The 144,179-nt window shown below is 38.4% G+C and overlaps 4 protein-coding genes across 8 annotated transcripts; 1 reads left to right on the top strand and 3 right to left on the bottom strand.

Moving 5' to 3' along the window:
- Positions 1-2,713: 2,713 nt before the first annotated feature.
- Positions 2,714-6,947, bottom strand: LOC148700665 (uncharacterized). Its single transcript, XM_089926396.1, has 6 exons — positions 5,913-6,947; positions 5,098-5,287; positions 4,505-4,755; positions 3,345-4,384; positions 2,879-3,148; positions 2,714-2,717 (listed from the first exon to the last, which is right to left on the bottom strand). The coding sequence occupies exons 1-6, from the start codon at positions 6,945-6,947 to the stop codon at positions 2,714-2,716; spliced, it is 2,790 nt and encodes a 929-aa protein (XP_089782522.1).
- Positions 6,948-38,497: 31,550 nt separating this feature from the next.
- On the top strand, positions 38,498-46,472 carry LOC103698672 (uncharacterized). 2 transcript variants are annotated; one of them, XM_088706872.2, is made up of 9 exons: positions 38,500-40,279; positions 41,103-41,888; positions 43,259-43,615; positions 43,795-43,856; positions 43,957-44,055; positions 44,177-44,270; positions 45,677-45,784; positions 46,030-46,112; positions 46,219-46,472. In XM_088706872.2, exons 1-9 carry the CDS (start codon positions 40,208-40,210, stop codon positions 46,241-46,243), a joined length of 1,686 nt encoding a protein of 561 aa, XP_088562998.1. In that variant the 5' UTR covers positions 38,500-40,207; the 3' UTR covers positions 46,244-46,472. The 2 variants fall into 2 exon arrangements, with proteins under 2 accessions (XP_088562997.1, XP_088562998.1); XM_088706871.2 differs by having other exon boundaries at positions 38,498-40,279; positions 46,030-46,472.
- Positions 41,498-101,463, bottom strand: LOC103699036 (uncharacterized). 4 transcript variants are annotated; one of them, XM_088706873.1, is made up of 8 exons: positions 100,980-101,463; positions 100,252-100,304; positions 96,692-96,784; positions 96,374-96,597; positions 95,286-95,352; positions 89,878-89,988; positions 89,498-89,557; positions 41,498-44,336 (listed from the first exon to the last, which is right to left on the bottom strand). In XM_088706873.1, the coding sequence occupies exons 1-7, from the start codon at positions 101,377-101,379 to the stop codon at positions 89,534-89,536; spliced, it is 972 nt and encodes a 323-aa protein (XP_088562999.1). In that variant the 5' UTR covers positions 101,380-101,463; the 3' UTR covers positions 41,498-44,336; positions 89,498-89,533. The 4 variants fall into 4 exon arrangements, with proteins under 4 accessions (XP_088562999.1, XP_088563001.1, XP_088563000.1 ...); XM_088706875.2 differs by lacking the exon at positions 41,498-44,336 and adding an exon at positions 46,942-54,333; XM_088706874.2 differs by lacking the exon at positions 41,498-44,336 and adding an exon at positions 46,942-54,344.
- LOC148700666 (uncharacterized) lies at positions 76,838-86,919 on the bottom strand. The gene has a single exon (XM_088706876.2). The coding sequence runs from the start codon at positions 78,057-78,059 to the stop codon at positions 77,088-77,090; it is 972 nt and encodes a 323-aa protein (XP_088563002.1). The 5' UTR covers positions 78,060-86,919; the 3' UTR covers positions 76,838-77,087.
- Positions 101,464-144,179: the final 42,716 nt, after the last annotated feature.

Raw genomic sequence — 144,179 nt, forward strand, 5'->3', positions numbered from 1 at the left:
CTATGTTCAATCTTCACGTGTTCAATAAGTGGTTCTGTATGCTATTTTTTGCCTTTGTGACTGGGGCACACATATAACTTTAGTGTTTTCATGGATCGATTATAGTAATTTCTATGCTTTTGTTGCTTCTTGCTGTCAACTTTGAATGATATGGTCAGGCCTTTCATGGTGGATGTTGTTTGTAGGTCACTGTTGGTATAGACTGTGGATGAAATAGTTTGGTGCTGGAGATTATGTTCTCTTCAGCAGCAATTGAGCGAGCAGCACCGGAAGGTCTGCTGTTCCGCAGACAATTGAGCAGCAACAATCGTTCGATGGGGGGAGGAGAATAAGAGACACTGTGGGATCTTTTCCCCAGGTCGGCTTCTAGTTCTTTTACTCACGATTTGTTGGTCTTCTCTTTCTTCTTCTCCTTCAACTTGTTGTTGGTCTCCCGAGGGGGTAATTGTTGGGAGTTGTATCCTACGTGTCAATCGTCAGCGTGTTGATCTCTTATATTCATTGTTGGAAATTGATTGACAAATTAATAAAGTGTTATTTGGCATTATTCATCATTTCATTGTACATCTTCAAATGATCTCTTATATGATGTTCTTAAGACTTATTTTATGATAAAGAAGGATTTATGTTCTTAAACCTATTTGCGACCAAATGATATGCTGTTAATAGGACAACAGCATTGTCGAAATTAGGTCGTTATGAGACATATACGTTGGTTGTCCTCTTAACCAAGGAGTGTGAAGATACTGATATGTGACACAGGTGAAGTGGAGTACATTTCACTGAACGTGACCAATTCCGGAATGCTCTACTGTCAAGAGATGTTCCGAGTGGATATGGGTGTAAATATCCCTCAGACCTGAGATCACCACAGTGATTAGCAAGCAACTTACTGTACTTTGGTACCGAACTAGCAGAATTTCTAATTCTGGAACGGAAGGTTACTGGGTGCAGTCAAGTACTTGCGAAATCAGTGCGAGTCAAGATGGAATTGATCCCTCCTGGAAATAGGGGATAATGCTGTGTTCAATTTAGCAAAATCTTGGCCAGGGCAATCCTTGTGATGAGTCACAGGATTTCTAAAGTTGATCACATAGTGGATGTACTAATTAGAGAGTTGACAGAACTCTGAGGTCATCCTAGCATTAGGAGTCAAAGGGATGAATTATACAGTAACCATAGTTTAGGGTTTCAGAATATTTGCTTCGCATATATTCGGCCTATCCGGACGTCGGATACCATTGCTAGATGGTCACATCGATTAGTGCAAGAAGTCGTTCCTGTACTACCGGCTTAGGTTCGAACCAATGAGGTCACACGCATAGAAGTTTTCTGATTGATCAAGATAGCTGATGGATGATTGAGAATCATTTAGGAATAATTTGGTCAATTCGATTGGCAAATTATCCTATAAAATAATTAAAGTAATTATTGGAGGATTAATTAGTAATTAGATTACTAATAAACTCAATTTGATTGAGTAAACGGACTAAGGATGAGCCAAATTGAATTGGATTTAATTTTGGTTTTGGCCTAATTGGATTAGTGGCGCAGGGGTCGACTCGAAGTAAAGATGGGTCGACTCGAGATGGGCTGGGGTCGACTCTCTCTCAGAGAATCCAAAGAACGAATTCTTCCCAGGTGGGGTCGACTCGAAGTAAAGAGGGGTCGACTGGAGATGGGTTGGGGTCGACTCTCTCAGACAATCCAAAGAACGACTTCTGTTTTTCCAGGTGGGGTCGACTCGAGTTTCCTTGGGGTCGATTCGAAGCAAGTTGGGGTCGACTCGAGCTCTGAAGGGGTCGACTCGTTGGGGGTATCAGGAGTTCTCTGTCGTCTCAGCCATGGTTGACCTGCGAAGCTATGGGGTCGACTCGGGTCGACTTTGTGACAAGAACCCACCAGGAGACCTGCCCTAGGAACCCTTGAATCAATTTGCTATACTTGCCCCGAGATCGCTAGAAAAACAAGTTGATTAGATCAGATTAGAACTCTAAGGAAACTAAGTCCTTAAAACCCTAATCCTTGAAGACGCCACAAAGGTTGATCACTCCCTTTGATAAGTCAGAATTTTGTATTCTAATCCAAGAACACAAAAGAGCATAGCAAAGCTTGCCAACACTTTAATTCATTCATCATAATCCCTTGGTTACATATGGCAGCCTTTATATAGGCTTCAAACTAAGCTATTGGAAAGGACACCATCCCCTTTCCAAGGCAATAAGTAAAAAACGTTTTCCAAGTCACAACTTCCAAGTTACAACTTCAAAATAATAAATGACACAACTTTCAAGGTTCCTAACTACGAAGTACATGAATAACTTAGGAAAAACGAGTTGACAAGTCAAAACTTCATGTACAAGTAATTAGGAACACAACAAGACTCAAGCCCAAAAGTACCCACGAAAAATGGGCCTAAATAGCATCTCCACGTGGATCAGCCTTGTTTAATGGCTCCAAGCTTTGTTCTTCAGCATTTACTATGTAAAGATAAGTGATCAATCTGGGTGAAGTCTTAGAGTCTTCTAGAGCAGCCTCCTTCTCTTGAATTTCCATGACTAGTCCATATAAAGCTTCTTTCATTTGATTTGCCCTTGCTCTAGTCATTGGACCTCCAATTCCTTGTAATGGATCTTTGGAATTAGCTTGAACCATTCGGCCAGCCCCTTGATCTCTATCATTCCCTCCCTCCTCGAAAGGATTCGTCCTCGAATCACCTACATCAAATAAGGATAAATCAGCAACATTAAAAGTAGCACTAATATTACTATAGTTGCTTGGCAAATCCAGCTTGTAGGCGTTGTCATTGATCCTCTCTAAGACTTGAAAAGGTCCATCTCCTCTAGGCTGTAGTTTGGATTTTCGTTGTGTTAGAAACCGTTCTTTCCTCATATGCACCCAGACCCAATCACCAGGTTCAAAAACAATCTTTACACGTCCTTTGTTGGCTTGCTTAGCATATTGCTCATTCTTCTTTTCAATGTTAGCCCGAACCTTGGCATGTAAATCCTTCACAAATTCTGCCTTTTGCTTTCCATCAAGATTAGCACGTTCTTTAGTAGGCAAAGATAGAATATCCAAGGGAGTTAAAGGATTAAAGCCATAGACAACTTCAAAAGGTGAAAATGAAGTAGAAGAATGAACAGTTCTGTTATGCAAACTCAATGTGCGGTAAACATTTTTCCCATTGCCTTAAGTTCTTTTGAATGATGGTACGTAACAAAGTAGTGAGTGTCCTATTAACTACTTCAGTTTGTCCATCCGTTTGAGGATGTGCAACAGTAGAAAATAAGAGTTTAGTTCCTAATTTATTCCACAAGGTGCGCCAAAAATGACTTAGGAACTTCACATCTCTATCACTAACAATTGTCTTAGGCAAACCATGTAAACGAACTATGTCTTTAAAGAACAAGTCAGCAATATGTATTGCATCATTGGTTTTAGAACATGCAATGAAATGAGCCATTTTGCTAAATCTATCAACAACAACAAATATGCTGTCCTTTCCACTTTGAGACCTTGGTAATCCTAAAACAAAATCCATAGAAATATCAATCCAAGGTTGGTTAGGCACGGGTAAAGGTGTATGCAAGCCATGTGGTAAAACTTTAGATTTCGCTTGTCTACATGTAATGCATTTATCATAAACAGCTTGCACATCATGCTTCATGTTAGGCCAATAAAAATGTTCATGCAAGATATCTAAAGTCTTTTGCACACCAAAATGTCCCATCAGACCACCCCCATGAGTTTCTCTGACAAGCAATTCACGGATAGAACAAATAGGCACACACAACTGATTTTTCTTAAATAGAAATCCGTCATGCCTATAATACTCACCAGATGCACTCTTTTTGCATGTATTCCATGTTTGGCAGAAATCAGAATCATTGGCATACAAGTCCTTAATCAATTCAAAACCAAGTAACTTAGTTTGCAAGGTAGTAAGTAAAGCATACCTTCGAGACAACGCGTCAGCAACGATATTTTCTTTTCCATGTTTGTACTTGATGAAATAAGGAAATGTTTCTATGAACTCCAGCCACTTAGCATGCCTCTTATTAAGCTTACCCTGGGATTTCAAGAACTTCAAGCTCTCATGATCAGAATGAATGATGAATTCCCTCGGCCACAAGTAATGCTGCCATGTTTGAAGAGTTCTCACTAATGCATAAAGTTCTTTGTCATATGTTGGATAATTCAAGGCTGCCCCACTTAGCTTTTCACTAAAATAAGCAATTGGTTTGGAATCTTGCATCAAGACAGCTCCTATTCCAATTCCGGATGCATCACATTCAACTTCAAAAGCTTTATCAAAGTTAGGCAAACTTAACAAAGGTGCATTAGTTAGCTTATCTTTCAAATCAGTGAAAGCTTGTTCATGCTGATCATTCCACTTAAAAACAACATTCTTTTTAACAAGTTCATTTAAAGGTGCAGCAATAGAACTGAAATTTTTAACAAACCTTCGATAAAAACTTGCTAAACCATGAAAACTTCTTACCTCGTTCGCATTCTTAGGTGTAGGCCAGTCCCTGATTGCCTTCACCTTCTCCTCATCCATGCTAATACCTTGAGAACTAACAACAAAACCAAGAAATACAACAGATTCCATGCAAAATGTACACTTCTTAAGATTAGCATATAATTGGTGTTCTCTCAATTTGCTAAAAACAGCATGCAAATGTTGTTCATGTTCATCCAAGTTCTTACTATAGACTAAAATATCATCAAAGTAAACTACCACAAATTGACCTATGAAAGCACGCAAAACATGATTCATCAATCTCATGAAAGTACTAGGTGCATTAGTTAAACCAAAAGGCATCACTAACCACTCATACAATCCATATTTAGTTTTGAATGATGTCTTCCATTCATCTCCCTCTTTCATACGAATTTGATAGTAGCCATTTCTTAAATCAATTTTAGAAAACAAACAAGAGCCATGTAATTCATCAAGCATATCATCTAATCTTGGGATAGGATGTCTATACTTAACTGTTATTTTGTTGATGGCTCGGCAATCCACACACATGCGCCATGTTCCATCTTTCTTTGGGACTAGGATGACAGGAACCGAACATGGGCTAAGACTTTCTCTGACAATTCCCTTTTTCACCAGCTCATCCACTTGCCTTTGGATTTCCTTTGTTTCTTCGGGATTAGCTCTATATGCAGGTCTGTTTGGAATGGTAGAACCGGGCATGAAGTCTATTTGATGCTCAATGCCTCTTAAGGGTGGTAGTCCATTAGGAATCTCTTTTGGAAATATGTCCTCAAATTCCTGCAATAAAGTCACAACAACACTAGGCAAGGAGGGGTTAAGATCGTTAGTAGAAAGATAAACATCCTTGTACATAAGTACAAGTAGTTGCTGTCTTGTGAACATAACACTCTTAACCTCATTTTTTTCCAGCAAACACACTCATTTTTTTACTTTTCTCTTTTTTTTGAATACTTTTCTCTCTGCTCTCAATCTCACTCCTTTCATTTGCATTTTTCCTCTCGGACTCACCTTCTCTCTTTTTACACTCTCTCGCTATCCGAATCTAATCTTCATAAGCTTGCAAAGGTTTGAGAGGGGTTAGGACTACAGTGCGGTTGTTCATCATAAAAGAATAATGGTTTTTGTATCCATTGTGTGTAACCTTCCTATCAAACTGCCATGGTCGTCCAAGCAAAATATGACTAGCATGCATTGGTGCCACATCACAAAGAATCTCATCTGTGTATTTGCCAATTGAAAATGAAACGAGCACTTGCTTGTTTACCCTCACTTCTCCACATTCATTTAACCATTGCAACTTGTATGGATTAGGATGCTTCATGGTGGGTAACTCCAGCTTATCTATTAACAAAGTACTAGCAACATTAGTGCAGCTTCCGCTATCAATAATCATGGTACATACCTTTCCCTTCACATGACATCTAGTATGGAAAATATGTTCACGTTGCTCCTTATCACCATCATCCTTAGGCTGGATGCTTAGTGCTCTTCTTGTCACCAACATATCTCCATGTACAGGTTCTTCAATGTCAATATCACTGCAATTTTCTAAGGGTGGCATCTCATCCTCACTTGAACTAGCACTTTCAATGTCACCATTCTCCAACATAATCATAATCCTCTTGTTTGGGCATTGGGAAGCAATATGCCCAAATCCTTGGCACCTAAAACACTTAACATTACGTGATTTAGAAGAAGTGTTAGTTTCGGTTTTACCTTTTGAAATAGCAACCGAATCTTTTGGCTTTGCATCTTCTTTTGTTTTTGAGGCAGATTTGTTATCCTTCCAATTAGACTTCCATGTGGAACTAGAAGCCAAACCCGATTTGGATCCTTTGGACTTGATTTGCTTTTCTATTTTGATGGCCTTGTGCAACAGCTCCTCCATCTCCACATAGTGTTGCAATTCAACCACATCAGCAACCTCTTTGTTTAAGCCTCCAATAAATCTTGCCATGGTAGCCTCTCGATCTTCCTCTATATTAGCTTTAATCATTGCCATCTCCATTTCTTTATAATAGTCTTCCACACTCATGGAGCCTTGAACCAGCCCTTGTAACTTTCTATGTAAATCTCTATAGTAATGGCTAGGTACAAATCTCTTGCGCATTACCAATTTCATATCTTCCCATGACCGAATTGGCCTTTCTCCAATCCTTCGCCGACTAATCATCAATTGATCCCACCATATGCTTGCATAATCCGTGAACTCAACGGCTGCCAATTTCACCTTTTTCTCATTTGAATAGTTGTGACAATCAAACACATGTTCAACTTTTCTCTCCCATTCCAAGTAAAGTTCGGGATCATTCTTTCCTTGAAAGATAGGAATCTTCATCTTGATGCTGCCCAGATTATTATCTTTTGAATCATCGGCCTTCTTTCCCCTTCTAGAGTAAGATTCATAATCTAAATCTTCTTCATCATCTTCAAACATCTGCCCCCTCAAAGGTTTGATTCTGCTTGGTGATTCCAAATCATCCATTCGTGCACCAAGCTTAGTAAGTTGATCAGCAATGGCTTTCATCCATAACTTCATATCAACATCTGGTTGTTCACTACCTCCACTACTCATCTTTGTATGCTGCAATCAAAAGATTAGTATAAACAGAATAGGTCCTCACACACTCCTCTCTCGGGTGGACACTCTTTTATGGCTTTTTCTTGATGATGAACTCACACTCTTGCCTTTTACCACTCAAGCCAGCCCTCTTTATGTTCTTGAAAGAATCAAAATCAACAAATCACAAAGAGCGATCAGATGGATGGTGGCAAATCTCCAAGAAAATCAGAATTTTAAGGACTTCGATGAGGCAAATGGTACTCACAAGAAAAATTGTCTTAAAGCATCAAGAACATAAGAAGACTTCAAAAGGAAGTAAAGGATATGTAATAGAAACAACTAGAAAGCAAGGAGAAATAAGAACAAGCTAAGCAGCCTTGTAATACGTAAAACGGTCTTGTAACAAGTGAAACAACCTTGCAACAAGGGGTCTTCAGCTTTGGAACAAGTGAAACAGCCTTGTAATTAATGCCCCTTAATCAATAACCTTCTTTCTTTCTTTCTTTCTTTCTTTCTTTTCTTTTTTTTTTTCGTTTTTTTTTTTTCGTTTTTTTTTTCGTCTTTTTTTTTTTTGAATCAAACTAAGTAACAGAAGATTAAAGAACAAAACAGATTAGAGGAAACAAGAAACACAAGGAACTGAAAAAAAAACAGAAATAAGAGAACGGACAAAGAAGCTTAAAGAAATAAAATAAGAACAAAGGAACAAAGATGATAAAGGATAAGTAACCTGATTTCAAGAACCAAAGCTCTGATACCAAATGACAAGAACCTACCAGGAGACCTGCCCTAGGAACCCTTGAATCAATTTGCTATACTTGCCCCGAGATCGCTAGAAAAACAAGTTGTAGGAGATCAGATTAGAACTCTAAGGAAACTAAGTCCTTAAAACCCTAATCCTTGAAGACGCCACAAAGGTTGATCACTCCCTTTGATAAGTCAGAATTTTGTATTCTAATCCAAGAACACAAAAGAGCATAGCAAAGCTTGCCAACACTTTAATTCATTCATCATAATCCCTTGGTTACATATGGCAGCCTTTATATAGGCTTCAAACTAAGCTATTGGAAAGGACACCATCCCCTTTCCAAGGCAATAAGTAAAAAACGTTTTCCAAGTCACAACTTCCAAGTTACAACTTCAAAATAATAAATGACACAACTTTCAAGGTTCCTAACTACGAAGTACATGAATAACTTAGGAAAAACGAGTTGACAAGTCAAAACTTCATGTACAAGTAATTAGGAACACAACAAGACTCAAGCCCAAAAGTACCCACGAAAAATGGGCCTAAATAGCATCTCCACGTGGATCAGCCTTGTTTAATGGCTCCAAGCTTTGTTCTTCAGCATTTACTATGTAAAGATAAGTGATCAATCTGGGTGAAGCCTTAGAGTCTTCTAGAGCAGCCTCCTTCTCTTGAATTTCCATGACTAGTCCATATAAAGCTTCTTTCATTTGTTTTGCCCTTGCTCTAGTCATTGGACCTCCAATTCCTTGTAATGGATCTTTGGAATTAGCTTGAACCATTCGGCCAGCCCCTTGATCTCTATCACTTTGGAGTCGACTCGAAAGGGAAGGAGTCGACTCGAGGCGACTTGGAGTCGACTCGAGGCGACTTGGAGTCGACTCGAGATCGGGAAGGTCGACTCCTTCTGAAAATCCTGAAACTCGTGGACGGGCTGAATTCGGGGGATTCGATCCGGACGTGGATTTTCAATGAAAAGTGAAGGGATTTGGATCGTGGGACGTGGGAGAATGGTTAGATGATGATGGAATATCAGCACCATCTATTTCGATCCTATCTCACCTGCATGAACCATCTATTGTTTGAATTTTGAATTCAAACAAGATAAGAACTATCTTGTTACAACCAACACCTTCATGCGCCAACAAGATACCAAATTTTCATTTGAATTTCGAATTCAAATGATCAGATGGCGCGCCTTTAAAAGAAGAGTTCCAATTGTGGCTAAAAAAGAAATGAAATTTTGTGAATGAAATTCAGCCTTCCATCTCGCCCATTTTCATCTTCCTCTGAGTCCATCTCGCCATAGCTGATAGGGATCCTAGATAAGAGCCTTTAGATCAGATCTAAGTCCTCTTCAATCCCTACTAACCATTCCTCCAAGTTCTTCCAAGAAGGTGAACCAAAAGTTGATAGCGTTGGAAAGATCAAAATTCAGCAAAGGAAGATCCTGCGCAAGCTAGCACTTCCGCGGGATTGGATCACTCCAGGAGCTTCGTGTGGATTACTTGTAGAGGCCAGACGAGTGTGTGGCTACGAAGCTCGAGCATCAGATTCGTTACTTTCAGATTTCATAAAGGTATAATCCGTATAAATCTAGGTCCAAAGATATATCTTATAGGTTTCAATCCCCGAGGGTTAAACCTCTTTTGGGGCTCTTCACAGAGTAATCTTCCGAGCCTATTCGATGGGCATTCGAAGATTAGTTGGGTGTTAGATTAGTTGAGTTTAGAACTTAATTAATAATCTCATTTTAGATCTGAAATTAATCGTGCAATGATTTTAGCTTAATCGTTTAAACAATCCCGACATATTGATCATGTATACTTGTAGTGGTACTTTGAAATTTGATTTCTTATGCATATCTGAATTAAAATGTCTAATTCGATTTTTTCGCTGTGAATTTCAAAATTAAAAGAACTACGTATGGCTTGATCTCCCTTGTGAAGGGGGTACGTAGGCAACCCCAACTGGTACAGCCATTATTTTTGAAAAATTCTAAATTTCAACATGCTATCACTACTAGCATCATAGGATCGCTTTCGGTAATGGCCGTGATGTTGTGCTTCTTGTTATCTTGTTCTCTTTGTTTGTTTATGTTTCTTCTCTTTTGCTTTTCTTCTTCTTTGTTTCGCAAACTGGGAGAGCGGCATTGCTTTTGGGTTCTATACAAAGAGGCTGTGATGATTCTTGGATGAGGGTTTTGATGGAGAGAGAATATTTTGATCGCTATTTGTTCAATCTGGATTTGGTATTCTTGGTTGTTGGTGAGATTCTGTCTAATTTGGTTCTGGAGGTTATGTTTATATTGTTTCGATGTGCCATCTCTCCCTCTTTTCAATTGTTAATGTTATAGCATGTGAAATGATCTCTGACATGCTAAATCCATAGGAAATCCTAAACCATTGAGCTTAAATGGTTGCTATATAGGATTTCTTCGGAGGCTTATTTAGCTAGATGCTAAGACTAGTTCTATGGTTCTTCATATAAAGAGTTTGGATTATTTTATTGCTTCTATTTCTCTCATCCTGCTTGGTTGTTGTAGATAAATTTGTGCTGGTTGTTGTTTTGGTTGGCTGCCATTGCATGCTCCATTTGATGACATGTGAATGATGTTAATCAAATTTTGAGCAAACTTCTTTTAGGTCCGTTAGTCTTGGTGATGCAATTGGTTGTCGACCTGCTTTAATTTGTTGTCGCAAGCACCACATTTGTGGAATGCCTGAACATCAATTTAAAATCAGCATTATGTGGTTCTGTATGCTGTTTTTGCTGCTGTGACTGAGACAAATATAAAACTTTAGTGTTTTCATGGATGTATTATAGTAATTTCTGTGCTTTTGTCGCCTCTTCCTGTCATGATATGATCAAGCCTTTCAAGGTGGATAATGTTTGTTGGTCACTGTTGGTCTAAACTCTTAAGCTGTGGATGAAATAGTTTGGTGCTGGCGGTTATGTCGTCTTCGGTAGCGGTAGAGCGAGCAGCTTTTGAATGTCTGCTGTTTCGCAGACATCCGAGCAGCGGCCATGGTTAGAAGGGGGGAGGAGAAGAAGACATTGTGGGATCTTTTTCCTAGGTCGGCTTCTAGTTCTCTTTCTCAAGATTTGCTGGTATTCTATTTCTTCTCCTCCTACTTGTTCTTGGTCTCCCGGTTGGATAATGGTCGCGATGTTGTGCTTCTTGTTATCTTTTTCTCTTTGTTTATGTGCCTTCTCTTTTGCTTTTCTTATTCTTCTTTGTTTCCCAAATTGGGAGAGCGGCGCTGCTTTTGGGTTCTTTACAAGGAGGCTATGATGATTCTTGCTCGAGGGTTTCGCTACAATTGAGAGGAAAGCAGTTATTCTCTTGACGACAAGGCAATCTTGCAGGCAACTATTTGCAGCCATTTTGATTTATTAGTTGCAGATCAATCGGTGAATCAGAGCCCCCCTCTCCATCTTTCCCTTCCCTCTCCATCTTCCCTTCCCTGCTTTCAAATTGCTGGGATTTTTGTTTTCAATATTCTTTTTACGGTTGTGTTTCCGAGAGATTTTAAAGTAGATTTAGGTGGAGAGTGTAGGAAGTGGGGAGATCTTGGTCAAAGTCTCTCTCCCTCTCCCTTTTCTTCAGTATATCTTCAAAAGTTTTGAACTTGGTTCAGATATTTTATTTTGTCAACTTTGCTTTAAGTTCTCTCTGGACTTGAATAATAGTGAGATAATATTTTGATCGGTGTTTGTTCAATCTAGATTTGGTATTCTTGGTTGTTGGTGGGACTCCATCTAATTTGGTTCTGGAGGTTATGTTCTATATTGTTTCGATGTGCTTTCTCTCCCTTTTTTCAATTGTTGACGTTCTGGCATGTGAAATGATCTCTGACATTCTAAATCCATGGGAAATTCTAAACCATTGAGCTTAAAAGGTTGCTATATAGGATTTCTTTGGATGCTTATTTCGTTAAATGCTATGACTAGTTCTCTAGTTCTGCATAGAAAGAGTTTGGATATTTTATTGCTTCTATATCTCTCGTCCTGCTTGGTTGTTGTACATAAATTTATGCTGGTTGTTGTTTCGGTTGGCTGCCATTGCTTGCTCCGTTTGATGACACGTAATTGATGGTCATCAAATTTTGAGCAAACTTTTTTTGGGTCCGGTAGTCTTGGTGATGCAATTGGTTGTCCACCTGCTTTAATATGTTGTTGCATGCACCACATTTGTGGAATGCCCGAACATCTATTTAATGTTGGCATTATGTGGTTCTGTATGCTGTTTTTTGCCGCTGTGACTGAGACACATATAACTTTAGTATTTTCATGGATGGATTATGGTAATTTCTTTGCGTTTGTTACCTCTTGCTGTCAACTTTGAATGATATGATCAACCCTTTTTTGGTAGATGCTGTCTGTAGGTCCCTGTTGGTCTAAACTGTGGATGAAATGGTCTGCTAGTTGATTGCACTCTCTGTCATTGTATTTGTCTTTGATAAATAGTTAATTTTCGGACCAACAAATTTTTTTTTTGGGGCTATGATAATGTGCATTTTGTTGTTTTAATTCATTTTCGATAAGCATTATTCATTTGATCTCACCTAAGTTCAATCTTTACGTGATGCTACTGGCCTTAAAGCATTCACGTCATAAGTTATATTAATTGCAGTTGTGTTCAAAGTTTTTCCGTTCCCTTTTTTATTTTTATCATATCCACAACTGAAGTGACATATGTCACGCCCCGGACCCGGATCCGTGACATGGCCGTGCTATTGCCGACTACCGCTCACAATAGCCCGAAGCCTCATACATGGGTAACAGGGTAGTCAGACTTGTCAAACTGTCATATATTTAAAATATTTGCCGTGTATCATATAAGTAAGTATAGGGTATTTCTTCTTCCATCTCTGTGCCAGAGTCTTTTTTCCTCTGTTTTACTGTTGAAACAGAGGGGAGAAACATTCCACAGAGGAACTTTCCCTCTTTTTATTTTGTTTAAACCCATTTAAGTAAATCAGGTCATATCTTGCTCCGGGTTGGCTACAGCCGAGCAGTACACCCTTCAAGAAATCCCTCCTTCCTCTCCTAGGGCTTCAGAGGTTCAGCTCCATCAACCTTCGGCTCTAGGGTTCGGCTTCTCTGGTACAGTACTCGAGAGGGCTAAGGAATAAGAGGGTATAGTAACTCCTAAGTTAAGAAACTGAGAGTTTAAATAAACTCTGCTTAGGAGGTGACCCTTGGAGAGGCGGCACACTCTCCTTCCTCCTTGCTCCGGAAGCCTACAGATGCCCTTTCCCTCAGGCCAGCTGGGCTTGTCCTTTCAACCTGGGTGAGGTGGCAGACTCCCATTTTGCATGGATGAGGGCCCAACAGCTGGTCTTCCCCCCTATTGGCCAGCGGGGGCCCGTCACTTCAGTCCTCAGGCGTGTGGTGAGGGTTGCCATCCATGGGCCCAATACGGCCCCATTAACGACCGAGCCCAAATACCCTTAAACTGGGCCTCAGAAGTATTGGGCCCAGTTAGTATCAGGCCCGGATATTACATTCTTTCCCTCTTAAATAAATTTCATCCTCGAAATTAATCATACCTCTATTCTTAGGTTTGCAGTGTAATTCTCTAGAAAAACTAACTGAAATAAAGAAATGTGCATGGCCAGAATCAAACAAAATCCATGGGAAATCCTAAACCATTGAGATTAAAAGGTTGCTATATAGAATTTCTTTGGAGGCTTATTTCGTCAGATGCTAAGACTATTTATCTGGTTCTTCATATAAAGAGTTTGGATTATTTTATTGCTTCTATATCTCTCATCTTGCTTGGTTGTTGTACATAGATTTGTGCTGGTTGTTGTCTTAGTTCGCTACCATTGCTTGCTCCATTTGATGACATGTGAACGATGGTCATCAAATTTTGGGCAAACTTTTTTTTGGTTCCATTAGCCTTGGTGATTCAATTGGTTCTGGAGGTTATGTTCTATATTGTTTCGTTGTGCTCTCTCTCCCTCTTTTCAATTGTTGGCGTTTTGGCATGTGAAATGATCTCTGACATTCTAAATCCACGGGAAATTCAAAACCATTGAGCTTAAAAGGTTGCTATATAGGATTTCTTCGGATGCTTATTTCGTTAAATGCTAGGGCTAGTTCTCTAGTTCTTCATAGAAAGAGTTTGGATTATTTTATTGCTTCTATATCTCTCGTCCTGCTTGGTTGTTGTACATGAATTTATGCTGGTGGTTGTTTCGGTTGGCTGCCATTGCTTGCTCCATTTGGTGGCACGTAATTGATGGTCATCAAATTTTGAGCAAACTTTTTTTGGGTCCGGTAGTCTTGGTGATGCAATTGGTTGTCCACCTGCTTTAATATGTTGTTGCACGCACCACGTTTGTGGAATGCCCGAACATCTATTTAATGTAGGCATTTTGTGGTTTTGTATGCTGTTTTTTGCCGCTGTGATTGAGACACATAACTTTAGTATTTTCATGGATGGATTATGGTAATTTCTTTGCATTTGTTGCCTCTTGCTGTCAACTTTGAATGGCATGATCAACCCTTTTTTGGTAGATGCTGTCTGTAGGTCCTTGTTGGTCTAAACTGTAGATGAAATGGTCTGCTAGTTGATTGCACTCCCCGTCATTGTATCCGTCTTTGATAAATAGTTAATTTTCGGACTAACAAATTTTTTTTTTTTGGGGTATGATAATGTGCATTTTGTTGTTTTAATTCAATGTTCAATGAGCATTATTCATTTGATCTCACCTAAGTTCAATCTTCACGTGATGCTACAGGCCTTAAAGCAATCACGTCATAAGTTATATTAATTGCAGGTGTGTTCAAAGTATTTCTGTTTCCTTTTTTATTTTTATCATATCCACAACTGAAGTGACATATGTCACGCCCCGGACACGATCCGCGACACGGCCGTGCTATTGCCGACTACCGTCCACAATAGCACGAGCAGTACAACCTTCAAGAAATCCCTCCTTCCTCTCCTAGGGCTTCAGAGGTTCAGCTCCTTCAACCTTCGGCTCTAGGGTTCGGCTTCTCTGGTACAGTACTTCAGAGGGCTAAGGAATAAGAGGGTATATTAACTCCTAAGTTAAGAAACTGAGAGTTTAAATAAACTCTGCTTAGGAGGTGACCCTTGGAGAGGTGGCACCCTCTCCTTCCTCCTTGCTTCTGAAGCCTACAGCTGCCCTTTCCCTCTGGCCCGCTGGGCTTGTCCTTTCAACCTGGGTGAGAGGTGGCAGACTCCCATTTTGCATGGATGAGGGCCTAACAGCTGGCCTTCCCCCCACTGGCCAGCTGGGGCCCGTCACTTCAGTCCTCAGGCGTGAGGCGAGGGTTGCCATCCATGGGCCCAATACGGCCCCATTAACGACCTGGCGCAAATACCCTTAAACTGGGCCTCAAAAGTATTGAGCCTAGTTAGTATCGGGCCCGGACATTTATTCTTTCCCTCTTAAATAAATTTCATCCTCGAAATTAATCATGCCTCAATTTTTAGGTATGCAGTGTAATTCTCTGGAAAAACTGACTGAAATAAAGAAATGTGAATAGCCAGAATCAAACAAAATCCATGGTAAATCCTAAACCATTGAGCTTAAAAGGTTGCTATATAGAATTTCTTTAGAGGCTTATTTCGTCAGATGCTAAGACTATTTCTCTGGTTCTTCATATAAAGAGTTTGGATTATTTTATTGCTTCTATATCTCTCATCTTGCTTGGTTGTTGTACATAGATTTGTGCTGGTTGTTGTCTCAGTTCGCTGCCATTGCTTGCTCCATTTGATGACATGTGAACGATGGTCATCAAATTCTGAGCAAACTTTTTTTGGTTCCGTTAGCCTTGGTGATTCAATTGGTTGTCCACCTGCTTTAATTTGTTGTTGCTCGCACCACGTTTGTAGAATGCCCCAACATCTATTTGATGTTGGCATTATGGGGTTATGTATGCTATTTTTTGCCTTTGTGACCGAGCCTTTGTGACCGAGACACATATAACTTTAGTGTTTTCATGGATCGATTATAGTAATTTCTATGCTTTTGTTGCCTCTTGCTGTGAACTTTGAATGATATGATCAAGCCTTTCATGGTGGATGCTGTTTGTAGGTCACTGTTGGTCTAGACTATGGATGAAATAGTTTGGTCATCTCGTGGTCATCTCATCTTATAGGGGCTAGATTCGTGATTTTCTGTGGAAATTGTCGATAAATCCTAACCATTGATGTCTCTTTAGCAAGCATATCTGATTGGTGGAACAGCATGCTCAGGTCGAAAAACTGTCCGATTGCAGTATTTCTTGAAGTTTGTAAGTATATTTTGATTTATTTGCCAACAATTTGTCAGAGTATTACTTTTATTGCTTAAGGCTGTGATTTCTTGAATCAGATTAACTTTTTGGTCTGTTACTGACGTTCAACAAGCATCAATAGTGCTGGACACCAATTTTTAGACTGGTATACTAGATTAAATTATCCATTTGTTGCTGACCTGTTCTGACCAGATCTTGATTTGAAAGCATTGGTAGGTTGTGAGTTGAGAGGGAACCCTCTTGAGTAATATTCGGATTTGCCGTAAACCTTATTTATTTGTTGCAATAGACCTGTTTATCTAATGCTGGAGATTATGTGAACTTGTCATGTAAGACATAAGGTTCAAAATGGTATTTATAATGGTTCCAAGAATTAGGAGCATGGGCGGGCATACAATGTGACGGATAATCGCCTTCTCAAAGAGCTGGTTCTTTTATGTTGGTAAACAAGGCTCAACCTTCCACCTCTTCTTTCTCCTAGCTTTCTACTTGAGAGAGGAGGTGAGCATCTATAGTGATTTCTCAGTTACCCTTCAAGCATTGTTCCTTCTCCTTTTCTTCTTGCCTTTATTGTGTATGGATGTATTTATGTATGAATATTCATGCAACAAGGGATGACTTCTAAAATTGTTCTTCTCTTCTTTGCATGCCATCTTCTCTAGCAATAGGCGAGACATATATGGAAGGTCTACTACATTGCTGGCACCCGATCTGCATTCATTGTAAGTTGGAGAGGTCATCACCAGAGGAGAAGAGGTGCAGGGATCTTCTCCTCTTTTTTGTGTGCATGTATATTAATGAGATGATGGGCAAGTTGTGAAATTACTCCTCTTCTTTGCGTGTCAACTTCTCTAGCAATAGGCGAGGAACTTCTAGAAGTGGTGAATTTGAGCCTCTTCTTCCTTTTCCCTTTTTGCCTTTCAATTTCTTGTTTTTTGAAGATTATATTTTTGTAGCACTTTTTTAATTACATAACTGTAATTAAATTTTTTTTGATGTAATTTTTCGGTTGTTCCTGAAGAATTCATTGGATTTGGAGGCTGATGGTAGTTTCAAGATAAAGATGGTATCGATAAAGGTACGATTTTGACTTCGAGAACCCAAATTCTCAAAGTTTCTATTTTGCTTGTCAAAAATCAGGAGTTGTTTGCTCAATACTCGAATGTGTCACATTTTTACATTTTCTCCTTGACAAAATCCCGACCATAAATACATGGGCTCTTTTACATGAACTACCAGTTTATGTGTGAATCTTATTGTGCTTTTTTTTTTTCTGCAATTCTTTTACGTCTCTTGTTATAAAGTTATCTGAAATGCCTGCTTCACCATTGGATAACTTTTTCTCCCATTTGTTGCGATTGGCTAATTAAGTTAATATGTTTTTTCATTTTTATTTCTGCTCTCATTTAATTTGGGAAGCTGTGGTGTTTTTCTAACATTTACATCCTTGTTTTCTATAAATCATGACAGTGACACCTCTACTTTTGCTCCCATTTTTATGTGCTGTGTATGTTGCTTAATATATTATTTGACAAATGTGGTTGGTTCTCTTAGTACACTTTCAAATAGTATCATATGCAGTTCCCATGAGATAATGACATGATCTTCTGAAAATGCATTTGCATAATCTCAGAACCGAACTATTAGACTAATCCCTGTATAGCTCCTATGCCTTTTTATATTAGATCAAGTTCAGAACCAGAAGAATTTCTCTTTGTTTTGTCTGCTGGCCATCAGTTATGGTTATATCCTTGTGACATACTGTGTGGTAATTCCAATCCTTCAATCATTTAATCATTTTTTGTTAACCTTGTTGGTTACATTGATCTGCATGACTTTCCGTTGGCTTGGAAAACATTTCTGCATGTTGTTCTGGATACTTTACCATTTCTTTTTCAACCTCTCTTTCTCTTTAATTTTCATGATTTCATGCCTGAGCATGTTTGTTAATGTATTACGTGCGGGCGGGGCTTGGTGCAATGGTAAGGTTGCTCCATTTGACCTGTGCATCATGTATTCGAAACACCTCAGATGCTAAGTGGCAGAAACCTTGGGGATGCCTTTTTTTGTTTTCTTGAATGTATTATGTATCATAAAGGTAAGGCTTGTGATATGTCGGGATGATTATATTCTATTAAGTTGTGAATGATTGTTTTATGATTATTATTTTTTAGGATGTAGTCTTATCTTCTAAAGTTCAAATGGACCAACAATTAGCATATCTGGTTGACTCGGTGATTTATTTTTCGAACTGAGGTTGGCTCGTTACAAAGCCAAATATTGTGTATTGTAGGTAAATTGTCTGTTTTGGTTTCTTAGGACTCACTTCTCGTAGGCTAAACATGATTCCTTTTTTGGCTTCCAAAAAGGCTCCATTTATTTTTATACAAGAATTGACTTGTGTCTGGCCTGTAGTGGATATAGCTTTGTGTTCTTTATTATTGGAAGCCATTCTTTTCTTTTCTTTTTCTTTTTTCTAACATTTTTTAATATTTTTTTCTTTTTTTAAATAAAAAATGTTGTCTTCTTGCACCTTCCATGCTAGACCTAATGGTTTCTATTGAACACAGTTAATTCCTTGACCTGTACGTGGTTTGACGGCCATACTCTTTCTGGTTCCCTTTAGATGGGATGAAGTTTCTTGATTCCACCTAGTTTGAGACTAAGTTTGTTTAATTTATTTACATAAATAGTACACTTGTATTGCGTTCAGATGATAATGTACTTGCTTGAGTTTCTATTGTCCGCCGGCCTTTGTAGTTTAGGTAATTATGGATAGCCACTCTCTTTGCCAGCTATCCCTTTTTAACCACAACTTTTATGTTGATTATACACTTTGCATTCCGCTTTATTCATGGTAAATCTACTTCATCAGTTTTTGTGGCTCGGACCTTCAAACTGCATCATCCTAGAATTTTACCAAACTCATAAAAACTGTTCAAGTATATTCGTGTCTGCTGTTGTCTTACTTATCTATTTATCTTCCGAGCTATTGCTGACCCTATGCAGCAGCTAAAGTCCGAACCTTTTGGGTGATGATGACATCTTTACTCCTTTCTTTGATAGCCTTTAAACGAGATATTACAGCTCCTAGTCATCTTATCTTATAGGGGCTTGATTCGTGATTTTCTGTGGAAGCTGTCCTCGATAAATCCTAACCATTGATGTCTCTTTAGCAAGCATATCTGATTGGTGGAACAGCGTGCTCAGGTCGAAAAATTTTCTGATCGCATTATTTCTTGAAGTATATAAGTATATTTTGATTTATTTGCCAACAATTTGTCATAGTATTACTTTTATTGCTTTAGGCTGTGATTTCTGGAATCAAATTAGCTTTTTGGTTTATTATTGACGTTCAACAAGCATCAATAGTCTTGGACACCAATTTTTGGACTGGTATACTAGATTAAATTATCCATGTGTTGCTGACTTGTTCTGGCCAGATCTTGATTTGAAAGCATTGGTAGCTTGCGGGTTGGGAGGGAATCCTCTTGGTTCACGTATCCAAAAGCTCCAAAAAAATTTGGAACCGGTACGGGCCGATACAGTTAGCCGGTTCGGGCCGGTACGGGTTTTTAACACCGAACCAGACCGTTCGGAGCTAGTATCGGTTCGGTACGGGCTGAACCGGCCGGTACAACATTCCTTGCTTTTTTGTTTGTGTGGATGCATTTTTGCAGGAATATTGATGCAACAAGGGTTGACTTCTAAATTTGTTCTCTTCTTTGCATGCACCTTCTCTGGCAATAGGCGAGGCATTTTTGGAAGGTCTACTACACTGCTGACAACCAATCTGCATTCATTGTAAGTTGGAGAGGTCATCACCCGAGGAGAGGAGCGGGGATCTTCTCCTCTTTTTTGTGTGTATGTATGTATATTGATGAGATGATGGGTGACTTGTAAAATTGCTCTTTTCTTCTTTGCGTGTCAGCTTCTCTAGCAATTGGCGGGGAACATCTGGAAGTGGCGAATTTGAGCCTCTTTTTTCTTTTCCCATTTTGCCTTCTAATTTCTTGTTTTTTGAAGATTATATTTTTTTTAAGGCTTCTTTAATTACAAAACTGTAATTAAATTTCTTCTGATGTGTTTTTTCTGCTGTTCCTGAAGAATTCATATGATTTGGAGGCTGATGATAGTTTCGAGATAAAGATGGTATCAATAAAGGTACGATTTTGACTTCGAGAACCGACATTCTCAAAGTTCGTATTTTGCTTGTCAGAAATCAGGAGTTGTTTGCTCAATACTAGAATGTGTCGCATATTTACATTTTCTCCTTCACAAAATCCCGACCATAAATAGATGGGCTTTTTTACATGAACTACCAGTTTGTGTGAATCTTATTGTGCTATTTTTTTCTGCAATTTTTTTATGTCTCTTGTTATTAAGTTAGCTGAAATGCCTGCTTCACCATTGGATAACTTTTCTCCTAATTGTTGCGATTGGCTAATTAATTTAATTTGTTTTTTCATTTTTATTTCTGCTCTCATTTAATTTGGGATGCTCTGGTGTTTTTCTGACATTTACATCTTTGTTTTCCGATCGCAGTATTTCTTGAAGTATGTAGGTATATTTTGATTTATTTGCCAACAATTTGTCATAGTATTACTTTTATTGCTTTAGGCTGTGATTTCTTGAATCAAATTAGCTTTTTGGTCTATTATTGACGTTCAACAAGCATCAATAGTCTTGGACACCAATTTTTAGACTGGTATACTAGATTAAATTATCCATGTGTTGCTGACCTGTTCTGGCCAGATCTTGATTTGAAAGCATTGGTAGCTTGCAGGTTGGGAGGGAACCCTCTTGGTTCACGTATCCAAAAGCTTCAAAAGAATTTGGAACCGGTACGGGCCGATACGGTTAGCCGGTTCGGGCCGGTACGGGTTTTTAACACCGAACCAGACCTTTCCAAGCCAGTATTGGTTCGGTACGGGCTGAACCGGCCGGTACAGCATTCCTTGCTTTTTTGTTTGTATGGATGCATTTATGCATGAATATTTATGCAACAAGGGGTGACTTCTAAATTTGTTCTCTTCTTTGCTTGCCATCTTCTCTAGCAATAGGTGAGGCATTTTCGGAAGGTCTACTACATTGCTGGCAACCAATCTGCACTCATTGTAAGTTGGAGAGGTCATCACCCGAGGAGAAGAGGAGCGGGGATCTTCTCCTCTTTTTTGTGTATGTATGTATCTTGATGAGATGATGGGTGACTTGTAAAATTGCTCTTCTCTTCTTTGCGTGTCAGCTTCTCTAGCAACAGGCGGGGAACTTCTGGAAGTGGCGAATTTGAGCCTCTTCTTCCTTTTCCCATTTTGCCTTTTAATTTCTTGTTTTTTGAAGATTATATTTTTTTAAGGCCTCTTTAATTACAAAACTGTAATTAAATTTCTTCTGATGTGTTTTTTTTGTTGTTCCTGAAGAATTTGTAGGATTTGGAGGCCGATGATAGTTTCGAAATAAAGATGGTATCAATAAAGGTACGATTTTGACTTCGAGAATCCACATTCTCAAAGTTTGTATTTTGCTTGTCAGAAATCTGGAGTTGTTTGCTCAATACTAGAATGTGTCGCATATTTACATTTTCTCCTTCACAAAATCCCGACCATAAATAGATGGGCTCTTTTACATGAACTACCAGTTTGTGTGAATCTTATTGTGCTATATTTTTCTGCAATTCTTTTATGTCTCTTGTTATTAAGTTAGCTGAAATGCCTGCTTCACCATTGGATAACTTTTCTCCTAATTGTTGCGATTGGCTAATTAATTTAATTTGTTTTTTCATTTTTTATTTCTGCTCTCATTTAATTTGGGATGCTCTGGTGTTTTTCTGACATTTACATCCTTGTTTTCTATACATCATGACAGTGACACCTCTACTTTTGTTTTGGTTTTTATGTGCTGTGTATGTTGCTTAATCTTTTATTTGACAAAAGTGATGGGTTCTTTTAGTACAACTTTCAAATCATATCATATGCAGTTGCCATGAGATAATGACATGATCTTCTGAAAATGCTTTTACATAATCTTAGAACTATTAGACTAATTCCTGTATAGCCCCTATCCCTTTTTATATTAGATCAAGTTTCGAATCGGAATAATTTCTCATTGTTTTGTCTGCTGGCCATCAGTTATGGTTATATCCTTGTGACATACCGTGTGGTAATTCCAATCCTTTAATCTTTTTTTATTAACCTTGTTGGTTACAATGAATCTGCATGACTTTCCATTTGCTTGGAAACTTTAATTTTCATGTTTTCATGCCTGAGTTTGTATTGTAATTTTAGTATGTTTGTTAATGTATTTTATGTGGGCGGGGCTTGGTGCAGTGGTAAGGTTGCTCTATTTTGACCTGTGCATATTATGAGTTCGAACCACCTCTCGAGATCCTGTGGGGCAGAAACCTTGGGACGCCTTTTTTTTTCTTTTGAATGTATTATGTCTAATAAGGGTGAGATTTGTGATATCTTGTAATGATTATATTCTATTATGTTGTGAATGATTGTTTTATCCTTATCATTTTGGAGGGTGTAGCCATATCTGCTGAAGTTCAAATGGACCAACAATAAGCATATGTTGGTTGACTCTGATTTATTTTTGGATCTGAGATTGACTTGTTACAAAGCCAAATATCGTGTATTCTAGGTAAATTTTCTGTTTTGATTTCTTAGCACTCACTTCTCAGCTATTGTTGGACCCTATGCTGCAGCAAAAGTCCGAACTTTTTGGGTGAAGATGACAGCATCTTTACTCATTCCTGTGTTATCCTTCAAATGAACTATTTCTACTCCTGGTCATCTCATTTTATAGGGGCTAGATTCGTGATTTTCTGTGGAAGCTGTCCTTGATAAATCCTAACCATTGATGTCTCTTAAGCAAGCATATCTAATTGGTGGAACAACATGCAAAGGTCGAAAAACTGTCCGATCGCAGTATTTCTTTAAGTACGTAAGTATATTTTGATTTATTTCCCAACAATTTGCCTTACTATTACCTTTATTGCTTATGGCTGTGCTTTCTTCAATCAGATTGGCTTTTTGATCTGTTCTTGATGTTCAACAAGCATCAATAGAGCTAGTCATATTTTAGATTGGTATACTAGATTAAGTTATTCATGTGTTGCTGACCGGTTCTGACCATATCTTGATTTGAAAGTACTGGTAGGTTGTGAGCTGGGAGGGAACCCTCTTGAGTCATATTCAGATTTGCGGTAAACCTTATTTATTTATTGTAGTAGACCTGATTATCTAATGCTCGAGATTTTGTGAGCTTGTCATGCAAGACATAAGCTTCAAAATGGCTTTTATAATGGTTCCATGCTTTAGATGGAGCACGGGCAAGCATACAATGTGACGGATAATCGCCTTCTCAAAGAGTTGGTTCTTGTATGTTGGTAAAAAAGGCTCAGCCTTCCACCTCTCCTGCCCCCTAGCTTTCTTCTGCTCTTTTTTGTGTATGTATGTATATTGATGAGAAGATGGGTGACTTGTAAAATTGCAGTTCTCTTCTTTGCGTGTCAGCTTCTCTAGCAATAGGCGAGGAACTTCTGAAAGTGGTGAATTTGAGCCTCTTCTTCCTCTTCCCTTTTTTCCTTTTAATTTCTTGTTTTTTGAAGATTATGTTTTTTTATGACTTCTTTAATTACATAACTGTAATTATATTTCTTTTGATGTGTTTTTTCTTCTGTTCCTGAAGAATTCATAGGATTTGGAGGCTGATGAAAGTTTTGGGATAAGGATGCTATTAAAAAAGGTACTATTTTGACTTCGAGAACCCAAATCCTCAAAGTTTCTATTTTGCTTGTCAAAAATCAGGTGTTGTTTGCTCAATAACAGGCTGTCACATTTTTACATGTTTCAAATCTGCTCGCATTCCAACCTCATTTTTTCAGTTTTCCTGACTCTTCTTTTTTATTGCACTTATTCTTTCCCAGGTAATTTTTGGTCTTGCATGGATTCTGTCATCCTTCATTATTCTCTATTTTCCATCTTTTCTTCAAGTAATAGTGTGAAAAAAGACGAAGTGGCTTGCTTAGAGGCCAACTAGTGCTGGCGATAACTTTAAGTTCCATTTTTGTGCTTCATTTATGTAGGAGTTGCAGAAGCCGAGGTAGAAATTTCTCTAGAGTTGGTATTAACTAGGGTAATCTCTTTGGACTTTCCCATGATGATGTCCTTAGTCTTGGTAACAGTTATCCAATCAATCAATTATTTATTCTGGTCCTTTGTCTACTTTTATTTTTCCTGATCTTGCTACTTATCTCTGTGTATCTGTTGGTAATTTGATTCACTTGTAAACTTTTGTGCTTCAGAGGCCTGGATCATACTCTATTGCTATGTGGCGGTCTATCGGTTGCTGCTGCAGGAATTTCTATACAATAGTTTGAATTTGATTTTCCACTACAACTGTTCATGAAATACTCTTTCCTTATAAACTTATTACTATTGTTTGACTACTAGAATTATTCCGAATTTGTTATTTATAAGATTCACTTCTATTTATTTGCCCTTTTTTCTTCATAGCTATTTATTTGCCCCTTTTTCTTCCTAGCTATTTCGTAGTATTATTTGCTAATCAAATTGGAAAGGGCGGAAATAAAATATAAAAATTTTATGCTTTGCAAGTTGGAAGGTCCATTGTTCTGCAGGCTACTGCTGCAGCCAATTGGAGACAGGACAAGATTTTTGGATCGCTAAATGCCTTTCCTCCTACTCAACTCTGTATACCATTTCTTTTCCTACTCTTCTGTTGGTTGATTTGTTCATTAAATATTGCACTTTATTCTTTTATTGACAGCTTTTGAATTTATATGTTAAGGCCATTTTCTCCAGAAGGTTGTGATGATTCTTGGACCCGGGTTTTGCTATGAAAGGAAAGCGGCTATTTTCTTGACGACGAGGCAATCTTGGATTTGGCATTCTTGGCTGTTTGTGGGACTCCGTTTAATTTGGTTCTGGTGGTTATGTTCTATATTGTTTCGATGTGCTCTCTCTCCCTCTTTTCAATTGTTAATGTTCTGGCTTGTGAAATGATCTCTGACATGCTAAATTCATGGGAAATCCTAAACCATTAAGCTTAAAAGGTTGCTATTTAGGATTTCTCTGGAGGCTTATTTCGTTAAATGCTAAGACTAGTTCTCTGGTTCTTCATATAAAGAGTTTGGATTATTTTATTGCTTCTATATCTCTCATCCTACTTGGTTGTTGTGCATAAATTTGTGCTGGTTGTTGTTTCGGTTGGCTGCCATTGCTTACTCCATTTGATGACATGTGAATGATGGTCATCAAGTTCTGGGCAAACTTTTTTTGGGTCTGTTAGTCTTGGTGATGCAATTGGTTGTCCACCCGCTTTAATTTGTTGTTGCCCGCACCACGTTTGTGGAATGCCCCCGCATCTATTTAATGTTGGCATTATGTGGTTCTGTATGCTATTTTTTGCCACTGTGACTGAGACACATATAACTTTAGTGTTTTCGTGGATGTATTATAGTAATTTCTGCGCGTTTGTTACCTGTTGCTATAAACTTTGAATGATATGATCGACCCTTTCTTGGTAGATGCTGTTTGTAGGTCACTGTTGGTTTGAACTGTGGATGAAATGTTCTGCTAGTTGATTGCACTTCTAGTCATCGTATCTGGCGTTGATAAATAGTTAATTTTTGAACCAACAATTTTATTTTTTTGGGCTATGGTAATGTGCATTTTGTTGTTTTAATTCAATGTTCAATAAGCATTATTCAGTTGATCTCACCTATGTTCAATCTTCACGTGTTCAATAAGTGGTTCTGTATGCTATTTTTTGCCTTTGTGACTGGGGCACACATATAACTTTAGTGTTTTCATGGATCGATTATAGTAATTTCTATGCTTTTGTTGCTTCTTGCTGTCAACTTTGAATGATATGGTCAGGCCTTTCATGGTGGATGTTGTTTGTAGGTCACTGTTGGTATAGACTGTGGATGAAATAGTTTGGTGCTGGAGATTATGTTCTCTTCAGCAGCAATTGAGCGAGCAGCTCCGGAAGGTCTGCTGTTCCGCAGACAATTGAGCAGCAACAATCGTTCGATGGGGGGAGGAGAATAAGAGACACTGTGGGATCTTTTCCCCAGGTCGGCTTCTAGTTCTTTTACTCACGATTTGTTGGTCTTCTCTTTCTTCTTCTCCTTCAACTTGTTGTTGGTCTCCCGAGGGGGTAATTGTTGGGAGTTGTATCCTACGTGTCAATCGTCAGCGTGTTGATCTCTTGTATTCATTGTTGGGAATTGATTGACAAATTAATAAAGTGTTATTTGGCATTATTCATCATTTCATTGTACATCTTCAAATGATCTCTTATATGATGTTCTTAAGACTTATTTTATGATAAAGAAGGATTTATGTTCTTAAACCTATTTGCGACCAAATGATATGCTGTTAATAGGACAACAGCATTGTCGAGATTAGGTCGTTATGAGACATATACGTTGGTTGTCCTCTTAACCAAGGAGTGTGAAGATACTGATATGTGACACAGGTGAAGTGTAGGAGTACATTTCACTGAACGTGACCAATTTCGGAACGCTCTACTGTCAAGAGATGTTCCGAGTGGATATGGATGTAAATATCCCTCAGACCTGAGATCACCACAGTGATTAGCAAGCAACTTACTGTACTTTGGTACCGAACTAGCAGAATTTCTAATTCTGGAACGGAAGGTTACTGGGTGCAGTCAAGTACTTGCGAAATCAGTGCGTGAGTCAAGATGGAATTGTCCCCTCCTGGAAATAGGAGATAATGGTGTGTTCAATTTAGCAAAATCTTGGCCAGGGCAATCCTTGTGATGAGTCACAGGATTTCTAAAGTTGATCACACAGTGGATGTACTGATTAGAGAGTTGACAGAACTCTGTGGTCATCCTAGCATTAGGAGTCAAAGGGATGAATTATACAGTAACCATAGTTTAGGATTTCAGAATATTTGCTTTGCATATATTCGGCCTATCCGGACGTCGGATACAATTGCTAGATGGTCACATCGATTAGTGCAAGAAGTCGTTCCTGTACTACCGGCTTAGGTTCGAACCAATGAGGTCACACGCATAGAAGTTTTCTGATTGATCAAGATAGCTGATGGATGATTGAGAATCAGTTAGAAATAATTTGGTCAATTCGATTGGCAAATTATCCTATAAAATAATTAAAGTAATTATTGGAGGATTAATTAGTAATTAGATTACTAATAAACTCAATTTGATTGAGTAAACGGACTAAGTATGAGCCAAATTGAATTGGATTCAATTTTGGTTTTGACCTAATTGGATTAGTGGCGTAGGGGTCGACTCGAAGTAAAGAGGGGTCGACTCGAGATGGGCTGGGGTCGACTCAAGCTGGCTGGGGTCAACTCTCTCTTAGAGAATCCAAAGAACGAATTCTTCCCAGGTGGGGTCGATCGAAGTAAAGAGGGATCGACTGGAGATGGGTTGGGGTCGACTCTCTCAGACAATCCAAAGAACGACTTCTGTTTTTCCAGGTGGGGTCGACTCGAGTTTCCTTGGGGTCGATTCGAAGCAAGTTGGGGTCGATTCGAAGCTAGTTGGGGTCGACTCGAGCTCTGAAAGGGTCGACTCATTGGGGGTATCAGGAGTTCTCTGTCGTCTCAGCCCGGGTTGACCTGCGAAGCTATGGGGTCGACTTTGGAGTCGACTCGAAGGGGAAGGAGTCGACTCGAGGCGACTTGGAGTCGACTCGAGATCGGGAAGGTCGACTAATCCTGAAAATCCTGAAACTCGTGGACGGGCTGAATTCGGGGGATTCGATCCGGACGTGGATTTTCAATGAAAAGTGAAGGGATTTGGATCGTGGGACGTGGGAGAATGGTTAGATGATGGAATATCAGCACCATCTATTTCGATCCTATCTCACCTGCATGAACCATCTATTGTTTGAATTTTGAATTCAAACAAGATAAGAACTATCTTGTTACAACCAACACCTTCATGCGCCAGCAAGATACCAAATTTCCATTTGAATTTCGAGTTCAAATGATCAGATGGCGCGCCTTTAAAAGAAGAGTTCCAATTGTGGCTAAAAAAGAAATGAAATTTTGTGAATGAAATTCAGCCTTCCATCTCGCCCATTTTCATCTTCCTCTGAGTCCATCTCGCCATAGCTGATAGGGATCCCAGATAAGAGCCTTTAGATCAGATCTAAGTCCTTTTCAATCCCTACTAACCATTCCTCCAAGTTCTTCCAAGAAGGCGAACCAAAAGTTGATAGCGTTGGAAAGATCAAAATTCAGCAAAGGAAGATCCTGCGCAAGCTAGCACTTCCGCGGGATTGGATCACTCCAGGAGCTTCGTGTGGATTACTTGTAGAGGCCCGAAGAGTGTGTGGCTACGAAGCTCGAGCATCAGATCCGTTACTTTCAGATTTCATAAAGGTATAATCCGTATAAATCTAGGTCCAAAGATATATCTTATAGGTTTCAATTCCCGAGGGTTAAACCTCTTTTGGGGCTCTTCACAGAGTAATCTTCCGAGCCTATTCGATGGGCATTCGAAGATTAGTTGGGTGTTAGATTAGTTGAGTTTAGAACTTAATTAATAATCTCATTTCAGATCTGAAATTAATCGTGCAATGATTTTAGCTTAATCGTTTAAACAATCCCGACATATTGATCATGTATACTTGTAGTGGTACTTTGAAATTTGATTTCTTATGCATATCTGAATTAAAATGTTTAATTCGATTTTTTCGCTGTGAATTTCAAAATTAAAAGAACGACGTATGGCTTGATCTCCCTTGTGAAGGGGGTACGTAGGCAACCCCAACAGGTACAGCCATTATTTTTGAAAAATTCTAAATTTCAACATGCTATCACTACTAGCATCATAGGATCGCTTTCGGTAATGGCCGTGATGTTGTGCTTCTTGTTATCTTGTTCTCTTTGTTTGTTTATGTTTCTTCTCTTTTGCTTTTCTTCTTCTTTGTTTCGCAAACTGGGAGAGCGGCATTGCTTTTGGGTTCTATACAAAGAGGCTGTGATGATTCTTGGATGAGGGTTTTGATGGAGAGAGAATATTTTGATCGCTATTTGTTCAATCTGGATTTGGTATTCTTGGTTGTTGGTGAGATTCTGTCTAATTTGGTTCTGGAGGTTATGTTTATATTGTTTCGATGTGCCATCTCTCCCTCTTTTCAATTGTTAATGTTATAGCATGTGAAATGATCTCTGACATGCTAAATCCATAGGAAATCCTAAACCATTGAGCTTAAATGGTTGCTATATAGGATTTCTTCGGAGGCTTATTTAGCTAGATGCTAAGACTAGTTCTATGGTTCTTCATATAAAGAGTTTGGATTATTTTATTGCTTCTATTTCCCTCATCCTGCTTGGTTGTTGTAGATAAATTTGTGCTGGTTGTTGTTTTGGTTGGCTGCCATTGCATGCTCCATTTGATGATATGTGAATGATGTTAATCAAATTTTGAGCAAACGTCTTTTAGGTCCGTTAGTCTTGGTGATGCAATTGGGTGTCCACCTGCTTTAATTTGTTGTCGCACGCACCACATTTGTGGAATGCCCAAACATCAATTTAAAGACGGCATTATGTGGTTCTGTATGCTGTTTTTGCCACAGTGACTGAGACACACATATGACTTTAGTGTTTTCATAGATGTATTATAGTAATTTCTGTGCTTTTGTCGCCTCTTCCTGTCATGATATGATCAAGCCTTTCAAGGTGGATGCTGTTTGTTGGTCACTGTTGGTCTAAACTCTAAGCTGTGGATGAAATAGTTTGGTGCTGGAGGTTATATTCTCTTCAGTAGCGGTAGAGCGAGCAGCTTTCGAATGTCTGCTGTCCCGCAAACATCCGAGCAGCGGCCATTGTTAGATGGGGGGAGGAGAAGAAGACATTGTGGGATCTTTTCCCTAGGTCGGCTTCTAGTTCTCTTTCTCAAGATTTGCTGGTATTCTATTTCTTCTTCTCCTTCTACTTGTTCTTGGTCTCCGGGTGGATAATGGTCATGATGTTGTGCTTCTGGTTATCTTTTTCTCTTTCTTTGTTTATGTGCCTTCTCTTTTGCTTTTCTTATTCTTCTTTGTTTCCCAAATTGGGAGAGCGGCGCTGCTTTTGGGTTCTTTACATGGCGGCTGTGATGATTCTTGCACGAGGGTTTCGCTACAATTGAGAGGAAAGCAGTTATTCTCTTGACGGCAAGGCAATCTTGCAGGCAACTGTTTGCAGCCATTTTGATTTATTAGTTGCAGATCAATCGGTGAATCTGAGCCCCCCTCCATCTTCCCCTTCTCTGCTTTCAAATTGCTGGGATTTTTGTTTTCAATATTCTTTTTTACGGTTGTGTTTTCGAGAGATTTTAATGTAGATTTAGGTGGAGAGTGTAGGAAATGGGGAGATCTTGGTCAAAGTCTCTCTCCCTCTCTCCCTTTTCTTCAGTATATCTTCAAAAGTTTTGAACTTGGTTCAGATATTTTATTTTGTTAACTTTGCTTTAAGTTCTCTCTGGACTTGAATGATAGTGAGATAATATTTTGATCGGTGTTTGTTCAATCTACATTTGGTATTCTTGGTTGTTGGTGGGACTCCGTCTAATTTGGTTCTGGAGGTTATGTTCTATATTGTTCTGGCATGTGAAATGATCTCTGACGTTCTAAATCCACGGGAAATTCTAAACCATTGAGCTTAAAAGGTTGCTATATAGGATTTCTTCGGATGCTTATTTCGTTAAATGCTAGGACTAGTTCTCTAGTTCTTCATAGAAAGAGTTTGGATTATTTTATTGCTTCTATATCTCTCGTCCTGCTTGGTTGTTGTACATAAATTTATGCTGGTTGTTGTTTCGGTTGGCTGCCATTGCTTGCTCTGTTTGATGATACGTAATTGATGGTCATCAAATTTTGAGCAAACTTTTTTTTGGGTCCGGTAGTCTTGGTGATGCAATTGGTTGTCCACCTGCTTTAATATGTTGTTGCACGCACCACGTTTGTGGAATGCCCGAACATCTATTTAATGTTGGCATTATGTGGTTTTGTATGCTGTTTTTGCCGCTATGACTGAGACACACATAACTTTAGTATTTTCATGGTTGGATTATGGTAATTTCTTTGCGTTTGTTACCTCTTGCTGTCAACTTTGAATGATATGATCAACCCTTTTTTGGTAGATGCTGTCTGTAGGTCCCTATTGGTCTAAACTGTGGATGAAATGGTCTGCTAGTTGATTGCACTCCCCGTCATTGTATCCGTCTTTGATAAATAGTTAATTTTCGGACTAACAATTTTTTTTTTTTGGGCTCTGTTAATTGGATTTTGTTGTTTTAATTCAATGTTCGATAAGCATTATTCATTTGATCTCACCTAAGTTCAATCTTCTCGTGATGCTGCAGGCCTTAAAGCATTCACGTCATAAGTTATATTAATTGCAGTTGTAGCCGAGCAGTACACCCTTCAAGAAATCCCTCCTTCCTCTCCTAGGGCTTCAGAGGTTTAGCTCCTTCAACCTTCGGCTCTAGGGTTCGGCTTCTATGGTATAGTACTCCAGAGGGCTAAGGAATAAGAGGGTATAGTAACTCCTAAGCTATGAAACTGGGAGTTTAAATAAACTCTGCTTATTGAAGAGGTGGCACCCTCTCCTTCCTCCTTGCTTCGGAAGCCTACAGCTGCCCTTTCCCTCAGGCCAGCTGGGCTTGTCCTTTCAACCAGGGTGAGAGGTGGAAGACTCCCATTATGCATGGATGAGGGCCCAACAGCTGGCCTTCCCCCCTACTGGCCAGCTGGGGCCCGTCACTTCAGTCCTTAGGCTTGAGGTGAGGGTTGCCATCCATGGGCCCAATACGGCCCCATTAATGACCTGGCCCAAATACCCTTAAACTGGGCTTCAAAAGTATTGGGCCTAGTTAGTATCGGGCCTGGACATTACATTCTTTCCCTCTTAAATAAATTTCGTCCTCGAAATTAATCATACCTCAATTCTTTGGTATGCAATGTAATTCTCTAGAAAAACCGACTGAAATAAAGAAATGTGAATAGCCAGAATCAAACGAAATCCATGGAAAATCGTAAACCATTGAGCTTAAAAGGTTGCTATATAGAATTTCTTTGGAGGCTTATCTCGTCAGATGCTAAGACTATTTCTCTGGTTCATATAAAGAGTTTGGATTATTTTATTGCTTCTATATCTCTCATTTGGCTTGGTTGTTGTACATAGATTTGTGCTGGTTGTTGTCTCAGTTCGCTGCCATTGCTTGCTCCATTTGATGACATGAATGATGGTCATCAAATTTTGAGCAAACTTTTTTTTCTCTATTAGCCTTGGTGATTCAATTGGTTGTCCACCTGCTTTTATTTGTTGTTGCATGCACCACGTCTGTGGAATGCCCCAACATCTATTTGTGTGGTTTTGTATGCTATTTTTTGCCTTTGTGACTGTGACATATAACTTTAGTGTTTTCATGGATCTGTTATAGTAATTTCTCTGCTTTTGTTGTCTCTTACTGTCAACTTTGAATGATTTGATCAAGCCTTTCATGGTGGATGTAATAGTTTGGTGCTTGAGATTATGTTCTCTTTTTTTTTTTTTGGTGTACCGGCATCTCACTGCAAACCGTGAAAACGCCCAGAATAATCAAAAAGCAAAACACGCTCTAGTGCCACCGGCACTCGCTCGAAACCCCTCCATAGGACGGCTCCAGAGTGGTGTGCTATGAATGAGGCGACCCAGTCTGCTGCACTGTTCGCCTCACGAAAGACATGCGTGGCTCGGAAGGAGTCCACCTCCCCCACCAGATAGCAGATATCATAGACAAGAGGGTGCAGATCTGGCCGCGGCTCTTTAGCAGCGATTGAGCAGCTCTGGAAGGTCTGCTGCTCCGCAGACAGCCGAGAAGCAACGATCGTTCGATGGGGGGAGGAGAAAAAGAGACACTGTGGGATCTTTTCCCCAGGTCGGCTTCTAGTTCTCTTACTCAAGATTTGTTGGTCTTCTCTTTCTTCTCCTTCAACTTGTTGTTGGTCTCCCGGGTGGATAATGGCCGCGATGGTGTGCTTCTTGTTATCTTGTTCTCTTTGTTTGTTTTTGTTTCTTCTCTTTTGCTTTTCTTCTTCTTCTTTGTTTCGCAAACTGGGAGAGCGGCATTGCTTTTGGGTTCCATGCAAAGAGGCTGTGATGATTCTTGGATGAGGGTTTTGCTACATTTTGAGAGGAAAGCAACTATTCTCTTGATGGTGAGGCAATCTTGGATGGTCTGCTGCTGTTGTTCTGCAGGCAACCGTTTGCAGCCGTTTTGATTTATTAGTTGCAGATCAATTGGTGAATCTGAGTCTCCTTCTCCATCTTCCCCTTCTTTGCTTTCCAGTTGCTGAGATTATTTTTTTCAATATTCCTTTTTAAGGGTTTCTTGAATTTCTGAGAGATTTAAAGTAGATTTTGGTGGAGAGCGTAGGAAGTGGGGAGATCTTGGTAAAAGTCTCTCTATCTCTCTCTCCCTTTTCTTCAGTATATCTTCAAAAGTTTTGAACTTGGTTAAGATAATGCCTTTTGTCTAAGTTGCACATGATAATGTACTTGCTTGAGTTTCTATTGTCCGTCAGCCTTTGTAGTTTAGGTAATTATGGATAGCCACTCTCTTTGCCAACTATTCCTTTTAACCACAAATTTTATGTTGATTATACACTCTGCATTCCGCTTTATTCATGGTAAATCTACTTCATCAGTTTTTGTGGCTCGGTCCTTCAAAACTGCATCATCCTAGAACTTTACCAAGCCCATAAAAATTGTTCAAGTTTATTCTTGTCTCTGTTGTTGTCTTAATTATCTATTTATCTTCTGAGCTATTGTTGGACGGTCCGGTCCGGTACGTACCGGCCGAACCGGTACCGTATCGGCCGGTATGCGGTAGTTTCAAAAACCACAGCGCGCGGCGCTGTGGTTCTAAAAAAAAAATCGTACCGGTGCGAACCGGCCGGTTCGCACCGGTACGAGGCCGGTACCGGCCGGTACGGGCTCCGAACCGGCCGGTACGGGCCCGAACCGGCCGGTACGCACTCGTACTGGCCGGTTCGGATAAAAAATCGGAAAATACCGGTTTTTTATTCGTTCCGGTACCGGTCTAGGACCGGACCGGTACGTACCGGCCCGTACGGGCCGGTACGGCATTCCATGGTTGGACCCCTATGCTGTAGCAAAAGTCCGAACCTTTTGGGCAATGATGACAGCATCCTTACTCATTCCGGTGATAGCCTTCAAATAAACTATTACAACTCATGGTCATCTCATCTTATAGGGGCTAGATTCGTGATTTTCTGTGGAAATTGTCTTCGATAAATCCTAACCATTGATGTCTCTTTAGCAAGCATATCTGATTGGTGGAACAGCATGCTCAAGTCGAAAAACTGTTCGATTGCAGTATTTCTTGAAGTTTGTAAGTATATTTTGATTTATTTGCCAACAATTTGTCAGAGTATTACTTTTATTGCTTAAGGCTGTGATTTCTTGAATCAGATTAACTTTTTGGTCTGTTATTGACGTTGAACAAGCATCAATAGTGCTGGACACCAATTTTTAGACTAGTATACTAGATTAAATTATCCATTTGTTGCTGACCTGTTCTGACCAGATCTTGATTTGAAAGCATTGGTAGGTTGTGAGTTGAGAGGGTACCCTCTGAGTCATATTCGGATTTGCAGTAAACCTTATTTATTTATTGCAGTAGACCTGTTTATCTAATGCCGCAGATTATGTTAACTTTTCATGTAAGACAATGTTCAAAATGGTACTTATAATGGTTCCAAGAATTAGGAGCATGGGCGGGCATACAATGTGATGGATAATCGCCTTCACAAAGAGCTGGTTCTTATATGTTGGTAAACAAGGCTCAGCCTTCCACCTCTCCTTTCTCCTAGCTTTCTACTTGAGAGAGGAGGTGAGCATCTATAGTGATTTCTCAGTTACCTTTCAAGCATTGTTCCTTCTCCTTTTCTTCTTCGCTTTTTTGTGTACGGATTTATTTTTGTATGATTATTTATGCAACAAGGGTGACTTCTAAAAATTGTTCTTCTCTTCTTTGCATGCCATCTTCTCTAGCAATAGGCGAGACATATGTGGAAGGTCTGCTACATTGCTGGCACCTGAGCTGCATTCATTGTAAGTTGGAGAGGTCATCACCATCGGAGAAGAGGCGCGGGGATCTTCTCCTCTTTTTTGTGTGCATGTATATTAATGAGATGACGGGCAAGTTGTGAAATTACTCTTCTTCTCTTCTTTGCGTGTCAGCTTCTCTAGCAATAGGCGAGGAACTTCTGGAAGTGGTGAATTTGAGCCTCTTCTTCCTTTTCCTTTTTTGCCTTTCAATTTCTTGTTTTTTGAAGATTATATTTTTGTAAGACTTCTTTAATTACATAACTGTAATTAAATTTCTTTTGATGTGTTTTTTCGGTTGTTCCTGAAGAATTCATAGGATTTGGAGGCTCATGATAGTTTCAAGATAAAGATGGTATCGATAAAGGTACGATTTTGACTTCGAGAACCCAAATTCTCAAAGTTTGTATTTTGCTTGTCAAAAATCAGGAGTTGTTTGCTCAATACTCAAATGTGTCACATTTTTACATTTTCTCCTTCCCAAAATCCCGACCATAAATACATGGGCTCTTTTACATGAACTACCAGTTTATGTGTGAATCTTATTGTGCTTTTTTTTTTTCTGCAATTCTTTTACGTCTCTTGTTATAAAGTTATCTGAAATGCCTGCTTCACCATTGGATAACTTTTTCTCCCATTTGTTGCGATTGGCTAATTAAGTTAATATGTTTTTTCATTTTTATTTCTGCTCTCATTTAATTTGGGAAGCTGTGGTGTTTTTCTAACTTTTACATCCTTGTTTTCTATAAATCATGACAGTGGCACCTCTACTTTTGCTCCCATTTTTATGTGCTGTGTATGTTGCTTAATATTTTATTTGACAAATGTGGTTGGTTCTTTTAGTACACTTTCAAATAGTATCATATGCAGTTCCCCTGAGATAATGACATGATCTTCTGAAAATGCATTTGCATAATCTCAGAACCGAACTATTAGACTAATCCCTGTATAGCTCCTATGCCTTTTTATATTAGATCAAGTTCAGAACCAGAAGAATTTCTCTTTGTTTTGTCTGCTGGCCATCAGTTATGGTTATATCCTTGTGACATACTGTGTGGTAATTCCAATCCTTCAATCATTTAATCATTTTTTGTTAACCTTGTTGGTTACATTGATCTGCATGACTTTCCGTTGGCTTGGAAAACATTTCTGCATGTTGTTCTGGATACTTTACCATTTCTTTTTCAACCTCTCTTTCTCTTTAATTTTCATGATTTCATGCCTGAGCATGTTTGTTAATGTATTACGTGCGGGCGGGGCTTGGTGCAATGGTAAGGTTGCTCCATTTGACCTGTGCATCATGTATTCGAAACACCTCAGATGCTAAGTGGCAGAAACCTTGGGGATGCCTTTTTTTGTTTTCTTGAATGTATTATGTATCATAAAGGTAAGGCTTGTGATATGTCGGGATGATTATATTCTATTAAGTTGTGAATGATTGTTTTATGATTATTATTTTTTAGGATGTAGTCTTATCTTCTAAAGTTCAAATGGACCAACAATTAGCATATCTGGTTGACTCGGTGATTTATTTTTCGAACTGAGGTTGGCTCGTTACAAAGCCAAATATTGTGTATTGTAGGTAAATTGTCTGTTTTGGTTTCTTAGGACTCACTTCTCGTAGGCTAAACATGATTCCTTTTTTGGCTTCCAAAAAGGCTCCATTTATTTTTATACAAGAATTGACTTGTGTCTGGCCTGTAGTGGATATAGCTTTGTGTTCTTTATTATTGAAAGCCATTCTTTTCTTTTCTTTTTCTTTTTTCTAACATTTTTTAATATTTTTTTCTTTTTTTAATAAAAAACGTTGTCTTCTTGCACCTTCCATGCTAGACCTAATGATTTCTATTGAACCCAGATAATTCCTTGACCTGGACGTGGTTTGACGGCCATACTCTTTCTGGTTCCCTTTAGATGAGATGAAGTTTCTTGATTCCACCTAGTTTGAGACTAAGTTTGTTTAATTTATTTACATAAATAGTACACTTGTATTGCGTTCAGATGATAATGTACTTGCTTGAGTTTCTATTGTCCGCCGGCCTTTGTAGTTTAGGTAATTATGGATAGCCACTCTCTTTGCCAGCTATCCCTTTTTAACCACAACTTTTATGTTGATTATACACTTTGCATTCCGCTTTATTCATGGTAAATCTACTTCATCAGTTTTTGTGGCTCGGACCTTCAAACTGCATCATCCTAGAATTTTACCAAACTCATAAAAACTGTTCAAGTATATTCGTGTCTGTTGTTGTCTTACTTATCTATTTATCTTCTGAGCTATTGCTGACCCTATGCAGCAGCTAAAGTCCGAACCTTTTGGGTGATGATGACATCTTTACTCCTTTCTTTGATAGCCTTTAAATGAAATATTACAGCTCCTAGTCATCTTATCTTATAGGGGCTTGATTCGTGATTTTCTGTGGAAGCTGTCCTCGATAAATCCTAACCATTGATGTCTCTTTAGCAGGCATATCTGATTTGTGGAACAGCGTGCTCAGGTCGAAAAATTTTCTGATCGCATTATTTCTTGAAGTATATAAGTATATTTTGATTTATTTGCCAACAATTTGTCATAGTATTACTTTTATTGCTTTAGGCTGTGATTTCTTGAATCAAATTAGCTTTTTGGTCTATTATTGACGTTCAACAAGCATCAATAGTCTTGGACACCAATTTTTGGACTGGTATACTAGATTAAATTATCCATGTGTTGCTGACCTGTTCTGGCCAGATCTTGATTTGAAAGCATTGGTAGCTTGCGGGTTGGGAGGGAACCCTCTTGGTTTACGTATCCAAAAGCTCCAAAAAAATTTGGAACCGGTACGGGCCGATACGGTTAGCCGGTTCGGGCCGGTACGGGTTTTTAACACCGAACCAGACCGTTCGGAGCCAGTATCGGTTCGGTACGGGCTGAACCGGCCGGTACAGCATTCCTTGCTTTTTTGTTTGTATGGATGCTTTTTTGCAGGAATATTGATGCAACAAGGGTTGACTTCTAAATTTGTTCTCTTCTTTGCATGCCACCTTCTCTGGCAATAGTTGGGCTCCTTCACAAAATTCCGACCATAAATAGATGGGCTTTTTTACATGAACTACCAGTTTGTGTGAATCTTATTGTGCTATTTTGTTTCTGCAATTCTTTTATGTCTCTTGTTATTAAGCTAGCTGAGATGCCTGCTTTACCATTGGATAACTTTTCTCCTAATTGTTGCGATTGGCTAATTAATTTAATTTGTTTTTTCATTTTTATTTCTGCTCTCATTTAATTTGGGATGCTCTGGTGTTTTTCTGACATTTAAATCTTTGTTTTCCGATCGCAGTATTTCTTGAAGTATGTAAGTATATTTTGATTTATTTGCCAACAATTTGTCATAGTATTACTTTTATGCCTTTTCGAAGGGGATTTTTTCTTTCTGGGTTTGTTTTTGATCCCAAAATGGATGATTTGTTGCCCCTAGCCAAGGTTCGGGAGCTAGATTTTATGTTTTTCTTTCTATTGGATTCGATTTTCTGCCAAAGATTTGGTTTTGGAATCTCTATCTTGATTGCCCATCAAAGATGGAACCTTTATCTTGATCTCTTTAAATTTTTTTTTTAATTATTATTTAGCTGGATTCTTTATTTCTTATTTGCTTTGTTATTTCTCTCTCTCCAGCGCGCGCGCGTCTCATGCCAGGTATTTAGAGTCACTTATCTAACGTTGGAGTTTGGATTTTATAATATCATGGAAGAGCTGCTTTGATAATTTTTTTTTCCTGATTTTAGTTTCTATTTATTGAGAGTCGAAATTTGGCACTAGTTAAACATCTGCTTGAGTTGTGAAAAACAAAAAGAACTGAATTTGGGTTTTGAAGATTGAAGAATAGGTGGCAATATTCAGAAGCCAGGATTTTTTTTTTCTCAATTGTTTAGCTTGTCCAAGAATGTTCTGACCTCGTAAAAGTAGATATGATATGTTTTCAGCTTATGTTTAACTATGACTGCCGTGAGTGTTGGACTAACTTTAATTTACTATCTTAGCTCGTTTACAAAACTTAATTTATTTGGATTGTTTAATGATTACAGCAGTCTTTTGTTAAGTATGTCGAATCTGAAAAGGTCCCCAAGGAATTTAAATCATTCCTTTACTGTTCTCCTTGAGGCTTGGAAGAAAAATTTGCTCCATGGCTTTTTATTTAGTCTGTATTAAGTTATTTGATTTTTCATTTTTCCCATCAATTTCCTATGCCTATCAGAGCATCATAATTTTACTGTTGTTAATTCTTTTTTTATCATGTAAAGGATTTCAACCAATTTTTACAAGACAATTATAAATGTGATATAAAATTTTGCCCCAAAGTCAAACCTATGGAAAAAACATTAATTTTTCTTGGATTAAAGTTGGAACACTACCTTGCTTTTGACCCAGCCTATTTCAGATATTGTTTTCTTGTTTTGGATGAAGACTTTCTTAAATGCAATTAAAGAAGTTGAATTTTATGTAAACCTAAATTGATTATACTCTCATCTGCTTGTGGTCAAGAAGTTTTCAACCCCATGCTATTAGCACAATGGTCATTGAAAATATATTTATAATTTTCTTGATGAATAGAGTATTTTTAAAAATCTAGCAAAGTTTGCAAGTACTTTACAAATCAATGTGACAAGATTTTGCTGTACTCTTCCCTTTTACATACTCAAATTTCAGGAGATTCGTTATTTTTCCTACTTTACTCGCAACTTTATCTCATGTTATTACATTTCCTCTATCATCGTTATCCCATATTTTGACATTGTTACCGTGACAATCTAAACTAGAATATGATTCTCAGTGTTTTGACTTTTACGCTATCAAGGTTAAGGACTAAAACTGTCGTTCTTTTTCCTAATGTAGGTATCTGCCCTTGCTTATACTTTTGTAGAATGAGAGGCACCATCAACTGACTGCTTTTGCCTCCATAATATTGTGTAATAATTGTAAAGTAACTGGTTGACATGAAATGGCGACCAGTGTTGGTCAGACTTATTATGGATGGTCACAGGAGGAGTTATCTGATCGAGTTGATTCTCAAGTAATTTTTTTCTAATCTCTTTGGGTTGTTCACCATCATAATTATTGGTCTAAAAAAATCTTTAATGCTCCTTTAGAGTGCTAAACTAACAGCAATTCATTCTTACATGTATCAAACCATCTATTTTTTGCTCTTTAACCCTTTTTTAATGACATTATTCAGGTTACATAAATGCTAACTACAATGATAAGATATTTATCTATTGCTAGTTTCATTTTGCATTTCAGATTTTTTAATATATGATCTTACATGTAATATATTGTATCAAATTCTACACTATATTTGCAACAGAATGGTACGAGTTCTTTTATTCTCTGCTGTGGTCTTATTGGTTCTATTTTGCTTGTTTTCCTCTCCTTGCAGTTTCATTGCTGTTTTTGAAGTATATACAGTTGGGATGATATAAACTCCTTACATCTGCTTATTAAGTTAGATTGCTATGCAAAAGGTCTATAATGAATATAATTTTCCTATTCTGTTGTTATTGGGTGGCTAAATGGGTGCTTGAGCTTTATTAAGTACTTGAGTTTCATTTCTCTGTATTTCCTGATGTGACCTACTTTGTTATTCTTCTCCTATATTGAATTCTGAACTCATGATACATTACCTTTCAGCTGTGTTGGTATATTAATTTTCCCCTTTTTGTTTCTTACATTTTCTGTTGATTTATATGGATATTATATTAAGTTTGATACAAAGTTAGCAGAGAATATAGCATGTGATACAAAGAAGCCAATGAAAGATAATTGGGGTGCTGTAATTATTTAAATATATTGTTTCTTTCATTTATGTAGAGTATTAATATTGTTAATGTGGTTTGCAGGAAGCTTCGGTCTCGCAAATGCTTGATCATGGTTCTATATCCTTTGGAAGATTTGCAGCTGAGTCATTGTCATGGGAGAAAAGGTCAGTGTTTACTCACGACAGACGCCAGGAGGAACTGGACAAGTTTAGTGGCTTAGTTGCCAAAAAGAAAGCATACTTTGAAGAATACTACAGAAGGCTTCGAGCTTTAAAGGCCTTGGAACAGAACCAGCAAACTGAGCTCACATTGGATTATGGTGGTGATGGTAGTAATTCTAGCCAAACTGGAGAAGATGATGAAACAGCTCTGCAGCATGGAAGTCTTAGAGATGGGGCAGCAGAAACTATTGATGCCCCTTCTACAGAAACTGAAAATGAACTAAATTTCAAGCAGGATACGAAGTGCAGTCAAGCTCTTCAAACTAGACCGCTGTATCCAGGATCCACAACATCAAATATAGACTCGCTGAGAAGAAGCATGGAAAAAATTGAGCCAGAGAAAAACTTTAACCATGCTGTGATGCAAGACCTGGACAGAGAATCCTTGTCGTCATTAAGTAGAAGCATAGAAGAGATTGAACAGAATGATATCAGTAGTGTTGATGACAAAGAGATTCTGAGGGAACAGGAGAGTCCAGGGTCTAATGTTGAATCTGGGCCTCCTACCAACAGGTCTGTGTCAGACGTGACAAATTCTAGAACCGGAGTCTCACAGCATGCACCTGGTCACAACTTGATACCATACAAAACCAAACTGGCTGTTGAGAAACCTCCAGACTGTAAATCAGTTCCTGAAGTGAAGAAGGTATGGCAAACTTGGAATGTTTTCTTGCATGTGTATAAAAACTACTTGTTACTTTGAATAAGCTAGTTTGTTTTTCTTCAGTGACCAAATGAAATCAAACTGGGAAAGGAACTGGAAATGTTTGTTTCGCTATGCTGCAGCAAATCCAACTTCCCAGTCAGATATGATGTCCAAATTTGTTTTAAAAATACGGCGTGCTAGGGACATACTTGGGACATACTTGGGCAATAGCTCATTTAGGAGGAAAATCTTGACCACCATGGGTCACCCAGTCCACAAAATTGATTCAGATAGGATTTTGGGTGCAGTAGTTCGTGCACATTTTCTAAATGCAATATCTCCTTTTCCACCATTCAGCTCAGAGCTAAAGCAGAGCCGGCTTGTTACTGACCGTCTCCACAGAATCCCAGCATGATTTATTGATCAGAAATTGTTTCTTCCTTTCATCCCTTTAACCTTCCAATCAGATATAACTTATTTTTATATTAGTTATCTAACCAAGGGTATATATCATGGCCATCACCCACAATTCAGAGAAGCATAAAAAAAGAGAAGTTGATGTACTCCATACGGTGGATTTTGATATGCCAAATATTACCTATTCTTCAGTTTATTCTTAATAGTAAATACAGACTTACTGTATATGCTAAGTATTGTTTGTTCCTACTAGCGTACTGAATATATTCAGTCAAGAGAATAGTGTAAGCCTAATTCTGTTATACCATGAGATTGATCCTTAACATTCTAGTCAGAGCATGAGAAAAATGCTTGCCACATACAGCACAAATACCCTGGATTGCTTCTTTTATCATATTAATCTCCTTTTATGGGCCTAGGAACATCAATGTTTCATTCAAGTCATCAGTGCAGATATTCAATGTGGATATGAGGAAATCTCCTCCTCCCTAGCAAATTATACTAATAAGCACATAGTTATGAAAATATAATTTCGTGTTTTGAAAATATAGCTTCATGATGAAATCAGGACTCTCCAAGTAAAACGTTCTTTCATTTGAACAACTTAGCAATTTTCATTTTAAGTTTTTCAATATTTATTTCCACAAGCAAAATGGTTACTTTTAGGAGGCCTAAGCCACAGAACTCAAGATAAGTTGGTCTTTTACTATGGCCTATGGGGCATCAGTAGTAACAGTTGATTTTTCACACTGTTCGCAATGCCTCCTCTGCTCCTTTCTTTGGTCGTAAGACATATGGTATTCTAAGATTGTCGGTGTTTCTTGTAGCGGAATGTCAATACCAAAAATTCACTTGAATAAAGAACAGATTAATGACACCTCAGCTGCTCTTTTCCTTTTTCTTTTTTTAACACTGGATAATCAGGTTTATTTTTGATTTGATCTTATTTTCAGGAGCCTGTTGCTTCAGTCAAGACTGGCCTGGATCTAAAACATGGAACAAAGACAGAAGTATTTAAGTTGTCAAGTAGAGCTAAACATTCACGACAGAAGCTAATTGGCACGGCAGATAGCAGTCTCCATTCAAGCAAGACAACTGCTAATAAAGTCACAAGCAACAATAAATCTGCCTCGGTTGCTTCGCATGGATCAGTTACAGAAGTATGTTCCAATATTACGAGTGCATGCCCGTTTTCTCTTGCCATGGAAAGAAGATCAGGCAGTAGGGAAAGTGCAGCGAGATTGGATTTGAAGACCCCCAACAGATTTGTATTATCACAAAATCAGGCAAATGGTGGGTCAAGTGTGCAGGTGAGTTCAAAGAGGACTTCTGACAATTGATCAATATTGTAATCTTTGAACCTTCTAGCTTTTTTTTTCCTTTTCTTTCTTTTTTTTTTCCCTTCTGAACAACACCCGTAGCACTTTTGATTTCAATATCACAATAATCTTGCTGCAGTCACTGACTGTCCCAGTTGTCATTTTTATAGGGTGGTTCAAAGAGGATGAACGCAACCTGTAGAGTGAAGAGCCAGGAACTACAAATTAAAAGGTTAACTTGTTACATGATCATGACATCATTTTGAGAAGATATATGTTGCACTTTAGATACTCATATTGTTGTTTTGTAATATCTGCTTTGAATTTTTCAGGGACTGCAAAGAAGTGATTAGACAATCTTTGACATCGGAGAGCCAGGGCACCTGCCTGAAGGGCAGAGCTGCCCATGTTGTCAGACAATCAAAGCCGAGGTTAAGATCTCAACTGCATCTGAAATTTGAAAATTATGTTTTTGTTCTAATGTTTTGCAATTTTTTCCAATAATATATTAGAAAGACTAAAATTTTAAAACATCTCTTTTTTGATTTCCAGTTCTACGGACCTTTTGGCAAGGAACAAATCTAATTCTGATGGTGCGTCTGAAGTTCAGCTCACAAATACCATCCAAAGGAACAAACCAAAGGAGGTAAAATGGCACATTATAGATGCTTCTCTTGTTCAGCAACTTTTATTTTCAGGGAGCCATTCCTAGCTGACAAACAAGAAAAAGTTGTTTTACCTAGTTACTCGACCATATATTGGCTCCTAATCCTTTTAGCAAATATGATATTTGGATGATAATCAGACCAATCCGTTAGAAGAATAGATTCAGTTGCAATATGTTCAATAATATATGCATCAATCATTAGACTCCGGTAATGCCAAAACTTGGTATGATTCGGTCATATTAATGTTCAACGGTACAATCAATTGACTTACCAATTTTGATTTATGATATCAGAGCAAATCAGCGCTGAATGATTTGGCATCCAAAGTTCTCATCCTTCAAAGTTCTCATCCTTTCTTGTTTTGAAACTTAATGAGATTTAGATGTTTCTTTTATGTTTTTTAATTGTGTGCCAATTGTCACATTTAGTAACGTTTTTTGGAACTCTTGTAATTGCAATTACAAATTTGAGGCCTTAATGCTTGGTGCAAAACTTCATTTTATACAAGTACAAAACTATCAATTGAGTTCTTGGAGTGTTAAAGCATCTAATCTCATGCAAAGGAGCGGGTTTTAGTTTTTGATCCCATAGATGAGGAGAGTCTCATGTGATGCATGGAAGACAGAAGACATTTAATTGTAGGGCTGAAATTGGATAAGATACGGATCTAATAGTAGTATATTCATATATATATTGGTTTTATTTGACAAATACAGTACAGATACGGATGTTAGTCAGATACAAAAATGCACATCCATATTTATTTTAAACGGATACGGGTATAAATCAGATACCGAAAGTATGGATATAAATCGGATAATTAAACTTTATGACCACAAAATCAAAGATATTACTAAGTGGATGATCAATCAAGTTAATAGTATGTTAATGTGACTATTTTTTTTTTTAAGTTCATGAGTGCTATATAAAATTAAATAAAATTACAAATGGAATCAGATATTCAAATATGGATTGGATAGTTATCTATCCATATCCATTTTTTTTTATGGATATGGATACGAATACAGATATTAGTCGGATGCTCAAATTTCTTTCCATATCTGGATGGATTCAGATACAAAATCGGTTCTGAACACTTTCACTCCTATTTAATTGATTCCACTCAACACAACTGATTGACATGCAACTCAAATAGTACTTGGGGGTTGAATTACATGGATTTGTAGGGGGGTTTTCTGTGATGTAAAGGAGACTTATCTCTAAAGATTTTGCAGTAACTTCCTTAGCATCAGACCTTGCTTTATAACAACATGCATAACGATCCTCTGAGCTCACTAGCAGAGCTGGAAATATAGCACTTTTCTAGATTGTCTTAAAACTTTCTCTTAGGTGTGCTGTGATTCTCATGAAGTCGATCATGCAGGAAAAAGGGGACAGAAGGTGGAAGGGGTCAAGGTGGAAGGGGCCTCAAGGACCTAGTACCAAGATTGTTGCTCCTCTCACTGGAAATCTCAGGACAGGAAATAAAAAGGTGGGTTTCATTCCTGCGTATCCAATGACCATTATTATGGAACAACAGTGGTTTGTCCTATAACCATCTCTTGTGGCTACCAAGCATTAGTGCCTGGCAGACATTAGATGACTGATGACTGTGGATCTGGCACATTCCTGCAACTGTAACACATTCCTTTAACCCTTGCTCTGATGAGCAGCATTATCTTGTGGAAAGTAGGAACCATGCATCTCTTCTACTCACTTTTATCCTGAAAACTACAGGAATTTCCCTCCCGAACTGGTGAGGAATCAAATAATCGGAGGGAACCCCAACTCAATATGTCACGGGATGGGAGGAAGCCAAGGTGTGCTACTCTTTTGCACTTTTTGAAGCTTTGCGTATTGAGGCATTGCTGCTTATGTTTTTGTTCCCGTCTTTCCCTTAAAACAATATCGTTTTGGTTGTGACAGGCGAGAAACACCACGATGGCAATGACTTGTCTGAAGATGCAAAGCCTCAGGTGTTCCGATTAAAAGGAATCAATCATCAGATAGCTGCAATCATGCATAATGCAGTGTCAGCAGCTGCCTGCTGTGTGCGGTTACCTAGTTATAATACCTGTTTTCTCTCCTAGTTAAAATGGCTGCTGCTGTCAAGTGGTACATATCTGTAGTCTGTGTAACTTGCTGTATCATATATGCCATAAAGGCTGTAATTTAGATCTTGAATTGCTTTGGAGCGTTGATCCCGTCGGGTTACTCTCACACGCGTTGCGACGATCGCAGTGAAAACACACGTGCGGGGTTGTTCACCACATGAACATCCCAGGAAGGGTAGAATTCAAAAAAATTCTGAGTTCACAAACTCAGAAAATTATGAATTAAAAAAAAGAGATTAAAATTAAAACTTGATTAATTTAATTCTATAATAAAGAATTGTAAAGATCCTATTTTATCTTTGAGCGGGTAGATCTTTACCGCTATCTGATGATCGAGGGATTCGGATTTGCTTGAAGCCGCACAAGTGTCCGACCTTTATAGGTATCCACACGAGGTACAGATCGCTTCAAGCATCTTGATCTCATCGGAGTGCTAGCTTCCTTGCAGAGATCCTTTTTTCAAGTTGAAACTTCTCTAAGCAATTAACTCTTGGTTGCTTCCAAGAGGAGGAAGAAAGAAGAAGAAAAAGAAACATTTTCTTTTTTTCTTGGAAGGAGGAAGAAGAAAAGGACTTCTTTGTGGTTAAAGAAGAGGAAGAGAAGGCTGAATTCAATAATCTTTAATGCATATTTAGCCCTCATGCCCCCCTCCTCTTTATGTAAGCATCTCATGTCTAGCTTAAAGAAGGAAAAGGATTTGGAGAAATTCTTTCTTGATTCACCCCTTCCAATCCTTTACTTAAAAGAGGTTGGAGAGAATCAAGGAGAGGCAACATGGCCTCTTCTTGTGCCGTGTGGAAGGCCAAAAAAGAAAGGAGGGGTGGGGCGTGATGCAATCAAGAGGTTCTTGGCATGATTCAAGGAGGGGTGGATGTCCCTCCTTTGTTTCACCTGAGGAAGGAAAGGAGGGGGAGTTCCTTCCTTTCATGCTTTAGATTTTTTAATTCAATTAGGAATCACGTGGTCCCTCTTGATTAATTGAATCCTAATCTAATTAGGATTCAATATGTCCTCCAATTTGATTCATGTGAATCCTAATCCAATTAGGATCCAAATTGGATTTATGAATTAAGTTCCTTATCAAATAAGGAGTTCTAATTAATTGAGACTTTCCATCCTTATCTAAAAAGGTTAAGCTTAATTGATTTAGTCCAATTGAATCCAATTGAAATCCTCCTTCTTTAACTCACTAACTCTTAGTAGGTTAAACCAATTATCAATCAAATTGACAATCAAGATATATTGCAATTCTAAATCGCAATCCAACCGTCGGAACGATCAAAATCTCTTATATGTGTGACCCCATAGGTTCTATTTTGTCTGATAGCGAGATATATTGTGATCTCCATCATAATATTATTGAAACTTCTTTCAATGGGTTGAAATAATTTCAACTCTTTTCTTCAGAATTTACTGATCATCAAGTGAATGCCTTCGAGTCTCACAATCCACCAGTGATACCTAGCAGCATGTAGTGACAATCCAGTAAAATGGAATAGATGAACTTCTAGGTGCAGTTAGCGTATGATATAGTTCTTCTATCGTGGATCCCGACAAGATGGAGGTCATGGATAACTCCTCAAATCCCATCGTCTGTCATATGTCAAAATTTATTTGACTCAAGTTCGAGATTAGAAAACTCCTTTTCCGAAATGTCTTAGCCAAGGTTTTTCGAACTCAGACTCATAAATCACATAGGATCTCTCTTAATCTATCAAGGTCGATAGATCCCATCTAGATGCAACCCTAATTCGACAATGAACCTACTGCAACCAATCTGCACCACAAGGATCCTAATGGATAGGGCCCATGTTTATGTACTCGTCAAACTACAGCGACCTCACTGTGAATAGCTGTGGCATCGCAGGTCTAAGTATCAATTATCAACTGCAGCATCAAGTAAATCACTGACATTCAAGTGACTTCTTGCTTTGGTCACGCTCAGTACCCTTATTTTCTAACAAGCACTTGCATAATCATTTTAGTGTTCCCACACTGTGGACTCAAGACTCGTCCATTAAAAAATATGATATGTGCACTAATCTCATCGAATCGATCACCATCCTTCGTAATGATCCATCGATCAAGAGTAATTCAGGAATTAATCAACAATGGCACATGCTTTAAATTCTCAACTTTTGAGAATATATGTCATTATCTTATTAATTCTTTGGACGATTCATGGACGGATAATAACATGAATGAAAAAAATATCCAATTTTATTAATTAATAAAAAGATCAAGTACAAATTTATGTCTCAGAATATATACAATGTGTCTGCCAAATTAGCTTCTAGGGCATACTTCTAATAGATCCTGCAGCTAGAAGTGTCATTGGATATTTAAAAATGGTGTATATAAATCAAAGAGAAAGGAATGAACTTAGATATATGAGCATGATAGACCATCAAACATCTCTTTCTAATTTTGATTGATATGGTGATCATGTAATTTGGAATGTATAGTAGGTCAGTGGATTCCTTTGGGCCATGATATGCATGTCAATGGTTCCTTTTGCCCTGTTGCTTCTGTTGGGAACCTGCCCATGCCGCAGAAAATTCAAAAAAATTCAGATGGCAACGGAATCGGCATAAGCGGGATCGACGTTCATCGCATGAACGTGTTTCAAGAAACCGTTCGTAGATAGATAAGAATTAAAACTTTTAGAACCTTTAGGAATATCAGATCTTCACCTTGTGCGGGTAGATGATCACCGCAAACTGATGATCGTGGTTTTTGGATGAAGGTTCGCTTGAAGCCGTTCAAGTGCCCGACCTCTACGGGTATCCACACGAAGCAGAGGACCAATCCAAGCTCTCTATCTCCTCGGGGTGCTAGCTCCCTTGCAGAGATTACTTTGATGGCTGATCACCTCCCTTTACTTCAACTCTTGAATGATAGAGGGAGGAGGAAGAAGATGAAGGGATCAAGGGAGAAGATCCAAAAGGCTAGATGCAACCTTTCCTTTTCCTTGTGTTGAATCCCAAACGAAGGAGGAAGAAGACTATCAAGGCCCTTTTCCTTCTTGCTTGCGGCTAATCCAAGAGGAGAGAAGGGTGGCCACGAATTGGAGAGGAGGAGGGCTTCTAATGATGCCCTAGGTCAGCCGCCCACCTCCCTTTTTAAAGTCATGAAGGGCTCCTACAAGTTAGGAGCCCTTGACTTATTTCCAAGAGAGGGCGCCGGCTCCCTCTCTTCATGCCGCACCAACCAAGAGGAGAGGGGCTTATGCTCCTCTTACTTGGTTAACCTAATCCTCCTCCAAGGAGGATTAGGTGTCCTTCTCATGGTTTAGTCCTAATCTAATTAGGATTAACCAAATCATGAATCAATCGGGTTCAATCTATGCTAGTCCTAATCCAATTAGAACTTGAATGAACCATGACTCTATTGAACTCTTCAATCCTAACCCAATTAGGAGTCATGTTGATTCATTAGATTAATAATTAATTATGACTTAAGAAATCCTAATCCAATTAGGACTTGTTTAATTTTAGTTCTAATCCAACTAGAACTCTAATTTGAATCCGAAGTCCTAATCCGATTAGGACTCTAGGAATCCTATTCCAAGTAGGAATCCAATTTTAATTCAAATCTCCTAATCTAATTAGGATTGTAGGAATCCTACTCCAAGTAGGAATCCCAGTCCTACTCCAATTAAGATTTCCAGTCCTAATCCAATTAGGACTCTAGGAATCCTACTCGAAGTAGGATTCGTGTTTTAAGTCTAATTAATCAATTTCCATTCCTTCTTCAACTTATTATCAATCGAATTAATTACTCGTGATTCATAATCACTTTCCAACCATCGGATCGGTCAATACTTCTAGTGTGTGTGACCCCATAGGTTCTATTCTGACTGGTAGTAAGATATATTGTGATCTCTATCACCATATCATTGAAAACTCCTTTCAATGGATTGGAACGATTCCAACTCTACTCATTAGGGTTAATCAATATCGAGATAATCCCTGTGAGTCCCACCATCCACCAGTGACACCTAGCAGCATGTAGTGGCTACCTAGCAGAATAGAATGGTGAACCTCTAGGTGCAATCAATATGTGATACAGTCCTACTATCGTGGATCCCTACAGTACGGAGGTCATGGACAACTCGTCAAACCCCATCGTCTGTCATATGTGAAGATTTATTCGACTTAAGTTCGAGAGTGGAAAACTCTTTTTCCACTGTGCATACTGCCCCGGCCGAGGTCTTACGAACTCAGTCTTATAAATCACATAGGATCTCTCCTTATCTATCAGGGTCGATAGATTCCTTGTAGATGCATATCCTACTCCTACAGTGAACCTACTGCAGCCAATCTACACTGCATGGACCCATATGGCTAGAGACCATGCATGTGTGCAGTCAAACTACAATAACTTCACTGTGAGTGGCCGAAGCACCGCAGGTCAAAGGACAAGTCACACTACTGCAACATCAAGCAAGTCACTGACGAGTGGATAGACATCCAAGTGACTTCTTGTATTGGTCACGCTCAGTACCCTTGTTCTCTAACAAGCACCTGCACTATTACTTCAGTGTCTCCACACCGTGGACTCGAGTCTCGTCCATCCATAGGGAAAGTAATGTGTGCACTGATCTCATCGGATCGATCACCGTCCTCGTGATGATCCATCAATCAGGAGCGTTTAGAAATTAATCACTAATGATACATGGCTCAAATTCTCAACTCTTGAGAATATGCATCATCATCTTATTAATTCCTTGGACGATTCATAGACACAATAACAATATGAATGAAAAAGATGCCTTTCATTTATTCAATAATAATAAAGTTAAGTACAAATTATGTCCTAGAATTAATAATGTGTCAGCCAAAATTGGCTTCTAGGGCATACATCTAACAATCTCCCACTTGCACTAAAGCCAATCAGTCATATATCTTAGTCTCATCTTCTCAAGGTGGGCTTCAGTCTTTTGTTGACTTAGCTGCTTAGTGAATAGGTCAGCCACGTTGTCCGTGGAGTCTACTCTCTGCACCTCGACATACTTCTTCTCAACATAGTCGCGTATGAGGTGGAAGCGCCGCTATGTGTGCTTGGACTTCTGATAAGATCTTGGCTCCTTAGCAAGAGCTATGGCGCCATTATTATCGCAGTAGAGCTATGGCCTTACATCCAATTCCGCAATAAATTTCTTGAACCAGAAGCCTTCCTTAGCAGCTTCAGAGGCGGCGATATATTCAGCTTCCACAGTAGAATCAGCAATGATCGGTTGTTTAGAACTTTTCCAATTCACCGTACCACCATTGCACAAGAACATATATCCAGATGTTGACTTTCTATCAGTCATGAAGTCTGAATCTGTGTACCATTCTACCTTCAACTCTGATGATCCTCCAAAAACCAAGAATAAATCGTTAGTTCTTCTCAAGTACTTAAGGATATTCTTCACAGCTGTCCAGTGTTCTTGACCTGGATTCGACTGATATCTGCTTGTGACACTCACAGCAAGGGCTATATCAGGTCGTGTACATAGCATGGCATACATGGGGCTCCCTATTGCCGATGCATAGGGAATCTTGCTCATGCGTTGAATCTCTTCAGATGTGTTGGGGCACATCTTCTTGGAGAGATGAATTCCATGCCTAAGGGGTAAGAGACCCCTTTTGGAGTTTTCCATGCTGAACCTTTTCAGCACTTCCTCTATGTACATCTTCTGTGATAGGCCAAGCATCCTTTTAGATCTATCTCTATAGACCTTTATTCTGAAAATATAGGATGCTTCCCCAAGGTCTTTCATGGAGAACTCTTTTGACAACCAGACCTTGACCGAGGTTAGCATGGGAATATCATTCCCTATCAGGAGGATGTCGTCCACGTACAGTACGAGAAATACGATAGCACTCCCACTAACCTTTTTGTAAACACACGGTTTCTCTTCGTTTTTGATGAAATCAAATGTTTTGATTGCGTCATCGAAACGAGTGTTCCAACTCCGAGATGCTTGCTTTAGTCCATAGATGGACCTTTGCAGCTTGCAGACCTTGTGATCTCCATCACTGGAAGTGAAACCCAAAGGCTGTTCCATATAGATATCTTCATCAAGATATCCATTCAGGAAAGCAGTTTCACGTCCATCTGCCAGATTTCATAATCATGAAATGCTGCAATGGCAAGCAATGTTCGGATGGATTTTAGCATAGCTACAGGTGAAAAGGTCTCCTGATAGTCAATGCCTTCGCGTTGACTATACCCTTTCGCCACCAGCCTTGCCTTAAAGGTCTCTACCTTTTCATCCGAACCTATTTTTCTTTTGTAGATCCATTTGCATCCAATAGGTACAATACCTTCTGGTGGATCTACTGAGGTCCAGACTTGGTTGGAATGCATGGAGTCTAATTCTGACTTCATGGCTTCCAGCCATTTCTCGGAATCGATATCTGATATCGCCTCGTCGTAGGTTTTGGGATCCTGTATGTGATCCCTATCTCCCACTAGGAATATTTCCTCGGTATCCTCTTCTAGTATACCTAAGTATCTATTGGGAGGATGGGAGACCCTACTAGATCTGCGAGGTGGTTGAGGGACATCGTGTACTGGCTCTGTATGAATGGGTTCAATAGGATCCATGACTCGTTGCTTTTCAGAGACTTTCTCTTCAAGCTCAATTTTCCTCCCACTGCCTCTATCAAGGATAAACTGGTTTTCCAAGAAGATGGCATGACGGCTCACAAACACATTGTGATCCTCTGAGACGTAAAAATTGTATCCTAATGACTATTTAGGATATCCTATAAAACGAGCACTTATGGTCCTAGCCTCTAGCTTGTCCGCCTGTAGTCTTTTGACGTGGGCCGGACATCCCCAAATCTTGAGATGACCAAGACTTGGTTTCTTACCATACCATATCTCATACGGTGTGGTAGGAACGGATTTAGAGGAAACTCTATTAAGTAGATATACTGCGGTAAGTAGGGCATCTCCCCAAAGAAACATCGGTAAATCAGTGAAGCTCATTATGGACCAGACCATATCCAATAGAGTCCGATTTCTTCTTTCTGACACCCCGTTGAGTTGAGGTGTACCCGAAGAAGTCCATTGTGAGACTATGCCATTGTCTTTGAGATAGTTCCGGAATTCTCTACTAAGGTATTCTCCTCCTCGATCTGATCGAAGAGCCTTAAGGGGTTTTCCAGTTTGTTTTTCTACTTCATTTCTGAAGTCTTTGAACTTTTTGAAAAATTCAGATTTGTGTCTCATAAGATACACATACCCATACCATGAATAATCATCGGTAAAGGTAATGAAGTACGAATAACATCCCCTGGCTTGCACATCGAATGGGCCACACACATCTGTGTGTATCAGGGTAAGTATTTCAGTGGTCCTCTCCCCATGTCCTACAAAGGGCAATCTGGCCATTTTTTCTTGAAGATAGGACTCGCAAACTGGATATGACTCGGAAGTCAATGAGCCGAGAAGCCCATCTTTATCCATTTTGTTCATTCTGTCCTCTCCAATATGGCCAAGCCTGAGGTGCCACAAATATTTTTGGTTTATCTCATCCCTGGATCTCTTGGATCCTTTGGCACTCATTTCTTGCTCAGACACATTCACAGATACATCCATATGCAAATGATAGAGACTGTCAATCATAAAACCACGTGCAACTATTTTATTTCTGAAATAAATAGAATAGCAGTTTTTGTCAAATGTAAAAACATGACCTTCCTATGCTAGACATGAAACAGAAATCAAATTTCTGCTAGCAGCAGGTACATAATAGCAGTCTCTAAGTAATAAACTAAAACCAGACGGTAGTCGCAGATGGTAGGTGCCCACAGCCACAGCAGCAACTTTTGCTCCGTTGCCAATCCGAAGGGTTACCGCACCTTCCGCGAGCCTTCTACTTTCCTTTAGACCCTCATGGTAGTGCACAGATGAGCACTAGAACCAGAATCTATAACCCAACTAGAAGTAGAAGAAACCGTTAGATTAGTTTCTGAGGATGATAGTGTTATTTTGATGATTAACAAGTAATTATCTAGAGCATGCTATAAGTTAAATTGATACTTCATTTATAAGTTCATTACTCTCAGTACATTTGTTTAATTGAAAATATATGTATGGTCTTGTTCATTTGGATGAATCTAACCTTGAGAATGCAGCAAAGTGTGGATTGAGTCGACCCATAGGTTGATTGGGTCGACCCCGGCACATCTAGGAATCATCTGGCACACTCCTGCAAAAACAGCACAAATGAACAGTGAGTTGGGTCGACCCAAGGTAAGCATGAGTCGACCCAACCTCCAAAGAACCTCAAAACGCAAAGGAAGAATGCTCTCTGGATTCACTGAGAGGGTCGACCCACACAGTGGTTGAGTCGACCCAAGCTTGAGTCGACCCAAACTCTGAGAGGGTCGACCCAAAGGGCAAGACAGAAAGACAGACAGAAAACGGTTCTCTGGAATTACTGAGAGGGTCGACCCAAGAAGAATTTGAGTCGACCCAAGTGAACTTTGAGTCGACCCAAAGAATGGTTGGGTCGACCCATGGGAAGAAAGGCTGAAATTGAGGTTTCTGTGGTTACTGAGAGGGTCGACCCAAGAAATGGTTGAGTCGACTCAAGGCAAAGTTGGGTCGACCCAAGGACAGGTTGAGCCGACCCAAACACGGGCTGAACATAACGGCTAGTTGTGCAGAAATGCTTTTTGGACTCCCAACGGCTATAAACGGCTAGTTTCTTCAATCCAACGGTCAGAAAGGACTATTTGGATGTTGGAGAAGTATTTAAGAGGGAGTATTCATCAGAGGAAGCAAGCTTTTGGGAAAATACATCAAGTGCATTCAAGAGAGAACCCTAGCAAGGCAAGCTTCATCCAAGTGCTTCATTCAAGAGTCAAAAGAAAGGGGTTGAGCAGATTCAAAGAGTCATCAAGAGCTCCATCCTCCCTTGAAGAGTGAAGCATCCTTGACAAAGAAGAGAGAAGCCACTTCAAAGCGATAATTTCTTTCTAACTCTTCTTTGTAGTTCATATTGCTTTATATGCTCATTTAGGAGTTTAAATCTTTTCTTTTCATTTGTTTTAAATACTTTGTAAAGGTTCGTTGGTAAGCCCGCAAAACCAACAAAGGTTTTTGGTAAACCCGGAAAACCAAAGTTGTATAGGTTCGTTGGTGAGCCCGCAAAACCAACAAGGTTTTTGGTGAACCCGGAAAACCAAAGTTGTATAGGTTCATTGGTGAGCCCGTAAAACCAACAAGGTTTTTGGATTGTGAGCCCGAAAAACAATCCAACTGTAATCCGTGAGATTATAGTGAATTCCCAAGGGTACGCTTGGGGAGTGGACGTAGGTGCTAAGGAGAGCACCGAACCACTATATATTGGTGTGTTTGCATTGTGTTTGTGCTTTCATTTTCCCTTGCTTTATCTTCTATTCTTGTATTAGCTTAACTCACTCAAATAACCTAAGTAAGCATCCACCGCACTTAATTACGAAAGTTTTTAAAAAGCACTAAAATTTAGAAAAACCCAATTCACCCCCCCCTCTTGAGTTGTCACCTTGGGCAACAAGTGGTATCAGAGCAAGGTGCTCTAATATTAATTATTGATCTCAAGATCAAGAGCCAAAGATCATGACAACTCAAATAGATAGTTTTCTAGGAGAGGGACAATTAATTGATAGACCTCCACTTTTTAATGGCACAAACTATACATATTGGAAAGCACGCATGCGCATTTTCATTCAAGCACATGACTATGATTTATGGAGTATCATAGTCAATGGACTACACACAAACACTGATCATGATAAGAAAATGGCTCAGCAAAATGCAAAAGCTATGAATATTCTATATTGTGCATTAGATGATAGTGAACTTAATAGCATATCTTTTTGCATAACTGCTAAGGAAATTTGGAATATGCTTGAAGGTAAATATGAATGCACTAACATTTTTAGTGAATCTGAAACTAGCTCTGAAGAAGAAGAGCAGCAATCTGAAATTAAAAATCCTTGCTTTATGGCACATGAAGATGAGGTATATACTCGAATATAAAGTGATTTCTCATTCAAAAATCAAGTACATACTGAAGCTCAATCTGATTTTACATTTGATGAACTTCATGATGCATTTTCTGATTTATACTTAGAATACAAAAAGCTTAGTTTAAAGAATAAAAAGCTACATCTGAAAATTTCAAAAGAAAGAAATTCTTTTGCTGAAATACAAGACAAACTAAATTCTGAAAATGAAAGCTTAAGGTTAAATTCAGAACAATTGATTCAGAAAAATCAGAATTTAATTAAAGAAAATCAAAACCTAAATGAAGAAATCAACCAATTAAAATCTTTTATTAACAAATTCACTGTAAGTTCGGAAAGATTAAAAATGATGTTTGAAAGCCAACATGTTGATTATGATAAATCAAAATTTGGCTCGACTTCCTTACTTAACAATAAATCTCTAGAGAAAAAGATTATCAATTCACCAAGCAAACCATTAAATAAGATAACTTATCTCAAACATGAAAAGAATGGGCATAACAACTTTACCTATGGTTCTAATACAAATAAATCAAATGGTAAAGTTATTACGATTAAACAAATTTGGATTCCGAAAGGAACCATATGCACTAACCCTCAAGGACCCAAGCAAGCTTGGGTACCCAAAATGAAAATATGAGGGTGTAGATGTAGATGTGCCAAGCTACCCATGGAACAAATGAAATTTTCATACAAATGGGTGCGTTGACACATAATTAAAGATAAGTCTCAATTTATTCATTAAATCTTATCTCAACGATTTTAGCATGAAACTTTCTAGTGCTTGCATCATGATAAGAAAACAATGAATGGATATATATATAACCTTCTTCTTCAAGTTTACAAAATCTAAATTTTCTCTCTAGTATAAACACTTGATGCTGATTTCATACCTTCATGTTAAAACTTTATTGAGCATAATACTTATGAAATCTTATTTCATTATTTGTGAAGGTATGAGTATAATTTATCATTATATCACTCATTCCTTATGTGATTATTTGAAATATATTATGATTTACTCTATAAGTCGCATGTATGCATCATATGTTTCAATCATAAATGATTAATGTGTCGTGATCATAATGGGAATTCTACTAAAAAAAAAAAAGTTTTATAACAATGGATTGTTTTTCCTTTATAAGTAATTCTCAAGACTATTCTAAAAATCTAAGATTAATAAATCTGATCTTTAAAGTGTTTCATCTAGTATAATCATTGTATCCTTGATTGAATGATTAATATCCTTACATAAAATTATCTCAAATTCTACTGATTAATGTTAACACATCATGTTTAATCTGAGCATAAAAATATTCTAAAAGTATGAATATTAATTTCTTTGAACCATCTCCCATAAGTCAAATATAAAATCTTAATTAATCTAAAAGAAAATTGCCTATCTCTCTGAAACAAGATTATTTGAAAGCCGAATCATAACCAGAATTTTGATAGAAACAACTATTTAAGATAATTTGATTAAAACTTAACTGGTATATCTTATTGATAATTATCTTAAGCAAATAAAATCTAAGCTAAATTGCTTCTGAAAATAAGAAATTGGTTTGACTTTGATAAATCTTCTTATTGCCTCACATGGGTGTCCTTGAACCATATTATTTAATAAAATTATCTCTTTAGTTCAAGTGACTGGTACTTGCTTATATTTAGGCAATCTCTTGAGTAAAGTGACTCAAATTCAATTATTGTCATGTCTCATGTTGAGTCATCTAGTTAGGAAATATGTTGTATGAATGTTTTTGTATCCTAGAGAACCTAATGAATTGCCTTCAAGAAAAAAAAAGATTTTGCTAATGATACAGGATTTGTGAGCAAGAAATTTCAACTTGAAGGACACCTCGATGAAAGATACAATAAACATTCCCTTGGAAACAAAAAAAAGGAAAGATTTTCTTCAGCCAAGGGTGTAAAGAATCTAAAAGGTATTTGGCTTGAAGAATGCTAAATGCACTGGTAATCTAAACTCTTCTCTTGTGAGTTAGTTGAGCAAAATCAATAGTATGAAATTATATGGTAGCATGATTAAAACTTTAATTACTGATCATCTTGATATCATGCTTCATTCTCATGCTAGTGATGATTGTTTCATGGTGTGATTAAATTGAAGTTTACTTTTTTCTATATAATGCATAACCATGAAATACACAAGTTTATGCCTCAAATCTCTAATTCAAAATAACTTGTGATAAGCTATGAATCATTGGGCATAATGAAAATGCTGTTTGCATGATATACATTTATATGCAGTATATAAGATTATTTCTTTATTCTGCTCTTTCATGTAAATTACTTGAGAATAACAAAAAGAGAGAGAGACAAAGAAAAGAAAATGGATATTATTAAAGAGAAGTAAAATCTAAGTAAAGGCAAATACTTCAATCTTAAGGAAAAGCAAAACAAGCATAATACATTCGGCACATTTGTAAGACTAGTGAAAGGGATAAAATCCGTAATCAATTACACTTAAACAGAGAGAGTTTGAAGTGAACATTTTAACATTTCTATATTGCTCATCATAGGGATGGTGCCAATGGGGAGGCTAGTGGTAGTACCCGACACTATTTGACCCAACTATTCGGTGTAGGGCATATTAGGGACGGCACAAGAGGGAGGCTAGTGGTAGTACCTCGTGCCCCTTCCAACTCCACCGGATAGGGAGCAAATAGAATATAGAGCATAGAAAAGTAAAACCGAAAAATAAATGAAGATAATCAAAATGTTCATTGAATGGTTAAAGAAAGAAATTAAAAATTTGGGGAATGAATGATAAATAAATGAAAATATATAAGAAGGTTGTGAAAAATCAAATGAAGTTTCAATCACTTGAAAACACACCTTAAGGATAAAATCAGTGCTAAATTGTATTTAAATAAAGAAAATTTTATTTGAAAAGAATTGATTTTGATCCATGACATGCTTGTTATGTTTTGCATACTTTGAATTATGTGTTTTCAATATTCAGTTTGAAATGCTTCATGCTTGAATAATTTGATTGAAACATGTTTCTACCAATAGCAAATTTATTTTTTTTTTTTTATGACACTCATAATTTGGAATAGGCTTTAACTTTGTATACAAGTTTTTGCTTCATCTTTGACTTCGAAATAACTTGTGCCTCAAAGCCTAATGAAAATTGTTTTTACTTGTATTCTATACTCATCAATGATATGTTGGATTTCTCTTGTACTCTCTTGATCAAAAATAAAATTTCTTATTAAATCGGTTCCAATGCTTGAATGTTTGAAAAAATTACATAAAGAATTTTTCTAAAAATATTTTTGAAAGAAATTTTAGATTTGTCGTTCATGATCACCTTTGAAATCTGAAAATTGAATATATTTATAAAAAGAAGAAGAAAAGGATACTTCTATTCTAATGAATATCTTCCAAAAAAAAAAAAGGATAATCTGAATTTGCAAATTAGGCAGAATGAATTGATTATAATTTATCTTTCAACTTGCCTAACATTAGTACATAATGTCCTCCAATTTGTACCAAAATTCAATATGAATTACAAAGATTCTGGATGTGCTCTAATGTTTTTGAAATGTGTGTTTTCAATCTTAATAGTTTAAGATGAGCAACAAATGAGAAGATACATATCTCAAATTACAACCTTGAAAGCCTCCTTGAGAATCTTTATGAAATTCAGAATCTGATTTTGTATAAAAGCTTAAACTCAATATGAATTTCTAGATAAAACTACAGCTTAAAAAAAAAAAGAATAATTCTGATGCCTTGATTGCTTGCCCCGATACGCATCTGAAACATATCATTTCTTATCTTCAAAGTGTACTAATATTGGTCTGAATGATGTGTCTTTCGATGATCTTGAGTGCAAACAAATATTTTTAAATATGTGATTTTATTTTGATATTGAAAAGATTTATTGTGCTTCATATATACATTGCTGAAAAATTTTGATTAAGAAATTGAGTTCTATAAATATATATACTTCAATGATCATCTATATGTTTTTTTTTCCTCTCCTACATTATTAAAGACTTCTATCAAAATATATATGTATATATATATTATTAAAAGAGTGAATGATCTTAAGTTTAGAAATATTTCAGCTCACTCAAATGATTCTTAAAAGAAAGAAAATGTAAATGCTTTTGAAAGAATTTGAGCTTCAAATGAATTATTTTCTGATTAATATTTCAGTACATTTTCTCAAAGATTAAGAGGAAGCATAACTTGTTCTCAAAAGATTAAAAAGAGTGATTGCTATAAATTTTGAATAATTCTAGATCACTCTACATTTTTGATATCATAAAGTTTCAGTTTTATTCACGTTTATCATTAAAATCTAAAATTCAACAAAAGATAAGAATAATTAAAGAAGAATGCATCTTTTAAGGGGGAGCTTTAGATATTCAGTATCTTATCCTAAAGTTACTTTAATTTGATGCATACCTTGAATTTTATGGATTGATTTTGATGAACCTCCTTATATTGCAAGACTTGCTTTAATTATATAATAAGTTTATACCTTGAGATGAGTTCTATAAAGGTTGTCTTATCTCAAACCTTGAGTCTTATGAAAATAAAATATATTTTCGAGATTGACAATTTTATTGAACAAATTCTAAAACTCTCAAATGGAATGATTAATTAAGGGGGAGAAAGAAAATTTCAGAGGGAGAGATCATATAGACTTAATCATGTAAATTTACAACTAAAGATGAGAGAAAGAATACTAAATGTAAAGTGGTATTAAACTTTGTGCCTCATTGAATATCTTTTGAAAGTTGGATTTTCATCTGTACTTAATTGGTAAATCACTTGTTTTGAAAACTAAGTGAAAAGGATTCCATTTGTCTTAGTATTGGAAATTTACTTTGGAATCTACATTTAGAGATCACTTCTGGCTTATATCCTAAATATCTCATTCCTAAAGCCAAACACATAGAAATAAGATATGATTTTATTAGGGATCATGTGCAAAATGGAAACATATGTATTGAGCATATATGCACTGAAAAACAATTAGCCGACATATTCACAAAACCCTTGAGTGAAGATAGATTCTGCACGCTAAGGAGGGAATTAGGCATATGTGATCCTTTTTATTGAAGAAATATAAAAGGGAGCAAGTAGCCTCATGATACATTCCTCCAATTTTCAAAAACCCATGAAACATGAGTCAAACTTGTTATCTATAGATTCCTTACTCATGTATCATTGTCCCAGAAAGAATTTATACGGATTGGAAGCAAGAAAAATTTTTAGAAGCAAAAAGGAAGAGAAAAGAAAAGTTCTGCACTTGGGTCGACCCAACCCAGAATAGGGTCGACCCAACGTTGAGTCGACCCAAGAAAATTCTTGAGTCGACCCAACGTCGGGATCCCACTGTTAAAAGGGGGACCCGTGAGCTATCTAGGGCACTGTTTATCCTTTGTCCTCTTCCGAAAACCTTATTTTCCACTCTCAAATCTTCTCCAATCATCTCCAAACAATAGATTACTTCAAGATCTTGGAGAAATGGGACCCGAGAGAGCCGTAGCCAAGCGATCCGGGAGAGTCTCACGATCTTGTTTAGAGACTAGGATATGTATCTAGTTCTCATATGTATTTGGTGGTTATCATGCATCTTTAAACTTTGATTGAGGAGTATTGTATTTGCTTTTGCTTTTGATATACTAAAATGTTCCTATTGTGATCAATGAAGTCTGAAGTTTGTTCTTAATTGCATTTTTTCCCATATATATGTTTTTGATGATAACAAAAAGGGAGAGAAGAGAAGGAAAGAGTATATAAAGGAGAAGAGAAGAAAATAGTATATAAAGGGGGAGAAGAAAAGATAGAATATTCACTTTAAGAAAAGAAAGAGTATTTCATTTGAGAAGTTAAGAAAGAGTATTAATTTTGGGAGAAGTAAAGATAGTGTTTAAAGAAAGAGTGAGTAAAGAAGTTATGAAACGAAAAGAGAAATAAATGGGCAAACAAATTGAAAATCATATAAGAAAGCTTATATATCTAAGGGGGAGCAATTTGTAACAATGAAAATCATCAGATCAAAAATTTCTATCATAATTCAGAACTTGGCACGCTCCTCTCGCACCCCGATACATAACCTGAAACTCATATGATATCTCAAATTTTTGAAGTTTCATTGCTAATGAATTATAAATGAAAGGGGGAGTCATTCAAAAAGTCAAATTGGCAAATTTTGAATAATATAGGGGGAGATTTCACAAGTATATATGAAAAGCTGAAATTCTGAAATTCAATCCCTTTTATAAACTGATTTTAAAGACAAGTATCAATAGGCTTATACTCTTTATTTTGTAATCATAAAAAAGGGAGAGATTGAGGATGATAGTGTTATTTTGATGATTAACAAGTAATTATCTAGAGCATGCTATAAGTTAAATTGATACTTCATTTATAAGTTCATTACTCTCAGTACATTTGTTTAATTGAAAATATATGTATGGTCTTGTTCATTTGGATGAATCTAACCTTGAGAATGCAGCAAAGTGTGGATTGAGTCGACCCATAGGTTGATTGGGTCGACCCCGGCACATCTAGGAATCATCTGGCACACTCCTGCAAAAACAGCACAAATGAACAGTGAGTTGGGTCGACCCAAGGTAAGCATGAGTCGACCCAACCTCCAAAGAACCTCAAAACGCAAAGGAAGAATGCTCTCTGGATTCACTGAGAGGGTCGACCCACACAGTGGTTGAGTCGACCCAAGCTTGAGTCGACCCAAACTCTGAGAGGGTCGACCCAAAGGGCAAGACAGAAAGACAGACAGAAAACGGTTCTCTGGAATTACTGAGAGGGTCGACCCAAGAAGAATTTGAGTCGACCCAAGTGAACTTTGAGTCGACCCAAAGAATGGTTGGGTCGACCCATGGGAAGAAAGGCTGAAATTGAGGTTTCTGTGGTTACTGAGAGGGTCGACCCAAGAAATGGTTGAGTCGACCCAAGGCAAAGTTGGGTCGACCCAAGGACAGGTTGAGCCGACCCAAACACGGGTTGAACATAACGGCTAGTTGTGCAGAAATGCTTTTTGGACTCCCAACGGCTATAAACGGCTAGTTTCTTCAATCCAACGGTCAGAAAGGACTATTTGGATGTTGGAGAAGTATTTAAGAGGGAGTATTCATCAGAGGAAGCAAGCTTTTGGAAAAATACATCAAGTGCATTCAAGAGAGAACCCTAGCAAGGCAAGCTTCATCCAAGTGCTTCATTCAAGAGTCAAAAGAAAGGGGTTGAGCAGATTCAAAGAGTCATCAAGAGCTCCATCCTCCCTTGAAGAGTGAAGCATCCTTGACAAAGAAGAGAGAAGCCACTTCAAAGCGATAATTTCTTTCTAACTCTTCTTTGTAGTTCATATTGCTTTATATGCTCATTTAGGAGTTTAAATCTTTTCTTTTCATTTGTTTTAAATACTTTGTAAAGGTTCGTTGGTAAGCCCGCAAAACCAACAAAGGTTTTTGGTAAACCCGGAAAACCAAAGTTGTATAGGTTCGTTGGTGAGCCCGCAAAACCAACAAGGTTTTTGGTGAACCCGGAAAACCAAAGTTGTATAGGTTCGTTGGTGAGCCCGTAAAACCAACAAGGTTTTTGGATTGTGAGCCCGAAAAACAATCCAACTGTAATCCGTGAGATTATAGTGAATTCCCAAGGGTACGCTTGGGGAGTGGACGTAGGTGCTAAGGAGAGCACCGAACCACTATATATTGGTGTGTTTGCATTGTGTTTGTGCTTTCATTTTCCCTTGCTTTATCTTCTATTCTTGTATTAGCTTAACTCACTCAAATAACCTAAGTAAGCATCCACCGCACTTAATTACGAAAGTTTTTAAAAAGCACTAAAATTTAGAAAAACCCAATTCACCCCCCTCTTGAGTTGTCACCTTGGGCAACAGTTTCAATTATGAGCAAGTCTATACCTTCTGAAGGTGTGTCACCTTTCTTGTTCTTCAGGCTCTCGAGGTATGAAGGACAGTTCCTCTTCCAGTGGCCGTCGACATTGCAGTGGAAACATTTTCCTTTGTCATTGGCCTTTTTCTTTTGAACTTCCTTCTTTGGCTTCTTGTCTTTCTTCTGCTTCTTCGCAGGCTTCTTTTTCTTCCAAGTAGACTTTCTCTTGGAACCAAAAGTCAACTCAGCAGCAAAGACATTGCCCCTTGAACCTTTCAAGGCTCCCTCAGCAGTTACCAACATATTTATTAGTTCAGTCTTAGTGCATTCAATCTTATTCATGTGGTAGTTTACTATAAACTGACCAAATGAATCAGGAAGGGATTAAAGGATCAGATCTACTTGCAATTCCTTGTGCATGTTCATACCGAGCTTCTCAAGCTCCTCTAGGTCCTTGATCATAGTCAGACCGTGATCATGGACGGACTGCCCCTCGCGCATCTTTGCTTTGAAGAGCCTCTTGGACACTTCAAAACGAGCTGTGCGACTCTGCTCACCATACAACTCTTGCAGGTGTGCCAGTATGTCCCTAGCAGTCTTCATATTTTCATGCTGGCATTGTAGTTCATTGGACATGGATGCCATGATATAGCACTTGACCCTAGTGTCATCGTCTGTCCACTTCTCATGCGTCGTACGCTGATCAGCGGTCGGACGTACTGGTAACGCGGGGATGTCATTGTCGAGCACATAGCCTATTTTCTCGCAACTCAGAACAATTTTGAGATTCCTAAGCCAGTCTCTGTAATTGGTACCGGTCAATCGGTTGGTCTCAAGAATACGAGTCAAAGGGTTTGAGGCTGATATTATGATCTGCAGAGAGTAAAGATTCTAGTTAGACTTTTGTACTTGATCCTTAATCTGTTCTAAGGTCTTTTAGAACAAATGTACCTCCCACTATTTTCTCGAATTCCTCACACTCTCCTGGTAGAAAAACGGAAATCCTAGGCGACTAGGGTTTCTAGTAGGTACTGCGGTCTCACCAATCTACATGGCACCTCACCTAACAGTTATTGGTGACACATAGATGGATGAGTGTACAACTCTTGTACAATGCTTCTCAAGCATGTTGCAGTGCAACTTGGTCTCTAAGCCATGAAGACCTCACCTAACAGTTATTGGTCTCATTTCTTAGTTAAATCAGACCCACCGTATAACCGTAGAAATAAAGTCGTCATTGGGTCCTCACCTAACAGTTATTGGTGCCCAACCCCACCTTTATCATATAACATCTCATGTCTATAGAGAGGTCCAGCCCCCCGATGCAACTTGACCACTGTATCCAGCCGAGACAAATCAACATCAGAAAGACCTTAGCAGCTCTACTACAGTGGAAGACCTATTGACTTAATATTGGTTAATCAGGTCTTAGTGTTTGCAACTTGAGCTCTTCATAAGAGGTAATCGAACAATTGGCCAGGTAAGCAGGTGGGAGGCTCCCCTTTCTCAGAGAGTAAGGTCCTAATTAAGTAACCACCTTTCATGCTTTCCTAGACACCAATTAGATCAATTAATCTAATATGACTTGCTCATGTTGGTTCACTCTCGACTTGATTGAGGAGGTTTTAATTTAGGTCTCAATTGGGTTTGCTACATCACATGTAAACCTATCTACCCCGCTTTCATTCACATCACATGCAAACGGCACATCACAGGCAGTTATAATCGTAGCATTAAGTAAAACTAAACTTTAAATGGGTGATGATCATGGATTCTAATTAGGTCGTATTACAAGCACATGCACGTCAATCGATCAATTGGTCTTCAACTCTTGAATTGGTTCCAAGCCTCCTTGATTCGATCCTTGACCAACTCTTGATCCAATCGCCATCAACCGCTTAGACCCCTGTTCATCTCATGCATCATCTTCAACTTGATCGTTGACGTACATCACATCACAGAAATACAACCAGATATAAAATAAAAATAATAATAAATTACATCTTCCTTTTAGGAGGCACGCAGGCCTCTCAAAATATCAAATAAGATGCATGCAAGCATCTGAAAAATTACATGACATTACAGATCACATCGCAGGTCATTACATTTGATACCAAAAGGGTTTGAATCCTATGATCATCACCATATGCAGCAATTATAATTTTCAAATCTGAGAATTAATTGATTATGTTATGACATAGGTTGCTGATCATGCTAATCATGATTCTAAACTTTGTAATCTCATTAACAATGCAATTAGAATCATCATCTTATCACATAAAAATCAGCATACAAAAATTCAGCAACCCTGAAAAATCTGCATGCAGAAATTTTCAGCACGCATAATCCTTCAATTTTCAAATCTAAGATGCCTTTAGATAATTAATTCTTACCTTAATCTATGAAGCCTAGGCTCTGATACCACTGTTGGGAACCCGCCCATGCCGCAGAAAATTCAAAAAAATTCAGATGGCAGCGGAATCGGCATAAGCGGGATCGACGTTCATCGCATGAACGTGTTTCAAGAAACCGTTCGTAGATAGATAAGAATTAAAACATTTAGAACCTTTAGGAATATCAGATCTTCACCTTGTGCGGGTAGATGATCACCGCAAACTGATGATCGTGGTTTTTGGATGAAGGTTCGCTTGAAGCCGTTCAAGTGCCCGGCCTCTACGGGTATCCACACGAAGCAGAGGACCAATCCAAGCTCTCTATCTCCCCGGGGTGCTAGCTCCCTTGCAGAGATTACTTTGATGGCTGATCACCTCCCTTTACTTCAACTCTTGAATGATAGAGGGAGGAGGAAGAAGATGAAGGGATCAAGGGAGAAGATCCAAAAGGCTAGATGCAACCTTTCCTTTTCCTTGTGTTGAATCCCAAACGAAGGAGGAAGAAGAAGACTATCAAGGCCCTTTTCCTTCTTACTTGCGGCTGATCCAAGAGGAGAGAAGGGTGGCCACGAATTGGAGAGGAGGAGGGCTTCTAATGATGCCCTAGGTCAGCCGCCCACCTCCCTTTTTAAAGTCATAAAGGGCTCCTACAAGTTAGGAGCCCTTGACTTATTTCCAAGAGGGGGCGCCGGCTCCCTCTCTTCATGCCGCACCAACCAAGAGGAGAGGGGCTTATGCCCCTCTTACTTGGTTAACCTAATCCTCCTCTAAGGAGGATTAGGTGTTCTTCTCATGGTTTAGTCCTAATCTAATTAGGATTAACCAAATCATGAATCAATCGGGTTCAATCTATGCTAGTCCTAATCCAATTAGAACTTGAATGAACCATGACTCTATTGAACTCTTCAATCCTAACCCAATTAGGAGTCATGTTGATTCATTAGATTAATAATTAATTATGACTTAAGAAATCCTAATCCAATTAGGACTTGTTTAATTTTAGTCCTAATCCAACTAGGACTCTAATTTGAATCCGAAGTCCTAATTCGATTAGGACTCTAGAAATCCTATTCCAAGTAGAAATCCAATTTTAATTCAAATCTCCTAATCTAATTAGGATTGTAGGAATCCTACTCCAAGTAGGAATCCTAGTCCTACTCCAATTAGGATTCCCAGTCCTAATCCAATTAGGACTCTAGGAATCCTACTCGAAGTAGGATTCGTGTTTTAAGTCTAATTAATCAATTCACATTCCTTCTTCAACTTATTATCAATCGAATTGATTACTCGTGATTCATAATCACTTTCCAACCATCGGATCGGTCAATACTTCTAGTGTGTGTGACCCCATAGGTTCTATTCTGACTGGTAGTAAGATATATTGTGATCTCTATCACAATATCATTGAAAACTCCTTTCAATGGATTGGAACGATTCCAACTCTACTCATTAGGGTTAATCGATCATCGAGATAATCCCTGTGAGTCCCACCATCCACCAGTGACACCTAGCAGCATGTAGTGGCTACCCAGCAGAATAGAATGGTGAACCTCTAGGTGCAGTCAATATGTGATACAGTCCTACTATCGTGGATCCCTACAGTACGGAGGTCATGGACAACTCGTCAAACCCCATCGTCTGTCATATGTGAAGATTTATTCGACTTAAGTTCGAGAGTGGAAAACTCTTTTTACACTGTGCATACTGCTCCGGCCGAGGTCTTACGAACTCAGTCTTATAAATCACATAGGATCTCTCCTTATCTATCAAGGTCGATAGATTCCTTATAGGTGCATATCCTACTCCTACAGTGAACCTACTGCAGCCAATCTACACTGCATGGACCCATATTGTTGCCCAGAGATGGTCACCCAAGAGGGGGGTGAATTGAGTGTTTTAAAACTCTTCGGCTAATTAAAAATAAAACACACAAATATATGAAATAAGGTAATGATAGTGGGATGAGAAGAGACAATCACAAACACACGGTTTTATAGTGGTTCGGAGCTTCCACCGCTCCTACATCCACTCCCCAAAGCGCCTTTGGGTATTTCCACTATAATCCAAGATTACAGTACAGTAGTTTTGCGAGTTTACTACCCAACTCGTTGTTTTACACCGGGCTCACAACAAACCCTAAACCCCCAATTTCTCTTAGGCTTGGGACGCCTTTCCCTTGTTCCAAGTCCCTTGACTTGAACAAGCACTACAATCAAAGAGTTTACAAAAGAGAATAAAAGCTCTAAAAAGCAAATATATCAATTATGAACAATTTAATCCGGAAGAATCTTTTTGCCGTTGGAAGCGTGGGAGATGTTGATTCTTCCGATGTGGAGCGCGTAGGATCGAGTGTGAGCTTTGAATCCCGAGCGTACGAGAGCGGTTGAGCTTGAAATCACAAGAGAACCTTGAATGCACTTGATTTCTACACTTTAATGCTCTCACTCTCTTGAACTTTTCTCTCTTGAATGATTTTGCTTTTGGGTTGGTGAAGAGTTGTTGAGAACCACTTAAGAGGTCCCTTTTATAGCCCAAAAAGCAAATATAGCCGTTAGAAACAAAAAGAGAAGGATTTGAAATTCAAACCAAACCTGAAAAGCTGTCAGTCGCGTCCCAGGCGCTCCGGGGACGTCTCTGCTACAGCGAGAGACGTCTCGCCTACAGGATTTTACTTTTTACTTTATCTGGGGTCGACTCGGCACTTTACGGGGACGTCTCGGCTTGTCTGCACTTTTTGAGTGGGGACGACTCCGCTTGTTTGGGGACGACTCCGCTTCTTTATCTTTGAAAAATATGTCCTCTGGAATTCCCTGAGAGAGTCGACTCCGCTCTTTCAGGGGACGTCTCGGCTTGTCTGCACTTTATGCATGGGGACGTCTCCGCTATCTCAGGGTCGACTCCGCTTCCTTATCACCGCAGAAACCATTCTCTGGAAAACCCTGAGAGAGCCGTCTCCGCCATCTTGGGGACGACTCGGGAAGTCTCCTTTTTGCTTGCGGGGACGACTCCGCGTACAGCGGGGACGTCTCGCGCATATCCCTTGAAAAACGTCTTTCTGCCGCCACTGAGAGAGTCGACTCCGCTACTGAGAGAGTCGACTCCGCTAACGCGGGGACGACTCGGCAGGTGCCGGGGACGTCTCCAAGTGTGCCAGTTCTTCCTGTTTGTGCCAGAGACGTCTCTGAAACTATCAGGAGACGTCTCGGCTGTCCCTGAACTTTTTCTTTAGCTCAAAATATTCTTCAATAAATTCATAAAAATTATGGAAACTTGCCTAGACATTTCTTAACAATATTCTAAGTAAAACACATGAATTTCTCAATTGAATTGTTAAGATATAATGGAATTTTACTCTAGTGTTTTGTATTCATCAAAATCCATTAGGGGGTCAACAATCTCCCCCTTTTTGATGATGACAAAACACTGAGTATATGCAAAATTTGAAATTTAAACATATACACAGTATTGATCAGATATACAAGTATAATGTTTTGATTTGAACTAGATACAATGTGCATCACTCAAATTTCCTTGTGCATAGGATTGATCTTTATAGTTCTTAAATGATTTTATCATATGAACTGAATTTGAATCAAGTTAGAATGAAATATTGATGCTGAAGATAATTGAAAGCTATATTCTTTTTGACTCCCCCTTTCTTTTCCAGAAGGGCAATTATCTTAAAAATCAATATTCTTCAATAACCATATTCAATATTCTACACCCCCTTTCAATATCCATATCTTTCAATATTCATATTTCAATATTCTTCAATAACCATATTCAATATTCTACACCCCCTTTCAATATCCATATCTTTCAATATTCATATTTCAATATTCTTCAATAACCATATTCAATATTCTACACCCCCTTTCAATATCCATATCTTTCAATATTCATATTTCAATATTCTACTCCCCCTTACAATATTGATACCTCTACTCCCCCTTACAATATTGATACCACCACTCCCCCTTTTTGTCATCAACAATGAAGGGGACAAATTATCCTTAGGTGCTTAAGACTCAATTTATAGTAGAATTCAGCATTCATTTTACTCCCCCTTTGATATTCAGGTTGTGCTCCCCCTGTTTCATATGCTTTGATAAGTTGTGCCAAATTTAAATACTTAATGTATGTTTTGAGATTCTTATGACACATCAAGAGGCACATTCATATTCACAGAAACACATCCACAGAAATGGCAATGTACACACATTTTTCAAAAAGGGATTGTATTCATGTATCATTGTGAGATTTTGAAGTCATTACATAGTCAAAAAGAAGAAATCATTACAAGTATTGATTTCTAATACAAAAGTGTTTCAAAATGGCCTAGGATTTACAAAAAGAAGATCCTACTGGATATCCATCATCGGCGTCGTTCCTCATGGTGCCTACCAGTTGTACTTTGTGCATAAGCCTTACAGGCTGCATCTATGAAACCATTGATAGAATCCATGAGGGTCTTAAAGTGATCTCCCTGTGACTTGTGGAAACCTGCCACAAGTGCTTCAAACTCTAAGGTTGCCATCTCAATTCTGCCTCTAAGTTGGGCAACTAAGGTGCCCACATTGCCATCTGGCTTTGTCAATTCTTTGAGGCTCTTGGAAATGGCCTTCAAGCTGTCCTTGAGCTCTAATGATCTGCAGGTTTCGGTGGCACCCACCCCAATTATTTGTTGCTCTTGGGCTTCAATTTGAGCTTTAATATCTTTCAGCTCTTGTCTGATGGGGGCCAGCTCCGCAGTCATCATGGATCTCATCTCTTCCCTCATCTGCTGACAAATGACAGATGCTAAGGTGTGCATCTGCTCCTCTGATAGGAAGGAGGTCCCACTGACTGGAGGAGGTGGTGGCATGGATGTGGAAGGTCCAGCTGAGCTGGAGGGAATATCAGGGATGTCCATGTGGCTAGGTGGAGGAGAGTGATGGTCAGACTCATGATGTGGAATTTCAGGCTCTATGGTTTGTGCTTTTCTTTTTGGAACCTTGACCCACGACCCATCTATCTTGTGAAATTCCATTCTTCTCATTGAGCCCTCATTGTAATAGTCGGTGTTTCTTAGGGCCTTTGCAGGTTCATTTGGTGGAATGGGAACCTTGAAGTGTTTAAATATTAAGGTAAAGATCATGCCATAGGGTATACTAAACCTAGAATACCTATGACATTGGGCAATGTAATTTAGCATGAGTCTAGGGAGGTTTAGGGGGATCCCTTGTAGGATATGGTGCATTATAACTAAATCTCGCTCCGAAACAAAATCGAAGCGACCGGTTTTAGGAAATAGGACCCGATTGACAATGCTTAAAAGAAGTCTCATTTCTGCATTTAGGTCCTGGGAGTAGACAACATCAAGAGGGCCGCAGTCCTCTCTTCCTAGAATCAAGTTTAGGGCTATTTCCCTTTGGGGATGTGAGGTCGGTGCCTCACCGTCCTTAGGAATTTGTAGGACAGTGGATAGGACATCCTCATTAATTTCTACCAATGTCCCTCGGACATATGCAGTGTACCCTAAGTCCCCTAAGGCCATATCACTAAACATTTCTCTAACAAGACCGGGGTAGGTTGAGGTTTTGAGGGTGCAAAGGTGCTCCCACCCTTGGGCTCGGAGTCTCTCTCCAATAGAGAACCCCTCATGATCTAGAAAGGAAAAATCGATGTACCTACCAGTCGTGACTGTGCGATTTGCACAGGAAATCGTCGTGGTTGGCGGAGCAACCGGAGGAGAAGGCGCGGAGGGTTCTTCCCGCCGTTCCTCACCGTCGCCCGCTACTCTAGGTCGCCTCCCACGGGTTGTCCTAGCTTTCTTTGGTGCCATGGATGCTAGGGTTTGCGATTTAGGGCAAATGGAAGCTAGGTTTTGAGGTTGAGAGCAAATGGAGGCTAGGGCTTTCCGTTTTGGTCGGGAATGAGGGAGAAAGCTCGAGTCGGCTCGAGCGATTTCGACCTATTTAAAAAGTCCTCATTCGGTCCCCGAGACGTCTCCGCGACTAAGGCGAGACGTCTCCCCCTGGGGGGACGTCTCGGCGACTTGCCAGAGACGTCTCCGGCACAAAAAAAAATTCAGACTGCATTTCCAAAATTTTTGTTTAATCACCCTAATCAATCATGATTTCTTTTGATAAACACAGAGTGAATTTGTTTGTGATCCTCCCCCTTAATATTACATCTTATAATGATTTGATAATGATTTTTAACTTATTAATGTTGAAATGAGGAATGTTTGACCAAATTTCGAATACCCATGATATAGGCTCTGAAAATATCTCTATAAAGAGTCCAAGGGAGGGTAACCATCCTCCGGAAAGTCAAACAGTTCGTCATTTAGCTTAGATGAATTTATGTTTTCACTTATGTTTGCCTTGAGGTGGATTACTAGTTCGAGTAGCAAAGCAATGCAATACAAGTTCAATTCATTTGCTAGGATCATACAAGCTCAAAGCATTCCTTAAGAAATTGAATCTATCTTTACAAAGGGGCTTTGTAAAGATATCAGCTAATTGATTTTCAGTACATACATATTCAATCACCACATCATTTTTCAGCACATGATCCCTAATAAAATGATGCCTAATCTCTATATGCTTTGACTTAGAGTGTTGGACAGAATTTTTTGTTAAGTTGATTGCACTTGTATTATCACACTTAATTGGTATATTGTCCATTTTAATACCGAAGTCTTCAAGTTGTTGCTTAATCCAAAGAACTTGGGCACAACAGCTTCCGGCTGCAATGTACTCAGCTTCAGCTGTGGACAAGGCAACTGAATTTTGTTTCTTACTAAACCAAGAAACCAAGTTGGCACCCAAGAATTGACATGTGCCACTTGTGCTTTTTCTGTCGAGTTTGCACCCGGCAAAATCAGCATCGGAATATGCAATTAAGTTTATATCAGATTGTTTAGAGTACCATAAGCCTACATTAGATGTCCCTACTAGATATCTAAAAATTCTTTTAACAGCTTGCAAGTGTGATTCCTTAGGACATGCTTGGTATCTAGCACACATACAAACACTGAATAATATATCTGGTCTACTAGCAGTAAGGTAAAGTAAAGAGCCTATCATACCTCTGTACAATTTGCAGTCTATACTTTTACCTTTTTCATCTTTGTCAAGCTTGCAACTTGAGCCCATGGGTGTGCTGATTTCTTTTGCATCCTTCATCTTGAATTTCTCCAACATTTCTTTGATATACTTGGACTGACTGATGAAGATGCCTTCCTCTGATTGTTTTATTTGCAGCCCAAGGAAGAAGTTGAGCTCATCCATCATGCTCATTTCAAATTCTCCCTGCATAAGCTTGGCAAATTCTTGACAAAGACTATCATTAGTAGCACCAAAAATTATATCATCCACATAAATTTGTACAAGCAATAAGTCATTTCCTTTTCTTTTAATAAAGAGGGTTTTGTCCACATTTCCTCTCTTAAATTTGTTCTCAATTAGAAAATTACTTAATCTTTCATACCATGCCCTAGGAGCTTGCTTAAGTCCATACAATGCTTTATGCAATTTATACACATAATCTGGATGTAAGTGATTTTCAAAACCTGGAGGTTGTCCTACATAAACTTCCTCCATTATATAGCCATTTAAGAATGCACTTTTTACATCCATTTGATAGAGTTTAAAATCCATGAAGCATGCATATGCTAAAAGCAGTCTAATAGCCTCTAATCTAGCAACAGGAGCAAAAGTTTCATCAAAATCTATTCCTTCCTCCTGATTATATCCTTTGGCCACTAGCCTAGCTTTGTTTCTTAATACTATTCCATCTTCATCTAGTTTATTTCTATACACCCACTTGGTGCCTATAATTGAAACATTAGGGGGTCTTTTTATTAGAGTCCAAACTTCATTTCTTTCAAATTGGTTTAATTCTTCTTGCATAGCATTCATCCAATTATCATCTTTTTCAGCTTCTTCTAGTGATTTAGGCTCTATTTGTGAAACGAAAGCAAGATAATTACTAATGTTTCTTAAAGAGGATCAAATTCTTATACCTTGTGAAGGATCACCAAGGATTAGATCCTTTGGATGACCATGTGCATACCTCCATTCTTTAGGAAGATCTTGATTTTTTGATGGAGGTTGACCTTCTTCATCTTGCTGATTTGTATCTTCCTTGACCTCATCCTCATGTTGTTTGTCTTGTATGGAGAATTCCTTCATTCGGTCTTCAAGTATACCTGCATCACCATCTTCTTCTTTTCTAGAAGAATCTCCATTAGTTTCATCAAAAACAACGTGAATAGATTCTTCAACAATGAGAGTTCTCTTGTTGAAGACCATGTATGCTCTACTAGATGAGGAATAACCTAAGAAGATCCCCTCATCTGATTTAGCACTAAATTTACTAAGATTGTCCTTTCCATTGTTTAAAATAAAGCATCGACAACCGAAAACATGAAAATAACTTATATTTGGTTTCTTACTTTTTATCAACTCATAAGGTGTTTTCTTTAAGATGGATCTAACTAAAGCACGATTTAAAATATAACATGAGGTATTTATTGCTTCAGCCCAAAAATACTTTGGTAGATCCGATTCGCACAACATGGTACGGGCCATATCTGCTAGTGTGCGATTCTTCCTTTCTACCACCCCGTTTTGTTGAGGTGTCCTAGGTGCCGAGAAGTTGTGATTGATACCATTTTCTTCACAAAATTTTTCAAAATACTGATTTTCAAACTCGGTACCATGATCACTCCTAATTGCTTTTAGTTTAAGATTGAGTTCATTCGAAACTCTATTATGAAACTTAATAAAAGCGGGAAAGGACTCATCTTTATGTGCAAGAAATGAAACCCATGTAAAACGTGAAAAATCATCAACAATTACAAGACCAAATTTCTTACCCCCTAGACTAGTAGTTCTAGTGGGTCCAAACAAATCCATGTGAATTAGTTCTAAGGGTTTTGATGTTGAAACTATGTTCTTAGACTTAAAGGAACTTCTTGTTTGTTTCCCTAATTGACATGCAGCACAAATTTTATTCTTTTCAAAGTCTATTTTTGGTAGCCCTTTGACTAGATCCTTTGTAATTAATTTAGAGATTAAATCCATGCTAGCATGCCCTAACCTACGATGCCATAACCAACTAGTCTCATTGACTTTGGGATTCATGGCTACAAGACATTGGCCATCCTTCATGGTGAGATCATCAAGATCTACCATGTAAACATTTCCATGCCTATGTCCTGTGAGTATGATCTCATTATCAATTGGACTACTAATTATGCATAGTGACGATTCAAATGACACTTTAAAGCCCTTGTCACAAAATTGACTTATACTTAATAAATTATGTTTTAGTCCATTAACTAACAATACATTATCAATAAATGAGGAGGGTGATATGGAGATTTTACCAACACCAATAATTCGTCCTTTAGCATTGTCTCCAAATGTGACTAATCCTCCTTCTTTTGATTCCAAGGTGACGAGGAGACTCTTGTCACCGGTCATATGCCTTGAGCAACCGCTATCAAGATACCACATTCTCTTTTTATTTCCGGCTGCAAGGCATACCTGCAAAATGATCATGTGAAGCTCTTAGGTACCCAAGTTTTCTTGGGTCCTTCGTGGTTAGTGTGGTTGGTTCCCTTAGGCACCCATACTTTAGTTATGTTTTTGGCTTTCACAAATGTACTCTTGTTAGTTTGGATTTTTCTTTGAATACAAGAGTAGGCTTTATGTCCATTCTTTCCACAATGAAAGCATGTAGGTTTTTCAGTTTTTACATCTTTTGCTTTTACAAAGAAATTCTTTAGATACTTTTGTTATTTATTAGTTTTATATCCTAATCCGGCTTTATTGAAAACAGCTCTTTGATTTGAAAGAATGAGATTTAATTTTTCAGAGCTTTGTGTGAATTTTTCAACAATTGGTTTGTACTTATGTACCTCATTCTTGAGATTCAAATTTTCTTTAACTAGTTCTTCCTTATCTTTTTTAAGAGATTCAACATTTTGTGCAAGTGAGGTATTATTATCGAATAGGGATTTTACTTGTAGATTTAATTCCTTAATTAGTGTATTTGCCTTTTCATTTTCAATGTTAAGTTTTGAGTTTTTGATTTCTAGGTCAATAGTGTTAATATTTTTAATGCTCTCCTTTTTATTTAATAGATTTTCAATATCTTCCTTTAGTTTTTGATTAGAGGCTTTTAATTCTTTATTCTTTGCTCCTAACATACTACAATCACCCATAAGTTCTTGAAAAGCCTCATATAATTCTTCTAAAGTAAAATTTATAGTTGGGTTTTGACATACCTCATCGTCTTCAAATGCCATGAAGCACAAATTGGTGGTCTCTTTCTTTTCTTCCTCGGAGGATGATGTGTCACTATCATCCCATGTTGCCTTTAATGCCTTCTTCTTCTCCTTTCCAAAATATTCTTTTGTTGAGGGCATTTGGAACGAACGTGTCCCGGTCTCTTGCAATCATAGCATATGATTGGGTCTCTTTCTTTTTCCTTTTCTTTTTCCCAATCATTTCTCCCTCCAAATTTCTTTCTTGGGAAAGGTTTCTTTCTTCTCATGAATTTCTTAAATTTTCTTACTATCAAGCCCAAGTCCTCATCTTGGCTTTCTTCTTCACTCTCACTACTCTCTTCTTCACACACACTTGAAGTAGCTTTGAGTGCGATTGTCCTTTTCTTCGGCAACTCTTCTTCATGTTGCTTCATTGTGAGCTCATGCGTCATCAATGAGCCCAGTAGTTGTTCTAATCCCAAAGTGTTGAGGTCTTTGGCTTCTACGATCGCCGTGACCTTTGCTTCCCATGCTTTCGGCAAAGACCTGAGAATTTTACTCACAAGTTCCGGGTTAGTATAAGATTTACCCAAACTCTTTAGACCATTAATTATATCGGTAAAGCGAGTAAACATGCATGTGATGGTTTCATTAGGTTCCATCTTAAACAATTCATATTTGTGAACTAGAATGTTCACTTTGGACTCTTTGACTTGATTTGTACCCTCATGGGTAACTTCAAGCCTATCCCATATTTCCTTGGCGGAACTACATGTAGAGACTCTATTGAACTCATTTACATCTAAAGAACAAAATAGTGAGTTCATGGCTCTAGAATTGAGTTGAGCCATCCTATCATCATTCTCATCCCAATCCTCCTCAGGTTTGGGAACTCGAATGCCATTAACCACATGTGATGGTTCTTGTGGTCCCTTGACTATAACCCTCCACAAGGCATAGTCTTGTGCTTGAATGAAGATTTTCATTCTAGTCTTCCAATAGGTATAATTTGTCCCATTGAAGAGTGGAGGTCTATTGGTTGCTTGCCCCTCGGCAGGAACATTGTTAAAGGGTGTTCCCATCTAGATCTTTGGCTAAGACGGTTAGGTCTTTCAAGAAATACACAGAGCACCAGCTCTGATACCACTTGTTGCCCAGAGATGGTCACCCAAGAGGGGGGTGAATTGGGTGTTTTAAAACTCTTCGGCTAATTAAAAATAAAACACACAAATATATGAAATAAGGTAATGATAGTGGGATGAGAAGAGACAATCACAAACACACGGTTTTATAGTGGTTCGGAGCTTCCACCGCTCCTACATCCACTCCCCAAAGCGCCTTTGGGTATTTCCACTATAATCCAAGATTACAGTACAGTAGTTTTGCGAGTTTACTACCCAACTCGTTGTTTTACACCGGGCTCACAACAAACCCTAAACCCCCAATTTCTCTTAGGCTTGGGACGCCTTTCCCTTGTTCCAAGTCCCTTGACTTGAACAAGCACTACAATCAAAGAGTTTACAAAAGAGAATAAAAGCTCTAAAAAGCAAATATATCAACTATGAACAATTTAACCCGGAAGAATCTTTTTGCCGTTGGAAGCGTGGGAGATGTTGATTCTTCCGATGTGGAGCGCGTAGGATCGAGTGTGAGCTTTGAATCCCGAGCGTACGAGAGCGGTTGAGCTTGAAATCACAAGAGAACCTTGAATGCACTTGATTTCTACACTTTAATGCTCTCACTCTCTTGAACTTTTCTCTCTTGAATGATTTTGCTTTTGGGTTGGTGAAGAGTTGTTGAGAACCACTTAAGAGGTCCCTTTTATAGCCCAAAAAGCAAATATAGCCGTTAGAAACAAAAAGAGAAGGATTTGAAATTCAAACCAAACCTGAAAAGCTGTCAGTCGCGTCCCAGGCGCTCCGGGGACGTCTCTGCTACAGCGAGAGACGTCTCGCCTACAGGATTTTACTTTTTACTTTATCTGGGGTCGACTCGGCACTTTACGGGGACGTCTCGGCTTGTCTGCACTTTTTGAGTGGGGACGACTCCACTTGTTTGGGGACGACTCCGCTTCTTTATCTTTGAAAAATATGTCCTCTGGAATTCCCTGAGAGAGTCGACTCCGCTCTTTCAGGGGACGTCTCGGCTTGTCTGCACTTTATGCATGGGGACGTCTCCGCTATCTCAGGGTCGACTCCGCTTCCTTATCACCGCAGAAACCATTCTCTGGAAAACCCTGAGAGAGCCGTCTCCGCAATCTTGGGGACGACTCGGGAAGTCTCCTTTTTGCTTGTGGGGACGACTCCGCGTACAGCGGGGACGTCTCGCGCATATCCCTTGAAAAACGTCTTTCTGCCGCCACTGAGAGAGTCGACTCCGCTACTGAGAGAGTCGACTCCGCTAACGCGGGGACGACTCGGCAGGTGCCGGGGACGTCTCCAAGTGTGCCAGTTCTTCCTGTTTGTGCCAGAGACGTCTCTGAAACTATCAGGAGACGTCTCGGCTGTCCCTGAACTTTTTCTTTAGCTCAAAATATTCTTCAATAAATTCATAAAAATTATGGGAACTTGCCTAGACATTTCTTAACAATATTCTAAGTAAAACACATGAATTTCTCAATTGAATTGTTAAGATATAATGGAATTTTACTCTAGTGTTTTGTATTCATCAAAATCCATTAGGGGGTCAACACATATGGCTAGAGACCATGCATGTGTGCAGTCAAACTACAATAACCTCACTGTGAGTGGCCGAAGCACCGCAGGTCAAAGGACCAGTCACACTACTGCAACATCAAGTAAGTCACTGACGAGTGGATAGACATCCAAGTGACTTCTTGTATTGGTCACGCTCAGTACCCTTGTTCTCTAACAAGCACCTGCACTATTACTTCAGTGTCTCCACACCGTGGACTTAAGTCTTGTCCATCCATAGGGAAAGTAATGTGTGCACTGATCTCATCGGATCGATCACCGTCCTCGTGATGATCCATCGATCAGGAGCGTTTAGAAATTAATCACTAATGATACATGGCTCAAATTCTCAACTCTTGAGAATATGCATCATCATCTTATTAATTCCTTGGACGATTCATAGACACAATAACAATATGAATGAAAAAGATGCCTTTCATTTATTCAATAATAATAAAGTCAAGTACAAATTATGTCCTAGAATTAATAATGTGTCAGCCAAAATTGGCTTCTAGGGCATACATCTAATAGCTTCAACAGCTCAACCGAAAAAAAAAAAGCTGGCTAGAGGCTATTGTCTTCCAGCAATAAATCCACCTCATATTTATGAGGAGAAAGGGCTGTGGTATCTACCAACCACTTGCTCATGCAATTCCCCACAAGGAGCAGAGTAGGAGAAATCTGAGGTGACTAGATGATAGCTCGTCAATGCTACATGGCTACCCTCAAGAGAAAGAAATCCATAGAAACCATACCGATAGAAGGATTGGACACAAGGGACAAACTGAAGGAGCAGCGAGGAGAACTAGCCGAAGAGTTGGCGCAGGTTCCCTTAAAGAAATATGAGCCTGACCAAACTGTTTGGATCAGCTCCAACTTGAGTGAAGAAAATCGAGGTAAAGTAATCAATTTCTCTACGCCAATGCGGATGATTTCACCTAGTCGGCCCAACAACATGCCGGGTTTAAGCTCCAAGGTGTTGGTTCGCAAGCTCAATGTGGACCCAACTCATCGACTTGTGTAATAAAAGAAGAAAAACTTCATCGTAGAAAAACAACAAGTCATCGACCAAAAAGTTAACAAACTCTTGGATAACAGTTTTGTTCACGAGGTGAACTATTCTGATTAGTCAGCCAATATTGTACTTGTAAAAAAAACTAACAAAAAATGGCAAGTTTGCATCGACTATACCGACCTGAATAAGGTTTTTTCGAAAGACAGCTTTCCACTCCCCAAGATTGATTAGCTCGTAGATGCAACCTTTGGACATCAATTACTAACCTTCATAGATGCAATCTCTAGGTACAACCAGATCCAAAAGACATCCGAAGACGAGTAGAAAACAACCTTTCTCACTAGCAAGGCCTCTACTGCTACAAGGTAATGCCCTTTGGCTTAAAGAATACAAGGGCAACTTACCAATACCTCATCAATAAGATCTTCAAGGAGCAGATCGGCCGAAACATGGAGGTGTATGTGGATAACATGCTCGTAAAAAGCTAAGTAATGGGGCAGCACATAGCCGACTTAGAGGAAACTTTTGCGACCCTCAAAAGGTACCAAATAAAGCTCAATAGGACGAAGTACGCCTTCGGAGTTGTCTTAAGAAAATTTCTGGATTTCATATTGACACAGCGAGGCATTGAGGCAAATCCAGAGAAGATCTGAGCAGTGCAGGACATATAACTCCCAAAGACCGTCAAAGAAATTCGGCGCCTGGCTGGTCAGGTCGCCGCGCTGGCAAGATTTGTCTCCAAATCAGTGGAGTGCTGCCTTCCGTTCTTCAAGATCCTAAAGCATCCAAAGAACTTTCAATGGATCGAAGAGTGTCAAAAGGCCTTCGACCAACTAAAGAAGTACCTCAGCTCTATCGCCTTTCCTCACCAAGCCATAAGTTAGAGAAATGCTTTACTTATAATTAGTCGTTTCTCCTTCTGCTGTGAGTGTGATCTTGGTGCAGGAGGAAGAAGGATGCCAGAAACTGATCTACTACACAAGTAGGATCCTACAAGATGCCAAGACCAGATATTCTAAGTTGGAGAAGGCGGTTTATGCTCTCATCATCTCAGCTCGGAAGCTCCGCCCATATTTCTAGACCCATTCAGTCACAATCTTGACCGACCAGCCAGTGAGGCAAATTATAAGAAAGCCCAAAAATGCAGATTAGTTGGTGAAGTGGGCAGTGGAGCTCGAAGAATTCGACTTGGAGTACCGACCTGGGCCGTCCATCAAGGCACAAGGGTTGGCATACTTTCCGGTGGAATGCACCATCCCTAATGAAGATCCTGCCGAGCTCTCCAAAATAAAGACCACAGAGTGGTTATGGATCCTGCACGTAGACGAGTCATCAGACCTAGGGGGCAGTAGGGCTGGGCTCATACTTTTTTTAAAGCCCAGATGGAGTAATCATAGAGTACGCTCTGCGATTCAAGTTTTCGACCTTAAATAAGAAGGCTAAATATGAAGTGCTCATCACCAGGCTCAAGCTTTCCGGAGCATGGGTCCAGCAGTTGAAGGTCTTCAAAGACTCACAATTGATCGTCGGCCAAGTTCGAAGAGAATTCAAAGCTCGGCGGCCATCGATGATCATATATCTACAGAAGGTAAACGATATCACTTTAGCCTTTCATAACTTTGATATACATTAGATTTCTTATACGGAGAATGCAAGGGTCGACCTGTTGTCAAAACTGGCCACCTCGAAGATTGTCGACCCGACCAAAGCTACATCTTTCGAAGTCCTGGAGAAGCCGAGCATCAACGAGCCCGAGGTCATGATAAACACTATTGCCGAGCCGAGCTAGATTGATCCCCTCGTCGACTTCTTGAAGGATGAAAAATTGTCTATGGACTAGGGTGGAGCCTGCTGGATGAAGCGACAAGCCTCCCACAATGCTCTCCTTGATGACAAGTTATATTGGAGATCATTTTCATTACCTCTCCTCAGATGCCTTTGTCTGACTGAGGTAGATTATGCACTTCAGAAAGTGCATGAGGGCATCTGTGGAAATCACTTGGGGAGAATATCCTCGGCCTACAAGATCTTACGGCAAAGATACTATTGGCCCACCCTGCAAAAGGATACTGTCGACATCGTCAAGAGATGCAACCAATACCAATGCTAGGCAAGCATCCAATAATGACTAGCTGTGTCGCTGACACCGATTAGTGCCCTTTAATTATTTGCATAGTGGGGAATCGACATTCTTGGACCTTTTTCAAAGGCAATCGGGCAGTGCCAGTTTTTCTTTGTGGCGGTGGACTACTTCACCAAATGGGCAAAAGTCGAGCTAGTGGCTTGGATTACCAAGGTGAAAGCTTGAAACTTTGTTTGGAAGGCCATAATTTCTATATTCGGACTCCCTCGAGTGATCATCACCGATAATGGGCGTCAGTTTGATAATGCCCAATTCACAGAATTTTACACTAAGCTCGGAATCGACCACCGGTTTACTTCGGTGGCACACCTCCGATCAAACAGAGAGGCCAAAGTAACCAACCGAACAATTTTGCAGGGACTGAAGGCAAGACTAGACTGAGTAAAGGGCATGTGAGTTGAAGAGCTCTACAGTGTTTTGTGGGCATATAGAACCACGTCTCGAGTCCCCACCAAAGAGATGCCTTTCAACCTTGCTTTTGGAACAAAGGCAGTAATCCCATTAGAGATTAGGCTTCCGTCACTTTGGGTGAAAAACTTTAATGACCAAACAAATCTCGATCAGCTCCGAGCCAACCTTGATCTATTGAAAGAAACTAGAGAGTAAACTCAAATCTGCATGGCAAAGTACCAGTGGAAAGCAGCTCGGTACTACAACTCAAAGATCAAGAGTAAGATCTTCTGACTTAGCAACCTCGTCTTAAGAAAGACCGAAGTATTCTGACCAAGAGAGCTCGAAAAGCTAAACCCAAACTGGGAAGGCCCATACTGAGTAGCCAAATCAATGCGACCTAGAATATATAAGTTGGAGCACCTTGACAATGCTTTGATCCTATGAACTTAGAATTTCGACAATCTTCATATTTATCACCAATAAGGTTCGTTTGTATTTCAAGTTTATTCCTAATAAACTTTTTCTCGTTATGTCTCTATCTTTTAGATTGGGCAAGTATAACAAGCATTTTGACTCAAGACACCCCACGAATGCCTGGGCTCCGAACTAAGGAGACACCCCAAATCCGTCCAGGACATCCTCAAGCCGAGCTCATTTGGAGTTCTTCTAGACTTGAACTCTAGAGAGAACAACTAAGGAGACACCCCGAATCCATCTGGGACCTCCTCAAGCCAAGCTCACTCAAAATTCTTCCGGACATAAATTTCGAAGAGGTCAACTAAGGAGACACCCCAAGCCAACTTGGGACCTCCTCAAGCTAAGCTCACCCGAAATTCCTTCGGAGACGAACTCCAAAGAGGTCAACTAAGAAGACACCCAAGGCCGACCGAGAACCTCCTAAAGCCAAGCTCACCTAGAGTTTATCTAGAGACAAACTCAAGAAGGATCAACCGAGGAGCCCAAGATAGGCCAAAAACCCTTGCCAATCCTGTGGTTGGAATTGAATATAAGAAGATGCGTCAAAGGAAGGTTCAATGCTACAACCCAAACACAAGCAAAAAGTAGACAACATAAGCAAAATCCGAAGTCAGGTATTTTAGAAAATTCTTTATTTTCATTACTTTTAAATATATACATTGACCTCGACAAAGGTCGGGCAAAAATAGATGTACATCAACCTCGGTAAAAATCGAGCCAAAAATGAAGTACAAGCCCAGTCCAAAGCAAAAAGGTAAAGTAGTGAAGGGCTTCATTCTTTGCCTTCACCCTCACCAACATCGCCGTCCTCGCCATCTTTGCCGCCTCTGCCGGCCTCACTGCCTTCGCCGTCCTCATCGCTTCTTTCACCGAAGTTAGGTTGAAGGTCGAAAAAGTCCATCTCCGGAAAGAGTTGCTGGTCCCGAGCTCAACATTCCTCAAAGCCCTTCACAAAAGCATCAGTCGCGTTCTCCTCGTAGTCGTCCTTATACTAGTCTTAAGGAGAGATATTCCTCAACTGCCTTGGCAGCCCTCTACTTGGCTTGGATGACGAGCTCCTTGGCCTCTGCGACTTACCCCTTAGCTCAGATGACAAACTTCCAGACCTTGTTAGCCTTTTGTTCAGCCTAACCTAGCTTCATAAAAAGCTTTGCGGCCTTTTACTTGATAGCTTTGAAGGCCTATCTGGCCGCAGACAGTTGAGATCTCATTGCATGATTGAACTGATTCATTTTTTATGAGCAAATATTAAACTCATTCTTTCTACAGCTGCATAATTTATACTGTAGCCTTTGAGTGCGATCACTTCTAACTTACCGTCCATAAACCATTAAGGTCTTTATTGAGAGAGCTGCTGAGGTCTTTATGGGCCTCTCCTGTGGTTACCTGAGCTGAGGCTATAAAAAGGCTCTAAATCTTCGAACTTGAGCACAACATATCACACCTGAGACAAGCCTTGTACAACTACTTATCAGATAGAGAACTTCCACTTGCCCACTTATTTTTCCACTCTTTTCCGCTCTCAATTTTTCTATCTTTTCTTTTTGGATAATAAAGGAGAGTTAATTGGATTAGATCTTCACACAATGATGTCATGATAGGAGGACTAAGCTGAATTTATTGTACCTTAGAGATGATCTCACAGTGAAGTTGCACAAGAGGGATATTTATACCCTATCTCAACAATCCAGCTGATGGTTAAGAGCAAGCGCGACGTAGATCAGATTTGATAAAATCCATCACATGACCCTTACTAAATTGAGTAAAGTTTGATTACAATAAAATTCAACATGTGTGGATGCATAGATCGAAGGAGAAGAGTTAGGTCAAAAACAAACCGAAGGCCTAGGACTTGGCTATAATTAGCTACAATATGTAGAAGTAGACTAAGATGACTAAAACATTTTGAAGGATAGCCTCAAATATAAAACTGCATCTTAGCCAAAAAAATACATGATTATCTGTCTAACAGTTGTGGAGCAACTATACTAAGGAGTGTGCATAATGAGGCATACGTAGCGCTAGTTACTAGAATTGCTAAGAATAGAAGCCAGACATGAGAGCAATCATCAAAGTGTGTATACACTATCTATTAGTATAAATAAGTAGAATTGTACTTTGTAATAGATCCTTCAGCAATCAATCCGATGCATATTTATCTCATCTTAGTATTGCTTTACGTTTTATCCTAGAAATAGGCATAACTTAGCTTTTTACTATAGCCGAATGCTATATCCCTACCGTAGCTCGATGCTATACCATTAATCTCTCTTCAAATAGTAGTGTAATGGTGATGCAAATTTTTGAAAATCAAGGCATCCAAACCTACGCTACTTTTATCCTTTCTTTAATCCCGATCATCATATTTCCAGCTGATCAGATGCCGGTGGTATGTCCGCACACAATAACCTTGATGCTGTTGAAGATTTGGTGCCTTTCTCCGCCTACCAATCGAGTTCCTTAGGACCCCAAATTTCCTGGCACTCACTTGAACGGGATAGAAAAATCACAAATGGAGGTGAAATTTGTTCATAAGGTAGCCTTTTAACATGCCTCATTCCAAGAACATCTTCCTTCCCATTTATTTTTTTAAGCTAATCTTGTTATTAATTTTTGAAATTACTATTTTATGTAATTATTGGTAATTTCTAGGAACTACATCTCCAATAAAAAGCACTCCATGGATCAAGGTGGAGCAGAGAAGATGAATGTCGGCGCCATTTTAATTAGACATTTTCGTTATATATAAAGAGTTAACAAATTATATTATTTACTTTGAAGAACATAAACTATGGGATGAATGACCTTCTTATGACACAACGTTTTAATACATTGGAACACAGAAGAAAAAATGTTAACCAGAAGGAACATATGGTTGTTGACAATTACACAGATGGCAAGAGCAAGATAGGTCCAACGTAGGCACATAGCTATAGGCAGTTAGTAACTTCATGAGCTAAGGTGCAAAACCTCTATTGAGGAGTCGAAGAGGATTGCGAGCCAACCGACGCTAGACCAAGCCTTCCAACTCCGACTTGATCAAGTGACTCAATTGACATAATTTGACAACATCCAGGGTGCCATGATATAATCAAAATGGATGTTTGACACGTTATGTCATTTAGGAGGCCGCCAAGTGTCAAAATACAAGCCCCCTTCCCTTATAATAAATTCCAGCAAAAACACGCTTGTCAACCAGCATATATATATATATATATATATATATATATATATATATATATATATATATATATATATATATATATCCACCATCCGATGCTGCCATGCGTCTACATCGAGACACCGAACACCGTAGATAATCTGCTGTCACATGTCACGCGGTAAGGAGCAGAGCCCATGGGTCGCCTCCTCGTAGAAAGACGTCAACGTTGTCCATTTTCCATGCAAAGCCACGCCATTTCGTCCAACTTTCCTTGGGTGGTCGTGCTCCTCAATCGGGTGGAGTTCACGCCTTTCCACAAGAGAGAGCCCTCGAGGTGCCGCCAAGGACCACATAATGCCACTAGCACTAAGAGAGCATAAAATATACGTGCCTAATTGTTCCCTCGAGTCCTCCGAGCAGCTTTGCAAATTATATACATAGCAATTTATGACCCAACCTTAAATTTATTTAAATAAATTTTTGCTTAAGATAAATAGATCCAGCATAAATGAGCCAATCTGTCTGGAACCATTTACTAAGTAGACAGGGTTCAAATTTAAATTCTTGACATGTTCAACGAATTTTAATACTTATTTAATCTATTTCAAACTTATTTAACCTAATCTATTTAATTTATTTAACTCATTTTGAACCTATTTAACCTGTTGAAAACTTATTTTACCTATTTAACCCATTCAACCTGATTTGGCTACTCTTTTTTTTTTTTTCTTTTTTGCTAGAATCCTGATTCGGCTACTTTATCAAATAGATTATACATGTCAGGTGCAACAACCGAGGAAATTCAAAGGAATACTAATCTTGAGGATCAGGTCATTTTAAAGGGTACGAATTGAAGATATCCCCTGGACTGGACGCCAATCAATATTTTCCATTTTAGTTTCCTAGTTTACCGGACTCTGTACAAAACTTTACTGATCATGATATCTGTACAAGGCTTATTGATTTGGAAGCATTCTGGATGTTGGTGGTTGGAATCAAAATAACTGCTTCCCAGAACGAAGCCATTCTTTAAGTGATTCCTTGGAGGATCAACATTGAAAAGACAATGCATGATCATGGTGTCTTAATTAGAAGTTCTATGGCAGCACTTTCTGGAAAAACCTTCAATATGCCTGTTCATACCTGAGTTTATACCCTAATCTTGTCCACTCTTTCCTTCTGCTTTATACTGAGGTTAGATCACGGGCATAACGAGATGTTTGATATGCTGATAATTTTGATAGTAATCAGCTATATCACTCAGATCAGATGAATAAAATACCAAGTACCGACCAATAACCATGTGCTATAAATATTACCAAAAAAATCTATATGCTATAAATGAGTCATTCTCTTTTTTGCAGTATTTCCCCTTTCAATAAGTTATTACTCATCTTGGATGCTTAAAATCAGAGTTACTAGGTCCTCCAACTTGACTCCAAATTTTCTTATAAATTGCATTATTTCAAACCAGAAAAAAGATAAGTTGCAAAGAAGGAAGACTGAGGACATCAAATAAAATAGCAAATCAGCCAATGACTAGAAATTTATTAATTCATTTTCCAGATCACAAGATTGGTTCAGAACATTGTTAAGATCGGAAAGTCCATGGAGTGTGTCTTCAAGATCATTCGTGATCGAATTTTATAGCAACAGCTGCCATCAGCATTGTTCGGGTTGCTATTTGATGGTGCTTTTAACTTTGGCACCAAGAAAACAGAAGCTGTGAGGACATGGCAGAAATTGCCCACCGGTGTAGGTAGAAGTGAAGGTGATGGGTCCTCCATCAGGCATTGCAGGTAATTAAACTCAACAAAGTGGAAGCAAGGAATCATGATAATAAAGCCTCTTATGCCTTAAGGGAGCTAACTTGAGGCAGCCTTCCCAGAAAAAGAAGGGCCTCTATTTCTGGATAAAACTAGAATACAATAATTCTCTTAGGACTCGTTTGGTTCATAGAAAGAATTTTTTCTCACCTAAATATTTTTCTTGGAAAGATTCCTGAGAAAATGGTTTTGGCATATTTAGTTGATCATAAAAAAGTAGCACATTACATAGTGACTTATGTTTGGTTGAACATCTATTTTTATGAAAAAGTTGTATGAAATACCTATTATACCCATAATAAAGAAAAATATCTATTCATAGATTTTAATGGCTTAAGGGTAATTTTGGAAAAAAAAGGATCCCAATTACCAACTGGTGGGAAAGTAGCTTTTTCATGTCCCCCATAGATTTTTTTCTCATGAAACATGAAAATCTTATTCTCATGGGAATGCTACTTTTCCATCTCTCTTTTTTAAAAACTCCAATCAAACAAGAGGCATTTCTTTATTTTTCCGTTGACCACACTTTCTCCCCTTTTTTTTTTCTGCGAACCAAACTGAGTCCTTAGAAGAATTAGTATGTCCATGTCTCTATGACCATGTAATGGGAGAATAAATTAAATTAATCCTTGGAAAAACCATTAAGTAAAAAAGGCAACTAAAAGTCATACTACATCGTAAGTCATTGAAATTATTATGGACAATGACTGGGAAAAATTAATTGCATTATATTAGATGCTTCAAAAAGATGCCAATACTATACAAGGTGGTTGTACACTTTCTAAATTTGATATTGTATTAGGGAATTACCCATTTCCTCATAACTTCTTGCAAAGAGTTGTGCTTCTACTCAATATCCTTCACAGCATCCTGTACCACAATTAATAAAATCAATATGAGAAATACAAGAATGTAGACATTCAGAATTTTTCAGGAAGCATAAATTAAATTCTCAAACATTTCAATTATATCCTAAAACCCTTCTAAGTCATATAGTGAAATTTCCTGTAATCCAAGGTCTGTTCTAATTTGCTTACTAAATACATGCACGGCACATAGTAACGTACATAATTGTTCTTATTCAGCACTAATTTTCAGTTTCACCCTAAATCTTCACTTCCCTGAACTACAAATTGGCAATTACATGCATGACAAGTAGTCAGTGAAACAGGAGTGAGTATAGCCATTACCTTTGCAAGCCGAGTTACATAGGCTGCAGCAATGGCTGTAAATAACAAGCCTAGTCCAAGAGTCACTAATTGGTCGTTTCCTCCTGGTAAGCCCACATCTGACTCTTCTTGCTACAAGGATAAGGGAAACAAAAATCATGGTCAGACAGCAAGCTCCCTCTCAAATGTATATGTTAAAGGAATAAAGATCGAAGCAAAAAGAAAAAAAAAAAAAAATCCGAGCAAAAGATAAATAGCATCTATCAACAAGTAAAGAATGGAAAAAAGAGATGAGTTTTTTCATGAGAGTGCAGATGGTTCTATTGCCTGATCAAAGTAACTGATATAGCATATCCTTTGCATCCCGGCAACATGTGAATTATTGCAGCTAAACTGCCATTTATATAATTGAAGATTACAGGTCTCTCTCTCTCTCTATCGCTATCTATCTATCTATCTATCTATCTATATATAGACATATACATCCATACATATATATATATATATATATATATATATATATATAGATATATAGAGAGAGAGAGAGAGAGAGAGAGAGAGATACATACATATACATACATATATGTATGTATGTATATGTATACCAATAATTTCTGTCCAGAAGCGATATGAGCCCAAGAATATGATTGAACAAATCCAAGCTATCTAATAAAACAGATTTAATATAGAGCTCATAGCCAGCCCGGAGCATTAACCCAGCCTGACCTGTTATGTTAAAAACTTCTTAGTCAGGTTAGAGCAAAGGAATTCTTGGAATCTGAATCCAACATGCTCACTGAAAGAGAGAAAACAAACTCCCATTCTGTTATCTACTTGGACCATCTTCTACAAAAACTAAACCACTTGTTATGAACAGTTGGGAACCAATTAAGATGAAATAGATTCATTTTTCGGTTCAATTTGAAATACCAATTTCAAAGGGATAAAGAGTACAGACGCTAGGCTTCTCTCCTTCTCCCAACCTGATTTGAAAGTGACTCTCCAAATCTCATGTCAAACTTCATCAATTGAGGAAACCATCCAAATTAATTCAGTGCTAGCAAAGACTCCTATCAATGATTCCTATGCTACATGTACTTGTTACTTTTAGATGAATTTTTCCCAGACTTGGAGCACCACTACAAAGGTCTCATGCACGGTTTCATTCCCAACCCATCATATCCAGTTTTTTTTTATCCATATGAGTGCTCTACTTCTCATGCCACTGAATGAAATGAATGCCATTGGATGAGATAGATGCTTGTAATTATATTGTTCCTTTAAAGCTTGATCTAGAGTTTGCATCTCTTATTTGAGAGGATTATCTAGTGCACATGGTTTAAGGTTTCATTCGCTAATAGTATGCCCTTGAGATTAACTAAGATCTTAGTTTATCTCGATTTGAGATGGAAATCCTGAAAAAAAAACTATAACATAGATAAAACAATATAGGAATTAATATTTTGGCCAGTGTAGTGCAAGCTATCTATTCTATGCATTGGTTGGGTGTCACAACCCAGAACCTCAAAGTATTATTTGGATTCCTTGATCCCATATAAGTACTCAAGATCTACCCAGCAAATAACCGATGTGGGACTAAACACCGCCCGCACGGGTCCTCACTCTAGAACCCTTTGTTGATAAACAAATCAACCATACGATCACTAACAAAAACCTAATATTAATGAAGGTAAGTTTGAAGCATTTACACAGTGAAGTTGCACCCCACCCCCTCATTTAGAGGTGGTGCTGGACTGTCTGGTTTCAAGCCTTGGGAGGCATTTCTTAAGGGTAGGACATAGTAACACTTGGTGGCAGTCCATCATTACTTTTAAGAAGAAGAAGAAGATTCAACTATGTAGATACATTATCAGGAGCACAAATAATGACCTTAGTATTTTTTTTCCTTTTTTTGATGTAAAGGATGAAAGATCAATCAGAAATTGATGACTATAATATGGATATTGACATCAAAAATTTGTACTTTGTTTGGATGAGGAAAATTGCCTCATATAGAAACTTTGTTGCCCAACATATTCAAAAATCTCAATAAATTTAGTACTCTTTCACTGAACTTCTCTGTGTTTAAACAAACTATCAATAAATAGATGAAAATACAAAGCGACTTTACCTGAATGATTTTTCAAAGTCAGATTTGTAAATTTTTGAATCATTTTTTCCAATCAATCATTTTATAAGTTTTGCGATGTTAACAAGTTTTTGTTTCTTCATCTATGTGCATTCCTTTGCTGTGAAATCAGATAACCAACTATTTCCATGGCCATATACAAAGAACAAGACCAAGTGCAATAAGTAGTAGAAAACTAACAAAAAATAGATCAAAGCAAGGTTGGCAGAACCGGACCGAACCGTCTGATTCGGCCCACACCAAGCCGACCTAGTGAAAAACCGGGTCGGTTTGGTTGTTAAAATCAGGACCAATCCCGAACCGGCCGAAAGGGGCCAAAATCGGACCGAACCGACCGAAACCAGTCGCAAACTGGCCGAAACCGGAACCGGTTCCATTCGAACTCGATGCAAGCCATCCGGCTCCCTCCCCCTTTCCTTTGTCTTATAAGAGGATGTTGGAAAGGCCTTCTAAACTGGGCCCCTCCTTTCCTTCTTCCGTCTTATAAGAGGATGTTGGAAAGGCCCGAGAAGGTCTTCCCAATGTTATGAACCCTTCTCTAAACATCTCTCCCTTCCCCCCACGACGAAAATTACACTGATTTAGCATGATTTAAGGAAGATCCAAGACTAAATAAAATGTACTTCCTCTTTTTTATCTTATACTCTATTTTTTGGGAGGCTCTAAAAAATAACTCAAAATTTGCAAAATAAGAAGAGATCATGCCAAAATTTTCGATTTTGATTTGATTTTATAATATGTTGTAGATCTATAGATGATCTATACGATGACATAAAAATTTTTAATTTTTGAATTATATATATATTTTTAAAATTAAAAATATATTTTTTGATTAAAAAATAAATAAAAAATCTAAAAAAATATAAAATCAGAAGCGTATTTAGGTGCACGTAAGCTACTCTCCAGTAAAATTTGATGTACATTTACTCAGATTTTGACGCGATCATGCGCACAGTGGCCTAGGCCTAAATTTACAAAAAATTGAGAAATAAATAGTCTTTTGATGAATGCCCAAAACCTAAAAATACATGTAGCATCCATTGTTGGTTCTACATGTATCTAAGCTGAAATTAATTTTTTAAAATATTTATATTTAAATATTATTTTGAATTTGAAAAATAATTAAAAATATATAATTAATACCAAAAATTATGAAAAATTAGTATTACGTAATACATATTTAAGAAGTATTTTATGAAAAAAATATATTTTTCTAAATTTATGGTACTTAAACAATTTTTTTAATTTAAAAATTATTAAACATATATATCAGTAAATAAATAATAAAAAAAAATTAGTATTATGTATTAGATAAATCAGATATATTTTTTGAGAAAAAAATTACCTACATTATAACAAAATTTTGCTATTTTTAAATAACTGATAAACTGACGTACTTGATAAACCTGCAGGAATGAAACCATCAAAGAAAAAGAAACCAGAGCCTGACACAAATACTCTCGAGTCGGCACCATTGGAAGTGCAACTGGAGCAACACAGACTTCAAGAAAGAAGAGGTAACTAGGTTGAAGCAGCACTTAGCTAGTGTTACCCTGACATATCTATATGCCGAAAATACCCACAGGAGGTTCGATAGCTGATGAAAAAATACTTCGTTGATTTCAAAACAGCAAAAGATAGGGTTGCTAAGAAGGCGAAGGTGGACCGTCGAGCGGCAGAGCCACCTTCCTATCAGCCAGAAAGTCAGAGGCATCCTCTTCAAATGACGAGGTACAGATCCTTACTGTCATTCAAGCGAGTCTAAATGATCAATCAATGGCAGTAGGATGAGCCTGGATGTCTCCTTGTCCAAGACATTCTCTTAGAGATATGATCGAGAGAAGCTTAGACGAGGCCACTATGCTATCCGGTCGACTCAATCAAGAAGACTACATCTATCCTCCCAATATAGCCCGACAGAGAGAGACACGAAGGATAAGCAGGAGAGAGTGGCACAAAAGATAAGCAGGCAGAGAGTGGCACGAAGGGTAAGCAGGCAGCAGCTCAATACATCAAAAAAAATAAAAGGCACCTGCAATCCCATGGAGAGTATGGAAGAGGAGTCAATTCATTCAGATTTAGAGACCAGTAGGAATAGTTTTAGTGATCATAGATCTGCTGGTCAGAGAAGAAGTAGAGGACATGAGACCACCTTTTATGAAACAGCTACAGGGTGGTCTCCAATTCATCTGTGAGTCCTAGTTTACACATGCTACACAGAATAGGGACCACAGTGCACGATTTAGCAGAGCCCGTAAGGATGCGATTACATATAGGAGACGGACTCCTCGAGGTCATTCGGAAGGACACGATGTAGCTGAAATGCCTCACACGTGAAGTGGAATCCATAGACGTATCAGGTTTCAAGTCGCATACTGGATTCTATTATCCGCAACCACAAGCAGTCTATGACCCACACGAATACGGATATGGATATGGTGCATCTGAGATATCTTCTGGTGGCTACTATCCTACGCAACCTGGAGCATCTTGCAGGTTGGATTTTGCTGCCGGTTTATTTGGATTGGCCCCTTCACAATAGTTTTATCAGCCAAAGGATACCTCTAAAACTCAGAGCTTCAGCGAGAGATCCGAAAGTGCTTATAACCTAGAGCATGTTCTTTATATGATGATCCTACAAGACTACAATCTGCTTGGTTAGAGAGATGGGCTAATGTGCCTTCTGACTATGCTAATGATCTGTATGAGAGGCATCACCACTCGACGAAATTTTAGATATCGGTATATATATTGTATTATAAATATATGTAATCGATTGTATTTTATATTTTCAACTCACTAGTTGATTTTAGGATATGTCATGTTGCTTTTTGTAGTATACAATATCTCGCTAATCATTTTATATTTTGTATCACTTTAAAACAACAAGATGCATCATTTAGGTTAAACTGGAATCATAGAAATATCAAATCATAGAAACATCAAAAAAACATTAAATTAAACTTAAAATCATTGAAAAAGTTGAAAACAATTTATTACCAATTAATTAAATTTGAAAAACTCAAAAAAACGTGTGTCGGTTCCGATCACCCTGCTTGCCGACCGGTATGAGTCCTATTACCGGTTCGGCAGACCTTGGATCAAAGTCACAGGAAAGTATTATGGATGTATTAATAGATAAGGGTGGTGGTTGACACATCTACCCTAAAGAGGCTACGATGGTAAAGCAACTTACAATTTCATCAAAATGCCATATCCAAATATTACTGAAGCATACATAAGTCCACTTAATAGAAATGAAAACCTTTAAAAAACTTACAATGATGGCTCGCCCAAATGCACCTGCACTTACATAAGCCCATGTTCCTGGAAGCATCCCCAACCAACTGCATACGAAGTCATATTTAATTTCTAAGCTACTGATAGAAGTCAAAAACTCAAGAGCATGGAAAAATCAAAATTCTTGATTCCAATCTGTTTAACCAAAAAGTAATTCGCAAAGGCAATAATCAACTAAGGTAAATTATTTAAAAGAGAAACAACCAAAACTTTTAACCTTAGTGAAATCATATAACAATGATTGATCTAATATCCTCATCATACAAGCAAGAAGAATTATAAGTTCCATTTGGGTTATATCACATTCAAACAAGGCAAAATCAACCTGTCACAAGATAGGTACATTTAGTTACACCATATGTTCATAATTACCGTAACTAGGTGAATCAATTGCACATTCGTATAGCTTTCACAAAGTGGGTGCACATTCAGATACAATGATTCACCCTTTACTCTCCATGTTTAGATAAAATTTGAAGTTTTGAACCTTATATTTCCAGAAAATTGTAGAAGGGCTGGTATATTACATTCTCCAGTCTGGTATCTCCCTCAGCAAAAGAGAATGCAATTCGAGAATTTGATCCTATGTTGGAATATACTTGCCTAATGACATACAAATGTTATTCTCCTTTAGATTAACATAAACTACTGGATGCTTGCATAACCTCAAGTGTGATGAGATGTAGAGGAACTTGTTTCCTTTCTGTAATGGTTTAAGTTTTTCTGTAGCTTTAGCATTGTTCTTCTTTTATGTCAGAAACTACCACAGAAAGAAGGGTGGGGCAGAATTAGGGTGAGGAGGGAAATACTGTGGGTTCTGCACATCTATCAAAACATATTATAAGTTGTTATATATGTCTGTTTTTTCCAAATACTTTAAACATGGCAGCCTCTCTTTTTTCTCTCATTTTCTCTATCTCTGCTATTTTATAATTCTCCGATTCTTCTCTCCAATTTGTAGCATCAGTTTGAATTTGAGTACTTAACATTTCCTTTGTCTCTAGGGTTGATAAATATAGAACCAATCAGCAGTTAGTATGACGGTAATATTAAAAATTGTCAACTGACCTGCCTAATACATAAGGCACAAACTTCACTGATGTCAAACCATATAGATAGTTTCCAAGAGAAAATGGGAGCAAAGGACTCAAACGTAGAAGTGTAACAACTCTGAATCCATTCTCTCCTATTGCCTTATCAATTGCCAAAAACTTTTTGTTTCCTTCAACCAATTTGAGAATACGCTCACGAGCAAAATATCTAGCAATAAGAAAGGCCACCGCTGCAGCCACCTAGCAAAGTCAAGAAACCATTGTGAGAATCTTTGGAAAATCACTTTTAGTTTCATTTGAGTCATCATGAAAAGCATTCTCGAAAGAAACTTACTGTCCCACTGATCGAAACGATAATGGTCCCTGTTACACTTCCAAATAAAAGTCCCGCCGACATAGTTAATGGAATTGCTGGAATTGCAAGAATCTAGAATAAGATGAGCAATTCATGTTAGTACTAGCAGGTATAGGATGCTAAGGAATAGATAAGGCAAAATGTGATCCCCCCCCCCCCCTCTTTTATCTGCTTCCATAATTCCTAAAGAAAGTTGCATAGCTATGCAGAGGAGAAGAAAGATATAAATTTAAACATTTAATAATTATAAGGCATATTAATTGACAAGACTTTGTGCAGAACTGTGAAATGCATAGAGAAAATAAGAGATGGGAAAACACAATACATAATTTCCTTCTTGTATTGAAAATAGAAGGATTAGTAGTTGCAGCCTTTCCTACACCCAAAACTACCCATTAAAATCCTTGCTCCATGATATTTCCATGATTCCATCATTTCTATTAGTCCCTTAGTGATTCATTGACCCACTGAACGATAGCTGGTAGAAACACAATTTAACCTCTAGTAGTGCAAATGGGCATAAGCAAAATTTGATTCGTCTAAGAACTCGAGAAACAAATGATGAACTACCTATTTAAACTCATAGAGAAAGGTAAACTACGTGACATGTGAATAGATGCCTGACTAGTTGTTTTAAATTCACGAAGCATCTTCTATGCACTACAGTCATTGAATAATTATAAATTTCATAACCATAAATAGATTGTTACCCCTAAAGAGTAGGGTTCTGTCAATATTATTCTACCCATATTGTCATATCAATTGCCCAAATAAAAGCCAGTGAGATGCTTTCCACTTTCCTACATCCAACTAATACAATATTGTTAATATACTGAATACTAGTGGTAAAATCACATTATTATACAACTAACTCTTCTATAATCACAAAGAAAACAACAAAATAAGCAGGAAACACAAGACAGAAGAAAGCAAGATGAACGGAAAATGGATCGTGATTTTGTGTTAAAGAGCCCACTTAGCTTGTTGGATTTGATGCATGCCCTAAAAGTCATTTGTTTTTTTTTTTTTCACATTTTGATATTGAATATTTTATGGATGTTTCTTGATCAACACACTCATATATTTTTTGGGTTTGTGCTGCAGATTAAGCCAGAAAAGAATCCATGGGTGCATTGTAAGCATGCCTGAGTACTCAGCTTTTTGCTTATCATGAGGATTAAATGATCTAAATATGTCAAATTCATTCTAAACTTTGGATCAAGTTGGCGATTGCAGTCACATGGCTGCCAAAATATCCAATGTTTAATAAGATTAGAATGATATTAGTCCTACCAAAATAGGGACTTTCAGTAGCGCATGGGTGTTTTTCATATTGAACGGCTCAACACTGTGATTCCATCTACGATATCATTGTCAAAGTCAGATTTAGATACCATATGTTTCATGCAAGTGGTCCCTTGAAGTGAGGGCAGAACTACTCTTTGCAATTTAGGATTTTATCTTTGAGGTCAAACACTTGTCCAAGAGTACAAGCCATAGTCCCACTGGTTGGAAGCTAATTGGGTCATTGAGATCAACTATGGGTGAGGACTAAGTTGTGCAACAAGGAAAGCATCTATCCAATATTGGCTAATCAGACACATAAACCTGGACCTAAGTATGGCCACATTTGCTTTATCAAATTTTATGAGATTATCAAGTTTTGATTTGAGCCAGGGTCATAATGGCCATGACTGATAATGGTTAAGGGTTAGATAGTGATCAATTATCACAGCGCCATTTCAGGACAAAAGTGGAGCAATCGAATTGTCATAAATGTTTTATATGACAGGAGAGCTTTTCACCAAGGACCAAATAATAATCATACAAGCTTTTGTAATTTATTTTTTTTATCTGGAGTTGTTCAGCAGTGTCCATGATTTCACATGCCAGACAGCATGTACCATGCCACACATATTCAATACCCGGTGTAGCACCTGTGGAGCCTTTTTATTAAAATGTTTTTAAACTAAAAGAGTTTGTTAGAATTTTTCAATATTTTTTGGTTGAAGCGCAGCGCAATGCATGTTTCGGCACACCCTGTGCCACTGGAACTTAATTCCATTGTTGTGCCCATAGCTAACCTATCTATAACCTAAAATAATCTGGATGCTTATCTCTCTTCCTATCTGACTTATCTCTCTCCCTCTTTGTCTTCACATCTCTTGGGTTTTTGTGGGATCAAACACTTGCTAGAGGGGGCTGGGCACACCCTTATAAGATTAGTGGCTGGTCCACCCTGGTGTGTACACTCCTATTCTCCTTCTAAGGGAGAAAACAGAAGAAAAAATAGGATAAGAGGGAGGGACGGGGGGAGGAGGGGAGGAGGGGCGGAGAGAGAGAGAGGAGTCATTGAAAAGGCTTGCTGATAATTTGGCAAGCTCAGGACCTTCATCATACGCATCTCAAGTAAAGATCGCCGAACCAGTACCGGTAGGCATACCGGTCAGCCACCAAACCGGTTTGGACTGGTACCGAACCGGCCAAAAAGGACACAGCGCGCGCGGCACGCTGTGGCAGATCGAACCGGACTCGGTGCCGGATCGCACCGAATCCTAGCCGAACCAGACGGAACCGGTCCGGTTCGCTCTTGTACCGGCCGGGCCCTTACGAGGCCGAAACCATTTTCTATGCCCGAACCGACCCGATCAAAAACCAAACTAGTTCAATACGGACTGGTTCAGCATTTCTTGACTCAAGGACCTATGTAATCTGACTTTTGCATGATATTATCTGCCCCTTTATTTACTGATGATTATTCAAAATGATTGATCTCTCTGTTTGTGTGCATACTCAAAGAACCATCATTGTTATTATAGGTATCACGACAAGACACTCTTCTTTAATAAGATAACTATTACTTACACCCTGAGAATAAAAATTGGGTATATCATACATGATTTTGACACTCTACTGAATGATTAGATAAGATAATCTTAAATTCTGTATCTCCTAGTCTAAAATCTGATATGTGATAAGGACATGCACATGGATCTAATAAGCAATTCAGAATATGTAAATCTCGGAGCTCTTTTTTATTTCTGGCCTGAAATCCCTATTTCCACAAATCCTTTTCTCACTACAGAAGTTATCATCTTTATGCAAGAAAAATGAGCACAATTGTTCCTAGAATATCAGCTGGGACTCAGATGAAGAAAAAAGGAAAAAACAAAGAAATTCTGAAACATTACTTCTGTTGACAAAAGGCAGCATTCATAACATACTCTTGCAAAATGCTATGTTCTTGCAGTGGACTCTGCAAGATTTCAATGCAATGTGTTGAAGTATTCCGCACAAAGTCAAATCCACCAAAGGGCGAGCTTATTTTGAAAATAAGGAAAACCACAAAAGGCTGAAACACCAACGTGGACCTAGGTACACCATGTGATTGTAGGCCTAAACAAACCCTAACAAGAATTTTATAACGTCACCCAGCTCTCTGGAACTTCTGATCTTAAGGTCTCAGAGTTGTTCTGAATGTATGGTAGTTTAATCACTAAAAATTTAATAATAGGAGTTTATGTGCTGTTAAATCTTACCTCCAATGCAGCATAAACAAGTACAAATAAGGCATATCCAGAAGGGCCATAACCTGATCACAAAGAGCATGAAAATGTTCCAGCATTAAAACCAAGACAATATTACTTATCGAAAAAAACACAAATACCATAAGTCGTACTTCTTGTTGACAGTATGATGCTGTGGTAATCAGTTAGACAAAGTAGAAGCATGTTAGACAATAACAAAAAATCGAATACTTTTTCACTGGACATGCATCTTAAGCAGTCCCATAATGATTATCTGATCATGATTATCATTTTTTATTAGATTCTAAGTGGCCTCGTTCGTAACAACTTATATGTTACAGGAATCACCCTTATGATCACTCTTGGGTAATTTTTGAGTTCACGACGACTTAAAGTGATTCTTAGATGGGCAGTACCGGATATAAATTTTTTCCGTTGATGGAAATTCGTCCATAGGCACTTCGCCGGCTCACCCTCAAATTGGAACCATCTAAAAAAACTCAAGTTTCAGAATGAACCCATTATATAATAGAGCCACCAACTTCCGCCAGAATCACGCCCAAGGCCTTAGAACTTCCAAAGATGACATCCAAAACCACGAAATTCGACCAAAACCACGACAAAAACACGAAGTTCTTAATTCGAAACTTTCACAGAACCACCGAATTGGATCAAAATAGCTTCACAAAAACCACCTTGAGAACAAAGAAAAAGAAAAGGAGATGGAGGGAGTAAGTGACCTTCGATGAAATCCGAGAACTGGGTGAGAAAGGCATTGATCTGGTCTTTGTAGACGTACCCCACCGTACCGAACCCTCCAATGACCCCAACTAGCAGAAGCCCCGCGAGAAGCGTGCCCTTCACGGCCGTCTCTCCTCCCAACGCCCCGTCCCCGTCATCCGAGACGGACCCATCGTCCCTCCCCCTCCGGCCGTCAAACTTGAGGTTCTGGGGGACGTTGGAGGCCTTGCGGAGAGTGGCCTTCTTCGTCTCCCGGAGGGAGGAGAGGGGCCGGAAGGCTTGCGAGCGGCGGGGGCGAAGTGAGGAGAAGGGAGAAGAGGAGGAGGGGAAGTGGTGGGGGGAGAGGAGAAGGGAGGAGCGGGAGAGGGTGGAGAGGCATGGCCTCGTCGGGTGCATCATAAGAGGATATAGTGGCAGCTCATAGGCTTGGACTAGGAAAGAGCGGGTGGAGAGAGGAGGGGTGGGAAGGGGAAGGGGAGGATGGGCTAGTGTTGAGGTTAGCCTGGTGATTGGAAAGGCAATGGGAGAACATGGTTTGTCCACGTGGCATCACTTGATCAGGATGTGATACTTTGTTATATGGGTGAAAGACAATGAATAACAGTTTTGAGGTTGGCCTTGCATCGCCTGGTCAAAAATTTATTATTGTTATGCTCATGGCTGGTAAATTTTTATTTTAAAAAACTTAAAATAGATTTATTTTATATTTTTCAAAATTGTTTGGGCTGAGAAGAAAAGAACTAAAATTATATAGCACAAACACTAGAAAAAATGATATAGGACGGACTTCTTATTTTACAACGTTTTCTCTAATACCCATCTTAAAGAAGAAATCTAAAAGTCAAAAAAATCCTCTTACTAAAGAAACCGTCAATTCCGTAATTAAAAATAAAATGTTGTATCCTTTTTTTTTCTTATTTTCGGAACGTATTTTTTACCATCACATACAACATAATCAGATGATACACACTAAGCAAATTAGTCATCTAGCAAATCAATATACACCTCTAGATAAATCGATATACAATTTTCAGCATATGGTGTTCGCATGTATATAGTATGATGACCCAAAGATTGATTTAAAGATTGATTTTGATGATCACAAAACCTTGAAGTATAAATACTAATGTTTGTGTTGCAAGAAGAAAGATAATTTGTTTTGCAAGGAACATAGCAAATTGGAAAAATACAAGAAGGCCTCAAAAGCTCTCAAGAAGAGTTGGAAGAAAGCCACACTTCATTGGCCTTAGTATCAAGCTTAAAGTATTCAAGCTGGAGAAGCAAATTCTAAAAGAAAAATTTAAAAGAATTGTCCTCGAGTCGACTCCTGGACATTAAGAGTCGACTCCGACTGAGAACAGATAGCTGGACAGAAAGATTCATCTCAGAACCTGTCAACGAGTCGACTCCGGAAGAATTCGAGTCGACTCCAATGCTTGCCGAGTCGACTCCAGGGTAGTACGAGTCGACTCCAGGGAGTAACAGACAGAAACACAGAGAAGCTATTTTGGACTCTGAGAGCCGAGTCGACTCCCGAAGAACTCGAGTCGACTCCGATGATTGGCAGGTCGACTCCTAAGGAAGCGAGAGTCGACTCCCAGAGAAATACAAGGCAAAAAGTCAAAGAGCCAATTTCGGACACTGAGAGCCGAGTCGACTCCCGCAAAATCCGAGTCGACTCCGAGGCAGCGCAACCCCAAAGATAGAAGACGGTATTTTCGTCTCTGAGAGGCGAGTCGACTCCAAGACAGTTCGAGTCGACTCCAAGGCAGCGCAACCCCAAAAGATAGAAGACTGTTTTTCGGATACTGAGAGCCGAGTCGACTCCGAGACAGTTCGAGTCGACTCCAAGACGGCACAAGTCAATAGACAGAAGATCGGGAGTTCGGGCTCTGAGTGCCGAGTCGACTCCCAGAATATCCGAGTCGACTCGAGTGAGCAAATTTGAAAGCAACTTCTCTGAATTCCTTAGAACGAGTCGTCTCCAAAAGTGCCAGGTCAGCTCCAGACATTGGGGAGTCGACTCCAGGTTCAGTCGAGTCGACTCCAAGTCAAGACAGCACTTTAATTCAAATCCAGAACAGTTGCCGAGTCGTCTCCAGAAAAGCATGAGTCGACTCCTGCAACAGGCGAGTCGACTCCAGATCGCGCGAGTCGACTCCGATCCCAACGGAAATATTGTCAGGAGTTTCAGAATGTGCACAACGGCTCTATTTTTGTCTCTAACGGCTAGATTTTTGTTTCCACGACATCTAAAGCTATAAAATCAAGAGGAGGGCTAGGGGAGAGGAAATGGAAGTGGGAGAAAACACTTAGGAAAGAGATCTCAAAGAAAAAATCTCCCAAAAGCACAAAAGGGCCATACAAAGCAAAATAGAGAGAAGAAGAGCATCCGAGTGAATCCCAAAGCTTCCTCTCCAACTGTGTGCTGCCTCAGTGATCCTCTACCTCGTGCGAAATCAAAAGAGGGTCAAGTAAAGAAGAAGCCGAGTTTCCTCATCTACACAACTTGTTTGAGGGCTTCTCTTTACTCTATTTGTTTATATTGTTATATTTGCTTGTTTAAGAAGCTTTGATTTGTTTTAAATTCTTGTTCTAATATCTTGTAACTTGATTCAATCAAGGGATTGAATCAAGGGGTTAAGGTTTGTTGGTGAGCCAAAAGAAAAACCAACGTTGTAAGGTTGTGGTTGGTGAGCCTTTGGAAAAACCAACTGGGTTAATTGTGAACTCGGAAAACAATCGTTGTAAGGTTGTAGTTGGTGAGCCTTTGGAAAAACCAACTGGGTTTGATTGTGAACCCGGAAAAACAATCGGTTGGTTCTAGTCGGTGAGCCAGTAAAAACCGACCGAGTTCGTTGTAATCTCGCAAAACAACAAGTTGGGTTGTGAGCTTGTAAAACAACCGGCTGTAATCTGAAGGATTATAGTGAAATTTCCAAGAGGTCTTGGGGAGTGGATGTAGGTGCTGGGGTGCACCGAACCACTATATGTTTGTTGTGTTTGTGATGCTTTTTGTCGTTATCTAACTTGCTCACTTACTTACTTAGATAAATTGCTTGCTTAACTCTTATCCGCGCATTCTTTAGTTGCAAGCATATTCAATTTACTTAATCAAGTCTCATTCAATAAATCAAACTGTTGCTAAGGTTAAATTCCACTGTGCATCTATACAACTTAGCATAATTAATTGAAAAGTTTTAGAAGTAGTATAAAAGTTTTAAAAGACCCAATTCACCCCCCCTCTTGGGTTGTATCTACTGGGCAACAAGTGGTATCAGAGCAGGTGCTCAAATATTATTTGTAGTCTTAACCGACTAGAGCCAAAGATCATGACAACCCCACATAACGTATTATTTGCTGAGGGACTTTCCACAAACAGACCTCCACTATTTAATGGATCTAACTATATTCAATGGAAAGCTAGAATGAAAATCTTTACTCAATCACAAAACTATGAGTTATGGAATGTCATAACAAATGGCCTACACACACCCACGAAATTGATTGAAAGTATGTTCGATAAAAATTTGGCTGAACTAAATGCTAAGGCTATGAACCTTCTCTACTGTGCATTTAATAAAAATATTTTCAACCAAATCTGTATATGTTCATCTGCCAAACAAATATGGGATTTCTCTTGAAGCAACTTATGATATTTCCGAGGAACCCCATGTTAGATTACTTGAGGATAATTGCAAGACTAACATTGAGCATGCAGGAAACACTCTAAATCAGGAAGAAAGAACAACAAATAAAGAATTTGGTGATGAAAACAAGGATTCATTCCCAAACACCGAAGGATTCAAAAGCTTCCTAAAGACAAAGAAGAAGAGGAAGCAAGAAGAAAGGAAGAAAGAGATGAAAAGGAAGAAAGCCTTGACCAAGAAAGAGTCAAGCAAGAAAATAAAAGTTAGGAGCAACAATGATGATATTAGCTCCAAGGAACTACTAGAGGTAACTAACTTGTGCTTTATGGCACAAGAAGACAAGGTAAAATCTGAATCTACTCTTACATCAAATGATTTTCAAGAAGAATTCTCTTATGATGAATTATTAAATGCTTTTCATGATTTATATGGTGAATGTAGAAAATTAGCTGTGAAGAATAAAAATTTTAAGAAACTAACTCAAAAAATTTCAAAAGAAAGAAATTCTAGTGATGAAATACAAGAAAAACTAAATTCTGAAAATGAAAGCTTAAGGTTAAATTCAGAACAATTGATTCAGAAAAATCAGAATTTAATTAAAGAAAATCAAAACTTAAGTTAAGAAATCAACCAATTAAAATCTTTTATTAACAAATTCACTGTAAGTTCAGAAAGATTAAAAATGATGTTTGAAAACCAACATGCTGTTAGATGTATGCCCTAGAAGCCAATTTTGGCTGACACATTATTAATTCTAAGACATAATTTGTACTTGACTTTATTATTATTGAATAAATGAAAGGCATTTTTTTCATTCATATTATTATTGTGTCTATGAATCGTCCAAGGAATTAATAAGATGATGATGCATATTCTCAAGAGTTGAGAATTTGAGCCATGTATCATTAGTGATGAATTTCTGAACGCTCCTGATCGATGGATCATCACGAGGACGGTGATCGATCCGATGAGATCAGTGCACAGATTACTTTTCTTATGGATGGACGAGACTCGAGTCCACAGTGTGGCGACACTGAAGTAATAGTGCAGGTGCTTGTTAAGAACAAGGGTACTGAGCGTGACCAATACAAGAAGTCACTTGGATGTCTATCCACTCGTCAGTGACTTGCTTGATGTTGCAGTAGTGTGACTGGTCCTTTGACCTGCGGTGCTTCGACTACTCACAGTGAGGTTATTGTAGTTTGACTGCACACATACATGGTCTCTAGCCATATGGGTCCATGCAGTGTAGATTGGCTGCAGTAAGTTCACTGTAGGAGTAGGGTATGCACCTATAAGGAATCTATCGACCTTGATAGATAAGGAGAGATCCTATGTGATTTATAAGACTGAGTTCGTAAGACCTCGGCCGGGGCAGTATGCACAGTGGAGAAAGAGTTTTCCACTCTCGAACTTAAGTCGAATAAATTTTCACATATGACAGACGATGGGGTTTGACGAGTTGTCCATGACCTCCATCCTGTAGGGATCCACGATAGTAGGACTGTATCACACGATAACTGCACCTAGAGGTTCATCATTCTATTCTACTGGGTAGCCACTACATGCTGCTAGGTGTCACTGGTGGATGGTGGGACTCACAGGGATTATCTCGATGATCGATAAAACCCTAAAGAGTAGAGTTGGAATCATTCCAATCCATTGAAAGGAGTTTTCAATGATATTGTGATAGAGATCATAATATATCTCACTACCAGTCAGAGTAGAACCTATGGGGTCACACACACTAGAAGTATTGACCGATCCGATGGTTGAATCGTGATTAGGAATCACTAGTAATCAATTCGATTGATATTCAGTTGAAGAAGGAACAAAGGGAATTGATTAATTGGACTTAAACACAAATCCTACTTTGAGTAGGATTCCTAGAGTCCTAATTGGATTAGGACTGGAAATCCTAGTTGGAGTAGGACTGGAATTCCTACTTGAAATAGGATTCCTATAATCCTAATTAGATTAGGAGTTTTGAATTAAGTTTGGATTCCTACTTGGAGTAGGATTCCTAGAGTCCTAATCGGATTAGGACTCCGAATTCAAATTAAAGTCCTAATTGGATTAGGACTAGAATTAAACAAATCCTTAAGTCCTAATTAATTATTAATCTAATGAACCAACATGACTCCTAATTGGATTAGGATTGAAGAGTTCAATTGAGTCATGGTTCATTCAAGTTCTAATTGGATTAGGACTAGCATAGATTGAACCCGATTGATTCATGATTTGGTTAATCCTAATTAGATTAGGACTAAACCATGAGAAGGGCACCCAATCCTCATTGGAAGAGGATTAGGTTAACCAAGTGAGAGGGGCATGAGCCCCTCTCCTCTTGATTGGTGCGGGATGAAGAGAGAAGGGGGCCGGCGCCCCCTCTTAAGGAATCTAGTCTAGGGCTCCTAAATTGTAGGAGCCCTAGATGGCTATAAAAAGGGGAGGGATCATGGGCTGACGCCCTAAGGTGCTTCCTCTCCTCTCTTCAGCCGTCATCACCCCCTCTCCTCCCTTGGTTCGGCTGCAAGCAAAGGAAGAACAACTCCAAGTGTTGGCGGCCTCCTCCCCTTCCCTTCCTTCATCCAACGCAAGGAAGAAAAGAAGGCTGCGTGGGGATTCTTCTTCTTCCTCTTCTTCATCCTTCTTCTTCCTCCTCTCAAGTACATTCAAGAGTTGAAAGAAAGAGAGGAGATCAGCCATCAAAAGAAGTCTTTGCAAGGGAGCTAGCACCCCGGAAAGACGAGAGAGCTTTGATCGGATCTCTGCTTCGTGTGGATACCTGTAGAGGCCGGACACTTGAACGGCTTCAAGCGAACCCTCTTCCTAAAACCACGAACTCAGATTTGCGGTGATCATCTACCCGCACAAGGTGAAGATCTGATCTTCTTAAAGTTTGTTGCCCAGATAGACAACCCAAGAGGGGGGGTGAATTGGGTTTTAAAATAATTTTAACTATTAAAGCGTTTGTGGGTGACTAATTAATGCTTTTTACAAGATGATTAATTAGTTGCTGTGATGTGTATGAAATGAGAGTAATGGTAAGAGACAAGCAATCACAAACACAAAGCTTTTATAGTGGTTCGGAGCTAACCCTTGCTCCTACGTCCACTCCCCAAGTCTTTCTTGGGAATTCACTATAACCCCTTGGATTACAGCCGGTTGTTTTCCAAGCTCACAACCAAACTTGTTGTTTTACGAGCTCACAACGAACTCGGTCGGTTTTTCCAGGCTCACCGACTAGAACCAACCCCGATTGTTTTCTCGGGATCACAATCGAACCCTTACACGTTGGTTTTACACTCGGCTCACCAACCAACCTCAATACTCTTGATTCAATGCCCCGATTGAACCAAGCAAAGACAAAGTTGTAGATAAAAGAGACAAACAGAAAAATACAGCTTCTCAAAAGCAGATAAATGGCAATATGAACAATAACGAAGTTAAGAGCCCTCAAACGCTTTTAAGTTGGAGAAGAGGAAGGGCTTCTTGAACTTCGGGTCTCCTCTTGAATGTGTAGTCGACTTGAATGCAGGAGAAGACTCTTTCAATGTTGGGAAGAAGTAGGTGGATGTAGTTAATGCTGCTCTTCCCTCTTTTTCGTTGAAGAACAAGTTGCAGAGATTGAAAGCTTGATTACTTGGAGTGGAATGGTTGTTCTCTTCCTTGCTACAGTCTTCTGTGGCTATTTAAACCAACCCCCACGGAAACTAGCCGTTAGAGAGCTTTTTCTGCCCGTTCTTCACACTCTGCGCAGCCTGACAATGTGTCCGTTGGTGGGTTAGAGTCGACTCGCGTGATCAGGAGTCGACTCGGCTGTAGCGGGAGTCGACTCAAGCTTTTCCGGAGTCGACTCGGCAACTGTTCCAAATTTGAATTAAAGTTGCCTTCACAACTGGGAGTCGACTCGTCTTGACCTGGAGTCGACTCGCCAACTTCTGGAGCTGACTTGGCAATTTCGGAGTCGGCTCATCCACTGAAATTCGTGGATCCAATTTTGAATTTGATCCACTCGAGTCGACTCGACAATCCTGGGAGTCGACTCGAATCTCAGAGCCCGAACTCCCGATTCTCTGTCTTTTGGCTCGTCCAGTCTTGGAGTCGACTCGAACTTTCTCGGAGTCGACTCGGCTCTCAGTTTCCGAAACTTGGTCTTCTGTCTTTTTGATGTAAAGCTGTCTTGGAGTCGACTCGAGCTGTCTGGGAGTCGACTCGAATCTCAGAGGCAGTAACATGATCTTCTGTCTGTTAATGGTCGCGGAGTCTTGGAGTCGACTCGCATATTGCGGGAGTCGACTCGAATCTCAGAGTCCGAAAATTGCTCTCTGACTTTTTTTTGTGTTCCTCTGAGAGTCGACTCTCACCTTCTTTGGAGTCGACTTGCCATCCATCGGAGTCGACTCGCGTTTCACTGGAGTCGACTCGAATCTCAGACCCGAAAACTGCTCTCTGACTTTTTCTTTGTGTTCCTCTTGGAGTCGACTCTTGCTATCCTGGAGTCGACTCTTGCTATCCTGGAGTCGACTCGGTGAACATCGGAGTCGACTCGCGCACTTTGGGAGTCGACTCGTTGACAGGTTCTGAGTTGAAGCTTTCTGTTCTTCTGTCTGTTCTCAGTCGGAGTCGACTCGTACTGATCTGGAGTCGACTCGAGCCCGTGCCAGTGAACTTGATACGCTTGGAGTCGACTCGTGATACTCAGGAGTCGACTCGAGTCTCAGACTTTGGTTCAGGCTGACTTCTTAACTTATCCAAAATACTATGAACCAAGTCTAGAGACACGTAGACAGGATTTTCACTGAAACACTTAATTGAATTCATTAGTAAACAAGAATTATACTCAAATGCTTTGAGCTCATCAAAATCAAATGGGGTTTTAATCAATCACTCCACAATCTCCCCCTTTTTGATGATGACAAAACATTGAGTATATGTAAAGTGAATTGCACAATAAACAATGAAATAAAATCCATAAATGAATTCAAATGTCTGGTAATTCAATTTATCCAAGCTTGAAAGGAGTGAAACAATAAATTTCGGAGTTAATGCTCCCCCTTTCATTTGGAATTATATAAGCCTTCATATCATGCAATCAATTGTTTGGCTTATATATATTTAATAATTTAGCTTGCTTAAAATTCAGATTCTCCCCCTCAACATATGCATTCTACTATGTTTTGATTCTCTGAATTTTCTTTTAATGCTTTGAAGTTTATGAACTGAAATTTTTAGTTTTTAGAGGGAAAATCTGTCAATTTGTTCTTGAGTAGGATTCAGCTAATCTCCGAATATCCCTTGAATAGATTCTGGAGATTACTCCATTAGGAGCCCCAAAAGAGAGATAATGAGCCTCGAGGTACCGAATCCACTAAAAACAAATTTGTGTGTTTTAAGAGTTTATCTTTTTATTGATTTCCATTGATTTCTTTTACATATTTTATGCATATTTCTTCCCTTTTACATATTTTATATATATTTCTCCCCCTTTTTGTCATCATATCAAAAAGGAGGTAATCAAAACACACAATCAAATATAAATCAAAAGGCACAGGATTGAAGAAAAATGCGGCTACTCATTGTATTAATTTGTATGTAAGTACATTTCAGAATACAATAAGTAACGTAAAGTAATACATGTCAAAGCAAAATACAAAAAGTAGCTACGGTCTCCTCGAGGATGTGGCTCCTCCTCTCGAGGATGTGGCTCCTCCTCTCAATCTGTTCTCCTCCATGAGGAGGGTGACCGCATCTGTAAGATGCCCGAGCTGAGTGATGATGGATGAGGTGGCCCTGCTGTGTGTAGTGGAGAGCTCAGTCACCGACGTCTGAAGTGTATCCAGCTTGTCGATGAGCACATTCGACAAGCGCTCGGCCCCCTGGGTGGTGGTGCTCATGTCCTGTCGGATGTTATCGCGCATCTTCCGAGTGGTGCTCGAGACTTCGCTCATGCTATAGAACTGGGCTTGGACCAGGAACCGCACATTGTCGATCTCTTCCCGCACATGGGCCGTCATGTCAGTTACGGCTGTCAAGGAAGGGACCAACGCTGCGAAGGTGCAGGAGTGGGAGCAGGCACTGAACCTCGGAGCTCCTGGAGCAGATCTCAGACTATCTCCTGCCGCGGCTCCCGGAGCTGCTCAGACGAGATCCGGACCTCCATAGGCTGAGTGGGTGGAGCTGAGGAGGAGGGTCCGGCGGAGGTGGTAGGAGCAGGAGGAGTGGATGGAAGGTTTGGGTAGTCTGAATCGGGCTCAGGACTGGGGGAAGGTCTGGTGGTCTGTGAGGTGAGGGACGACTTCCTAACCCAGATCCCCTCTCTCTTCCGAAACCCCATCCTGTGTAGAGTCCCTGTACGCGTGCGATCAGTCCATCGCAATGCGCGAAAGGGCTCCCCCTCAGGAATGGGAATCTCGTATCCCTAAACAGAAGGGTGAATATCATGCCGTATGGGAGGGTGAGCCTAGGTCTATCTAGGGGCTCACACATATACCTATAGATGAGTTTGGGAAAGTTGATCGGGGTGTCCTGAAGAATATAAAACATAAGAGCTAGGTCTCTCTCATTTACAAAATCAAATCTCCCCGTCTTAGGAAAGATGGACCTAGACAGTATACTCAAAAGGATTCTCACCTCAATCGGAAGTGAGCTAGCAGAAACCTCGTCTAGAGGTGACTGGGGTGGATGCCCTAGAACGGCCGTAAGGGCCTCAACCCTGTCCTCAGGGTGTGTGGGAGCCACCCCTACTAATGGAAGGTGGAGGATGTGGGCAATAAGATCCTCCGTAACAAACAGAGGGACACCGGCTACTGTGCCCTCGATACCCCCATCTCTCCGATGGACGGTACCATAGAACTCTCTAACAAGGCCAGGGTAAGTGGGGAGATCTAAAGTGAGGAAGTACTCTAATCCCTGTGTCCTAAGCCTATCACCTATGGTGAACCCTTCCCGGGAGAGATAGTCGAAGTCGACATATCTCCCGGTGGTGACGGCCTTTCCGGCCAATGGCCTCGCGGGAACCGCCCTAGGCGGGGAACGAGCCGGAGGTGGTTGCCTCGCGGGATCGTGCCGCGCCTTGGAGCGCCGCTCGGGACCGGCCTCGGGTCGGGACCTCTTCCGGACAACGGTCTTACGCGGCATTATGACCTAGACGGAATGAAAAACCTAAAGGACGGAGAAAGGTCGACGGAGGAGGCTTGGGACCGACCGGGGGCGACCTAGGAAGGGATGAAAAAACCGAAGAACCGGTGAAAGATCGACGGAAAAGGGGTTGGAGACGATCGGGGACGACCTAGGAGTCGGCTCTAGGGCTTTTGAACAGTGGCGGCTTGAGAGAAAAGTGTTTTCGAAACGACAAATCTAGGGTTAAAAAGTCGGATCCCGACTGCAAGTCGACTCTACTGAGTCGCGAGTCGAGTCGACTCCAAAATATGCGCGAGTCGACTCTCCTTATGCGCCTGTAGACTTCGAGTCGACTTCCGACTATATGCGAGTCGACTCCCTCTCTGCTGCCATCTTTGCGAGTCGACTCCCGCTGTTGGCGGAGGCCTGAGGGGCCGAGTCAACGTTGGCGGAGGCCTGGAGGGCCGAGTCAGTCCCGCCGCCTGCCAACGTGGATACGCTGGAGGAGTAGGGTGGGTTATACCACTAGGGGGTCCCTGAACCCACTGGCGAGGCCCTGTCGGAATCCGGAGTTGGGCGAGGCTTGGTCGGAGTCGACTCGTGGCGCTATGGGCCCCTGCGCTAGTTTAAGGAAATAAAGTTGCGCCTTCACTAACACCTGCGGGTTGTGGTGTAATGGTAGCGCTTGATCCTGACCATTGGTATCAGAGCCATAGGTCTCGAGTTCGAAACCCAGGCATCACGTTGGGGGGGGGATTGTTGACGGAGGCCTGAGGGGCCGAGTCAACGTTGGCGGAGGCCTGGAGGGCCGAGTCAGTCCCGCCGCCTGCCAACGTGGATACGCTGGAGGAGTAGGGTGGGTTATACCACTAGGGGGTCCCTGAACCCACTGGCGAGGCCCTGTCGGAGTCCGGAGTTGGGCAAGGCTTGGTCGGAGTCGACTCGTGGCGCTATGGGCCCCTGCGCTAGTTTAAGGAAATAAAGTTGCGCCTTCACTAACACCTGCGGGTTGTGGTGTAATGGTAGCGCTTGATCCTGACAATTGGTATCAGACCAATTGAGGATGATAGTGTTATTTTGATGATTAACAAGTAATTATCTAGAGCATGCTATAAGTTAAATTGATACTTCATTTATAAGTTCATTACTCTCAGTACATTTGTTTAATTGAAAATATATATATGGTCTTGTTCATTTGGATGAATCTAACCTTGAGAATGCAGCAAAGTGTGGATTGAGTCGACCCATAGGTTGATTGGGTCGACCCCGGCACATCTAGGAATCATCTGGCACACTCCTGCAAAAACAGCACAAATGAACAGTGAGTTGGGTCGACCCAAGGTAAGCATGAGTCGACCCAACCTCCAAAGAACCTCAAAACGCAAAGGAAGAATGCTCTCTAGATTCACTGAGAGGGTCGACCCACACAGTGGTTGAGTCGACCCAAGCTTGAGTCGACCCAAACTCTGAGAGGGTCGACCCAAAGGGCAAGACAGAAAGACAGACAGAAAACGGTTCTCTGGAATTACTGAGAGGGTCGACCCAAGAAGAATTTGAGTCGACCCAAGTGAACTTTGAGTCGACCCAAAGAATGGTTGGGTCGACCCATGGGAAGAAAGGCTGAAATTGAAGTTTCTGTGGTTTCTGAGAGGGTCGACCCAAGGAATGTTTGAGTCGACCCAAGTGAAGGTTGGGTCGACCCAAGGACAGGTTGAGCCGACCCAAACACGGGCTGAACATAACGGCTAGTTGTGCAGAAATGCTTTTTGGACTCCCAACGGCTATAAACGGCTAGTTTCTTCAATCCAACGGTCAGAAAGGACTATTTGGAGGTTGGAGAAGTATTTAAGAGGGAGTATTCATTAGAGGAAGTAAGCTTTTGGGAAAATACATTAAGTGCATTCAAGAGAGAACCCTAGCAAGGCAAGCTTCATCCAAGTGCTTCATTCAAGAATCAAAGAAAGGGATTGAGCAGATTCAAAGAGGCATCAAGAGCTCCATCCTTCCTTGAAGAGTGAAGCATCCTTGACAAAGAAGAGCAAAGTCACTTCAAAGCGATAAATACTCTCTAACTCTTCTTTGTAGTTTATATTGTTTTATATGCTCATTTAGGAGTTTGAATCTTTTCTTTTTATTTGTTAAACACTTTGTAAAGGTTCGTTGGTGAGCCCGTAAAACCAACAAAGGTTCGTTGGTAAGCCCGTAAAACCAACATAAGTTTTTTGGTGAGCCCGCAAAACCAAAGTGTAAAGGTTCGTTGGTGAGCCCGTAAAACCAACAAAGGTTTTTGGTGAACCCGAAAAACCAAAGTATATAGGTTCGTTGGTGAGCCCGTAAAACCAACAAAGGTTTTTGGATTGTGAGCCCGAAAAACAATCCAACTGTAATCCGCGAGATTATAGTAAATTCCCAAGGGGTCGCTTGGGGAGTGGACGTAGGTGCTAAGGAGAGCACCGAACCACTATATATTGTTGTGTTTGTGTTGTGCTTGTGTTTACATTTATTCTTGCATTATCCTCTATCCTTGCACTAGTTTAACTCATTCAAATAGCTTAAGAAAGCATCTACCGCACTTAATTAAGAAAACTTTTAAAGCACCAAAATTTAGAAGAAACCAATTCACCCCACCCCCCCTCTTGGATTGTCACCTTGGGCAACAAGTGGTATCAGAGCAAGGTGCTCTAATAGTACCCATTGATCTCACAATCAAGAGTTAAAGATCATGACAACCCAAGTGGGATGTTCTGTAGGAGAGGGACAATTAATTGATAGACCACCTCTATTTAATGGCACAAACTACACTTATTGGAAAGCTAGAATGAGGATATTCATTCAAGCTTCAAACTATGAATTATGGTATATCATTACTAGAGGCCCTCACTCACTCTCTCACACTATTAATGAAAAAGACTTAGCACAATTGAATGCTAATGCTATGAACATACTATATTGTGCTATCCATGAAACTGAATTTAATAAAATCTCTGCATGCTTATCTGCTAAGGAAATCTGGGATACTTTAGAAAATATTTATGACAATATTCAGATTAGCTCACATGTGCTTCAATTACATACTAACAGTGAGCCTGCAGAAAACGATGTTGAATCTCCCAATCCGGAAGAAAGAACAACAAATGAAGAATTCGGTGATGAAAACAAGGATCCATACCCAAACACCGAAAAATTCAAAAGCTTCCTAAAGACAAAGAAGAAGAGGAAGCAAGAAGAAAGGAAGAAAGAGATAAAAAGCAAGAAAGCCTTGACCAAGGAAGAGTCAAGCAAGAAAATGAAAGTGAGGAGCAATAATAATGATACTAGCTCCAAAGAACTACAAGAGGTAACTAACTTATGCTTTATGGCACAAGAAGATAAGGTAAAATCTGAATCTGATTTCACACCTAATGAATTTCAGGAAGAATTCTCTTATGATGAACTATTAAATGCTTTTCATGATTTGTATGGTGAATGTAGAAAATTAGCTACGAAAAATAAAAATCTTAAAAAGATAAATCTGGAAATGTCAGAAGAAAGAAATTCTTCCGCTAAAATGAGAGACAAATTAAACTCTGAGAATGAACGCTTAAGATTAAATTCGGAAGAATTGATTCTAAAAAATCAGAATTTAATTAAAGAAAATCAAAACTTAAGTGAAGAAGTTAACCAATTGAAATCTTTTATTAACAAATTCACTGTATGTTTAGAAAGATTAAAAACGATGTTTGAAAGCCAACATGCTGTTTTTGATAAATCAAGACTTGGTTGGATTCCTTTGCTCAATAATAAACCCCTAAAGAAAAAGGTTATCAATTCGCCAAGCAAACCATCAAATAAGATAACTTATTTCAAACATAAAAAGATTGGGCATAAAAACTTTACCTATGGTTCAAATACGAATAAATCAAATGGTAAAGTTATTGCAATTAAACAGATTTGGATTCCAAAAGGAACCATATGCACTAACCCTCAAGGACCCGAGCAAGCTTGGGTACCCAAAATGAAAATATGAGGGTATAGATGTAAGTGTGCCAAGCTACCCATGGAACAAATGAAATTTTCATACAAATGGGTGCTTTGACACATAATTAAAGATAAGTCTCAATTTATTCATTAGATCTAGTATAAGATTTAACATTCTACATCGTGTATCAAAATTATCCTTTTATGAAATTACGATACTCTCTGCATCAAAGTTTTTAAATGCCTCATATGTTAAATCTTATCTCAACGATTTTAGCATGAAACTTTCTAGTGCTTGCATCATGATAAGAAAACAATGAATGGATATATATATAACCTTCTTCTTCAAGTTTACAAAATCTAAATTCCCTCTATAGTATAAACACTTAATGCTGATTTCATACCTTCATGTTAAAACTTTATTGAGCACAATACTTATGAAATCTTATTTCATTATTTGTGAAGGTATGAGTATAATTTATCATTATATCACTCATTTCTTATGTGATTATTTGAAATATATTATGATTTACTCTATAAGTCGCATGTATGCATCATATGTTTCAATCATAAATGATTAATGCGTCGTGATCATAATGGGAATTCTACTAAAAAGTTTTATAACAATGGATTGTTTTTCCTTTATAAGTAATTCTCAAGACTATTCTAAAAATCTAAGATTAATAAATCTGATCTTTAAAGTGTTTCATTTAGTATAATCATTGTATCCTTGATTGAATGATTAATATCCTTACATAAAATTATCTCAAATTCTACTGATTAATGTTAACACGTCATGTTTAATCTGAGCATAAAAATATTCTAAAAGTATGAATATTAATTCCTTTGAACCATCTCCCATAAGTCAAATATAAAATCTTAATTAATCTAAAAGAAAATTGCCTATCTCTCTGAAACAAGATTATTTGTATTGAAAGCCGAACCATAACCAGAATTTTGATAGAAACAACTATTTAAGATAATTTGATTAAAACTTAACTGGTATATCTTATTGATAATTATCTTAAGCAAATAGAATCTAAGCTGAATTGCTTCTGAAAATAAGAAATTGGTTTGACTTTGATAAATCTTCTTATTGCCTCACATGGGTGTCCTTGAACCACATTATTTAATAAAACTTATCTCTTTAGTTCAAGTGACTTGTGCTTGCTTATATTTAGGCAATCTCTTGAGTAAAGTGACTCAAATTCAATTATTATCATGTCTCATGTTGAGTCATCTAGTTAAGAAATATGTTGTATGAATGTTTTTGTATCCTAGAGAACCTAATGAATTGCCTTCAAGAAAAGAAAAAGATTTTGCTAATGATACAGGATTTGTGAGCAAGAAATTTCAACTTGAAGGACACCTCGATGAAAGATACAATAAACATTCCCTTGGAAACAAAAAAAAGAGGAAGATTTTCTTCAGCCAAGGGTGTAAAGAATCTAAAATGTATTTGGCTTGAAGAATGCTAAATGCACTGGTAATCTAAACTCTTCTCTTGTGAGTTAGTTGAGCAAAATCAATAGTCTGAAATTATATGGTAGCATGATTAAACCCTTAATTGCTGATCATCTTGATATCATGCTTCATTCTCATGCTAATGATAATTGTTTCATGGTATGATTAAATTGAAGTTCACTTTTGCCTGTATAATGCATAACCATGAAATACACAAGTTTATGCCTCAAGTTTCTAATTCAAAATAACTTGTGATAAGCTATGAATCATTGGGCATAATGAAAATGCTGCTTGCATGATATATATTTATATGCAGCATATTAGATTAATTCTTTATTCTGCTCTTTCATGTAACTACTTGAAAATAACAAAAAGAGAGAGAGATAAAGAAAAAGAAAATGAACATTGCTCAGAAGAAGTAAAAGCTAAGTAAATACTCCAATCTTAAGTAAAAGCAGCGCAAGCATAATATATTCAGCATAGTTGTGAGACTTGTGTGAGCATTCTTTTGGAAGGGATAAAATCCGTAATCAATTACACGTAAACAGGGAGAGTTTGAAGTGAACATTTTAACATTTCTATATTGCTCATCATAGGGATGGTGCCAATGGGGAGGCTAGTGGTAGTACCCGGCACTATTTGACCCAACTATTCGGTGTAGGGTATATTAGGGACGGCACAAGAGGGAGGCTAGTGGTAGTACCTCGTGCCCCTTCCAACTCCACCGGATAGGGATCAAATAGAGTATAGAGCATAAGAAGGTAAAAATGAAAGTATATAACAAGAATCAAGTCAAATTTTTAAATCACTTGAAAACACACTTTAAGGATGAAATCAGTGCAAGATTATATTTAAATAGGAGGAGTTTATTTGAAAAGAATTGATTTTGATCATTGACATGCTTGCTCTTAATATTTTAATGCATGACTTAACATATAATATGTTTTGCATGTGACATGATATTTTGAATTATGTGTTTTCAATATTCAATAGCAAAGATCCTTCCTAAATATAACTTGTAATGCTTCATGCCTATAAAATTTGATTGAAACATGTTATTACCAACAACAACATCATTTTGTTTTAATGAATATATTTTGAAAAATAAAAGAAAAGAATAATTTGAATTTGCAAATTAGGCAAAATAGATTGATTCTAATTTATCTTTCAACTTGCCTAACATTAGTACATAATGTTCTCCAATTTGTACCAAAATTCAATATGAATTATAAAGATTCTGGATGTACTCTAATGTGTTTGAAATATGTGTTTTCAATCCTAATAGTTTAAGATGAGCAACAAATGAGAAGATACATATCTCAAATTACAACCTTGAAAGCCTCCTTGAGAATCTTTATGAAATTCAGAATCTGATTTTGTATAAAAGCTTAAACTCAATATGAATTTCTAGATAAAACTACAGCTTAAGAAAAATAGAATAATTCTGATGCCTTGATTGCTTGCACCGATACGCATCTGAAACATATCATTTCTTATCTTCAAAGTGTACTAATATTGGTCTAAATGATGTGTTTTTCAATGATCTTGATTGCGAACAAATGTTTCTAAACATATGATATTATTTTGATATTAAAAAAATTTTTTGGTGCTTCATATATACATTGCCAAAAAAAAAACTATTCTTAAGAAGAGAGTTAATGATCCTAAAGCTTAAAATATTTCAAAAAAAATTCTGGATCATTCTACATTCTTGATATTATAGAAGAACAAAAAAAAAAAATATTAAAAGAAAATGCATCTTTTGAGGGGGAGCTTTAAATACTCAATCTCTTTATTGAAGATTATCCTCAAACTCTAAACTCTCAAATGGAATGATTAATTAAGAGGGAGAAAGAAAGTTTCAGAGAGAGAGAGATCATATAGAACTTAATCGTATAAATTCGCATCTAAAGATGAGACAAAGAATATTAAATGTAAAGTGGTATTAAACTTTGCGCTTCATTGAATATCCTTTGAAAGTTGGATTTCCATCTATATTCATCGGTAAATCATTTATTTCTGAAAACTAATGGAAAAGGATTCCATCTGTCTTAGTATCGAAAATTTATCTTGGAATCTACTTATGAGTTCTTATTGGCTTGCACTTTAGTATTTCAATCCTGAGCCAATTCATTCTAATTGATTTTGATGATATGATCTTTAAAGGAGTAAAAGAAAGTCTTTAAGAGAGCTTTAAAAGAACTTTCAAAGCCCTGAATTTTATGTATCCTACATTGCATAAATTCATGTTTTGGTATCTATGCCCCAATACTTTTATATCATGAAAGAACTTTGAAGTCATTAAGAATTAACGATTCAACATAATTTTATATTTTTCGAGCATATAAGTTTTGATCTTTATCTACTCTTATACTATACTCTGAAAATTAATTTGATTGCTCTCATTTTGCTATATACTTAATATATTAAAAAAAAAATGTTGGATATTCATCCGTGCCTTTCCTTGAATATTATTCTTGATACTTCTTGAAATAACTTGAAAAAGATTCCATCTACACTTGATTTGAAAAATATCTTTGGAATCTACAGTTAGAGATTTTTTTTTTTTGGCTCACATCTTAAATGTCTCATTTCTAAAGCCAAACACATAGAAATAAGATATCATTTTATTAGGGATCATGTGCAAAATGGAAACATATGTATTGAACATATATGCACTGAAAAACAATTAGCCGACATATTTATGAAACCCTTGAGTGAAGATAGATTCTGCACGCTAAGGAGGAAATTAGGCATATGTGATCCTTTTTTATTGAAGAGATATAAAAGGGAGCAAGCAGTCTCATGATACATTCCTCCCATTTCTAAAAACCCATGAAACATGAGTCAAATTTGTTATCTATAGATTTCTTACTCATGTATCATTGTCCCATAAAGAGTTTATAAGGATTGGAAGCAAAGAAAATTTTTAGAAGCAAAAAGGAAGAGAAAAGGAAAATTCTGCACTTGGGCCGACCCAACCCAGAATAGGGTCGACCCAACGTTGAGTCGACCCAAGAAAAATCTTGAGTCGACCCAACGTCGGGACCCCACTGTTAAAATGGGACCCGAGAGCATATCTAGGGCACTGTTTACCCTTTGTCCTCTTCCGAAAACCCTATTCCTCACTCTCAAATCTTCTCCAATTATCTCCAAACAGTAGAATACTTCAAGATCTTGGAGAAATGGGACCCAAGAGAGCCGTAGTCAAGCTATCCAGAAAAGTCTCACGATCTTGTTTAAAGCCTAGGATATGTATCTAGTTCTCATATGTATTTTGTGTTTATCATGCATCTTTAAACTTTGATTAAGGAACATTGTATCTGCTTTTATTTTGGGCATTAATGTATGAAAATGTTCCTATTGTGATCAATGAAGTCTGAAGTTTGTTCTTAATTGCATCTTTTCCCATATATATGTTTTTGATGATAACAAAAAGGGGGAGAAGAGAAGGAAAGAGTATATAAAGGAGAAGAGAAGGAAAGAGTATATAAAGGGGGAGAAGAAAAGATAGAATATTCACGTTAAGAAAAGAAAGAGTATTTCATTTGAGAAGTTAAGAAAGAGTATTAATTTTGGGAGAAGTAAAGATAGTGTTTAAAGAAAGAGTATTAACTTTGTGAGAAAGAGTGAGTAAAGAAGTTATGAAACGAAAAGAGAAATAAATGGGCAAACAAATTGAAAATCATATAAGAAAGCTTATATATCTAAGGGGGAGCAATTTGTAACAATGAAAATCATCAGATCAAAAATCTCTATCATAATTCAGAACTTGGCACGCTCCTCTCGCACCCCGATACATAACCTGAAACTCATATGATATCTCAAATTTTTGAAGTTTCATTGCTAATGAATTATAAATGAAAGGGGGAGCCATTCAAAAAGTCAAATTGGCAAATTTTGAATAATATAGGGGGAGATTTCACAAGTATATATGAAAAGCTGAAATTCTGAAATTCAATCCCTTTTATAAACTGATTTTAAAGACAAGTATCAATAGGCTTATACTCTTTATTTTGTAATCATCAAAAAGGGGGAGATTGAGGATGATAGTGTTATTTTGATGATTAACAAGTAATTATCTAGAGCATGCTATAAGTTAAATTGATACTTCATTTATAAGTTCATTACTCTCAGTACATTTGTTTAATTGAAAATATATATATGGTCTTGTTCATTTGGATGAATCTAACCTTGAGAATGCAGCAAAGTGTGGATTGAGTCGACCCATAGGTTGATTGGGTCGACCCCGGCACATCTAGGAATCATCTGGCACACTCCTGCAAAAACAGCACAAATGAACAGTGAGTTGGGTCGACCCAAGGTAAGCATGAGTCGACCCAACCTCCAAAGAACCTCAAAACGCAAAGGAAGAATGCTCTCTGGATTCACTGAGAGGGTCGACCCACATAGTGGTTGAGTCGACCCAAGCTTGAGTCGACCCAAACTCTGAGAGGGTCGACCCAAAGGGCAAGACAGAAAGACAGACAGAAAACGGTTCTCTGGAATTACTGAGAGGGTCGACCCAAGAAGAATTTGAGTCGACCCAAGTGAACTTTGAGTCGACCCAAAGAATGGTTGGGTCGACCCATGGGAAGAAAGGCTGAAATTGAAGTTTCTGTGGTTTCTGAGAGGGTCGACCCAAGGAATGTTTGAGTCGACTCAAGTGAAGGTTGGGTCGACCCAAGTGAAGGTTGGGTCGACCCAAGGACAGGTTGAGCCGACCCAAACACGGGCTGAACATAACGGCTAGTTGTGCAGAAATGCTTTTTGGACTCCCAACGGCTATAAACGGCTAGTTTCTTCAATCCAACGGTCAGAAAGGACTATTTGGAGGTTGGAGAAGTATTTAAGAGGGAGTATTCATTAGAGGAAGTAAGCTTTTGAGAAAATACATTAAGTGCATTCAAGAGAGAACCCTAGCAAGGCAAGCTTCATCCAAGTGCTTCATTCAAGAATCAAAGAAAGGGATTGAGCAGATTCAAAGAGGCATCAAGAGCTCCATCCTCCCTTGAAGAGTGAAGCATTCTTGACAAAGAAGAGCAAAGTCACTTCAAAGCGATAAATACTCTCTAACTTTTCTTTGTAGTTTATATTGTTTTATATGCTCATTTAGGAGTTTGAATCTTTTCTTTTTATTTGTTAAACACTTTGTAAAGGTTCGTTGGTGAGCCCGTAAAACCAACAAAGGTTCGTTGGTAAGCCCGTAAAACCAACATAGGTTTTTGGTGAGCCCGCAAAACCAAAGTGTAAAGGTTCGTTGGTGAGCCCGTAAAACCAACAAAGGTTTTTGGTGAACCCGGAAAACCAAAGTTTATAGGTTCGTTGGTGAGCCCGTAAAACCAACAAAGGTTTTTGGATTGTGAGCCCGGAAAACAATCCAACTGTAATCCGCGAGATTATAGTAAATTCCCAAGGGGTCGCTTGGGGAGTGGACGTAGGTGCTAAGGAGAGCACCGAACCACTATATATTGTTGTGTTTGTGTTGTGCTTGTGTTTACATTTATTCTTGCATTATCCTCTATCCTTGCACTAGTTTAACTCATTCAAATAGCTTAAGAAAGCATCCACCGCACTTAATTAAGAAAACTTTTAAAGCACCAAAATTTAGAAGAAACCAATTCACCCCCCCCCTCTTGGATTGTCACCTTGGGCAACACCCGCAAATGCGCGAGTCGACTCCCCCTTAGGAGCCGACTCTGAAACTTACTCGAGTCGTCTCTAACCTTGGCACGCACCTAAAAATCATGCTATAATCGTGCCAAATGAGGGAAAAACACTAAAGTATGATCTGATTTGATGATTATTGAAAAGAAACTCTATTTTAACCACAATCTAGTCATCAAAATCAATGAATCTAGTGGAAACCACCACTAGGATGGATCAATCACTCCTAATCCCCTCCTAAGCACACTAAACCTCTCTTCACTTAGGGGTTTTGTAAAAATGTCTGCTAATTGATCATCAGTACAAACAAATTAGAGTGTCACATCACCATTCAATACATGATCTCTTATGAAGTGATGTCTTATCTCAATATGTTTAGTTCTTGAATGCTGAATTGGATTTTTAGTTAGATTAATGGCACTTGTATTATCACAATTAATGGGAATTTTATCTTGTTTAATGCCATAATCTTCTAGTTGTTGTTTAATCCACAAGATTTGAGCACAACAACTCCCGGCTGCAACATATTCAGCTTCAGCAGTAGATAATGCAACCGAGTTTTGTTTCTTGCTAAACCATGAGATAAGGTTTTCTCCTAGAAATTGACACGACCCGCTGGTACTTTTTCTATCAAGCTTACATCCAGCGAAGTCTGAATCTGTGTATCCTATTAAGTTTAGGCTAGATTCTTTAGAGTACCATAGCCCTATATTCTTAGTTCCTATTAAATATTTAAAAATTCTCTTAACTGCAACTAGATGTGATTCTTTAGGATTAGCCTGATATCTAGCACACATGCAAACACTAAACATAATATCAGGTCTACTTGCAGTAAGATACAATAAGGATCCTATCATACCTCGATACAGTTTCTGATCTACAGATTTACCTGATTCATCTTGGTCTAATTTGCATGATGAACTCATGGGGGTGCTGATTGATTTGTTTCCCTCCATATCAAACTTTTTGAGCATCTCCTTGATATATTTGGCTTGATTGATGAAGATGCCTCCCTCAGATTGTTTGATTTGGAGTCCAAGGAAGTAAGTCAGCTCTCCCATCATGCTCATCTCAAATTCACTCTGCATCAAGTTAGCAAATTCTTCGCAGAGACGATTGTTAGTAGCACCGAAAATAATATCATCAACATAAATCTGTACTAACAGCATATCTTGGTTTTTCTTTTTCAGAAATAGAGTTGTATCTACATTACCCCTAGAGAACTCATGTTCTAATAGGAATTTGCTAAGTCTCTCATACCATGCTCTAGGTGCTTGTTTCAAACCATAAAGTGCTTTGTTCAATTTATAAACATGATTAGGGTATTGATGATTTTCAAAACCAGGAGGTTGTTCTACATATACCTCCTCATTAATATACCCATTTAAAAATGCACTTTTTACATCCATTTGAAATAGTTTGAAGTCCTTAGAGCATGCATATGCTAATAATAATCTAATAGCCTCAAGTCTAGCTACAGGAGCAAAGGTTTCATCAAAATCTATACCTTCTTCTTGATTATACCCCTTTGCTACTAGTCTAGCCTTATTCCTTATTACGATTCCATTTTCATCTAGTTTATTTTTATAAATCCATTTTGTACCTATAATTGGATATTCAGAAGGTCTCTCAACTAGATTCCACACTTTGTTTCTAGTAAATTGGTTTAATTCTTCTTGCATTGCATTTATCCAATTTACATCATTTTCGGCTTCTTCTATATGTTTGGGCTCAAAGTGTGAGACAAAAGCTAGATGGTTATTTAAATTCCTAAGGGATGCTCTAGTCCTAACCGGTTGAGATGGGTCATCTAGAATTAGTTCCTTAGGATGCCCGTGAGCATACCTCCAAGCTTTAGTTAGCCCATGATCCACAATAGCCTCTTGGCTTGATGATGCTCCTTCAATCAATTTTTGATTATCATCTTGTAATGTCATTTCATCTATCTTTTCTTCAAGAATTTCAGCATCATCATCAAAGTTAACTTTCTTACTAGAGGAGATGTCACTAGAATCATCAAATACAACATGTATAGATTCTTCTATAACTAGGGTTCTTTTATTAAAGACTCTATAGACTTTACTAGTTGTAGAGTAACCTAAGAATATGCCCTCATCAGATTTAGAGTCAAATTTACCTAGATTATCTTTCCCATTATTATGAACAAAACACCTACATCCAAAAACATGAAAGTAGTTTACCTTTGGTTTTCTGTTTTTCCAAAGTTCATAAGGTGTTTTCTTTATAATGGGTCTTAATAAAACTCTATTTAATATATGACAAGAAGTATTAATGGCTTCTCCCCAAAAGTACTTAGGGAGGTTACTTTCACATAACATAGATCTAGCCATTTCCTCTAGAGTTCTATTTTTCCTCTCCACAACTCCATTTTGTTGTGGTGTCCTAGGTGCAGAAAAATTATGAGTTATCCCCTTTTTACTACAAAATTCCTCAAATGACTGATTTTCGAATTCGGTACCATGGTCACTTCTAATAGCTATTACTGAGGTATCTCTAGCATTGGTTACTTCCTTATGAAACTTTTTAAATACTGAAAAAGCTTGATCTTTATGTGCTAAGAACATAACCCAAGTGTACCTAGAATAATCATCTATAATAACTAGACCATATTTATTTCCACCTAGGCTTGTTGTTCTAGTTGGTCCGAATAGGTCCATGTGTAATAATTCTAGAGGTCTAGAGGTAGAGACACATTTCATGGATTTAAATGAGTTCCTAGATTGTTTGCCAAATTGACATGCTTCACATATTTTGTTCTTTTCAAATTTTAATTTTGGCAAACCTATCACGGAATCTCTTTTAACTAGTTTAGTTATTGTGTCCATGCTTGCATGACCTAACTTACGGTGCCATAACCAACTAGCATCATTATCTTTAGTTTCATTAACAACTAAACATTGGTTATTGTTGCCCAGTAGATACAACCCAAGAGGGGGGGTGAATTGGGTCTTTCAAAACTTTTATGTTACTTCTAAAACTTTTTGATTAACTATGCTAAGTTGTATAGATGCACAGTGGAACTTGAACTTAGCAACAGTTTGATTTATTGAATGAGACTTGATTAAGTAAATTAAATATGCTTGCAACTAAAGGATGCACGGATAAGAGTTAAGCAAGCAATTTATCTAAGTAAGTAGGTGAGCAAGTTAGACAATGACAAAAAGCATCACAAACACAACAAACATATAGTGGTTCGGTGCACCCCAGCACCTACATCCACTCCCCAAGACCTCTTGGGAATTTCACTATAATCCTCCAGATTACAGTCGGTTGTTTTACAAGCTCACAACCCAACTTGTTGTTTTACACCGGGCTAACAACGAACCCTACAATCCGGTAGTTTTTCGAGTGAACTACCCAACTCGTTGTTTTACCCCGGGTTAACAACGAACCCTACAATCCGGTAGTTTTTCGAGTGAACTACCCAACTCGTTGTTTTACCCCGGGCTAACAACGAACCCTAAAACCCCCAATTTCACCTAGGCTTGGGACGCCTTTCCCTTGTTCCAAGTCCCTTGACTGGAACAAGCACAATAAAGAAAGAGTTTTACAAAAGATTGGAAAGCTCTAAATAAGCGAATATAACAATGATAAACTTTAAAACTCGGAAGAATCCTTTTGCCGTTGGAAGCGTGGGAAACGATGATTCTTCCGATGTGGATCGCGTGGGCTTGAGTGTGAGCTTTGAATCCCGAGCGCACGAGAGTGGTTGAGCTGAAATCACTTGGGAAGCTTGAAAACACTTGATTTCTTCACTTGAATGCACTCACTCCCTTGAACTTTTCTTTCTTACTTCTCTCTTGAATGATCTAGCTTTGGGTTGGTGAAGAGTTGTTGAGAAGCACTTAAGAGGTCCCTTTTATAGCCCAAAAAGCAAATATAGCCGTTAGAGACAAAGTAAAAAGGATTTGAAATTCAAACCAAACCTGAAAAGCTGTCAGTCGCGTCCCAGGCGCTCCGGGGACGTCTCCGCTTCAACGAGAGACGTCTCGGCTACAGGATTTTACTTTTTACGTTGTCTGGGGTCGACTCGGCACTTTAAGGGGACGTCTCGGCTTGTTTGCACTTTTTGAATGGGGACGACTCCGCTGCTTTGGGGACGACTCCGCTTCTTTATCTCCGAAAAACATGTCCTCTGGAATTCCCTGAGAGAGTCGACTCCGCTCCTTCAGGGGACGTCTCGAGAAGTCTCATTTTTACTTGCGGGGACGACTCCGCGTACAGTGGGGACGTCTCGCGCATATCTCTTGAAAATTGCCTTTCTGCCGCCACTGAGAGAGTCGACTCCGCTACTGAGAGAGTCGACTCCGCTAATGCGGGGATGACTCGGTAGGTGCCGGGGACGTCTCCAAGTGTGCCAGTTCTTCCTGTTTGTGCCAGAGACGTCTCTGAAACTATCCGGAGACGTCTCGGCTGTCCCTGATCTGTTTTCTTTAACTCAAAATATTCTTCAATAAATTCATAAAAATTATGGGAACTTGCCTAGACATTTCTTAACAATATTCTTAATTAATCACATGAATTCCTCAATTAAATTGTTAAGATAAATGGAATTATACTCTAGTATTTTGTATTCATCAAAATCCATTAGGGGGTCAACAATCTCCCCCTTTTTGATGATGACAAAACACTGAGTATATGCAAAATTCGAAGTTTAAACATATACACAGTATTTGATCAGATGTACAAGTATAATGTTTTGATTAGAGCTAGATACAGTGTGCATAATTGCATGGGATTGAACTTTATAGCTCTTAAGCAATTTTAGCATATCAACTGAGTTTGAATCAAGTTAAAATGAAATATTGATGCTGAAGATAATTGAAAGCTAGATTCTTTTTGACTCCCCCTTTCTTTTCCAGAAGGGCAATTATCTTAAAGTCAATATTCTTCAATTTTATCTTTTCATTTTGTTGATTCTAATTAAAATTTCAAGTATGAGTTTAAATTTTGCATTTTGCATTCCATATTGGTTCTACATTTTGCATTCCATATTGGTTCTACTCCCCCTTTTTGACAAAACTTGGAGTAAATGCAACACATAAAGCATTATGAGCATATACTCAGATATTTCTCCCCCTTTTTGACAACATCAAAAAGATAGTGAAACATTAAGCACAAAGATAAGAATGCTCAAGGCAATAATGTTAGAAAAAGATAAATGAGCATAGTTCAGAGCCATTTCAGATAATTTCAGAGCAAATTATGATGAGAGCACATCTAATGTGATTCCAAGGATAGTTTTCAACTCAAGTGTAGATGGAATCTTTCTTAAGTTAATTCAAGAAGTACCACAAATGATATTCAAGGAAAGCACGAATGGAAATCTAACCTCTCTTCAATAATAAGTATGAAAGCTTGTTCATTTAAGATCTTTTGCCCAATATATTAAGTATTTTATCAACATGAGAGCAATTTAATTAATTTTTAGAGTATAAGATCAAAACTTATATACTTGAAAAACATATCATCATGTTGGATCATTAATTCTTAATGACTTTAAAGTTCTTTTATGCATAAGATATATTATCCAATTAACAAGCCTCAAGGTGTATCATAAAGATTTTCAGATTTAAATTTCAGATGATACATATTGGAGAGTATTAGGATCATTTTTCATTTAGTATTCTTTCTCTCTCCTTTAGTTATGGATTTATGCGATTAAGTTCCATAAGATCTCTCCTTCTGAGATTTTCTTTCTCTCCCTCAATTGATCATTCCATTTAAGAGTTTAGAATTTGAAGATAATGTTCAATAAAATTGTCAATCTCAAAAATATATTTTCTATAAGTTTCAGCTTATTTTCATGAGACTCAAGGTTTGAGATAAGACAACCTTTATAGAACTCATCTCAAGGTATAAACTTATTATATAATTAAAGCAAGTCTTGCAATATAAGGAGGTTCATCAAAATCAATCCATAAAAAACAAGGTAGGCTTCAAATTAAAGTAACTTTAGGATAGGATACTGAATATCTAAAGCTCCCCCTCAAAAGATGCATTCTTCTTTAATCATTTTAAATTGTTGAATTTCAGATTATAGTGATAAACGTGAATAACACTGAAATTCTGTAATATCGAGAATGTAGAGTAATCTAGTATTATTCCAAAATTTGTAGTAATTACTCTTTCTAATCCTTTACGAACAAGTTATGCTTTCTCTTAATCTTAGAGAAAATGTATAGAAATATCAATCAGAAAATGATTCATTTGAAGCTTAGTTTCTTTCAACCGCATTTACATTTTCTTTTTTTTTTAGAATCATTTGAGTGAGCTGAAATATTTCTAGTTTTAAGATCATTCACTCTATTGATGGAAGTTTTTAATAATGTAGGAGAGAAAAACATATAGATGATCATTGTGGTATATATATTTATAGAACTCAATTTCTTAATCATAGTTTTTCAGCAATGTATACATGAAACACAATAAATCCTTTTAATATCAAAATAAAATCATATATTTAGAAATTTTTGTTTGCAATCAAGATCATCGAAAGACACATCATTTGAACCAATATTAGTATACTTTGAAGATAAGAAATGATATGTTTCGGATGCGTATCGGAGCAATCACCAAAGGCATCAAAATTAATTCTGTTTTTCTTTCAAAATCATACTTTGAGATATGTATCTTCCACATTATAGCTCATCTTAAATGATTACAATTGAAAATACATATTTCAAACATATAAGAGTATATACAGAATCTTTGTATTTAATGTTGAGTTTTGGTACGAATTAGAACATTATATACCAAATTTAAGCAAGTTGAAGGATCAATAGAGATATTCTTCTCTTCTCCTTTTTACAGATTTATTTAACTTTCAGATTTTAACGATGATTGTGAATGACAAATCTGAAATTTCTTTTCAATAAGACCAAACAGAAGATGTTATGTAGCATTTCAAACATTCAATCAAATTATTCAATCATGGAACATTACAACATATAGGGAATTCATAATTCAGAACATCAGGCCACATGCAAAATATGTTATGTGTTAAGTCATGCATTAAAATAATAAGAACACGCATGTCAAGGATCAAAATCAATTCTTTTCAAATAAACTCCCCCTATTTAAATATAATCTTGCATTGATTTCATCCTTAAATTATGTTTTCAAGTGATAAAAAAAATGACTTGATTCTTCTTATATACTTTCATTTACTTTGTCTTTCATTTTTACTTTCTTATGCTCTATACTCTATTTACTCCCTATCTGGTGGAGTTGGGAAGGGGCACGAGGTACTACCACTAGCCTCCCTCTTGTGCCGTCCCTAATATGCCCTACACCGAATAGTTGGGTCAAATAGTGCCGGGTACTACCACTAGCCTCCCCATTGGCACCATTCCTATGATGAGCAATATAGAAAGATTAAAATGTTCACTCCAAACTCTCCCTGTTTGAGTGTAATTAATTATAGATTTTATCCCTTCCAAATGTGCCGAATATATTATTCTTGTTTTGCTTTTCCTTAAGATTGAAGTACTTGCCTTTGCTCAGATTTTTCATCTCTTGAATAATGTCCATTTTCTTTTCTTTATCTCTCTCTCTTTTTGTTATTCTCAAGTAATTTACATGAAAGAGTAGAATAAAGAGATAATCTTATGTATCATATAGATGTATATTATGCAAACAACATTTTCATTGTGCTCAAGGATTCATAACTTCTCACAAGTTATTTTACATCAAAATTTTAAGCATATACTTGTGTATTTCATGGTTATGACATAGGCAAAGATATATTTTAGTTTGGGCAAACCATGAAACAATTTCTAAATGTATAAGTCAGTCAATACACATATAGACATGATATCAAAAATTAATAATTAAAGAATTTAATCATGCCATAATAGAATTTAAGTTATTGACTTTGCTCAATTAATTTGTGAGAAAGGTATCTAAAATTACCTATTCATTATATGTTCTTCAAGCCAAACTAGATTTCTTATGTGTGAACTTTTGGCTGAAGAAGATCCTCTCTCTTGTTTGCATGTGAATGTTTAGTGTATCTTACATGAAGATATCCTTCAAGTTGAAATTTCTCATTTTTCTTTCTTGAAGGAAGGTCATTAGTTTCTTTAAGATACAAAGCATTCATCCAACATATATATATTTTTAATTAGATGACTCAATATGAGATATGCCAATAGTTGCATATTGAGTCACTTTACTCAAGAGATTGCCTAAATATAAGCAAGCACATATCATTTGAACTAAAGAGATAGATTCATTAACCAAGATAGTTCAAGGACAAGCATGTGAGGCAATAGACAGATTTATCAAGGTCAAATCAATTTAGTTTAGATTCTATTTGCTTAAGATAATTATCAATAAGATGTGTTAACTAAGTTTTAATCAACTTATCTTAAACGTTTGTTTCTATCAAAATTCAGATTATGATTTATTTGTTATCAATAAAATATGATTAATTAAAGTTAGATTGAAGTCTTGCACAAGGTCACATAATGAGCATACAATCTGGTCTACTAGCTGTATGATAAAATAATTATTCTATCATGCTTCAATACAGCTTTAAACAATAGATCTACTTTGCGTATCCTTTTCAATTTCTACAAGATGGGGTCATAGATATACCTTCTTCATGCCAATCTTCTATAAGAGTTTTCTTGTGAACTAACGTTGGTCAATGAAGATCCCCTTTCTTGTTTCTCTTAATTTGGAGTTTGAGAGAAAATGTTAATTCATTCATCATACATATTTCAAACTCACCTTGCATGAGCTTAGTAAAATCTTCATATAAATCCTCGTTTGTAGAACCAAAGATGATGTCATCAATGTATACTTTGAGCAAATAAGATATCACAAATTCTTATTTTTGATGCATAGATTTATCACTATTACTTTCTATCAAAAAGGTTACTCAAGCTTTTATATCATGCTTTTGATGCTTGTTCCAAATCATATATTGCTTTATCATATTTTTTGATTGGTGTTAAAAAAACCTCTTGCGGTCATTCGGGTAATATTTCCAAAGGAGTTTAATGAGTATTTTCAAATATGGTGGTTATTTAACATATATCTTCTTTAATAAAATAAGCACCTAGGAGTGCATTCTACACATTCATTTGATAGAATATAAAGCTCATAAAGCAATCAAATGATAATGGTGATCTTTACTTCTAATCATGCAAGAATTTCATCAAGATCTATTTCATCTTTTCTTAATTTAGTCTTTTAGTAATCATCAATTTTACTTCATTAAGTGTATTTCTGAAAAACTCAATTTGGTTCTAATTATTAACAAGTTTTCAGATTGTTATATGTAAAAGATTAGCCATATACATATATAATTTAATTTTAGTATCTTGATAATAAATCATTAGTCTCATAAAATGAGTTCATATTTCTACAACTAGAATCTTTTTATGAATATTCTATATGCATTGCTTGATGAATGATATCCAACGATAGAAATATCTTTATCAGATTTGGCATTGTTTTCAAGAAACCATATCAAGCATAACATATACTACGGAAAAATATGAAAGATATGCAACAGATCATTTTCTATTTTTCAGAAAATCAAATGGAGTTTTCATCAAAAATAGATCTAATAGAAACCATATATATGACAAGCAATGATGATAGTTTTTTTTTTTTTTAAAAAAAAAATCATTTAAGTAGATGACGATCATACATCATTGCCTTTTTCATTTCTTCAAGGATTCTATTAATCCTATTTTACTTATGGTGTTCTTGGTGCAGAAACAATTGTATTCAATATTATTTTCTGTGCACAACTTAATAAAAAATTGGTTTTCAAGACTATGCCATGATGCTTCTTTTACTTTCATAGTTTGCAAACCTTTTTCATTTGATCCCTTTCACAAGATTTAGCAAATGCAGAAAATACTTTAATTTTACTTGCCAAGAACAAATCCAATGTAAGCTTGTGAAAACTTAGTGATGGAAACAACATCTTTAGATTTAGAAATTGATTCTTGTTTGTTTCCTTAGTTAACATGCATAGCAAACTTTGACCTTGCAGAAGATAATCTAAGTAAACCAATGACAAGATCTTTTGAGATTAGGTCCATACTAGCATAAGTTAATTTTATATGCCAAAAAGAATTCTTTGATCATAGTATTTATAATGCATATATTCAAAGATATACCAAGTACACATTTTCATATCTATGATCAATGAACAATAATGCCATGGATAAAAACTCTCAGCCAAGCATATAGAGAATTCATAGAGTTATTCTTAGGAGAATTGATTTACCAAATTATCCATCTATAAGTAAAGCATAATCTAGAAAGATGGAGTGATATAGTTTCACTTATATCACAAGAAAAGAATGATTAATACTTGCAAGTTATGTTTTAATCAACTAATAAAACAATTTCAGTATGAGAGGATGCAAGAATTACTAATTTCATTATTTCTTCCATTTTAGTCACTTTTCTTAAGTATATTTTAAGTTTCACTCTTTAATATATGTCTAGAGCACCCAATGTCTAATTTAACATCTTTTGTTGGAGCCTTGAGTGCTAGACACACCTGCAGAAAATATTTAGATTTTCAACTTAGGAACCCAAGCTCTTTTGGGCCCTTGCAGGTTAGCTATTATTGTTCCTTTTGGAACCCATATTTTCTTAATAGCTATTTTGTCCATAGGCTTGCAGATTTTAGGACTACAAGAAGTGTATTTCTGCATCTTTTTATTAAATTTAACAAACATGGATTTAACATGAGTGGTAGATAACCCTTCAGTTTTCTGTTTTTGCCTTTTAGGTTTATCAAATTTGCAATGTACAGATTTAGGAACAGAAGAGATTTTGCATAATCTTTGTTCCTGTTTATCAGCATTATAAGAATCTATTTTAAAATGATTAGAAACTGTTTTAACAAACATATTATTGAAAGATTTTTGGGTGTACCAAGGTTGACATCCCAATCCAATATTATCAAATTCAGCTCTTTGATTATTTATCATTAGATTCAACTTTTCAGAGCTCAAAGTAAATCTTTCAACAACAGGTTTTAATTTGTCAACTTCTTTAGTTAATCTTTTGTTGTCTTCTGAAAGCAATTCATTATTTTTCTTAAGTTTATCATGGCTTTCAGTGAGAAGTTGGTTTTTCTGATTTAGTTCTTTATTTTCCTTAATTAAGATTTCAGTTTCATTTACTAGGATTTTCTTTTCATTCTTCAGGTTCTTGTTTTTACAAATGAGTTTCTTATGTTCTTTCATTAAATCAAGAAATGCATCATGTAACTCATCAAGTGTAAAATCATTTTCAAGTTTATCATATACTTCATATTCAGAAGAGGAGACACTTTGCATTTCAATACATACCTCGTCCTTGTGTGCCACAAGGCATAGGTTTTCAATATCACCTTGTCTCTCTTTTTCTTTAGAGCTAATTTCAGATTCACTAAAAATGTTAGTGCTTTCATATTTAGCTTCTAGCATATTCCACATGTCTTTAGCAGTTATGCAAGAAGATATGCAATTAAACTCATTCCTATCTAATGCACAATATAATAGGTTCATGGCTTTTGAGTTTTGTTGCACCATTTTCTCATTATGACTAGTGTTTGTGTGTGTTCCATTGACTATAATTCTCCATAAATTATAATCAAGTGATTGTATGAAAATGCGCATGCGTGCTTTCCAATGTGTATAGTTTATGCCATTAAATAGTGGAGGTCTATCAATTAATTGTCCCTCTCCTAGAAAACTATCTATTTGAGTTGTCATGATCTTTGGCTCTTTGACGGTTAGGTTAAAAACACAAGGCAAGAAACTATAGAGCACCTGCTCTGATACCACTTGTTGCCCAGTAGATACAACCCAAGAGGGGGGGTGAATTGGGTCTTTCAAAACTTTTATGCTACTTCTAAAACTTTTTGATTAACTATGCTAAGTTATATAGATGCACAGTGGAACTTGAACTTAGCAACAGTTTGATTTATTGAATGAGACTTGATTAAGTAAATTAAATATGCTTGCAACTAAAGGATGCACGGATAAGAGTTAAGCAAGCAATTTATCTAAGTAAGTAGGTGAGCAAGTTAGACAATGACAAAAAGCATCACAAACACAACAAACATATAGTGGTTCGGTGCACCCCAGCACCTACATCCACTCCCCAAGACCTCTTGGGAATTTCACTATAATCCTCCAGATTACAGTCGGTTGTTTTACAAGCTCACAACCCAACTTGTTATTTTACACCGGGCTAACAACGAACCCTACAATCCGGTAGTTTTTCGAGTGAACTACCCAACTCGTTGTTTTACCCCGGGTTAACAACGAACCCTACAATTCGGTAGTTTTTCGAGTGAACTACCCAACTCGTTGTTTTACCCCGGGCTAACAACGAACCCTAAAACCCCCAATTTCACCTAGGCTTGGGACGCCTTTCCCTTGTTCCAAGTCCCTTGACTGGAACAAGCACAATAAAGAAAGAGTTTTACAAAAGATTGGAAAGCTCTAAATAAGCGAATATAACAATGATAAACTTTAAAACCCGGAAGAATCCTTTTGCCGTTGGAAGCGTGGGAAATGATGATTCTTCCGATGTGGATCGCGTAGGCTTGAGTGTGAGCTTTGAATCCCGAGCGCACGAGAGTGGTTGAGCTGAAATCACTTGGAAAGCTTGAAAACACTTGATTTCTTCACTTGAATGCACTCACTCCCTTGAACTTTTCTTTCTTACTTCTCTCTTGAATGATCTAGCTTTGGGTTGGTGAAGAGTTGTTGAGAAGCACTTAAGAGGTCCCTTTTATAGTCCAAAAAGCAAATATAGCCGTTAGAGACAAAGTAAAAAGGATTTGAAATTCAAACCAAACCTGAAAAGCTGTCAGTCGCGTCCCAGGCGCTCCGGGGACGTCTCCGCTTCAACGAGAGACGTCTCGGCTACAGAATTTTACTTTTTACGTTGTCTGGGGTCGACTCGGCACTTTAAGGGGACGTCTCGGCTTGTTTGCACTTTTTGAATGGGAATGGGGACGACTCCGCTGCTTTGGGGACGACTCCGCTTCTTTATCTCCGAAAAACATGTCCTCTGGAATTCCCTGAGAGAGTCAACTCCGATCCTTCAGGGGACGTCTCGAGAAGTCTCCTTTTTACTTGCGGGGACGACTCCGCGTACAGTGGGGACGTCTCGCGCATATCTCTTGAAAATTGCCTTTCTGCCGCCACTGAGAGAGTCGACTCCGCTACTGAGAGAGTCGACTCCGCTAACGCGGGGATGACTCGGTAGGTGCCGGGGACGTCTCCAAGTGTGCCAGTTCTTCCTGTTTGTGCCAGAGACGTCTCTGAAACTATCCGGAGACGTCTCGGCTGTCCCTGATCTGTTTTCTTTAACTCAAAATATTCTTCAATAAATTCATAAAAATTATGGAAACTTGCCTAGACATTTCTTAACAATATTCTTAATTAATCACATGAATTCCTCAATTAAATTGTTAAGATAAATGGAATTATACTCTAGTGTTTTGTATTCATCAAAATCCATTAGGGGGTCAACAGTTATGTTTTGCTAGATCTTCAAGGTCTACAACATATACATTTCCACGTCTAATTCCTTTAAAGACTAAACTATTGTCATTAGGGTTTGTTATAATGCATAGTGATGGTTTAAACATAACATCATACCCTTTATCACATAATTGACTAATGCTTAACAAGTTATGCTTAAGACCATCAACATATCTAACATTATCAATAAAAGTAGAAGGGGTGATTTGAACTTTACCAATACCAATGATGTGACCTTGGTTGTTGTCTAGCTTCAAGGGTGAAAAATTGATCCTTATCACCCGTCATGTGTCTTGAGCAGCCACTATCCAAATACCAGCAGTTTTTGTTGACCTTGGCTGCAAGACACTCCTACACAAGCAAATCATGTCATCTTAGGTACCCAAGTTTTCTTGGGTCCTTCATGGTTAGTCAAGTTGGTTCCTTTTGGAACCCATACCCTTTTAATTTTCCTTTTTATTTTACCTTTCCTAAAATTACACACATTTGCTTTATGACCTATAGTTCCACAACAAAAGCAGGTTATTTTCTTAGTTTTACTTTCTCCAGCTTTAACAAAGAAGTTACTAAGAAGTTTTTGTTTATTTCTTGGTTGATATCCTAAACCCGCTTTATTAAATACTGCTCGTTGACTATTTAGTATCATATTCAATTTTTCTGAGCTATATGTAAATTTTTCAACTAAGGGTTTGTATTTGTTAAGTTCTTTGGTTAGTGTTTGATTTTCTGCCTTTAGATCATTTAGTTCTTTTGTGAGATCCTTGTTTAAGATTTGTTTATGGTTTTTAAGTTCTGAGAGTTCCTTAGTTAGTTTTTCATTATCCTTAGTTAAGGTATTAGTCTTTTGAGTTAAAAGTTGGTTGCTTGTCTTAAGGTCTATATTTTCTTTGGTGATTAAATCCTTATCCTTAACTAATGAATCATACTTACGGATATAAGTTTGGTTAGTTACTTTTAATTCTCTGTTTTTAACATTTATAGCCTTATATTCAATCATTAGTTCATTAAAGGCATCATAAAGCTCATCAAAAGTAAAATCTAAAGGCGATTCGAGCGTTACCTCATTTCCATTGGCCATGAAGCAGAAATTGGCCTTTTCCTCTTGTTCCTCATCCGATGAAGAGGATGATGAGTCTGAGTCGGATAGTGTCGTGACAAGAGCCTTCTTCTTCTTGTACTTGCTCCCCTTCTTCAGTAAAGGGCACTCAGCTCTTATGTGACCCGGCTTCTTGCACTCGTAACACCCAATCCCCTCATTTTCCCTTTCCTTACCTTTGTCCTTGCAGTAGGAATTTGAGGGGCCTCTCCTTTGATGATAGGACTTCTTGTGGTTGATGAATTTTCTGAATTTGCGCACAAGAAGTGCCTCACCATCATCATCCTCATGTTCTTCTTCTTCACTGCTGCTACTGCAAGATAAGTCCTTGTTAGATGAAGTAGATTTTAGAGCTATTACCTTTTTCTTATGGGAGGACTCTTCCTCGTTGTGTTGTTTCATGGTTAGCTCGTGCGTCATTAGGGATCCAAGAAGCTCCTCAAGTGGTAATTTGTTCAGGTCCTTGGCTTCTTGGATTGCAGTCACTTTAGCTTCCCATGACCTTGGTAGACACCGAAGGATTTTCCTGACAAGCTCACTGTTAGTATAGTTCTTGCCAAGACTTTTTAGGCCATTGACAATGTCAGTAAACCTAGTAAACATGCATGTAATTGTTTCATTAGAATCCATTTTAAATAGTTCATATTTATGAACCAAAATATTTATTTTGGATTCTTTGACTTGATTCGTGCCCTCATGGGTCACTTCAAGTCTGTCCCAAATCTCTTTTGCAGAATTGCAAGTAGAGACCCTATTAAATTCATTTCTATCTAAGGCACAATAAAGCACATTCATAGCTTTAGAGTTTAGTTGTGCCTTCCTCATGTCATGTTCATCCCAATCCTTTTCTAGTTTGGGTACCGTGACACCCTCTATATATATGGATGGGATGTATGGCCCATTTACTACAATGGTCCACATCTCATAGTCTTGGGCTTGGATGAATATTCTCATCCTAGCCTTCCAATATGAGTAGTCGGATCCATTAAAGAATGGGGGTCTTTGGGTGGACTGACCCTCAATGTGGGAAGATCCAAATGGGGTTGTCATTTTGATCTTTTACTCTTGGGTGGAAGAGTTTAGGCTCTAATACCACTTGTTGCCCAGATAGACAACCCAAGAGGGGGGGTGAATTGGGTTTTAAAATAATTTTAACTATTAAAGCGTTTGTGGGTGACTAATTAATGCTTTTTACAAGATGATTAATTAGTTGCTGTGATGTGTATGAAATGAGAGTAATGGTAAGAGACAAGCAATCACAAACACAAAGCTTTTATAGTGGTTCGGAGCTAACCCTTGCTCCTACGTCCACTCCCCAAGTCTCTCTTGGGAATTCACTATAACCCCTTGGATTACAGCCGGTTGTTTTCCAAGCTCACAACCAAACTTGTTGTTTTACGAGCTCACAACGAACTCGGTCGGTTTTCCCAGGCTCACCAACTAGAACCAACCCCGATTGTTTTTCCGGGATCACAATCGAACCCTTACACGTTGGTTTTACACTCGGCTCACCAACCAACCTCAATACTCTTGATTCAATGCCCCGATTGAACCAAGCAAAGACAAAGGTGTAGATAAAAGAGACAAACAGAAAAATACAGCTTCTCAAAAGCAGATAAATGGCAATATGAACAATAACGAAGTTAAGAGCCCTCAAACGCTTTTAAGTTGGAGAAGAGGAAGGGCTTCTTGAACTTCGGGTCTCCTCTTGAATGTGTAGTCGACTTGAATGCAGGAGAAGACTCTTTTAATGTTGGGAAGAAGTAGGTGGATGTAGTTAATGCTGCTCTTCCCTCTTTTTCGTTGAAGAACAAGTTGCAGAGATTGAAAGCTTGATTACTTGGAGTGGAATGGTTGTTCTCTTCCTTGCTACAGTCTTCTGTGGCTATTTAAACCAACCCCCACGGAAACTAGCCGTTAGAGAGCTTTTTCTGCCCGTTCTGCACACTCTGCGCAGCCTGACAATGTGTCCGTTGGTGGGTTAGAGTCGACTCGCGCGATCAGGAGTCGACTCGGCTGTAGCGGGAGTCGACTCAAGCTTTTCCGGAGTCGACTCGGCAACTGTTCCAAATTTGAATTAAAGTTGCCTTCACAACTGGGAGTCGACTCGTCTTGACCTGGAGTCGACTTGCCAACTTCTGGAGCTGACTTGGCAATTTCGGAGTCGGCTCATCCACTGAAGTCCGTGGATCCAATTTTGAATTTGATCCACTCGAGTCGACTCGACAATCCTGGGAGTCGACTCGAATCTCAGAGCCCGAACTCCCGATTCTCTGTCTTTTGGCTCGTCCAGTCTTGGAGTCGACTCGAACTTCCTCGGAGTCGACTCGGCTCTCAGTTTTCGAAACTTGGTCTTCTGCCTTTTTGATGTAAAGCTGTCTTGGAGTCGACTCGAGCTGTCTGGGAGTCGACTCGAATCTCAGAGGCAGTAACTTGATCTTCTGTCTGTTAATGGTCGCGGAGTCTTGGAGTCGACTCGCATATTGCGGGAGTCGACTCGAATCTCAGAGTCCGAAAATTGCTCTCTGACTTTTTCTTGTGTTCCTCTGAGAGTCGACTCTTACCTTCTTTGGAGTCGACTTGCCATCCATCGGAGTCGACTCGCGTTTCACTGGAGTCGACTCGAATCTCAGACCCGAAAACTGCTCTCTGACTTTTTCTTTGTGTTCCTCTTGGAGTCGACTCTTGCTATCCTGGAGTCGACTCGGTGAACATCGGAGTCGACTCGCGCACTTTGGGAGTCGACTCGTTGACAGGTTCTGAGTTGAAGCTTTCTGTTCTTCTGTCTGTTCTCAGTCGGAGTCGACTCGTACTGATCTGGAGTCGACTCGAGCCCGTGCCAGTGAACTTGATACGCTTGGAGTCGACTCGTGATACTCAGGAGTCGACTCGAGTCTCAGACTTTGGTTCAGGCTGACTTCTTAACTTATCCAAAATACTATGAACCAAGTCTAGAGACACGTAGACAGGATTTTCACTGAAACACTTAATTGAATTCATTAGTAAACAAGAATTATACTCAAATGCTTTGAGCTCATCAAAATCAAATGAGGTTTTAATCAATCACTCCACAAAGTTATAAAAAGTTTTTAATCCTTACCTATCTACGAACGGTTATCAAACGATGTTCATGCGATGAACGTCGATCCCGCGCATGCCCCTTCCGCTGCCATCTGATTTTTGTTTTGAAATATCAGCGGCATGGGCGGGTTTCTAACAGTGGTATCAGAGCCTAGACTTCGTAGATTAAGGTAAGAATTAATTATCTAAAGGCTTATTAGATCTGAAAATTGAATGATCATGCATGCTGAAAATTTCTGCGTGCGGATTTTTCAGGGTTGCTGAATTTTTGCATGCTGATTTTTATGTGATAAGATGATGATTCTAATTGCATTGATAATGAGATTACAAAGTTTAGAATCATGATTAGCATGATCAGCAACCTATGTCATAACATAATCAATTAATTCTCAGATCTGAAAATTATAATTGTTGCATATGGTGATGATCATAGGATTCAAACCCTTTTGGTATTAAATGTAAAGACCTGCGATGTGATTTGCAATGTCATGTAATTTTTCAGATGCTTGCATGCATCTTATTTAATGTTTTGAGAGGCCTGCGTGCCTCCTAAAAGGGAGATGTAATTTATTTTATTTTTATTTTATATCTGGTTGTATTTCTGTGATGTGATGGACGTCAACGATCAAGTCGAAGATGATGCATGAGATGAGCAGGGGTCTAAGCGGTTGATGGCGATTGGATCAAGAGTTGGTCAAGGATCGAATCAAGGAGGCTTGGAACCAATTCAAGAGTTGAAGACCAGTTGATCGATTGACGTGCATGTGCTTGTAATACGACCTAACTAGAATCTATGATCATCACCTATTTAAAGTTTAGCTTTAATTATTGCTGCAATTATAACTGCCTGCAATGTGCCGTTTGCATGTGATGTGAATGAGAGTCGGGCAGATAGGTTTACATGTGATGTAACAAACCCAATTGAGACCTAAATTAAAACCTCCTCAATCAAGTCGAGAGTGAACCGACATGAGCAAGTCTTATTAGATTAATTGATCTAATTGGTGTCTAGGAAAGCATGAAAGGTGGTTACTTAATTAGGACCTTACTCTCTGAGTAAGGGGAGCCTCCCACCTGCTTACCTGGCCAATTGTTCGATTATCTCTTATAAAGAGCTCAAGTTGCAAACACTAAGACCTGATTAACCAATATTAAGTCAATAGGTCTTCCACTGTAGTAGGCTGCTAAGGCCTTTCTGATGTTGATTTGTCTCGGCTGGACACAGTGGTCAAGTTGCATCGGAGGGCTGGATCTCTCTATAGACATGAGATGTTGTAGGGTAAAGGTGGGGTTGGGCACCAATAACTGTTAGGTGAGGACCCAATGACGACTTTATTCCTACGGTTATACGGTGGGTCTGACTTAACTAAGAAATGGGACCAATAACTGTTAGGTGAGGTTTTCATGGCTTAGAGACCAAGTTGTACTGCAACATGCTTGAGAAGCATTGTACAAGAGTTGTACATTCATCAATCTATGTGTCACCAATAACTGTTAGGTGAGGTGGCATATAAATCGGTGGGACCGCAGTACCAACTAGAAATCCTAGTCGTGTGGGATTTCCGTTTCTCTACCAGGGGAGTGTGAGGGATTCGAGAAAATAATGGGAATTACATTTGTTCTAAAAAACCTTAGAACAGATTAATGATCAAGTGCAAAAGTCTAACTAGAATCTTTACTCTCTGCAGATCATAATGTCAGCTTCAAACCCTTTGACCCGTATTCTTGAGACCAACCGACTGACCGGAACCAATTACAAGGACTGGCTTAGAAACCTCAAAATTATTTTGGACTGTGAGAAAATAGGCTACATACTCGATTCAGATATCCCCACACTACCAACACGTCCTACTGATGTTCAGCGACAGATGCATCAAAAGTGGATGGATGATGACATTAGAGTTAAATGCTATATGATGGCATCTATGTCAAATGAACTCCAATGCCAGCATGAAAATATGAAGACTGCTAGGGACATACTGGCACACCTGCAAGAGTTATATGGTGAGCAGAGTCGCACAGCTCGTTTTGAAGTGTCCAAGAGGCTCTTCAAGACAAAGATGCGCGAAGGGCAGTCTGTCCATAATCACGGTCTGACTATGATCAAGGACCTAGAGGAGCTTGAGAAGCTCGGAATGAACATGCACAAAGAATTGCAAGTGGATTTGATCCTACAGTCACTTCCTGATTCATTTGGTCAGTTTATAGTAAACTACCACATGAATAAGATTGAATGCACTAAGACTGAACTGATCAACATGTTGGTAACCGCTGAGGGAGCCTTGAAAGGTTCAAGGGGCAATGTCTTGCTGCTGAGTTGACTTCTGGTTCCAAGAGAAAGTCTACTTGGAAGAAAAAGAAGCCTGCTAAGAAGCACAAGAAAGACAAGAAGCCAAAGAAGGAAGTTCAAAAGAAAAAGGCTAACGATAAAGAAAAATGTTTCCACTGCAATGTCGACGGTCACTGGAAGAGAAACTGTCCTTCATACCTCGAGAGCCTGAAGAACAAGAAAGGTGACACACCTTCAGAAGGTATAGACTTGCTCATAATTGAAACTAATCTAACGGTTTCTTCTACTTCTAGTTGGGTTATAGATTCTGGTTCTAGTGCTCATTTGTGCACTACCATGCAGGATCGAAAGGAAAGTAGAAGGCTGGCGGAAGGTGCGGTAACCCTTCGGGTTGGCAACGAGGCAAAAGTTGCTGTTGTGGCTGTGGGCACCTACCATCTGCGACTACCGTCTGGTTTTAGTTTATTGCTTAGAGACTGCTATTATGTACCTGCTGCTAGCAAAAATTTGATTTCTGTTTCATGTCTAGCACAGGAAGGTCATGTTTTTACTTTTGACAAAGACTGCTGTTCTATTTATTTTAAAAATAAAATAGTTGCACGTGGTTTTATGATTGACAGTCTCTATCATTTGCATATGGATGTATCTATAAATGTGTCTGAGTAAAAAGTGAGTGCCAAAGGATCCAAAAGATCCAGGGATGAGATAAACCAAAAGTATTTGTGGCACCTCAGGCTTGGCCATATTGGAGAGGACAGAATGAACAAAATGGATAAAGATGGGCCTCTTGGCTCATTGACTTCCGAGTCATATCCAGTTTGTGAGTCCTACCTTCAAGGAAAAATGGCCAGATTGCCCTTTGTAGGACATGGGGAGAGGACCACTGAAATACTTACCCTGATACACACAGATGTGTGTGGCCCATTCGATGTGCAAACCAGGGGACGTTATTCGTACTTCATTACCTTTACCGATGATTATTCACGGTATGGGTATGTGTATCTTATGAGACACAAATCTGAATCCTTCGAAAAGTTCAAAGAGTTCAGAAATGAAGTAGAAAAACAAACTGGAAAACCCCTTAAGGCTCTTCGATCAGATCGAGGAGGAGAATACCTTAGTGGAGAATTCCGGGACTATCTCAAGGACAATGGCATAGTCTCACAATGGACTCCTCCGGGTACACCTCAACTCAACGGGGTGTCAGAGAGGAGAAATCGGACTCTATTGGATATGGTCCGGTCCATGATGAGCTTCACTGATCTACCGATGTTTCTTTGGGGAGATGCCTTACTTACCGCAGTATATCTACTGAATAGAGTTCCCTC

The sequence above is a fragment of the Phoenix dactylifera genome, chromosome 11, assembly GCF_051530095.1.
Source record: "Phoenix dactylifera cultivar Ajwa chromosome 11, Ajwa_hap1_PhDact_Kaust_v1.1, whole genome shotgun sequence".
Lineage (NCBI taxonomy): Eukaryota > Viridiplantae > Streptophyta > Magnoliopsida > Arecales > Arecaceae > Phoenix > Phoenix dactylifera.

Bases quoted from the DNA above. Each gene is read 5' to 3' on its own strand.
- LOC148700665 (XM_089926396.1), bottom strand. From the start codon at position 6,947: ATGTTTGAAGATGATGAAGAAGATTTAGATTATGAATCTTACTCTAGA. The intron at 5,288-5,912 runs GTATGTACCATG...ACTTTATTGCAG, and splicing joins GATGTCATGTGAAGGGAAAG to GAATTTGAGGACATATTTCC. The intron at 4,756-5,097 runs GTCTTAGCCCAT...GTGCTTTCATAG, and splicing joins AAAGGGAATTGTCAGAGAAA to GTCAATTTGTGGTAGTTTAC.
- LOC103698672 (XM_088706871.2), top strand. From the start codon at position 40,208: ATGGCGACCAGTGTTGGTCAGACTTATTATGGATGGTCACAGGAGGAG. The intron at 40,280-41,102 runs GTAATTTTTTTC...TGTGGTTTGCAG, and splicing joins CTGATCGAGTTGATTCTCAA to GAAGCTTCGGTCTCGCAAAT. The intron at 44,056-44,176 runs GTTAAGATCTCA...TTTGATTTCCAG, and splicing joins GTCAGACAATCAAAGCCGAG to TTCTACGGACCTTTTGGCAA.
- LOC148700666 (XM_088706876.2), bottom strand. From the start codon at position 78,059: ATGGGAACACCCTTTAACAATGTTCCTGCCGAGGGGCAAGCAACCAAT.
- LOC103699036 (XM_088706873.1), bottom strand. From the start codon at position 101,379: ATGATGCACCCGACGAGGCCATGCCTCTCCACCCTCTCCCGCTCCTCC. The intron at 95,353-96,373 runs GTCAGTTGACAA...CTTCGTATGCAG, and splicing joins GTGCCTTATGTATTAGGCAG to TTGGTTGGGGATGCTTCCAG. The intron at 89,558-89,877 runs GTAATGGCTATA...ATTGTGGTACAG, and splicing joins ATGTAACTCGGCTTGCAAAG to GATGCTGTGAAGGATATTGA.